At 51.9% G+C, this 140,447-nt stretch overlaps 8 protein-coding genes and 1 long non-coding RNA gene across 23 annotated transcripts; 3 read left to right on the top strand and 6 right to left on the bottom strand.

Moving 5' to 3' along the window:
- Positions 1-4,316: 4,316 nt before the first annotated feature.
- LOC122371647 lies at positions 4,317-7,281 on the top strand. Its single transcript, XM_043348104.1, has 3 exons — positions 4,317-4,856; positions 5,191-5,963; positions 6,417-7,281. The coding sequence occupies exons 1-3, from the start codon at positions 4,763-4,765 to the stop codon at positions 6,657-6,659; spliced, it is 1,110 nt and encodes a 369-aa protein (XP_043204039.1). The 5' UTR covers positions 4,317-4,762; the 3' UTR covers positions 6,660-7,281.
- Positions 7,282-7,330: 49 nt separating this feature from the next.
- LOC122371644 (cytochrome P450 2J4-like) lies at positions 7,331-10,684 on the bottom strand. Its single transcript, XM_043348090.1, has 3 exons — positions 10,541-10,684; positions 10,117-10,289; positions 7,331-9,865 (listed from the first exon to the last, which is right to left on the bottom strand). Exons 1-3 carry the CDS (start codon positions 10,623-10,625, stop codon positions 8,663-8,665), a joined length of 1,461 nt encoding a protein of 486 aa, XP_043204025.1. The 5' UTR covers positions 10,626-10,684; the 3' UTR covers positions 7,331-8,662.
- A 17,645-nt stretch (positions 10,685-28,329) lies between these two features.
- Positions 28,330-38,735, top strand: LOC122371646 (poly(U)-binding-splicing factor half pint-like). 7 transcript variants are annotated; one of them, XM_043348101.1, is made up of 5 exons: positions 28,330-28,448; positions 34,345-36,366; positions 36,544-36,626; positions 37,469-37,657; positions 37,941-38,735. In XM_043348101.1, the coding sequence occupies exon 2, from the start codon at positions 34,401-34,403 to the stop codon at positions 36,342-36,344; it is 1,944 nt and encodes a 647-aa protein (XP_043204036.1). In that variant the 5' UTR covers positions 28,330-28,448; positions 34,345-34,400; the 3' UTR covers positions 36,345-36,366; positions 36,544-36,626; positions 37,469-37,657; positions 37,941-38,735. The 7 variants fall into 7 exon arrangements, with proteins under 7 accessions (XP_043204036.1, XP_043204035.1, XP_043204037.1 ...); XM_043348100.1 differs by having other exon boundaries at positions 37,070-37,657; XM_043348102.1 differs by having other exon boundaries at positions 34,345-34,514; positions 34,548-37,657.
- A 3,448-nt stretch (positions 38,736-42,183) lies between these two features.
- Positions 42,184-81,940, bottom strand: LOC122371645 (nuclear hormone receptor E75-like). Of its 4 annotated transcripts, none has more exons than XM_043348091.1 (6): positions 81,161-81,940; positions 63,155-63,243; positions 55,588-55,732; positions 49,275-49,522; positions 45,657-45,866; positions 42,184-44,226 (listed from the first exon to the last, which is right to left on the bottom strand). In XM_043348091.1, the coding sequence occupies exons 1-6, from the start codon at positions 81,324-81,326 to the stop codon at positions 43,183-43,185; spliced, it is 1,902 nt and encodes a 633-aa protein (XP_043204026.1). In that variant the 5' UTR covers positions 81,327-81,940; the 3' UTR covers positions 42,184-43,182. The 4 variants fall into 4 exon arrangements, with proteins under 4 accessions (XP_043204026.1, XP_043204029.1, XP_043204027.1 ...); XM_043348094.1 differs by lacking the exon at positions 81,161-81,940 and adding an exon at positions 69,595-69,746; XM_043348092.1 differs by lacking the exon at positions 81,161-81,940 and adding an exon at positions 64,861-65,034.
- Positions 81,941-88,374: 6,434 nt separating this feature from the next.
- Positions 88,375-91,077, bottom strand: LOC122371641 (transient receptor potential channel pyrexia-like). The gene has a single exon (XM_043348087.1). It carries the CDS (start codon positions 90,848-90,850, stop codon positions 88,628-88,630), a length of 2,223 nt encoding a protein of 740 aa, XP_043204022.1. The 5' UTR covers positions 90,851-91,077; the 3' UTR covers positions 88,375-88,627.
- A 986-nt stretch (positions 91,078-92,063) lies between these two features.
- Positions 92,064-106,675, bottom strand: LOC122371638 (DNA replication licensing factor MCM4-like). Its single transcript, XM_043348079.1, has 14 exons — positions 106,416-106,675; positions 103,089-103,536; positions 99,332-99,574; positions 99,016-99,114; positions 98,233-98,710; positions 97,827-97,959; positions 97,019-97,213; positions 96,435-96,611; positions 95,796-96,044; positions 95,329-95,446; positions 94,906-95,016; positions 94,414-94,591; positions 93,901-94,064; positions 92,064-93,355 (listed from the first exon to the last, which is right to left on the bottom strand). The coding sequence occupies exons 2-14, from the start codon at positions 103,500-103,502 to the stop codon at positions 93,257-93,259; spliced, it is 2,658 nt and encodes an 885-aa protein (XP_043204014.1). The 5' UTR covers positions 103,503-103,536; positions 106,416-106,675; the 3' UTR covers positions 92,064-93,256.
- Positions 101,573-102,419, top strand: LOC122371640. The gene is made up of 2 exons (XR_006254771.1): positions 101,573-101,844; positions 102,205-102,419. It is a non-coding gene; the product is annotated as an uncharacterized LOC122371640 (long non-coding RNA).
- A 410-nt stretch (positions 106,676-107,085) lies between the features above and the next one.
- On the bottom strand, positions 107,086-120,003 carry LOC122371639. 6 transcript variants are annotated; one of them, XM_043348080.1, is made up of 5 exons: positions 119,473-120,003; positions 114,707-114,863; positions 114,259-114,435; positions 113,669-113,776; positions 107,086-109,970 (listed from the first exon to the last, which is right to left on the bottom strand). In XM_043348080.1, the coding sequence occupies exons 2-5, from the start codon at positions 114,821-114,823 to the stop codon at positions 109,851-109,853; spliced, it is 522 nt and encodes a 173-aa protein (XP_043204015.1). In that variant the 5' UTR covers positions 114,824-114,863; positions 119,473-120,003; the 3' UTR covers positions 107,086-109,850. The 6 variants fall into 6 exon arrangements, with proteins under 6 accessions (XP_043204015.1, XP_043204016.1, XP_043204018.1 ...); XM_043348081.1 differs by lacking the exon at positions 119,473-120,003 and adding an exon at positions 119,144-119,209; XM_043348083.1 differs by lacking the exon at positions 119,473-120,003 and adding an exon at positions 118,997-119,013.
- An 850-nt stretch (positions 120,004-120,853) lies between these two features.
- Positions 120,854-140,125, bottom strand: LOC122371642 (transketolase-like protein 2). Its single transcript, XM_043348088.1, has 10 exons — positions 140,087-140,125; positions 135,808-135,959; positions 128,597-128,742; positions 127,387-127,811; positions 125,237-125,510; positions 124,931-125,055; positions 124,343-124,547; positions 123,317-123,558; positions 121,744-121,933; positions 120,854-121,386 (listed from the first exon to the last, which is right to left on the bottom strand). Exons 2-10 carry the CDS (start codon positions 135,903-135,905, stop codon positions 121,214-121,216), a joined length of 1,878 nt encoding a protein of 625 aa, XP_043204023.1. The 5' UTR covers positions 135,906-135,959; positions 140,087-140,125; the 3' UTR covers positions 120,854-121,213.
- Positions 140,126-140,447: the final 322 nt, after the last annotated feature.

Here is a 140,447-nt window from a genome sequence, read left to right as displayed (position 1 = left end):
AAAATACATACCACCACGAGGAAAAGTTGTAGCCGTACGTCTAAAGCACAGATGCACAAAATAATCATACGAATACACCATAACTGAGCGTGAGCACACATTACATGAAAGAAACCAATATTTGAAAGTTACCTCACACTGACTTCTCTTTCTTTTGACCAACATTCCATAACACATATTAATGAACTAAGACGTAATCGTCCGTAACATTCGTGCCAAACTTTCGGCAGTCATCGTAAGTTCATGATCGTAACAACCGAGATCGAGACAATTAATCGGAGGTAGTCGTAAGTTCGTAATCGTTTTACAATCGCAGACGCACAAGCTCGCATATTCGCTCTAATAATCACATACAACAACCGTACATATTTTTCAACACTTGTAAACTAAGTGTGCCTATAATAGCTCACTCAGACCCCCTGGAATTCGCCCTATACACGCAGTGCCCTGTACATGTCCGGGAGAAAGCTGAGGACGAGGGAGTCAGAACACAAGCGAGCTATAGCAAACGGGAACCGAGACCATTCAGGGATATCGAGGCATATATTAGAAACAGGGCACTCTATCATGTGGGACGAAGTTAAAATTTTGGACAATGAGACGAACTGGGGTAAACGAAAGGTGAAGGAGGGGTTTTATATTTCCAGGGTAGACAGACAGAACAGCATCAATATCTTACCCGGGTGGGAGGTACCGGACGCCCGGACATGTACAGGGCACTGCGTGTATAGGGCGAATTCCAGGGGGTCTGAGTGAGCTATTATAGGCACACTTAGTTTACAAGTGTTGAAAAATATGTACGGTTGTTGTATGTGATTATTAGAGCGAATATGCGAGCTTGTGCGTCTGCGATTGTAAAACGATTACGAACTTACGACTACCTCCGATTAATTGTCTCGATCTCGGTTGTTACGATCATGAACTTACGATGACTGCCGAAAGTTTGGCACGAATGTTACGGACGATTACGTCTTAGTTCATTAATATGTGTTATGGAATGTTGGTCAAAAGAAAGAGAAGTCAGTGTGAGGTAACTTTCAAATATTGGTTTCTTTCATGTAATGTGTGCTCACGCTCAGTTATGGTGTATTCGTATGATTATTTTGTGCATCTGTGCTTTAGACGTACGGCTACAACTTTTCCTCGTGGTGGTATGTATTTTGGTAGGTGTTTGAGACGTTTGAGACGTATTGTCTTGTATTTTAATGCATTTTAAAGCACGGCTGACGAAGGGAGCAGAAGCTTCCGAAAGCTACCGAATCAATATACGCATTACTGGTGTCGAAGAATTGGTTCCTAAAGACGTGTGCTATCAATATTGTTTACATTTCTGTGAACAATTCTAATTTCACGGGTACTTAAAGAATTTCCAACAAACATAGCTCCGTTTTAAATGGCAAAACGACGGAGGTATGCTATCATTACAGTGGCATTTCTAGCCATGCTGACAAATAAGTCAGACACAACACCATTCCCTGCAGCCTTCAGCGGTCATGTATAGCGTCATACATAACTTATTTCCATATGTCATCCGCCTGTATGAATTCATTTGTCCACGTTACAACGCAGACACATACGTAAAGCAGCCTCTGAGGCCCTAAAAACCGTCATGTTCTCGCTGCCCCAGTTACCTACATTAACGATACCAGGCCAGGCTAGATCAGCCGACTTTCCTTCCAGAAGAATGTCTCTCGAGGACAAAGTGAGACGGACCAAACCTATTACAAAACAGCCGACCCTGGTCTCATGTCCTGACAGTCTCTGTCTACAAAAACGGGCATTACAACAGTGCCGCAGGCGGCAGGGCCCAATAATAGCTACCCACTGCACCGGCTACCGCCCGCCGCCCGCCCGCGCCGCCCGTCGTGAGCCGCCCGCCGTGGGCCGCCCTTTGAGAGTCATTGTATTCACTGCAGCGGGCTGGGCGTGCGTGACCTTCGGCCCCCAAATGGCTGCGACGATGACCTCCAAGCTAGTGGAGGACGAAACAGCTTCGAGGGTAATTGAATGGAAATGACTATTCGTTGTTTGTGTTGTGTCAGTGATGGTATTCGATGAGGAATACGACTTACGAGTATGTGTCAAACAGCTGGGTAATTCGAGCGAAATTAGTGTCGTAAATCAAGCTGGAGACTGGAGCTGTCATTTATAGCCCACTATAAATATATAGCCCACTACCTACCATGGCGTTTCGGGTAGGCCGACAGGGCCGCTGACGTATGGTCTCGTAACTGCTGAGCCGGCAGTGTCACACAGATGGACTGGGGCCGCAGTCCACGTCGAGCTGTTGTATCAGGTCGGACCAGTTCGGGGGGGGGGGGGAGGGGGAGGGGAGACCGCCTCACGAGCCGGGCGGCGACGGTAGACAAAACCCACCTGCCAGCGGTCGATACCGACTTCGGCTCAGTTTGTTGGTGTTGCTGTCTCAAGAGGGTCTATTGGAGAAAACTATCGAAAAATAGTGCATGCTAGCCAGGTAGGTACAAAAATTCAAGCAGCTGGAACAGCTTGGGGCATGTTTTTATTGGATAGGAATCTGACGTAAAACGGGCCATTTAAATACACGGGCGTGAACATAAGCATGATAACAGTACACACAAATTTGCTAAATAGTGTTTCCATTTTTCCGCAGCGGGTCGCGTCCCCGGTTTTTGCGCAGTGTGCGTCGCACTCGGCAATCCACACATGCCCCGGGGGGCCTTCTACGCAGCTAACCTGCACGTGAAGCAAAGCAGCCCATCACAGCTCCCACAAGCACAACACACCTCCCTCGGTCCCATCCTCACCTTTATTTTTCCACTCGTCTTCTTTCTTCCCCGTCTGGGACCGCTACTGTAGCGTCGAGTGTCGACAGCGTTCGCGGGAAACCTTCGCCACGCCGTCGCCGAACACAACTGACCCAATCGCTGGCGACCGACCGACGGCGACCGGCCGGCCACCGGTGCCGCGCCGTGTCGGTGACGTCATCAGTGACGATGAGTGACGTCATTGGGGACGTCACTCACCTGGCTGGTGTGCCGCCACACAGGTGGGTATATGTAGGAGTAGTTATTTACTAACCGTAAACGGCCCGGTAGATTGGGCCAATACGCGGCGATGCGCGGTATGGTGGAATAGGCGATTACGCAGGCCTTCGTTGTCTATGCATAACTATCTATTTGTACCTGCATTTATATCAATATGCTGAGTATTTAGGAGCCTAATAATGCTGATAAACACAGCTGAAATGACTTGAGACCCGTGACAATATGACACATAACGAAGATCGCTCTAAGACATATGCACTTTTCGGTTAGGTAAGTATGTCTACCTATATGTGTTGGTCATATTCAGTGCCTATTATAGCCTATTAGGTATACATTTTTATCGCAACAATACCTAGACCTACTAAGCGAAGAAGGCATGAGCCGGGCCCTCGTTTGACATTTTGGTGTCATGTGTTTCGCCAGATTCGCCAGATTGTTCTAGTGTGGCGTCGGGCGCGTCATAGAAAAGACTCGTCATGATCGTTATAAAATAGATATATAGATACCGTCACAAATTTACAGTAGATAAATAGGTTACCATGGACCAGTCGCAATGGCCCACACTCCCAGCTCAAAGTCTCCAACAGCCTTACGATCTATAGGCTCATTCGCCAAGAGCTTCATCGCACGAAGCGAGACGCAATCCCATTTCCTGCTCAGAAGCATACCTTCCAATCGCGCCTTCAAAGTCCCTAATTGTCAGCAGTCGGGTTACTGTATTGCGGTACAGCATACCCTCAGGGGCTCGATACTAGCGACATCTATGTGTCGAATGTCCAAATATCGTATAGGCATTGCGGTTTCCGCGCACCGCTGCAGGGTAGCTCTAAATTCTAAAAGTTGAATGTTAGACTAGTTAGATATTGTGATAACGGTGCACACTTACTAACGTCATTCGTAATAAAAGAATTGCTAGCGCAATTATTACCCGATTACCGTAAATACATACCTAGACCTAAGCGTATGAAAAGTAAGATAGGTACCTATCTATGCAGCATGAGTGCGACGGCAGGCTTATTTTGCATCGAGAACCGTCCGCAAATCCGTTCGCAGTGTGCATTTATTAAAAATGACATCTAGAATTGAGTAAACATCAAACCAACAATCACAAAGGTAAGTACCTACAAGTGGTCAATGAATCTAAATGCAAAATGGAGATGAAGGTTAAAAGCTCATCAGAAGTCTCGGCTTCATTTGGCGATAAGATAAACGAGCATAGAGTCCTTAAAAAAGACTTACAGCCATTCACAACAGAAATCACCTTCCTCGCTGCCGAGTGCTGACTGCTGAGCGGTTCTGAATCTCGGTTCACGGCCACGGCCAGCGCTGCAGTCTCTGCTCTTCTCTCGCCGGTCCGGAGATGGGTCACTGACCCTTGCACGGTGAGTGCAGAGGAGCCCGGGGCTGCGGTACACCGGCGGACGGCGCCGCGTGCAATCTCGGTGACCAGCAGTCGGCTCTCAGCGGTGCACTCACTTCTCGGTGGTCAGTGGTCAGAAGAGACTGGTGTGTGGAAGGCGCAGTGGTACGGGCTGGTCTGGAGCTGTGAATATCATGAGATGACAGATGGCTTGAAGTGATGTGACGACCGATCGAGAGAGGAAAGGGTCCATGCGCCCGCGGCAAGCTGCAGAAACTCTGGGTATCTCGTCGTGTGCTGGTGATCTGAAGTGAAGGCAGCTGTCTGGTGAGCTGCAACAGCTCGGTGTTGAGACGGCTGTAGCTGCTCCAGCCCGATGGCCGTCGGGCTGAAACGACAGCAGAAGCTGTTTTACGCTGTTTGTGGACTGGCTGTGCTGGGATTTATTTGCACCGTCCGACTAAGCTCAGGTAAGTTGTATCCCGAAGACCACTGCTGGTCACTCATGGAGCTAACGGGAAGGCGGAGCACACATTCGTGCCATTAATTTGACTTTTGAGTTGACAGCTGTGCAATGGTACCTATAGGTACAGAGGCGACGGAATTTCGGTTTGAAAAAGGTGGTCATAGAACGGCCTTATGCCGAGTATTGTGAGTCTGAAATACTTTCAGTCGTAATTATTTCAAAATTATTGAATGAGTGAAGCCTTACAACTAACAGTGGGCAGTCAGGCACGCATTCGTTCTTACACGGCACCCGAGCTCGTCTGATGACGAAAACCTGACTGTCATCCCCGCTGCCAGATCGTGTGCCGGTCAGCGGGTGGCCGTCTGTCGGCTGCCTGCGGATCCTGCAGCTGGGCTCCTCGCTGCTCGGCTGCGTGGACCACCACTTCCACGCCATTCGAGACCCGTGTCACTCAGACTCCCAGACCGCCGAGCAGGCGAGCGACTGTCTGCGGCGGCGCGCGGCGCGACTGGGACGGCCGGCGCGGCTGGTCCTCATCGGCGACTCGCGCAGTCGCATCCTGCAGGAGCAGCTGAGGGAGTTCGTCCACCTCTCCAACGGGCCCAAGCCGGAGGACGTCAGCGCCGCGGACGTGCCGCCCGGCCCGCTGCACGACTTCCAGCTGTTCGCCACGCGCGACATGTGTCCGATCCGCGGCAAATTCTGCAGCAACATCCTCACCAGTGACGTGCTGAGTGTCGAGTTCTGGCGCAGACCGTTCCTCTACACACTCTTCGTGCAGAAACTGCGCGCGATAGCGACCGAGTGCCGCGAGAAGCCGCCGGCCTGTCCAGATCTCGTGGTGCTCAACGGAGGCCTCTGGTACATCCAGATGCGCATCCAGCAGCTGGTGGTGATCGAAAACTCGTCTACCGCCTGGATGATCAAGCTGGGCGAGCACGTGACAGAGCTGCGCGCCGTGCTGCGCGAGCTCTCCGAGCTAGTGACGGTCGTCTGGAGGCTCGAAGAGGCCATCACCTCAGATGCCCTCGGTCTCGGCAAAAAGGATATGGACTATCAGAAAAGGATAACCGCGTCGCACCCGTTCTTCTACGAGCTTCAAAGACAGGTGAGTCGTGGCTGGAGATGTCTTATTTGTGATATAAAAAACGCATTATGGGTTTTGGACTTCGGCACATAAGGCCAGACGTCGAAGCGGTCGAGGATTACCGGTAAAGTTTGATTGCTACTTTTACTTCTTCTGTATAGGTTGCGTAAATATTTTTTATCCGAACCATGTGAACAAGTTCTAGATCTCTCCTAATCAGTTCACTGCGGAGAGCAAATTAATTTTCTCTTATTAGGTCAAACGATTAGTGTTTGCTTCAAATCAGTGCACCTAAAAAGACCATAGGTTGTTGTCAAAAGTATGTTTTCGTTGTTTGTCTGTCTTGTCAAATTCTGACCTGGGGCATAACTGTAAAGTGTAAAAGCTCGACTGCCCATTGAGTGCCCGACTCCGCACGCAGCAAAGCCTCGCTCTCGGCCCACCAACCGCCGCTCCGCCCTCCCGCCGTTACAGGTCCCTCGGCTGGCGGTGTGGTCCTCGATGCTGCCAGAGACCATGGACGTAGCGCAGCGGGTCTGCAGGCCCGTGCGACAGCTGAACGTCTCCACAGACGCCGTCATTGAGGACACGTTCGACCAGTGCGAGGACGAGATCCACGCGGGGCCGGCGCTGCGTCAGCGCTTCATCTCCAAACTGCTGGACATTCTGTGTGAGGTGGATGGAGATAGGGAGCCGGGTCACTGCTGCAGGGGATGACAGAGGAAGCGGGTGGGAAATTGTGACCGATGGTAATGTGTTGAATGGTGTGGCTTTCATTGTACTGCATAACGAGTCAACGACGCTGCTAAAGATGTTTCCATTTAAGGAAATATTCCGCCAACATCTCAGACGGCGACGGGCGAAGATCGTTCTGAGCTGTGATGACTTCTTTGGGGAGAGAGGACGACCCTTTCAGCTTTTCGACCATTTAGAGCCCCGAGATGAGAGAAGAGGAAATTGGATTGGTTTGAACATCCAGCAGTGCGCTGTTGTGGCCGAGTCCGTCCCGTTGGGACAGTGGGACGGGCCTCTCAGCCTCTCAGTCTCTCGGGGGGGGGGGAATGCTCCTTCTGAAACTGCCTTCACCGTGCCGGCTGCCTGGGTTAGCCGTCGTCCTAAAGCAGGGACTAGGGAGGATGATCACTGATCAGTGCTGCCTAAAGATGGACAGTTCTGGGAATAAAGGGAATGACGTGTGTAATGATGCCGATGTCGTTTCCTGTTGAATGCTGCCAGGTAACCATGTAGCATGTTATGAGAACGTCTGCTGTTATCGTATGTTAAAGTGATGGTCATGCTCATTGCTCAATATACAACAAATAAATGCCAACGAAATAAATAGACGTAACTAACTCGTACAGATATAAACGAAACGAATCAAACGAGAGCAATGGTCAGTACGATTTATTTATTCTTAAAACGCGTGTTATAACAGCACCTCACTGCACGCACTTCAGACGCTTCTTCCCAATGGAGAGTATCGCAAATGCGTTAGTGAACGTTTACTGCCTTCAAAAGCGTCGTGTGTTAAAAGAAATCAATATCAATGGCTTCTGGACATGGAACTGCCTTACATTACATTGCACCAATCAATCTAATCGACCGTTGACTAGCCACTTTCACACCACTGAATATTGACCGTAAGCAAATTAAAAGCGTCGGAAGCTTGTTCTTTTACAAGGCAATGAATATAGAAATAGCCAGCTTAACTCGCAAAGACGGATCAGCTTTAAACAAAACTGAAGAATCTTCCCGCTAGTAGAGCCCAGAAGTCCAACTGGTACAATGGTACAACTAACACAACGGCCATAACTGTTGCTAATGCCCAGTTCGTCGCTCACCGGCATAAACATTGTCATCCCCGTGGCCTAGTGGATAAGGCGTCCGTCTCCTAACTCGGTGGCAGCGAGTTCGCGGCCGGGAAGCTCCACGTCGTTTGACCCGCGTTCCTATATTCAGCCAGCTGGCAACTGGCGAGAGAGGGCCACGCTAGACCCGGGAGGACCGTGCCGCCATCTACCTGCGGCACGTTAAACTTTCGATCCAAATTATCACCGGTGAACCGGGCGCGGACAAGGCTGGGTGGTGGGTCCGTGGTGTCATTCGCAACAAGCACTGCTTAGCGGGGCACCCGGGCCCATAGCCACTAGAGCACTTCATGGGCCGGATAAATCCGTTATCCACGGATAAATCCGCGGACCGGATAGGATTGGATTCTAAATTTGTTAAAAAAGAACGGATATGGGCGGGCCGGATTTGGGAATTGAAGGTTGAACCCGGATCAAAACGGATCAAAATTTTAACATTCAACATTGAAGTTAAAAATTAACCTAATGTGTTAAGCGGCAGCTGAGGTTTGATTAAAGTAATAGGCATCATTTTATGACACTCACTTGTCACAAGACTTGGTCTGTGAGCTGTATGGCTGTCTGGTCCCTTAGATTGAATTTGTTAGTCCAGTTTTGGGTGAAACCAGTTATTGGTGAAACGGATTATTACGGATATTTTTTGGAAGTTTGGCTGCAATACGGGCCATGGGTGGGCCGGATTCTGATATTCAAAGAAAGGCGGATAATGGGCGGATCTGGATAGGTATGACTTGCCGGATATGGGCCGGGCCGGATCCTAAAAAGCCTATCCGTGAAGTGCTCTAATAGCCACCCATTCATCCATTCGGACAAAATTTCTAAAAAAAAATGTATCCCAGCGTCACGCATCCACTAACGCGGGAAGGGCACCACAAGCGTCTCACTGGGTCGAGACAATACTTGATACACAGGCATGGTGGCCACCTGACCTTTCTGTGGAAGGCGGAACTCGATCCTTCGCAGCAGACCGGCCAAAAACGCGAACAAAAGACTCCGGGCGTGAGCCTCTGCTAGGCAGACGCGAGGCCCAAAGCCGAACGCCCGCACCTGTTCGCGAAGCTTGGCGCCGTCCTCGCCAAGGAAGCGGTCCGGTCGAAACACGTCCGGGTCGCCCCAGACGGCCGGGTCATGGTGCAGTGAGTGCTGATCGGCCAGTACCATGGCGCCCGCAGGGATGTGGTAGCCGCGCAGGCTCGTGGCGCCCTGCGTGGTGGAGTGCCGGTTGATGGGTGTCAGTGTCACGAAGCGAAGCGTCTCCTCGATGGTGGCCTGGGTGTAGGGACACTGGCGCTCGTCCTCCACCGTCGGGGCGCGGTGGTCTCCCAGGAGCTCAGTCAGCTCGGCACGAACCCGCTCCTGCACCTCCGGGTGCTTCGCCAGAAGGAGGATGGTCCAGGAGAGCGCGATGGGAGGGGGCTCCAGAGAACCCAGTAGCAAGTCCTTTAGCATCACCAGCAGGTTTTCAATTGAGGTGTCGTGGTCCGCCTTAGGGGTCTGCAGTAGGTACTCGTCGATAAAATCCCGGGGATGAGCCTCGTCTAGCGTCTCGATATGTTCGTCGATTCGAGCCTTGATAAAGTCGCTCACCTTGTCCAGGGATCTAGCCAATGTTTTCACGTCTGATCTCTCACTGGAGAAGTGTGCCAACCACGGAAAGAAGTCCAAGTGAGACTGAATATTTGCCAAAAGTCTTACGATGTGAAAGCTTGCCTCCTTAAGCTCGCCAATTCGAGGATCATGCGACTCGAATTCGAAGTTCATGATGAACTTAAGCGTGACGTTTGCTATGGCTCCGGTAAGATCCCGTTCAATGTTGACCACTTGTCCTTTCAACTCCACTAGGTCCTCGACCAGCTTAGAGCACTCTGCGCTGGCCAGAGTCTCGAGTTTGTTTCTGTTGAAGCCCAGTCTGCCCAGCGTGCGGATGATGAACTTCCTGTTGTGCTGCCACTTGGATCCGTCGGCCAAGCTGACCCCGAGGTTGTCCCAATGCCCGGCCAGACGATTCAGGTAAGTCCCGGTCATCCCGTGTAGACGAACATCCTTGGCTGCCTCCTGCGGATGCATAGGCAGAACATTTTTAGATCGGGTGTTTCTATTAGATATGATTATCTACATAACATTTTAAATCAAACATTTAGGTTTCATGATCTGCTTAGACTTGTGGTAAAGTTTTATGGCTGAATCGCACTTACAATTGCAGGACAACCAGTGATCCTACATATGTAAAGGCAGCATCATTCAAGCTCAAAATAACCTCCTTTAAAAACAACCTGATAACGGTAACGCCGATGGCCGCACAGTACCTTAAGAGCGTCATATGTGCGGATGACGACCACGGGCGTATCCAGAGCGATCCTGAAGAAGACGATGGGTCCATACTTGGCCCCGAGTCGTCGGCAGAGGTCCTCGAGGCGACCACCGGTCCAACAGAGCTGGATGAACTCCCAGCTTCCCAGCAGAGGGATGCTGACCGGACCTGGCCCGTTGTAGCGGTGCGTCAGGAGTGGGGGCGGGTGGAAAACAGAATAATGACTCGAGTGCGTCTGGTAAGAATCGGGGAGAACGGTCGAAGGGTCGAGCGTCCCAACCCTTTTCCATGGATTCATCGCACATGACGAAACTTGCCCAGCAACGGCCCTGGGTTATTTAGCCCTTGAACAGAATCTGTTTAGATTTCGTTGATCTCCTCGTCAGAAATCAGAATTCAACGTTCAGATGGATGCTCACCGGGCGGCAAATTCCCACGGTACGACACAATCCTCTTCAGCAGATACAAAGCCACAATAATGGCCAACAAAGCTATGGCGAACATGCTGCTCTGTTCGTCTGCGGGGGCAGCGGAGATGTGCTCGCGAGCCGTCCTCGCCGGACACTGCTGCGCCGTGTAAGCAGTACCTAAACAGCGGCTCGCCGCGGTACAGGTCAGCGGGCACGACGACGGCGACGCCGGGAGATGACCTCGTTCGAAGGGGGCAGGCCGCACTGTCAAGTGTTATGTCAACACTCGAGTGGTCTGGCGGAGGGACACGATACACTGACCTACGCCAGATTCGTCAATAACTCTCACCCGTGTAGGGGGGGGGGGGTGTCGAACGGACCCCCCCCCCTCGGTTTTTCGCGAATAACTCGCGTGAAAAGCGGCCGATCGCGACAAAACTTTCAGTACCCTCAAGTTGATCAAATTTACACCTACCCTGAAAATTTCATGACGCTGACCCAAATGACCTTTGACCTGTGACCTACTTTTCGAGACCATATTTGGCCGCGGAATCGCGATTCGGCGTCTATGTCGGCTCGCATTAGCCGCGCGCTTGCAGTCTTTTCGTGGTTTTAAGCGTTGAAATATGTGAAATGATGTTGGTCCCATGCATTAGGGTGGGTATCAAAGTCACCTGAAGGTCAGGTCAGGTCATTGACCTTTGATGACCTCGGTTCACTTTTTCGACAGTTACATGTTTCTAGGCCAGTTTTTGGAGATGAATTAGAATTTAGCAACCATATGAACATTTACGAAGTAGTTTTGGCGCCTTCGTAACATGTTGCGAAGCTGTGAGAGGCGGTTGACACCTACCTACTACGAATGCCCGGCAGGACCCCTACTGGTTGACCTGACCTGCGCTGACCCGACCTGACCTAAATGCATTAAGACATCATCTGTGATCAAAACTAACATGGTATTCGTGATCAGCACCCCGAAACCCCTATTGCACCCACACTTTACGACGTTCTAACAGGTCCCGATTTTTCCGACTTTTGGGTCATTGCCCTGACCTGGAAGGTCAACCAATGACCTACTAGGACCTTAAAATTGGGTCATCGGCTTCCTCTCGTTACAGGAAACACGCTCGTTTTTCCCGCGAAGCTCTAGCTTGATCAGGGGCGAAACGGCAAGGGGGGTCCACCCCCCCCCCCCCGCTTATACGTTCACGGCTGGAAAACACCAATACGGGCGAGGGTTGAACCTCCGAATGGGATTCTGAACAAGGCTGTTCATTCTTGGTTCATTCAACAAGATCGGAGGATAAATGAGCATCACGATAGTAGGAGCTAGGCTGAAAATAAATTAACATTTGGTTACTCGAAAGATGATAGAATGGCTGTTACAGGTTGAGGTAGCATATGTTAATTTCACCTTACCGTACAAGTGTATACAGTCGGTGCAGTCTTTGACTCAACGATCGATCACAAAGATCTAAGACAGGGGCGCGGGAACTACTTTATGTATGTATGTATGTATGTATGTATTGACACCAAAAGCCTTCCACATATGGCGTGGCGATTACGGCTTAGATCCGAGTATAATGGGTACCTAACAATCATGCGGGCAGGAGGAAGAACACTCAGCACTAGACGACAGTCATCCATCGATGGGGGTCGTGACAGTAATCATCTACAAATGTACATGAGACAAACAATATATATACATAAGCACAAACAGATCGTCCACCAATTGGCGGCATGCCTCGTCTACTATTACAAAACACACTCATCAGCGGCGTAGCGACGTGCGTGAAGTTAGCGTCGTATTCCGCGACGGATTCAGCGTCGAGTCCGAATTTCAACTAAACCCAACCTATCTGATGCAGTTTGGGACGCTGATTCCGAATATCGTATTCAGTTCAAATTTCAAGGTCATCTTCAAGGTAAAATCACGGATTGAAATTGAGTCCCCTATTTTTCCTACACCGATCGTCCGATCCGATTTCTGAAGGTCGCATTCGAAAGCTAGGGTCAGAATCTCGAATTCCCTAATATATACCTTATTAAAAATATTTGACCTTAAAGGTCAAATCACGGATTGAAATTTTGAGTCCCCCTATTTTTTCTACACCGATCGTCCGATCCAATTTCTGATGGTCGCATTCGATAGCTAGGGTCAAAATCTCGAGTTTCCTAATATACACCTTATTAAAAATATTTAAATCACGGATTGAAATTTTGAGTCCCCCTATTTTTTCTACACCGATCGTCTGATCCGATTTCTGATGGTCGCATTCGATAGCTAGGGTCGGAATCTCGAGTTCCCTAATATATACCTTATTAAAAATATTTGACCTTAAAGGTCAAATCACGGATTGAAATTTTGAGTCCCCCTACTTTTTTCTACACCGATCGTCCGATCCAATTTCTGATGGTCGCATTCGATACCTAGGGTCAAAATCTCCAGTTCCCCAGTGGCGCAGCCAGAACTCTGGCGACGGGGGTGAGAGACGTTCGCGATGGGCCCCCCAGCAAAGTGGGCCCCCCTCAACCTAATGGGGGCCCCTTACCAACAACGAAAGTTCAGATCATTGTCCTGATCATAAGCAGCCAAATCGGGGAAAAGGACAAATATCTCTTGATCTGAAGAGGCACATAAAAAACAACAGCATATTTACAGAAACACGACCATTCTGCCTATATTTGATGGACAGCGTGCAATTGATGGCCAGCGGCCACTCAAATGGTCGGGCTAGGTCAAAAAGCTTTTAAAAAAGATCAACATCAGTTTTTCGACTATTACCTACTTTGGATATAGGAGACGAGGTAGAGTAATTAAATTGTCTTGAAGGTGTTAAATGATCCATACGGATCAGTTGATGACCATCATGAACTTCTCAAGTAAGGGCATGACCTTGATCTGCGGTCACATTTTGAAGTTAAACTTTTTATGTGAAATTATAGGTATTAACATTCGATGCATGTTAACAAGAGAATGATGACAAAGTAAATGTCTCATAATTTTTCTCACCAAAGTTCTTGCAAAAGTTTTTAGCAAAACTATTTTGGTAAAATGCGACTATTTAGATGGTTTTGCCCTCTGCTCTGTTGCCAAACCATTGACATGAGGCATTGAGGTCAAATCTTAAAAGCGAAAACGTTTTGAAAGGCCTATCGAATGAGTTGTTCCGCGAAGCTCTAGCTCTTTGGTTCACGAGTTATACGGTTATTTGTGAAAATATAAAAACTAGAATTTTTTCGCCGTAATCTTGTCTTTCTGTTTATCATAATTTTATCATAATTTCATCTTCAATGACCTCAGCGATGACCTAATCGAAAAATGACCTCTACGATTCTGAAGCATCCTACAGCTATCTGTTGCTTTTCTCGTCTTTCTAGCCTTCTTAAATTATGATCGGGTTTGGCCGATACGCCCCCCCCCCCCCCTGGCTGATTGCAGGCGTTAGAGAGCTATCGAACCCACTTTCAGCGCGCTATAGCTTTATATGTCCTCGAGTGTCGAAATAGGCGAAAATTTTCCTTCGATGAACATGATGACGTGGGCTTTGGTCTGAACTGCAACATGACTGAAGTAATTTCTCCATGATTTTCGACGCTCTTTAGAAAGCCGCCTACCGCCGCACTTGTCGCTACGTGACCCTGGAGTCAGGTTAGAAGGGAATATTCAAACATCCCCTAGGGGCGTAAAACTGGAAAGCCTGGGGCCCTGCTCTGCGGGGCGCGGTCGAGCTAGGCTAGAGCCAGTTCGGGATGTTTACAAGCCCTCGTAAAGCTATCAAGAATCTGCATAGAGCACAGGCCTTCCAAGACTTGGGGGTTTAGCTATCAACAATCAACATGGTCTTTTGAGACCTGCGTGGTGGCTATCAGAGGTCGGCGGGCCCCTCAAAAGCCGGTGCAGGAGCCTCAGGTGTCAGTTTGGAGCCATCATGGACCGGCGTGGAGCCCTGATTAATACCTAGGCGTCAAACCCCTAGACGTCAGGGTGGGGCCGGGCGGTGAGGCAGGCACAGGCCTGAAGAGAAGAGGAATTTTCAGATGTCGGCTTGGCATCTTAAGGGCCCTGCGTGGCTTTCTTAGAGGCTGACATATCGTACTGCGGGACCTCCATGAGCCTCAAAAACCTCTATGGGCCCCCTCACGCTTGGGGTAGGCTTCCTGAAGCATAAAATCTCTGAGTCTTGAGATGGGCCCATTAGACATGAACTGGGCCATCAATATACATGTGGTGAGTTGACCGATATCAAACATGATATCGGCTCAATCAGGATTGGGATAGGCCCTCTCAGACCCAGACCAGGCACGGAGTACGGACCCTCCCACACATAGGATGATCCTTTCATTCCTGGGATGAGTCTTCTCAGGCCTGAACTGGGCCCTCTCAGACCTGAAATGGGCCCCTCTCAGGCCTGAAATGGCCCTCTCAGGCCTGACATTAGCCCTCTCAGACCTGAATTGGGCCCCTCTCAGGCCTCAAACAGGACCTCAAGGGCCTGAAATGGGCCCTCTCAGGCCTGACATTAGCCCTCTCAGACCTGAAATGGGCCCTCTCAGACCTGAAATGGGCCCCCTCAGCCCGGAAATGGTCCCTATCATGTCGAAAAAGGGCCCCCTCATACCGTAACTGGGCCATCTCAGATCTGAAATGGTGCCTCTTATGCCTGAAATGGGCCCCTCTCAGGCCTCAAACGGGCCCTCTCAGACCTCAAACGGGCCCTCTCTGGCCTCAAACGGGCCCTCTCTGGCCTCAAACTCTCTGGCCTCAAACAGGCCCTCTAGGGCATGAAATGGGCCCTCTCAAGCCTGAAATGGGCCCCCTCAGGCCTGAACTGGCCCCTCTCAGGCCTGAAATGGGCCCCTCTCAGGCCTGAAATGGGCCCTATCAAGCCTCAAACATGCCCTCTAGGGCCTGAAATGGACCCCTTCAGGCCTGAAATGGGCCCTCACAGGCATCAAATGGGCCCTCTCAGGCCTGAAATGGGCCCCTCTCAAGCCTCAAACAGGCCCTCTAGGGCCTGAAATGGGCCCTTTTAAGCTTCAACTGGGCCCTTTCAGGCCTGAAATGGGCCCTCACAGACCTGAAATGGGCGCTCTCAGGCCTGAAATGGCCCTCTCATGCCATGAAACGGGCCCTCCTGTGCCTTGGATTAGGTTAATCGGGCCTTGGATGTACCCCCTTAAATCATAAAATGGGACTATAAATCCTAAAGGGGGGCTATCAGGCCTGAAAACTGTTTTTCAGTCCTATGACGGACCTTGACATTAGACTGATAAAAAATTGTCAGGCTGCATAACGTTACAGTTCGAATCAACGGTGGGCCCCTAGGATAAGAGACGGGGGTGAGATCTCACCCCTTTCACCCCCCCTGGCTGCGCCACTGCAGTTCCCTAATATATACCTTATTAAAAATATTTGACCTTAAAGGTCAAATCACGGATTGAAATTTTGAGTCCCCTATTTTTTCTACACCGATCGTCCGATCCGATTTCTGATGGTCGCATTCGATAGCTAGGGTCAGAATCTCGAGTTCCTTAATATATACCTTATTAAAAATATTTGACCTTAAAGGTCAAATCACGGATATTCGACCTTAAAGGTCACATCACGTATTGAAATTTTGAGTCCCCCGATTTTTTCTACACCGATCGTCCGATCCGATTTCTGAAGGTCGCATTCGATAGCTAGGGTCAGAATCTCGAATTCCCTAATATATACCTTATTAAAAATATTTGACCATAAAGGTCAAATCACGGATTGAAATTTTGAGTCCCCCTATTTTTTCTACACCGATCGTCCGATTCAATTTCTGATGGTCGCATTCGATAGCTAGGGTCAGAATCTCGAGTTCCCTAATATATACCTTATTAAAAATATTTGACCTTAAAGGTCAAATCACGGATTGAAATTTTGAGTCCCCCGATTTTTTCTACACCGATCGTCCGATCCGATTACGATCGGTGGAGAAAAAATTGGGGGACTCAAAATTTCAATCCGTGATTTGACCTTTAAGGTCAAATATTTTTAATAAGGTATATATAAAGGAACTCGAGATTCTGACCCTAGCTATCGAATGCGACCATCAGAAATTGGATCGGACGATCGGTGTAGAAAAATAGGGGGACTCAAAATTTCAATCCGTCATTTGACCTTTAAGGTCAAATATTTTTAATGAGGTATATATTAGGAAACTCGAATTTCTCACCCTAGCTATCGAATGCGACCATCAGAAATTGGATCGGACGATCAGTGTAGAAAAAAGGGGACTCAAAATTTCAATCCGTGATTTGACCTTTAAGGTCAAATATTTTTAATAAGGTATATAATAGGGAATTCGAGATTCTGACCCTAGCTATCGAATGCGACCTTCAGAAATCGGATCGGACGATCGGTGTAGAAAAAATCGGGGGACTCAAAATTTCAATCCGTGATTTGACCTTTAAGGTCAAATATTTTTAATAAGGTATATATTAGGGAATTCGAGATTCTGACGCTAGCTATCGAATGCGACCTTCAGAAATCGGATCGGACGATCGGTGTCGAAAAAATCGGGGGACTCAAAATTTCAATCAGTGATTTGACCTTTAAGGTCAAATATTTTTAATCAGGTATATATTAAGGAACTCGAATTTCTGACCCTAGCTATCGAGTGCGACCATCAGAAATTGGATCAGACGATCGGTGTAGAAAAAAATAGGGGGACTCAAAATTTCAATCCGTGATTTGACCATTAAGGTCAAATATCCGTTATTTGACCTTTAAGGTCAAATATTTTTAATAAGGTATATATAAGGGAATTCGAGATTCTGACCCTAGCTATCGAATGCGACCTTCAGAAATCGGATCGGATGATCGGTGTAGAAAAAATCGGGGGACTCAAAATTTCAATCCGTGATGTGACCTTTAAGGTCGAATATCCGTGATTTGACCTTTAAGGTCAAATATTTTTAATAAGGTATATATTAGGTAACTCGAGATTCTGACCCTAGCTATCGAATGCGACCATCAGAAATTGGATCAGACGATCGGTGTAGAAAAAATAGGGGGACTCAAAATTTCAATCCGTGATTTGACCTTTAAGGTCAAATATTTTTAATAAGGTATATATTAGGGAATTCGAGATTCTGACACTAGCTATCGAATACGACCTTCAGAAATTGGATCGGACGATCGGTGTAGAAAAAAATCGGGGGACTCAAAATTTCAATCCGTGATGTGACCTTTAAGGTCGAATATCCGTGATTTGACCTTTAAGGTCAAATATTTTTAATAAGGTATATATATGTAACTCGAGATTCTGACCCTAGCTATCGAATGCGACCATCAGAAATTGGATCAGACGATCGGTGTAGAAAAAATAAGGGGACTCAAAATTTCAATCCGTGATTTGACCTTTAAGGTCAAATATTCTTATAAGGTATAGTTTAGGGAACTCGAGATTCTGACCCTAGCTATCGAATGCGACCATCAGAAATCGGATCGGACGATCGGTGTAGAAAAAATTGGGGGACTCAAAATTTCAATCCGTGATTTGACCTTTAAGGTCAAATATTTTTAATAAGGTATATATTAGGGAACTCCAGATTCTGACCCTATCTATCGAATGCGACCATCAGAAATTGGATCGGACAATCGGTGTAGAAAAAATAGGGGACTCAAAATTTCAATCCGTGATTTGACCTTTAAGGTCAGATATTTTTAATAAGGTATATATTAGGGAACTCGAGATTTTGACCCTAGCTATCGAAAGCGACCATCAGAAATTGGATCAGACGATCGGTGTAGAAAAAATAGGGGGACTCAAAATTTCAATCCGTGATTTGACCTTTAAGGTCAAATATCCGTGATTTGACCTTTAAGGTCAAATATTTTTTATAAGGTATATATAAGGGAATTCGAGATTCTGACCCTAGCTATCGAATGCGACCTTCAGAAATCGGATCGGACGATCGGTGTATAATCAAAATTTCAATCCGTGATTTGACCTGTAAGGTCAAATATTTTTAATAAGGTATATATTGGGGAATTCGAGATTCTGACCCTAACTATCGAATGCGACCTTCAGAAATTGGATCGGACGATCGGTGTAGAAAAAATCGGGGGACTCAAAATTTCAATCCGTGATGTGACCTTTAAGGTCAAATATTTTTTATAAGGTATATATCAGGGAACTCGAGATTCTGACCTTAGCTATCGAATGCGACAATCAGAAATCGGATCGGACGATCGGTGTAGAAAAAATGGGGGACTCAAAATTTCAATCCGTGATTTGACCTTTAAGGTCAAATATTTTTCATAAGGTATATATTAGGGAACTCGAGATTCTGACCCTAGCTATCGAATGCGACCATCAGAAATTGAATCGGACAATCGGTGTAGAAAAAATAGGGGGACTCAAAATTTCAATCCGTGATTTGACCTTTAAGGTCAAATATTTTTAATAAGGTATATATTAGGGAACTCGAGATTTTGACCCTAGCTATCGAATGCGACCATCAGAAATTGGATCGGACGATTGGTGTAGAAAAAATAGGCGGACTCAAAATTTCAATCCGTGATTTGACCTTTAAGGTCAAATATTTTTAATAAGGTATATATTAGGGAATTTAAGATTCTGACCCTAGCTATCGAATGCGACCTTCAGAAATCGTTTCGGACGATCGGTGTAGAAAAAATAGGGGACTCAAAATTTCAATCCGTGATTTGACCTTTAAGGTCAAATATTTTTAATAAGGTATATATTAGGGAATTCGAGATTCTGACCCTAGCTATCGAATGCGACCTTCAGAAATCGGATCGGACGATCGGTGTAGAAAAAATCGGGGGACTCAAAATTTCAATCCGTGATGTGACCTTTAAGGTCGAATATCCGTGATTTGACCTTTAAGGTCAAATATTTTTAATAAGGTATATATTAGGGAACTCGAGATTCTGACCCTAGCTATCGAATGCGACCATCAGAAATCGGATCGGACGATCGGTGTAGAAAAAATTGGAGACTCAAAATTTCAATCCGTGATTTGACCTTTAAGGTCAAATATTTTTAATAAGGTATATATTAAGGAACTCGAGATTCTGACCCTAGCTATCGAATGCGGCCATCACAAATTGGATCGGACGATCGGTGTAGAAAAAATAGGGGGACTCAAAATTTCAATCCGTAATTTGACCTTTAAGGTCAAATATTTTTAATAAGGTATATATAAGGGAACTCGAGATTTTGACCCTATCTATCGAATGCGACCATCAGAAATTGGATCGGACGATCGGTGTAGAAAAAATAGGGGGACCTAAAATTTCACTCCGTGATTTGACCTTTAAGGTCAAATATTTTTAATAAGGTATATATTAGGGAACTCGAGATTCTGACCCTAGCTATCGAATGCGACCATCAGAAATTGGATCAGACGATCGGTGTAGAAAAATAGGGGACTCAAAATTTCAATCCGTGATTTGACCTTTAAGGTCAGATATTTTTAATAAGGTATATATTAGGGAACTCGAGATTCTGACCCTAGCTATCGCATGCGACCATCAGAAATTGGATCGGACGATCGGTGTAGAAAAAATAGGGGACTCAAAATTTCAATCCGTGATTTGACTTTAAGGTCAAATATTTTTAATAAGGTATATATTAGGGAATTCGAGATTCTGACCCTAGCTTTCGAATGCGACTTTCAGAAATCGGATCGGACGATCGGTGTAGGAAAAATCGGGGACTCAATTTCAATCCGTGATTTGACCTTGAAGATGACCTTGAAATTTAAAATGAATACGATATTCGGAATCAGCGTCCCAAACTGCATCGGATAGGTTGGGTTTAGTTGAAATTCGGACTCGACGCTGAATCCGTCGCGGAATACGACGCTAACTTCACGCACGTGGCGTAGCGGGGATTTGTTAATCAGCGCGGCCCTGGCAGACCGGGCGAAGCTGGCAGGTGGCAGCTGCACTACCTGGGGTGGGAGGCTATTCAATAGCGCCGCGGCGTGGTACTCAAAACGCCGTTTTCCAGTTTCAAGCCTCGGTCGGGGAAGATGAAGGAGAGGATCCTGCCGTGTGTGCCTGTCTCGAAAATTTTGGTTGGGGACGAACAGTGCAGCGAGGTTCTCGGGCTCTTCATGCTTAATGACCTTTTGCGCGATCGTGAGTGTCAGGTAATCTGACATGGATTTTGATGATAGCCAGCCAAGTCTGTCGCGCAGGTCCGAGACGTGGTCAAACTTACGCCGTCCGAAGATCACTCTAGCGGCAAAGTTCAAAATTTTCTGGAGTCGGTCAAAATTTTTTCTGAGTCCCGTTACCGTACACAGTGAGGCAGTAGTTGATTCGTGATATGACCAGAGATGTAACGAGGACTTTAATGACACCGTCAGGGAGACAATTTCGTGCGTGAGACAGTCCGATCAACAAGCCAGTACACCGACGACTAAGCTCGGACACATGTGCATCCCAGGACAGGGCGCTGTCAAAGACAACACCCAGATTCCCCACCTGCTCGCATGGCTGCAACACAGAGTCACGAAGAGAGACGCTGAAGTCGGGTACTTTCCGTAAATTTTGCCTGCTGCCAAAAACCATGAGTTGAGTTTTGTTTGCGTTTAGCTTAAGGGCGTGAAGACAGAACCAGTCACTGATTGATGCGAGTGAAGCTTCCATGCGAGAGATAAGCGATCTGAGGTCGTCGGCACGGCCGCTCACTAGAACCTGGGTGTCGTCCGCATATTGGAAAACGGTGGCGTCACCTGCGTATAGCGAGAGGTTGTTCGAAAATATGGTGAAGAGTAACGATCCCAGGGCAGATCCTTGGAAGACGCCCATATTATTTGGAAGCGGCCGCGACAGTACTCTACCTCCGGCGCCGTTAGATAGGATAGGGACACGCTCTGGGTGTGTCCCGTGAGAAAAGCAGAAAACCAAGAGGTCTCGATCCCGTGCATAGCCAGTTTTTGAAGTAAAAGTTCGTGGTCGATGACATCAAAGCATTTGCTTAAATCAAGGAGACACAGCAGTGAAAGTTCTCCCCTATCAGAGGCTGCGAGGATTTGGTCTGTGACGGACAGCAGAGCGGTCTCTGTGGAGTGTCGGGGGCGAAAACCATGCTGCGAGGAGGCAAGGAGATAGTTATTTGAGAGGTAGTGGTAAAGCTGTTGATGTACAAGGCGTTCCACAACCTTCATAATCACGGGGACTAATGAGATTGGTCGAAAGTTGGTGGGGTCTGAGGGGCTGCCAGATTTGAAGATGGGGTGGACTGTGGAATGTTTCCAGGACTCGGGGATATCGGAGTTGGTAATACACGTATTGATAATGTAAAGTATGACGCGACCGATAGCTGAGAAGCCGGACTTTAACATTCGAATGCAAATGCCATCAGTACCACTGGCGCCTGAGTTGCGCATGCCAAAGATAGTGTGACCGAGTTCGCCGAGAGTGACCGCGCGGAGCTGGAAACGACATGCACCGACCCGGGGGAGGCGAACGTTCAGATCGGTAGTGGTGTTAACCCGCGACCGCCTGGGGGAGGGGGGTCGGATCCGACCCCCCCTCCGTTTTTCTTGAATAACTCATGAACCGCTTGCGCTATCAACTTGAAACTTCGCATACCTTCTCCCCCATCAATTTGACGTCTCCTGTGCAATTTTTAAGAAAAAAATTTTTTATAAATTTCTGAGATATATCGATTTTAGTGATGTAACTACATGGCGTTTTCAGTCAAAAAATGGTAAATGTTTAAAAAATCGCCAAAAATCGAGGTTTTAAGCAAATTGCAAATTAAGGACATGAAAAGACGCAGCTCAACGCGTTCTTTAAAATGGCTATCTCGGATTTTCCATAAAATGCGTTTTTCACCCCTAAAAATTCAAAAAACTATATTTTTTGGAAAACAGCTAATAAAATCCAAAATTTTGAGAATTTCCAAAAAACCGGAATATATGTTATAGAGCTCTATTAGAACATTAGATGTCCCAAATTTCAACTTTCTTTCTTGATTTTTGACCCCCAAATTGTAAAAAATAGCTCCAACATGCATAGGGCATGGTGACGTCATCAGCATTTTCGCGAATTAGAGGCATTTCTGAACATCGCATGTGAAAACAAATGGCACCACTAGATTCCTGGGACAAACCTGGTCTAGAAAAGTGCATTTTTATGTCAAAAATAAAAAGTTGAAAAATTGACTTTTTTTCTTAGCCCTCGTTTAGTTATGTATGGTATAAACGATTTTTTATGCTTTCAATGCACACTTATCACCAGCACAGTGACTTGGGGTCACATATAACCATTACCATCGGATTTGGCGTCAAAAATAAGCCATAAAACATGTGTCGCACGCCCATGTAGCAGAAAGTGAAAACCGTGACCTTTCGTGACCTGACCTGACCTTGACCCGTACTTAGTATGACCCCTATACGCACATGGTACCTTCACTAGGTCTTTGAGGTCATTTGTGGTGAGTTTCGAGCAGCAGCTATCGATTCCGCTGTCCGTAAGCCTAATCATGCAAAACCCCTGAATTTGACCTTTGACCTGACCTTGACCCGAAAGTTGACCTCAATCTTAAAATCTTAAGAGTGCTTTGGGAAGGTCTCGTAGAGACCTTTCGAACGCCGCCTCGCGGGGCTCGATACGACCATTGGTTCTCGAGATAACAGGGGGGGGGGGTCGGATCCGACCCCCCCCCCCCCCCCCCAGGCTGATGTGGGTACGGAAATAGCCCAGGCGGTGCCGGGTTAAGAGACCGGACCTCCGCAGCGATGCGAGGTCCGACAGAGACGAAAAATGAATTTAGTTCATCGGCGGGTAAATTTGGCTGCACACTAGGACCGTCCTTTTCCCCTGCTACAACTGTCCTGATAGACTGCCAGACCTTATTGGGACCCCGCTCACAGATATTTCTCAGTAGCTCTTCTCGCCGGTCGCGACGCAGTGCGGCCCGAACAGAGCGAATTCAGCTCCTTGTAAGCTGTCGACTGACGACCGGACAGTCGTAGCGAGGCGCGGCGCTGGGACATAAGGTTCCGTGTGGCAGCAGAGGCCGGGGGCGCTGTGGGGTTCCGAATGGTAATGCGCTTGAGTGGGGCGTGGTCGTCGATAATAGGCAAAAAATTAGACACAAATGCATCCCACTGATCACTAACAGTCGCGGCGGTAAACACAGGCTCCCAGTCGACAAGCTCCAGATCAGAATCAAGGGCAGTGACATCAACACGGTTGAGCGAACGAGCTGAGATGATTGTAGGCTTCGGACGCAGTTTGGGAACATTGATATCTACGCTAATAAATTTATGCGGACTAAAATGACAAAACTCAACACGGGTGTTAGAGAAGAGGTCCACTTTGTTCACCATACACACGTCTAGGAGCGAACCGGAAGTGAAAGTCGGAGTTGTTACTAGCTGGTCTAGGGAGTAGTCCGATAGGAAGCTGCTGAGATGCTGTCGTGCACGAAAGTTGGGTTCTTTCTTCAGCAGGTGCCAGGTCACAGTTTATATCACCGCAGATGGCGAGCGGGGTCCTAGGGTGATCGACAAGTACTCTTTGTAACTGATTTTCAAGGTCGGCAAAATCGGCACATAAAGCGGTTTCGGAGTGGCGAGGGGGGCGATATAAAGAACATACGATGAGTTGACGACCTTTGTCGAGCTTGAGCAGCGCCCACTTTGACTCGAGCTGGCTGCAGCCGCGCTCGAAACTTGGGAACTTGATGGGCACTGATGTGATATCCGATTTTGTTGCGATCGCGACGCCGCCGTACCCGCGGCCATCAGGTCGGTCTGTGCGGCTGAGGGAGTAGCCAGGGAGCACTAAAAGTCTGTTTGGCGTAGAAGGGCGTAGCCAGGTCTCCGACAGTAGTACAGTCGTGTACAGGTTGATGGTCCCCTACTCTTTATCCACCGGGTTCCTATGGCTCAGCATTGGCAGCAGCCGCCTGGTACCGGTAGGCTGTGCCGCATGACCCGAGAGTGAAGCGGCACAGTCTACCCGCGCTGTTTGACATCGGCTCGGGTCGCCGGGTGGAGCGCTTTGTAGACCAGCTGTCGCGTCAGACCAGCGCGGGGGGAGGGGCTCGTCTCGGTGGTTGGCGTGGGCTGGCGAGTGGTGTGGGGCGTGTTTGTGGACCATGGGGGCTGGGCGGGTGTGTGTGGTCACTTGCTGCATTGCACATTTTGCGTCGCTTAACCCTCGCATGTGTGCGGCGTTTTCCAGCTTCTAATGTGTAGGGGGGGTCGGTTGGACCCCCCCTTGCCGTTTGGCCCCTGATCGAGCTAGAGCTTCGCGGAAAAAACGAGCGTGTTGCCCGTGACGAGAGGAAGCCGATGATACCCAATTTTAAGGTCCTAGGTCATTGGTTGACCTTCCAGGTCAGGTCAATGACCCAAAGTCGGGAAAATCGGGACCTATTAGAAAGTCGTAAAGTGTGGCTGCTAAGGGGTTTTTCGGGGTGCTGATCACGAATATCGTGTTAGTTTTGATCAGAGATGATGTCTTTAAGCATTTAGACCAGGTCGGGTCAGGTCAGGTCAGGTCAACCAGCAGGCGTTGTGACGGGTATTCGTAGTACGTGTCAACCGCCTCTGACAGCTTCGTAACATGTTACGAAGGCACCAAAACTACTTCGTAAATGTTCAAATGGTTGCTAAATTCGAGTTCAGCTCCAAAAACTAGCCTAGAAACATGTAAAACTCGAAAAAGTGAACCGAGGTCATCCGAGGTCACCAAAGGTCAATGACCTGACCTGACCTTCAGGTGACCTTGACACCCACCCTAATGCATGGGAGCAACATCAAATCACATGTTTGAACGTTTGAAACCACGAAAAGCTTGCAAACGCACGGCTAATGCGAGCCGACGTACGCCGAATCGCGATTCCGGCCAAACATGGTCTCGGAAAAGAGGTCACAGGTCAAAGGTCATTTGGGTCAGGGTCATGAAATTTTCAGGGTAGGTGTAAAATTGATCAATGCGAGGGTACTGAAAGTTTCGTCGCGATCGGCCGCTTTTTACGCGAGTTATTCGCGAAAAACCATGGGGGGGGTCCATCCGACCCCCCCCCCCCTACACATGCGAGGGTTAACAACTGCATTCCTGTTTTTGCTAAGCACAATGCACGGACGACCCAGCGAATATAATTTACTTGTGCATTGTGCAAAACGTGATTTTGCACGGTATCGAGGCAACCATAGGTCTTGTGCCACATATATGCATGATATTTAGGCAATACGCTTATGAAAATGGTAGATTGATCGGATTGGTCCTGGATGTCAATTCGTATGCTAAATGTCGACATGTATTAAATGAACGAATGAATGAATCAATCAATCAATCGACAATCGACATGTAGATATAAAACCGTATAAATGGCTCGCAACCACTAAAATCAAACCAGATCCTAACTCGGAAAAGTAGCCGGAGCCCCGATGAGGCTCGAACCGGGACTCAACGTTGAAAGTTTTACCAATGATCCATCATCATTCCACCAAGCTAGAGCGACCGGCACCCGAAACCACAAAAACATTCATTGACTTTGCTGCCGACCTCCCGGCCCCGCCGCCCGTCCGGCCAGACTTTGCCCCGGCCGTGGCAACTATCCGGTGTAGCTCAGCGTAGGAGTGCTAGACTGTCAAACTGGCCGGTAGTGAGAGGCCCGGTTCGAGACGCTTCGCGTGCTGGATGTTTATTTCTGTGTCCGAGGCTATGCGATTAGTCCACTTTTCAGAAAGATTATCTGGTGACAGGTCTGTTTTCTTTCTTTGCTGCAATTCATGAGGAGACCGTATGGACCCTTACCTGTCCTTCCGCACCCCACTTGGGAGATGGGTGTTTGAACCCCCCTGGGTTTTGTGAATATCTCTAAAGCGAATTTTTGGAGGGTGGATTACGATCGGTTCTACGCGACAAGTGACCACTCACACCCAGCCCCAGGTCCGCTCACTCCCTCCCCACATCACCCCCGCCCCACACCACACTCCAGCCCGCCTCATCCACCGAGCCGAGCCAAATAGACAGGCCTGACCCTTACCCCCCCCCCTCCCCCAGCCGGTGTAACGCAGCGTCCGGTCAAATCGCTCTACCAGGCGACCCGAGCCGGTGTCATACAGTGTGGGTAGGCTGTGCCGCTTCACTCTCGGGTCATGCGGCACAGCCTACCGGTACCAGGCGGCTGCTGCCAATGCTGAGCCATAGGAACCCGGTGGATAAAGAGTAGGGGACCATCAACCTGTACACGACTGTACGACATCGTAATTGTTTTGGCGGAGTTCATAGGTCAGGTCCAATAGTTTAGGCTTGAGGCTTTGAATATTCAAGCTTCCGATACGAAGATTCCGATGGTGGTTTCCTGTCGTTTCCGGTCGGCTCCTGCCCCTGCCGCGGCCACCGCGGGCGCCGGCGGCGCGCCGTGGGACGCGGGCAGCGCGAGCGGCCGCTCCCCACCCACGCGGGCCGGCGGGGCTCTCAGCTGGAGGGGAGGGTGAGGCGACACGGCCGCCGGCTGGCGTCCGTGGGGCTCTGCGCGCGGCGCGGGAGCGCGGTCCGTCGTCCCTGGGGCTCGGGAAGATTTGAATGCCGGCAGCCGTTTAGTGGCTATAGCTGGGGTCAAATCACTAGTAGAGCTCGATGAAAACCGAGAAAAGTTCCGTGGGAAAGCAGAGGGCTGTTCACGGACCCTAGGGGTGTTCACGGGCACCGCACACTGCTGCGTGCGCTGTGTGCGGTGCGTCCAGCAGGCGTGGGGGTAGGGGATGGGTAGGCGGTTCTGACGTCACGGCTGCGTGCGGTGGACGGTCCCCTGTGGCCAGTCCCGACCGGCCACAGCGATCGCTGTGTGCGGTGACGGAAGGCTGACGTAGGGACGCAGTGGGCGGAGCTTGGAGGCTGTGTGCGGTCCGACCGCACACAGGAGAGCTGTTCGGTTCTGACGTCACGGCTGCGTGCGGTGGACGGTCCCCTGTGGCCAGTCCCGACCGGCCACAGCGATCGCTGTGTGCGGTGACGGAAGGCTGACGTAGGGACGCAGTGGGCGGAGCTTGGAGGCTGTGTGCGGTCCGACCGCACACAGGGCCCGTGAACAGCTCTCCTGTGTGCGGTCGGACCGCACACAGCCTCCAAGCTCCGCCCACTGCGTCCCTACGTCAGCCTTGCGTCACCGCACACAGCGACCGCTGTGGCCGGTCGGGACTGGCCACAGCGGACCGTCCACCGCACGCAGCCGTGACGTCAGAGCCGCCTACCCATCCCCTACCCCCACGCCTGCTGGACGCAGCGCACACACCGCACGCAGCAGTGTGCGGTGCCCGTGAACACCCCTCTGGTTTTCTTTTGGTGAGATGGTGCCTGAGCTGGTGATCCGCCACTCGAAGTAGCCACTTTCCGCCACTTTCCGACTGGGGGGGGGGGGGGGGGGGGCACACCATAATAGAGATTTACCTAGGGTACCCCCAAATCTAGTTTTCTCACCGGTTTTAGGCCACTTATTTTTCACCCCTCGGCTTTTTCAACAAAAAAAGAAAACATTTGCAAAAAAAGTGTGGTATTCCGTGACCCGTCTCAAAGCTGTGGGGGCCACCGCGCCCAAGGCCCCAGAGTTGGGGGGCAAGCTGCCCCCACTGCCCCCCGGCTCCCGCACCTATGATCTAAGATTACACAACAGTATAGTACGGGAAGTTTTATAACCTCTTAAAGTTTGTGTAGCAAATTTTGGACACCATGAAACTCTATCATCCTTCCTTTTTTACTTAAAAATGAGCTGTTATAATTTAGCAGCGTCATTTGTTATAAAATTCCCGCACAAATCGTGAAACACGCTGCTAAGCGTTTTTTGGCGCGCCACTCTTCGTCTACCTTCGATTGTGGTTGGTGTGGACTTGTAATTTTCCACAATTTTTGAAGATATGTGCTGAAAGACGTTTTTTAGTGAGTAACATTTTCGTATACGAGTCTATAGATGGCCCTGATACGAGTCCTTAAGAGAAATTGTTTTTCCTCGCTGAAGGGCGTCACAAATGGTCTGGTTAACTTAATGATAAACGAGAATGTTTTTTTTTCGGTTTCGGGGCGTAATGTTAACGGGCAATTTTTACTGAATTTGAGTGGAATTCGCATCTACTTAACATTATTTCCCAGCCAGCAATATGATGCTGTTGGTATGCTGTTGGAATTTTGTATAGAATGCTACCATCCGTTCTCCAGCAGGCAGCAATGTGCCGAATTGGAGCACAATTGGCCCAGCCGTTCTCAAGATCTGGAAGGGCACCATGCACATGTGCGCATGCAAGTTGGATCCCAAGTTACTTTTGCACGGCACCCTACTAACTGGTCCCTGATCGGTTACTAAATTTGAGCGCAATTGGTCCAGCCATTCTCAAAATCTGGAATTGACCCCTGCACTTGCACACATGCAGCAATACCACAACTGTGGGAAATGGAAATGCAATGCCTAGTGGGTGCCTACATATATGCTGAGTTTCAGGCTTCAGCACAATCAGCCAAGTAACTACCGAGATACCCTACACCAGGGTGACAATGATACCCGGGGTGACTTTGATCATAGACCAGTTTTGGGCCTAAAATGAGCATTTTGCTGCTGTGAACTGTATTTGTTATGCCAATGGTTAAATAAAGCAATGAAGCATTATAGCAGACACTTAAGAGTTTAGTCCCAGTTAAAATAATCATGTTATGTCACAACTTTTTTTTTTGTTGTTGTCATTGGCATGGAGTATAAATTCTCTAGCATCTCCAGCAATAATAATGGTAAAGATGAGAAAGACCCAGGTAAAGAAAGAGAAAGCAAAGGCTTTGATACTGAGGATGGAGGTCGGAGGATGAGCATTGAGCTGCTCTATCTCAGTGGTAATTGGAGCATCAATGGGAAGTGAAAAAGACAATCAACTGGGAGGGGCATGAGCAGTGTGGCAAGTGATCCCACAGCCACCAGCAGACAAAGTGTGATGTAGGACAGGTAGTTTGCAGTGGCTTAGGACATCTGTGACTGTTACTTAATTTTGAAGTCAGAGGTTAACCCGCGCCCTGCTGGGGGGGGGATGTTTGAACACCCCCCTTGTGGTTTTTCGCGAATATCTCAAAAACGGTGCCGCCGTTTTTGGTACACCTTATTATACATCAATTCTACACATGTTGTGAAAATTTCAGACCAAGGTCATTCAAGGTCAGGTCACCAGGTCACTTGAAGTGACCTCACCTCATAAAAGTTTCAATGTCTGCCATTGCTACACCGAGTGACCGATCGCTTTGAAACTTTCAGCGATTGATAAGGGTAACAGTATCTATAAAATGTATATCTCAGAATTTTGATATCGGTGACCTAAGGTCAGGTCAATTTAGCGACCTCCCCATTATAAGTCAATGCACAGTGGCCCTTTTTCAGAATTAGCACGCATTAATTCCCACAATACCTGAAAGTGGTGCAAGACATCACCACGTGATCAAGGACGTATTCCCTGCCAATGCAAAGAGAAGAAAAGAAACGAACTGCCCAAGGAGATTCGGCCCAACAGCGACAGGCCGCTCGGGCCAAGATTTGGCGCACGTTCGCACGGCTCGCCCGCCGGCCAGGCCGCTCCGAACGCAAGTGTGGCGAGCCCGCCAGCCGACCGCGCTGCACTGACCGCCAGGACGCCCCAGGGCGTCACGTGACCGCATCTACAGCTGTTGCCAGCCACCGTTAGTATAATTTCAATTAGCACATCTTATGGCAAAAGTCGAGCCACATTTAGGCGCACACCAGGTGACACCAGCTTCGAGCCAGGTCAATGAGCTTAGTCGTATCGAACAGGAGCCACAGCCGCTCGCGGACTGAACTGGCTCACATTATCCACCGTAGAAGCAAAATGGCGCAAAATGGCGCGATGCCCTTTGGTGGACATGGTCAGAAGAGATCGGCGATTCGAACGATGTATAATACGACATGTTCCAGAGTGTGCTACTTAACATAAAGCTTCATATGTATGCCGCCATCTCCAGTTAATAATTGTCCTGTTATTGTGTCCACAATATTCGGCAAAAGTGGTCTATTGAAGTTTATACAATGAAAATTGTGGTTTCTAGGGCTTCTACGTAAACTCAGCTTCACAGCCGTGCCACTAATTTTTAACATTTTCTCGCCGAAAGCCTTACAAATTGATGTTCATCTCACCCTACTTTTTAAGGTCCGCCGGTGGTGTCCGCGCGCCTCTCGACAAACTTCTATTTTGCGGTCAGTTTTACAAAAGATAATTATTTTTTAGGAGGTAAAAATGGCACCATCGGATAGTTTGGAATGTTTTGCACACGATTAGACTGCTTTTTACTCAAAAGAAGAGAAAAAATATTTTGAATTTATGCGTGCTAATTCTGAAAAAGGGCCACTGTGCAATGGGAGAAAATTGAAATGCGTCTCTTTTGGACGAAAGTCATTATAAACACTCCCAAACACTGAATTACAAGCAGTTAAAACACACTGAACATGAAAATGGTGTCCGTGACCCCTATTTATGCCCCTGAGGTCGTCTCAGGTCACAAATAGTGTCTAACAGTTTTTCGCAAATAACTTTTGATAGAGGCATGCTAGAGCGGTGAAAACGCCTTAGATGTGTTCAGCTCGACGATACGGATCGACTGATATGCAACATGACCTTTTCCGGTCAGGTCATGACCTTGACCTGAGGTCAAATTTTCAAGTTGACCTTTCAAGGTCAAGTTAAAGTTCATTCGATGCGTCTTGACGAGAGGAACACGATGCCGGTAAAAGTAAGCTCGTACAAGGCTTGGGTCATAAATTATTGCAGAAAAACTGTTTCCGAAAAAATCGGCTATTTTTGCAGTGTTTGCCCCCTGCAGGCAAAACCGTTGACGTTAGGTCAAATCTGAGAAAAAATTGTCGACATTCGACCTGAAAATCGTCGAAATTTTGCCTTCAATGACCCCTGGTGACCTGACCTTTGACCTGACCGAAAAAGTGACTGAAGTGATATCGTCATTATTTTTGGCGCTCTTTCGAACGCCGCCTTCTGCGTATCAAGGGGGGGTTCAAACACCCCCCCCCCCCCCCCAGCAGGGCGTGGAAATCCAGGACCCCCAGCCGGGCGTGGGTTAAAGTAGCTAATTTTGCTGCTTATAGCTCTGTAATGTGAGTTTAGACCTGGAACATGCAACTTTATTTTAATACCTCAATTATTCATAGTTTTGCTGTAAAATGTGTGAGTTTTTGTCAAGCAAAGCCTTTGGTTTTATTTAAAACATGTAAGTTTATCACACAAGCCCCTTCTGAGGGCTCCTATGGCACATATAAGGTGATTTTAATGTAGTGATCATAGTTACCCCGACCTCTGGGTGAGAATGATCATTTTTTTGTAAAAAAATCAAATTTATGATAAATTTCAGAACATTTACTGTACTCAGTTAGATAAAGAATTGTCCAATTGGTATGATGAAACAGTTGGGGCATTCCACGATAGATCGTACCGGGCCCGTCACCCTCATCTCTCAGATTTTAATTAAAATCGGTCCTAGGGGTAATCATAGGCCCCAAAGACGCCTGGCAAAATATCAGACTTCTCAGATCAAAACTTTTTAGTTATATTGCATTACATTTTTTTAACTTCGGTTTGTAACGGTGAGTTTGATGGCCTATAACTCAAGAACGGGTTAGGCAACCAACAAAAAGTAAACAACACAAAGCTTGCGATGAATCAAAAATTAATATTACTATTTAAAAATTCCAAAGAAAAAAATCATTGTTGAGCAAAAACCTTAATCTTTTTTCATTTGCCTCTAATGACTTTTGGGACCAAAATTTTTCACATTTTATTTTTTCAAAATAAACTTCATGTCATTGCAAATCGACATGCAAAAAATTAGAAAGGTGTTCTTTCTTTAAGTTCCTCATTTTCCCGCAAGCAAAATGGGTTTCGGAGGGGTTGAAACGACCCCAGCACGCCGTTTCGCTTCTAATAGAGCTAGAGCCTCGCGGTAAAAACGAGCGTGTGTGCCGTTACAATTCGCAGCGATTGGTACCCGATTTTTAGGTGTCAGGTTAACCGGTAGCGTCTTAGGTCAGGTCAAGTGACTGAAGTTACGGGTTCGCTTTTTAGTAAATAACTTCGCAAAAAAATGGGTTGTTTGTTGCCAGACCCGCGAAGCTGTATCGGTCAACTTCCTTCAGGAACAGAAGGGTTGCTGGGCTAATTTACCTCCATAGTTTACCATTTATCATTACAGCCACGGGATCAAAATAAAGTCTTTAATGTAAACTTGTTTTCCCATTCCGCGTGCTGGCTCTTTTTTCCGATTTCTGCCCGTGTGCGCGGCGGTCTTATGGCTGACTTATGGATGACATGAGTGGCATAAGTATTGATGCTCCTGTCACTGATGAGAAATTACGAAATGAAATAATGTATGTTGATGCTCTTAGACGTCGACCGTCACCGCAGTACCGTTCCTGCTTCCTCCGAGATTGAAACGAACGGAATGCAGCCTAGGATTTATATTTTCTACCGAAGTCGTTTTGGGGAAGTGCGCTTACATTTCATGATATGTAAAAAAAAAGCACCAAGTGGTGGACACTGTCTAAGTGTCTATGTAACAGTCTGAAGGGGCACAGCTGAGTTTTTGCCATTTAAGCTTGGTTTTTCCCTATGTATGTACAAAGATTCGAGCGTTCTAAGGTCCATAGCTGTTGGCGATCTTCCTAGTATCTGAAAATCCGAATTTGAAAAACGGTTGTCACACTGATCTGAATGATCTCTAACAGATGACTGGAGAGGAGATGTTAGCATTTTACCCGTTCTCTCAGAGATTCCTAAATGCTGGCTTACTCTGGTGTTAAGGCGTGCACTGGTAGAACCAATGTACGACCCCCCGCACGAGGGGCAACAGAATTTGTATACCACGCCAGAGCAGCACATTTTGGGAACTCTATCTTTGTATTTGAAAAAAGAGCCTATCGTAAACTGGTTCCTCAGAACGATACGAAATTGAGCATAGGGGTAGAAGGTAGTCAGTATATCGTTAATAGCATGTTTTAAAGCTTGAGAATGTTCTCCAAGGTACGGGAAAGTCACGTATTTGCTGAGCTTGGGCACATCAAAAGATACTGGTACCCGATCGTATTGTTTGTTGAGGAATTTCCTCACTTCAAAATTGATAAGAGGAGAAGGAAAACCATTGTTTTTTTTTAGAAAGATCGTAGGAAGTTAAGCTCACAATCAAACGAAGACTGGGAAGGAGATTATTGTGCCCCTTCAGATTGTTGCATAGACAGTAAAAAAAAAAAAAAATATCACCCCTCACGTTAGTCACGTCAGTGAGTCACCGCAGCACTTCTCTCTATGTACATGGCGCGTCGAATAACGTAAATTGAGTTACTAACGGCCATGGAAAGGTAGAATGTGACATAACTTTGAATTTGCCCTCCTCGCCAATTTAAGATATGTGGCGATGCCTGATGATCCAAATAGATAGGAGAGGAATATCCACAAAGAATACCGCACTTCTGATGAGGTGCTACACTGGCTCTCGGAAATCGATTGCAGCCAGACACCAGATTACTTGGTATTCCATTGTAGAGTGCGTACAAAGAAATTTAGGCATCAAGCGATCTGATCCAATGTATGTGTGTTGCCTATTTCGCACTGCCAGTATCTCTCGGATTGAGATGCTGCTGCGCTCATCTCGGCACATTCATGCTTTTCAATCATTTCTTCGAACCTAGCTGAAAAACTCCCAGCCGCAGTCATAACTGTCCTGTGTAATTCGCGGTGCTGATGTATGGCCTTATGACTAACGTTATGCACATTTTGTTCTGTTCTAGCTTGGCTTGTCTCAGACAGCACTCTCAGACGATCAGACTCAATCTGCGCTCTCCGGATGGCCGACGTGGCGGACCTGCCGAACGGCAACGGTGCCGTCGACGCCGACATTCCTGCCGACGGCGGCGGCGATGCGGCGACCACCAACGGTGAGCCGGCCGTCCTGAAGGCGGCGGCGGCAGACGCGCCGGCGCCGGCACCGGCCGCGCCGGCCAGCACCGTCGACATGGAGCGCTTCACAGTGCACGAGAGTCTGGAGCAGCTGGGCAGCCTGGTCACCGGGCCGGGCTCCAAGAAGGACAAGGGTCTGATGTCCAACCTGCTCGGCATCGGTCTACCCAAGTTGTCCCGAGACCAGCAGGACGCCGTCAACAAGGCTAAGAAGTTCGCCATGGAGCAGAGCATCAAGATGGTGCTGATGAAGCAGACGATCGCGCACCAGCAGCTGCAGGCTAAGTCGCTGCAGCGGCATCAGGCGCTGGTGCTCATGTGTCGAGTCTACGTGGGCTCCATCAGCTTCGAGCTGCGTGAGGACACAGTGCGGCAGGCGTTCCTGCCGTTCGGGCCCATCAAGTCGATCGATCTCTCCTGGGACCCGGTCACGCAGAAACACAAGGGCTTCGCGTTCGTCGAGTACGAGATGCCGGAGGCGGCGCAGCTGGCGTTAGATCAGATGAACGGTGTAATTATCGGCGGCAGGAACATCAAGGTGGGACGGCCGAGCAACATGCCGCAGGCGCAGGCTGTCATTGACCAGATCCAGGAGGAGGCCAAGAGCTACAACCGAATCTACGTGGCGTCGGTGCACCAGGACTTGACCGACCAGGACATCCGCAGTGTATTCGAGGCGTTCGGTCGGATCGTGACGTGCACGCTGGCTGATGGCGGCACCGGCAGACATAAGGGCTACGGGTTCATCGAGTACGACACCCCGCAGGCGGCGATGGATGCCATCGCCTCCATGAACCTGTTTGATCTGGGCGGCCAGTACCTGCGCGTCGGCCGCTGCAACACACCGCCTAACGCACTGGAGATCCTGATGGGCTCGCTGCCGCCGACTACAGGCGCTCAGGTGATGCCGACGGCCTCCTCGCTGGCAGTAGCGGCCGCGTCGGCTCGTATTCAGTCGATGGAGGCCGCTCAACACACAGCTAATGTTCTCCGGGGCGGATTCAGCACGCCGCTGAACTCTCTGCCGATCGGCGTGGCCGGCGCCACCCCGGCGATACCGGCGCCGCCGCCGCCCGGGCCGCCGGTGCCGCTGATGGCGACACCTGTGAACCCGCCGCCGAGTATGCTGGCGCACGTGCTGCCGCCTCCGCCGGTGATCACGGCCCCGCTCCAGCTCGGCGGTGCTGTGTCGGTGGCGGCGCCCTCGCTGCCGCCGCCAGCAGTGCTGACTGCGCCCCTGCAGCTCGGGGGTGGTGGCCCCGTGTCCTCGGCCGGCCCGGCTGTCAGTGTGCCTCCGCCCGGTGTGGTGGTACCCACGCTCGGAGCCGGCGGAGCGATCCGCGTGCCCCCGCCGGGCGCCGCGGCGCAGCCGGCCGCCGGCGCCCTCACAGACGAGGAGCGGCGCCAGGAAGAGCTGCAGAAGAAGCTGATGGAGGACGAGCCGCAGACGCTGCAACAGCAGGAGGACATGTCCATCAAGGGCCACTCGGGCCGACACCTGGTGATGCAGCGGCTCATGCGGCCGCAGGAGAGCCGTGTGGTGGTGCTGCGGAACATGGTCGGCCCAGAGGATGTGGATGATACGCTGCAGGACGAGATCACCGACGAGTGCAACCGGTTCGGCCAGGTGAAGCGCGTCGTTATCTACCACGAGGCGCAGGGCGACCACGACGGCGCAGAGGTGGTCGTCAAAATCTTCGTCGAGTTCGCCGAGGTTCCGGAAGCGGAGGCGGCGCGCACGGCTCTCAACGGCCGCTACTTCGGCGGCCGTCTGGTCAGGGCCGAGCCGTACGATATGAGCCTGTACGAGCACGAAGATCTCTCCGGCTAGCCGGTGCCGGCGGGCCGACGAGGTGCGTGCCCGCGCGGGCGGCGAGTGTGTGGGGGTGGCGTGGCCGTGTGCAAGTGTGCGCTGTGCGAGGGGCGGCCGCGGACGGCGTGCTCCTCTCGGCGGCGGCTAATCTGTGTGGCGGAGGCGGTTTCAGGCGGCGGCCCGGCTCGAGATGACCTGGTGGCTCTGCGGCCGTCAGGGCGGCGGACGGCGCGGCGACGGAGGACGACATGGGCGACATCAGGCGGACGGACGGCGAACCACAGCTTCCGAGGGCGCCCGGTAAGTATCGCGGCAGTCAGCCGCCGTCCCTTTCCGTTCAGCCTCATATCGTCCACTGCACAAGTCCTGTGAAACACTATCCGTCATCCATTACATATCATGTGATGTGAAGTTCTTACGTCTCCTCTATTCGTCCAGCCCTTCTCTACATGTGTCCGGTGTCTTCTGCACCTAGAATGTCTGTGTTTTCGTGTCTCTTTCGGTTAAATTACGGGACTTCCGAATGTACCGATTACTCACAGAATATGTGTCTGTGTCTCATGTGTTTGCCGGCGACTCTGGAGTTTTCGAAGCGAGTCTCAGTCACGGTTCGGTGGCCTACCGCGTTCAGCGCCTATCGCCGGCGGTACGAGTGGCGTCTGGAGGAATCAGCCGTGCGTCGGAGCAGCCGAGCCCGGGACCAGCAGCTGACTGCGGCCGCCCCGTGTTTTTATTGTTCGCAGACGTCTGTGCGTCGCCGCGCTGAGCGGATAGGGCCGCGCCGGGCCGCGCCGTGCGCTCGCCGACCACCGGCCACTGGCCTGTTCCGCGACACGCCTCTAAAGTCTGCCCCGTCCCCCGCCCGGCCCGTGTCTCTCTCCCTCTCTGCCTCTGTTCAGCGGCTTAGCCGCGGCGTATACTGAAACTGCCTGACCTGGCCCGAGGCAGTCCGTCCTCCCTCACACTCCGTCGTCCTGTCGCGTTAGCGGTCCTGCCCCTGGTCCGTCCTATTCCAGCAGTCCGTCCGAGATCCATTCATCAAAGAGCTAATTGTTCACGTTGTGCTATCATTCTCTCAGTGTTGCGTGTCTCGCACTCGCGTCTGGAATTCGACATGTGCTTTACTCGTGCCTCCGTTTCAGTTGTGTCTCGGTATGCTCGCGTTTCATGTGCCCGATCGCCATGACTGGGTCACGACAAACGGTGAGCGGCGGCTGAGGGGGTCCTGGACGGCGCTCTGACGGAGGACGGAGCAGCGGGCGGCTTCCAGCGGCGGACGGATGGACACACCGACACCGAGCGACTGCCAGCCGGCGGCCGGCGGCCCGCAGGTACAGACCGCTGGGTTATGAACGTGGTGTGGGCCGTGGGGAGACTAAGACACCGCAGCTTCTTGTGATTCTTTGTTCGTTTGCAGCTAAAATTGTTGACGGTGATCAGAAGCTTAGAAAATGATACATCTACATGGAGCTTTAAATTTCCTGCTATGTACCTGAAAAAGGAATTCATTTTTATTTTACACTGAGTTAAGCGTTAAGATCTACAGTTCAATTCGGTGATAGGAGCTCTGCTCTGTTTTCTGAACAACATATAACTGCTGTCCGTCTGTTGCAGACACGAGTACGCCGCGACCTCTCCTGTCATCAGCTCTGGATGTCACCTCTGCGAACGTCGGGGCATGTGAAGCTGCCCTTCTCAGCGTCCTACCAACGAAGCATTGAGAGGTGACAGTCATCATTCATATGCCGCCATGAGAGTGTAACACTCCGAAGTCACGTGTGCGAGTGTGCGCTTGAAAGTTCATCAGCATCATCGTTCACCGTGTTCCAACGTCTGTGAGTGAACACTTGGTAGTGTGAGAGTGATTTGCGCCGGCGCGGGTGTTTGACACGCATTTGTGGTGTCTTGGCTGGCCAGTGCAGAGTGACCAAGTGTAACGTGACGCTGGACGTGACGCTATTAAGCGTCAGACGTGTTTTATTGTTCGGGTCATGTGTGATTTATCTACTCCGCCAATGCTGCCTCCGCCCACCGCCGCCGAATGGGGCGCGTTTTACCGTCGTCTGAGTGACTGTGAGAGTGAGTTAGTGAGAGTGTGAAAGTGAGTTAGTGAGAGTGTGATTTGCCGATGTCCCGGCAGCCCCACCGTTCCCCGCGCGGACGGCTTTGTTTACCTGCGAGCACCGGATGGATGCGTGAGCTGTGTTTAATGTACTCCCCGCGTGGGGCCGTCATTTCATTCCCCGGTTGGAATGAGCAGGGGTTACCGTTAAGTGACCAGCGCCGTTCGCGACTGCGCTAGTTTGTGGTTGGTGCGGAGCTCAGGCGACCGGTGAGGTGTTTGAAGTGGGCGCGAACCCCACCGGCCCCACCCTGGTCCGCAGCGGCTGAATACATGGGTTAGTTTTTGGCGGTGTGTTGCCTGTATGTCGGCCGGGAGGGTTTGGAGGTCAGCGGTCCGTTATAGGAACACCGGTGGGTTGGCGGCGCGCCGGGAGTGGCCGCCATGTTCCCGAGGTGATAAGATTGCACGGTTTCGCGGGAACGGGCCGGTATCTGCAGCGGATCGTTTCCAGGGCGACCCAAGGCCACAGCTGCCATGTACCGGGCCAGATTTACAGGCGGGCGCTGCCGCGCCGGCCAGCCGGAATCGCGGTCATTTGGTAATTGGAACTACTTGTGAATGCCGTGCCGGGATGGCCGGCGCGGAGCGGCGCCGACGCGACGGCCGGATTCGTCCAATCAAAAGCGTGCGCCGTGACCCATATTTCCCACACGAGGCGTCAATGTTGGAGTGGCGCGCCGTCAGATTAGCATCCGGCCCTCGGAACTTTTCACCCGTCCGAAACTAACCCGGTTTGTACGGTCGAGCGTCCGTCCGGCCGGGCCGCACCCGGGCGCGGCGGCTGCGTCGATTCAAGCCGCCGCATTGAGCGGTGCGTCAAGGTTGCGGGTGGTCGGCGGAGCAGGAGGGGGGGGGGGGACGCCGCCGAGTGCTCGTATGTCGCCGAGGTCGGCGCGCGGACTCGCCGTGTCGCCGGCCGAGCTCTGACCTTGTCCCCGATCGCCGGCGGTCCTCCACCGACCGTCCTGCGCCGACCGACCGGCCGCGCCACGGGCGATACGGCCCTCCAATCGGCCTGAAAGGGCTGCCCGTCCGTCCCGCCACCGCCGATGTGCAGCGCGCCATCTGAAACAGACAATGGCGGGAAAACGGCCGCCCGCGCCAATGCCAGTGACCCACATAGTGAGGGGGCTGACTTCCCGCGTCCGCGGCGCCAATCTGAGTCCGTGCCGGCTGCACGCGAACTCAGGGGGCTGATGACATCGGTTGGCAGGAAAAGATGGCACCGAGGACCGAGGAGCACGGCAGTGGCGGGAAACCAGGGAAGTCCGGACGGGCGACCGGAACGGGGAAGGAGAGCGGTGACATGAGCGGTTACTCTAAGGACTAGGAGTATGATCGCAGTTTACTGTTCAATTCACGGCGTCTTAATTTGTTCTGCGGTGTACTCGCCATGCCTCAGTAATACGGTTGGGCCTTCAGCATGGCAACACCCCATGACAACCGTTTGGGATCATCTCCGAAACAGTGGGAGTGGGACCTTTGCAGTGGGAGCAGCTGAGGAAGCATGGACACATTCGGGCTCGAACCGCCGCAAATGACCATATCCCCACCTCTCCGCTTCCCGAGGTCCAGACCCGGCACACCCTTCACACAGCCAGACGCAGACCGCAGACCAATCACAGACCACAGCTCCCCCGCACTACATACCTATCACCACACCACACCTTCCCCGGCCATCCAATTTCAGACCCAGAGTCACACCTCCCCGCCACCCCGGGCCCATACCCGCCTCCCCCTCCCCCGCCACCGCGAACCCATACCACCCTCCCCTGCCGCCCCCAGCATCCGGTCCATGTCGGGTCAGGGGGTTTCCGCCTCGGGGCTCGGGACGCTCGGGACATTTCTCGGAGCTCGGTCCGCCGCCCACGGGCTCGACAAAGTCGCCGCCGGCGGTCGGCAGGTCGACGCTCCCGTCCATTGCCAGGCATTGATCGTCGAGTTCGCCGGCGCCGACGGTGCGTCATGAGAGTCAAGGTCGGCCACGGCGGCTGGCGACTCCCGGACCTACCCCCCCCCCCCTGCCGCTCCCTGGGGGTGACCCCCTAGACCGCCCACGGACGTTCGTGGGGCGGTGGCAGCGCTGCCAGCGGAGGCGTGGTGGGGAGGCCCGAAAGTAACAGATTTATATGGATGATGGAAACGACAGAGCTGTGGTTGAATCGAGGAAGAGAGAGAGAGAGAGAGAGAGAGAGAGAGAGAGAGAGAGAGAGAGAGAGAGGGGGGGGAGGGGGAAGGGACAACATCTGACATAGATGAACGGCTGGTCTTAGTGAGTAGTGAGTACTGAGTAAGCAAGTTCAGTTCCTTCCTGAGGGCTTATCTTAGCAGGAGTAGCCTGCTGTGGACACACTTTGACAAGGGGATGGATTTATCTGCACTAGAAACGGACGTCAACGGCGATACAGAGAATGTCAGGTTGTTGGAAAATATAAATGAAAACAGGGGCGGATCCAGAAAATCTCCAAGGGAGGGGCCATTAGAAACCAGGAGGCCCCCCCCCGTAATCCCACCTGTTGGAGGCCCCATCTTCCCACTTGTTGGGCCCCCCCCCCAAAAAAAAAAACTGCGTCTATTGAGCTTATCTAGCTGTTCAGGCAACATCTCAACATCTGTGCAGGCTTGGAGGCCCTCTGTGCAGGTTAGGAGGCCCTGTAAAAGTGGTCTTCTCTGTGAGTATAAGAGACCTCCAAGTTATGAAAAGCTTTACCAATCTTCTAACAAAGAAGTCTTCTCAGCTAGTCTTCTAAGAAATAACTAAGTGGGTAGGATAAAAAAACTCATCGGATTTCGGCCACTTTATTTTCAGGAGGCCCCCTTTTCAGCTTTTTAACTTTTTAACTTTTTATTTTATTTTTGAAAAAAAATCGGCCAAGGGGGGGGCCATGGCCCCCATGGCCCCCCCCTTGTATCCGCGCCTGAATGAAAAGGCGACGATGCCCGACATTCATTTTCAATGTCAAAAGACCGGACGCCGTGACGGGCAGCCGAGCATGAAAGGCTGGCTCAGCTCAGAATCAGATGCCCCTGACCGCTGCCCTTCGCGGAACAGCATCATCCTCGCGGAGCGGACGGAGCGAGACAGTGAGACAGTTCCCATGAGCTGTCGTGTCTCCGGGATAACACGCTCGGCCGTGCAGTTTAAGCTCTCCTAAACCTCACGACAGGCGGGGAGGATCGGGGTGGATCGTTACGGTCTGTCGTTGAGGGTGAAAACACGGACCGCTCCGTGTCAACGAACGTCGACACGCCATGCCCCGGCGATATACCGCGGATGGACGGCGCTGCGGGTCACCTTGACCTTGGCCTTTAGCAGTCGGCTGACTAACGCCGGTCACGACAGGCATAGTTGGCAGAAAGGAGCGGGGCGGATTGTTTGTGGAGGGTGGTGAAACGATGCTGAGTGCTGACCAGGGAACATTGCTCAGCGGTCATCCTTTTACCGGTATAAGCTCGTATCTGGAGTGGATTAAAAATTTGATTAGGCTTTATGTAGAAATTCAGGGATACGTGTTTCTCACTCCTCATCAATTCTCGTTCAGCTAAAGCCAAGCGTTATTTGTGCAACACTGAATGTGTCGATTGTTTCGTCAAAGGCACGCTCTCGACTTCCATCCCGGCATTCTTCCCGACATTCATCCCGGCGTATTCCGTTGCTGTGGGTATAGCATCACATTCCGATCATATCTCACGCACTTCATCTTCTTTAACCAACACAGAGAAAAGCAGAGCTTTGCGAGCAGACTGTATGTATTTTCAGCGTTCTGGTCATCACACCAATGGTACGCAGTCAACTCTTCACACCAGCAGTGGGCTCCGCACGTGGCGGCACCCAATATATACCTTCATCAGAGATCTAAATCGTCGCACCTTCCTCTCGGTCGCTCCAGACGGTCACTGACCAACAACAGGGCGAGCGAACACCCCCCCCCCTCCCCCAGCGCCCGCCAACAGCAAAACATAGCCCGCGCCAAAACTCTGTCACATGGGTGGCGCATGGGCGCAAACTCGCAAATACAGGATATAGAAGCCCATAAGGGAGTCAATCGCATCCACAGGCTTAGACATATCGCACACATCACACCTAAACAAGTAAACAGGCAAACAAACGAGCACACGCTCACACACAGAACCACACGGGAAAGTCAACTTTCAAACACACATGAGAGCACGTCTCCACCTTGCCAAAGGGCCAACGACCCAAAGGGCCGCGAAGGGCGTCTATTTACAACTAACATACATGCATTTTCGGCGGGTACACTCGATCTGCGTGAGCAGGATGCAAGCCGCACGTGCACTGCACCCTATCCCTGCAGTATTGCAACAGCGTGAGCCCGACCTCGGTGGGTGCCGGCGCCGAGCCGGGGTGGGTGCGCCGCGCGGCCGGTCACACGGGTCACTGGGGCACGTGCACAGCTCCATCAGACGAGTGAGGGCACACCAAGAGTGAGCGACATGGAACAAAGCGCCACGGACACGGCTGTTGTACCCCGGAGAAAACAGCACCCGGTCTCACAACAACGCGCCTCCGTATTTGCTATTTATACACTACTATACACATGTGCTAAACAATAATCCAGAACAGCGAACAAGAGCGGCCTCGGGGACCGAGCATTTGTCTTTTACGCGACAGTGTGCGTGCGTCGTTTTGTACTAGGAAACTGGCACATTTGGCCGCAGGTATGTACAGACCAACTGAGAGGCCGGGCGAGGCGTGCCGGGCGACACCCGTCACTGCACGGCCTCCAGTGAGGGGCTGCGTACGCTCTTCGTCAGGTTGAGCGGCTGCTCCGCCTGAGAGGCAGCGGGAGCGGAGGGGGAGGGGGAGTGGCTGATCGACGGTGTCGAGGGCGGTGTGCCTGCCGCCGGGCTGGATGAGGAAGCCGGCGACGGCGGCATGCCCAGCAGCCGGGCGACCACCTCGCGCTGGCGGATCTGCTCCGAGCTCCAGGGCCGCTGCGGCGGCGCGCCCAGGATCCGGCTCAGTGTGGGCGTGGCGCCGGCGCGTGCGGCCGCCCGCTCCTCCTCTGCAGCGTCTCCCTCGACGCCGCTCTCCCGGCGCAGCCAGCGGAACTTCTTGTGCGGCAGGGGGTGCTCGGCGGTGGCCAGGCCGGGGGCGGCCAGCGCCTGCTTCAGCAGCGGCATGTACTCGTCTCCGCCGGCGCCGCCCTCGAGGGAGGGTGGGGAGGCCGGCGGGCTCGCGGCCGCCGCGCGTCCGTCATCCTCGGCTCGCCGTTTGTGGGAGAGCAGGGCGGCGGCCAGCCGCGGCAGGTCGCGGGAGGGAGGGGTCGGCGAGCGACCGCGGCCCTCCTCCTCGCTGCCCACATAGCCGGAGCTGGCGCTGCAGGGGGAGCAGGCGGCCCGTCGCGGGGTGGCCGCCGACCAGGCAGGCGACACGGCCGTCTCCTCCGGCACGCGCAGCGAGCGCACCAGGTCGGCGTGCAGCGAGTTGAGCGTCTTCAGGTCGTGCACCTTGCGCGACAGGCGCTCGTAGGTGTCCGGCTGAGCGCTGTGGCTGACAGCCAGCCGCTCACGGAGTGCAGCGTCCAGCCGGGCGCGCAGCTGGCCGACCAACGTGCCGCTGCGCAGGCCGGGCCGCTCGGCAGTCAGCACCACACAGGCGCAGAACAGACCGATCTCGGCGTCATCCAGGCGCAGCGCGTTCAGCTGAGAGGCGAACTCGAACATGGAGTCGAGCAGGAAACGGGGCTGAGAGCCGACGGCGTATGCCTCGCGGCGCACCAGCTGGCCGTTCAGGCAGGCCACGGTGCTCGTCTGAAAACAAGGAGAGCTCGGTTAGATACCTCCACAGGTGATAATGAACGAATCAATTCACACGCGGCGCGCTACCTTTCTCGGCTCTGACGTCAGCACAAGCAATTAGAGGCCCTCATTGGCCAGCACTACCGCATTAATGACGAGCGTCATCATCCCAGGATCAAATTCCCCGGCAATTTGGTCGACTTTTCCCGGCCGCAACACCCGGAGTTTGTGCAAGTAGGGACTAGAACGGCACCCGTGACGCAAGAACTGGGGAACTGACGTCATAGGCCCGCCCCGGCAGGCACCGCCGCCTCGCCCCTCCCCTTGGCACAGCCTGCGCCATGAGTGACCTTGACCGTGAAGCAAAGGTGACCGGTAACCCAGCGGCGCCTCCCTCCATCATACGACGTCACCCGGGGTGGACAGCCCCGCACGAGTCAGGCTGAGTCGGGTCATGACCGCTGGCTGGGGGGGGGGGGGGAGGGGCGGCTTGGGGGCCACTGGCTGGGAGGGGGTGACGTGACGCCCATGGCGTGATGCAACCCCCTCGGCCGCCTCCGCTGCCGCCGCCACTCTATCGATCAGCACTGCCCCACCGCGCCCTGAGCCGTGCGCAGTGCCGAGGGCGATGACCTTTCGACTGAGTCGGAGCGAAATGGGAGCAGAGCGCATGTGCCCGGCTGGTGATTTAGCAACCACATGGCGGTCATTTAGCGGCCCCATGACCGGCCATTTAGTAGCGGAACTGATGGAACGCGAGAGTCAGAGCTGAAATACGGCGCACTACTGAGAAAGTACACGACCAGCGAGTGGGCTGATTTAATTTTAGATGGACTCAGCTCAAACTTCCTGACAGCGACTGGTATTGCTGGTCACGCAATAAGAGCTCGCTGTGAACGTTTTCAGCGACCCGGATGCCCCTGACGGTATCCAACTTATCGCCCCAACGGCTCGCCAGCAGCGGCTCGGCCCGCCAACTTTCCCGTCCGACCCTGGTGACTTCCGCGAACGAGCATTCCATGAACGACTGAACGTGGCGCTCCGTCCGCTGCCGCTGCCACCCGCGGCCAGTTTCGGCCGGTATCAGTGCACCGGTTCAGCGGCCGTGACTCTCAGAAGTTGATAATTCAACGAGAGATGTCTACTATCACACACCCACACACACCTATCTTGTCCTTATGTCACTCCCACTACCTTCCGAACTATTCTTCTTCCGTGTTTATTGGTCAAAAAGGACCAATTCGTTCCGTTCCATCCCGTGGTTACATCACTACTACTGACATTATCCACGCATATTTTGCGTAATTAATGCGCACCACCAAACAACTTTTCCCCCACATCTCATGCACAATAAATCTCCCTTATCTACATCTACCCCATCTCTTGCCCTCCCATACATATCTCCCACAATACATCCGCCGCAGCATTTCTCTCGTGCTCACCTCAGCGTCAAACGTGGCGGCCAGCCAGACCAGCAGCACCTCGAACACACTCGACTTGAGCAGGGTGACGCGGTCCTCCTCCGGCAGGCGCAGGAAGCCGGGCAGACGCTTGGCGAACTCCACCACCGCCTTGATGTGCGGGCCGAAGAGTTCTGATTCGCCCAGGTCGGTGCCGAGTGACGAGGATTCGGCTGGGCTCAGCGGGCACGCCTGGAAAGGGGAGAGAGAAATGTCAGTTGGACACGAAATGTTGGGACTTGTAGCTGTGAGGGCATCAGTTTTTGAGATATCAGAAGGGAAAATATGGACGAGAAACGTCAGTTGTGCAACGTCAGTTTGTGGGACGGCAGTCGACCTCGCCATAAGGACACGTCAGCGTTGTGATTGACATGTGCAAGGGACACGACACGTCACTGTGAAAACTAACGGACAGCCAAGGTCAGGAGCCGGCCGCGGGGGCCCCATGGGACGAACAGGTCACGCCATCGACTGTTGAAGTTCCCCGAATGAGGTGGCGTGTTTGTGCAACGATCTGGAGCAGAACGATAGCCGCAGCCGTCAAACGCGGAACAGGATTGACTTCTCAAGACCGAGATAAGGATGAGAGGTTGTCAGACGAAAAGACAGGAGAGACCTCATTTCCAGCATTTTAAAATCGCGCTGTCCGGATGAATCCGGGGCATAGTATAAGCCAGTGCCGTTTATAAATACCCGCAAACGGGCCGCTACCGCACCGGGAATCAAATCCGCCTCTCAGGCAGGTTGTTTGTTCAGTTCGCGACCTCGGGTAGGCCGGCTGACGTCACGGATGACGTCGCCACTGCCGGGAATGCCCCTCCCCTCCCCGAGTTGACGTGAGACTTGGCAGCCCTAAGATGGGAGAACAACGAAATTCGCGGTCCGAACCAGGATGAAGGTACCCGGTACTGTCGCGCAGTTGACGCGTCACGATAAGGTGACAGTCGATAACATTTCGCAATTTCGGAACAAAACACGTAAAGCGTTTTCGTAATCTGAAGTCTGATTGCGACAATGATTTTGCAATATCTTTCTTTAATATATTGTATATGTATTGCTTGACGGTTGGCCAACTTCCTCATAGCAGCAGATGGTTACGACAGCTTCTGTTCCTTGTCGCGACGCGTTGTCTCCTGTCATGGACGCGGAAAGGGCTATCTTATCACCCACCGACCGACCTCGTCTGAAGATAGGACTACAATTCAAGGTTGGCCGTCGGCCAAGGTTACCCCTCCCGGCCGGCGCTCGACCTGTGACCGCGACCACGGCACCGCTGACCGTCACCGTCACCCGCCCAATGTCACCGCCCACGTCATCGAGCGTCAGCGGAGGCCACGTCAGTCCAGAAAGAATGCAGCGCTGCCCCTGAGCTCTGCTTCCCTAACCTCGGGGCATTCCACACCGCCGAGCCTCGTGCCGAGAGCTCCCCGCACCCATTCCATGAACGTGCACATCACCAGGTGGCTCGAGTCGGTCTCCCGGATCCCATGGCTTCCCGGTTTGGCGGCGGCACCCGTCTGCCCTTGACTGGCAGCGGGCAGAGTTCAGCGCCCCTGCGCCGGCCCACGCCGCGCAACCGCCAACGGCTCACGGCCTTCTCAGAACGAAACCGGAGCGTGCCAGAAGCGATGCTACCGGTTCGTTCGCAAATATATCTTGCTGCGGTAGGAAGGATCGATGCATCCGGCCCCCTCCCTCCCCCTCCCCGTGGGGGTCGCCTGTCACCTTGACGCCCTGTCACGGTGGAATGGTCCTCGGCAGGCGCCGAGCAGCTGTGCAGGAGGCGTAATTATTGCCGGTAAGTGCTGCCGAAGCGAGCGTTGCACGGAGAAGTAATTACATTGCCAACAGCTCGTCGGTACGGGATGACGCGGTGCAAACAACGGTGTTGGAGGCGGCAGGCAGAGGTCACCTTATCTGGAGAACTGGGACGCAGCTGTCTCCGGCCGGCGGCCCGCGAAGGATTCTCCGCGGCGGGCCTTGGCTCACATGTGTCACAAATGTCACGCCGAGCACGCGCCACGTGCTCCGTGGCCGGTCGTGACGACCTACTGCCACCGCCGGAAGCCGGGCCGACGATAAAATCGTCCTGCAACGTTCCACACCACTGCGGCGTACAGTTCGGCGCGGGACAGGCGAGCTCTGTCCCAAAACTGGTGCAGTGGAGCATCCTAATCTGCAGACCGGCCGGGCGCGGCCGGTCTTCCACACAGGTGAGACCTTCGAAATGTGGCTCACCGGGCCACCTGAGCGCCGACCGTCCGGCCGACCGGCCGTGTCCAGCCCGTCAGACGAGGTCGCGACCCACTGCCGGCCGGCCGGGCCGAGACAATAGCGCACGGGCCCGGCTCGGCCGCTCGCCGCCCGGAGATAGCCGCAACATGCCCCGGGTCGGCAGCGAGCCGCACCTCGGGCGTCTCGGCCGACGGCGCTGCTGCTGAGGCCACCCCGACGGCGCCGACGAAGGTCATTGGGCCCCGAGGCACTCCAAGGTGAGCGGTGACGTCAGCGGCTGAGCAGCGCAGGAGGCGGCAGCGCGAGCCACGTGCCCGAGGGGGGAGAGGGGCGGAAGTGGAGAGAGAGAGTGCGTGCGTCACTCGACTCGCCCGGACCGGCCGGTCGATTGAGGTGGATAGAGAGAGCGCAGAGAGGACAGAGAGGTCGGAGGTTAGCACAGGGTTGTTGTTGTTCGCTCGCAAAGAGGCGCTGGGATGGCTTCTGAGACAACGGATAGACTTGATTGCGACAGTCGGGATTTTACGCTGAGAAAGAGGGAGATCTAGGGTTCCGGTGAGGCAGGTGTGTCATAAAAAGGTTTACCGACTTCAAATGGACAAAATGACATAATAATTCAACATTAATGACAAAATATATGAAGCCCGTCAATCCATATAAGGTAGGCGGTAGCTTGAAGACCTTGACTACGGACAAAAGTGCAATCGTCAACCGATAAAGCCTTGCGCTGTAGTATTCCCAGGAGTACTGCTCGAGTAGATGGCATGCCAACGAGTTACATAACTGCCGAAGGGTGCGTTCCGTGTCGCGCTGATGGACTGCAGGCTGCACCGATGGCACCGATGGCGGTCATAGCGACAGCGACCGTGTCAGGAAATTGCACAGTTTGCAGTCGGCGGCAGCGGCCCGGCCTGGCCTTGGTCCGGCGGCCCACTGACCGACATGCACGGCCCGGCCGGTGCACTGTGCACACTTCCCGTCCGCTCACACAGGGACAGCGGCCCACTCCGAGGACAGATCTGGTCCGCGGCGCCCGCTGTCGTGAGAAGATGCCTCACCGCGCCAGGGCAGGGCGATGGCAATGAAACACTTTCCGGCTTTAGGCGCGGTGTGTCGTGCGCCCTTGACAGGATATTAAACCGGCGCGTGTGAGATGTGGCGGCTTTAACGTCGGAACACAAGAGAAATGAACGCTGATAAGGATGTGATTATGGGCTCAGTATGCTAAATGAAACATTTCAACTTGTTGTCTAGATATCGTCACATTCACAAAAGAGCCAACAAAGCGTGAAGGCCATGAGGCTCAGTATTTCAGCGAATCCGGCGCTGCCGCGCGCCTCCCTGTGGTAGTCCCGTTACACTCACGTTGGCGGCGGTGTCGGCGGCTCCCTGCTGGGCCGTAAGCCGTGCCCTCTCCAGTAGCGCGGCCACCCGTCCCCCGGTGAACTGGCAGGTGAGCAGGTGGGCGCGCACCACGGCCTCGGCCAGCGCCGGGCCGTCCTCCAGCTCAGCCAGAGCCGTCTGCTGGCGCTGCTGCTGCTGCCGGCTCACCGACTGCATCGCAGCCAACATCTTGGCCTTCTCCCGCTTGGGCACGCGGCCGAAACGCACGGCTGAAACGGAGGAGAAAAAGCGGGTTAGACGCGGCCGAAACACACGGCTAAAGAGTGCAGGGGTGGAGGAGGATGAAAGAGCTCATGAGGTGATGGCTGGGTAGATAGGAAAATTGAGAGGAAAAGGGCTGACCACGGATGCGATGAAAATGCGATCAGATAAGACAGAGTGGAAGCATGGCGTGCTAATAAGAGACACGACAAGGGTAGCGACAAATTAATTTCATTGATTCAATATAAAAGAAGATCACAAATCTGACGAACAGACTAAGATACCGAACCGGACCGACCTCTCGCAAAAGCCGTCCCACAACCTAATTCATCCGATTGCCCAACGCTGCCGAGACCCGGACCGGCCGTGCGTAACCCAGATAGCGGCACACGGCTGACCCCATACGTGCCAGTTAACTGGCTCACTGTGCCACTCACACCGTATTGGAGCGAGAAAAACCCGTCTCCGTACCGGTCTCATCGGCACGGCGCCGGACTAACGGAGCCGGCCGGCCGCCCGGCACTCCCGAGCGAGCTGAATCTCGCCGACGGCAGAGACCTTTACCGGAGGTCATTAGCATAGCGGCCGATGCGGAACCGGCAGCGGCAGCGCATTGGCTGGGGGTCGGGCGGGTGCGGGTAAACGGAAACAGCTCACGCACAGGAAGGCTGGGCGACGAGGAAGTCGGAAGCGGAAGGTGACATGGCGCCGGGGTGTGACTCGACAATAGAGTACGATTGTCATTCGACGCGTACCGAAGGAAGAAGTAGCTATCAGTAAAGTGATGTTAAGTAGACAGAGAATTTGTAGGCAGTGTTCACTTCAGATCAACTAACCAGGCACTACGACCTCAGACTGCCCAGTCACGGATGGAAGCCCATCTGGACAATTACAGAGCAATGAGTCGGCAATTCTGCAGGCGATATCAATCAGAAACGTCGCACGAAACCACAACCTCAGCGTGACTAGGGCAAGAGGGCTCCTGCAGGGGCAGAGAGCCAGGCCAAGAAAAGCAATGACCCGTCCCGAGCCGGAGCAACGGCCTGCAGTCGCGACCGCCGCCCGCGGGCCTCAAACTTACGCGAACTCGGTCTTGGTTTTGCTTCCGCTTCTCCCTGCAGAATCCCTTTGAGAATCGGGGACCGGCTGACCACGTCCATCCCGACCATCTCGCCACTCTCTCTCGCTGCACTCTGTGACACCGCTCGCGTCCTCACACGACCACCCGACACTGCAGGACCGGCCTCTCGGACGGCGCGGCGGAGCGGCTGCGGCGGCGCGGCGCGGGGGGCGACTGCAGTACGGCGGGGGCGCACGCCGTGGCTGCCGGCCGCCGGCGGCGGCTGCGCGCTGAGCCCGACCTTGAAACCGAGCCGGCGCGTCAATAGGGGGGCGGAGGCGAGGCGGGGGCGCCGCTGACCCATTTATCGGGGGGCGACGACCGTCAGGTGGGTCATCGCTGCGAGGACGAGGAGGTTGTTTGCGACGGTAGCGCGCGAGCACCGCGGAGGCGGCACAGCGCTGCCAGAAACTTCGAGCGCGGAATCAAATAATCCCGGCGAACGTCGGGGGGAAATCGCTGCGTTTTTGGCCGTTTGAGCCACTTATGCCTTCAGTGGTGCGTTTAAACCAATCAATTATGTCGATACCCGGAGGACAGGGCAGCTGATCCGATTCTCTGCAGCTCGCAGTGACCCCAATGAGGATCGGAACCCGAGGGTGACTCAGGGGAGTCGGGTCGGATGACTCAGCTCCCGAGTCATCGGCCGGTCCCCAGCACTGCTCCCATTCCCGAGCTGAGGCCACAAGAGGGCCTCGGACAGTCCTTTCCGGCCACCCACCAAACCCTCGCACCAGAAACCCATCAGTTGGCGTCATACCATACCTCAGACGCCACACCCCGAACGAACATACCTCTCGTCCGTGACTGCCAGCACTTGCAATCTCCGAACAACGACGAGCGATGGCAAAAACGAGGGCACCGTTCAGCTGCTCAGACAACGAGAGGGCAATGGTACCTACTCCAGGAAGGAGCGCTCAGCGTACGGGCCATTACCGAGCCAGTGACCCCGGCCCGCCGCGCGGTGCTGGCGTCTGGTCGCGCGCCGCTGCCTGCCGCCGGTGCGCCACAATTATGTCCCGTTCCTGGCGCAGGCGAGACGGTAATAGCGCAGCGGAAGTTCTGCGTGAACTTCCTGCGTGACCGGCCGAGCGGCTGCGGTGGCGCAGAGGGTGACTGACCCCATGGCTGGCTCCCCAGAGGAGGGAGGAGCACCACAGCTGATCTGCAGTGGCCAGGGCAGACGGCGCCGCCGGGTTCAGGGCAGCGGAGGGCTGTGGCCGCTGCGGCGGCGGCTGGTGAGGGTACTGAACCCGCACAGAGCGGGGTCACTGCTCCGAGCAGAGCCGTCTAGCGCACACAGGTGATAGCGAAATGAGGACGGCATGGGAGGACAGGTGATAGCGAAATGAGGACGGCATGGGAGGACAGGTGATAGCAAAATGAGGACGGACGGGATGAGAGGAGATGATCGCGAAATGAGGACGGGATGAGGACAGGTAATGACAAAATGAGGAAGAATGAGAGGACATGTGATTGTGTAATGCGGACGGGATGTCGCACAGGTGAATGAACCATAATTCAGAACTCTGAAGCCAACAGAAGATCAATGGGTAAAAAAGAGCAAGGACGCAGGACATTGATAATTATAGAGAAGACCACGAAGGGCGAAGGACAAGCGAGGGAATGGGGATGACAAAGAAGCGGACGTGAAGACCAGGAAGGACGACGATTAAAGACGACAAAGAGCATGCGAGAATGAAGAAGACAGCAAAGAAGGTGATGAGATGCAACAGAGGTCAGGAGTGAAGAGGATGAACGAAAAAAAATAACACAACTAAGGAGCTTGGACGACTTCGAGAGCACACAGTAAGGAGAAAAGGAAGTGGGATTTAGAAGAGGACGAATGGGAGAGAGGATCAGGGAGAGCAGTCAGGGCAGCATGACGTCATCAGGTGAGGACGGCGGCCGCTCTGGGGACGGTGACCGATGAGGACATCGACACTAGACAGGGGCAACAGATGTTGGGCGGCGACTGCCGGCGTCGGCGAGGCGAAAACTGATAAATCGCCGGAGATCGAGGGGTGGGGCGAGGTAGAAAGATCCGCGTACTGTTGTTTTATGAGGAGCAGAAAAGCCAACACGGACATAATATTGTCTACCAATCTCAAATACAATTTTCAATTAACATCACGAAATTCGGAAAAGCAAGAGAAGTGTGAAATCACGAAATCTATAGGAAGCAATGAATGGGGAGAACTCACTTTTGGCGTTGTAACCCATGTCGAATGCCTCCAGCTCACACAATATTCACCCTCACAACAACTGATGACCAGACCAAAACAGACCAGACCAGACGGTCGGACGGGCGGCGGCTCGACCGTAGCTCGCGCGCGGACCAGCCCTTCTGGCCGGCGCGCCGCCGCCGCCTCAGATTAGCGCCGCCAACTGGGGCAGTGGCGGCGGCGGCGGCGGCAGCCGGGTGACCCGTCATGGCGAGGTCGCTGACCGGCGGGGCGGCGGCGGCGGCGGCGGCGGCGGGGGCGGGGGAGGGGAGGCCGAGGGGCGGACCTATCGCCACGTCCGGAGTGTGTCATACTCGGCGGGCCGCCCCGGACGTTCCCCTGGCGCCGTCAGAGGTCGGTGATCGCGGTCATGAGCGGCCACTCATGGGTCATCAACAGGTCATCGACGGGTCAGCACCGGTCACCCGTCGCAAGGAGATGAGGGTGAACGCTCGGAGATTCGAGGGCGGGGCGCCATTCCGCGGAATGTGGGACAGAGCTCCTTTGTGATGAAATGAACGCTCTCGAAATACATTTTGCAACGGGAAGCTGTTATCTCAACATGAGCTGGGAAATGGGTCACCCATCGAGTGCCAACTGCACCAAACACTTGTACCATTTTAGATAAAGGGAGGTTTATCCCGCGCCCCGTTGGGCTCTGCCGAGCAACGCGCCCGGTTGGGGGGGGGGCCATTTTGGCCCCCCCCCTAAGATCTCGAGAACCACGCAACATAGCGACAAGCGGTAAACGGCGTTGGATAGCCCCAACGGGGAACTACCTTGTGACCCAATTTTATTGACCTAGGTCAAACCGATGACGTCACAGGTCAGGTCAAAGGTCCAATTTTCACCGTTTACAGGCACTTCAAGAAATGCGTTGTAAAATCGAGTAAAATGCATTTCATTGAAAATCATCGATGGGGAAATGTTCTTCAAACACATATTTTGCTATTTGAGGTCACTGATACCAGGTCAGGTCACAGAGGTCAGGTCACGGGGGGGTCACAATATTAAAGTGTCGTGTGATACATGTTTTATGGTCCATTTTACATGACAAATGCGATTATATGGGTCAGGCAGCCTTTGGGGCCAGCTTAAATCACGTTTTGGTCAAGGTCAGGTCAAGGTCAGGTCAAGGTCAGGTCAAATTAGGTCAAATTTCAAAGTTAATATTTTTGCATAAAATGGGTATCGAATCGATGCAGCTCGTCACGGGGAGTTCAATGGTGGTCTTTGTTTTGCCGTACGTGGTCTAGAATTGCTAAAAATTGAGTTCAAAAATTTGACGTCATCATTTTTGAACAGTTTTTTCGCTATAACTTGGCCAAAAAACGAGATATCGACCTGAAATTTGGTATGTATATAGAAGAGCGCTGGGACTATCACATATATTCCGGTTTTTTTCGAAATTCGGAAAAATTTTGGATTTTTTCAAAGTTTTTCAAAAAAAATCAATTTTTTGATTTTTTTTTTGGTCAAAACCAAAAATTTTGAAAATCCGAGATAGCAGTTTTGTAGCGCCGCTTTTTGTCTACTAGACCATATAAAGAACTTTGAAATTGCTTGATAACTGTAGATTTGGTGAGCGTTTCAAGATTGCATGTTTTTTGCTCATTTTTGCTCGAACATGACCTTAGTTTGACCTCAATAACTCCTGACCTAAGGTGACCTAAGACTTGAAATTTGGTGTGAAGGTGTCAAATTGATGCCCGGGAAGGTACTGAAAATTTGGCGGCGCTGCGCGCCGCCGTTTTCTTGCTATTCAGGAAAAACCACAGGGGGGGGGGGCCAAAATGGCCCCCCCCCCAACGGGGCGAGGGTTATTTGAAGGCCTGCAAACATGCTGCTGTTCCTATACGACCTCATTTACTCCAGGTCCCCGCAATGCAACAGTCGCCAGAACGTTCAGGCTCAACAAGGATCCGATAGATGATCTCTTGGGTCTATTGCGATTCACAGAACATCATCGTTCTCGGCAAATTTCCTCCGTCCCGAACTCCACACTCAGCCCGCCTGCAGCCACAGCCGCGCAGTTTCAGAGGTGGGGTGCATGACCTCCCCGGCGGCACGCGCGCTGCGTACCGACCGACGCATCTGGAGCACCGTCATGGCACGTCCCGTTACCAGAGGAGCACTTGTCGCGTGTGGCGGGCGGCGGGCGGTGGGAGGTGGGAGGTGGGGCTATGGGTGGTAGGGCGGTGAGAGGTGGTGGGTGGTGGGTGATGGTACGGTGGGTGTTGAGAGGAGTGAGGAAGGTATCCGGAGAGTACCGCCCGCCGTTCGCAGGGGACGCCGGGCGGCGCCGGGTCATCGACCCCACTGCAGCGGTCGTTGGCCCCTGCAGAGCGGCGCCATGACGTCATCCCAGAGCGGGGCTGGCGCGCGCCCCATGACCCGGACGCCCCCCCCCCCCTCCACTCCCCCCGATCCAGCGGGCCGTCCCGACTGGACAAAGAGGTCCGACCGAGGCGGGCGCGATCCGTGCTCCCAAAATACCGTCATGCACCGCTCGGCCACCACGCCACCGGCACCTTATCGTGCCAGCATTTTTCTGAGGAAGCCTGTATGACAATGGCGCCGGTGTGGAGCATAGCCTTGACTTGTTCACGACAATGATAAGGTGACCAGCGTAGCGGGTTACGATCCCGGAAACTCGGCATTATGAGGATGATATCCACCACAGACAGGTTTGTACCGTAGGTAATACGGTGACAGAGTTGTGACTTACCATCGCGGCTCATTCCAACAGTGAGACACTTCTTGAGGCGGCAGTATTGGCAGCGATTGCGGTTGATCCTCAGCACGGAGCAGTTCTGGCTCTTGGTACACGGCTTGTACTGAATCTTCTGCTGAATCGAACGGCGGAAAAAGCCCTGCAAAAGATCACAAGTCAACGGGTTAGTGCAGAAACTGGGACAGCTATGCAAAAAGCTGACTGGAAATAGCAGCTGATTTTGGGTCAGCTCATTCAGATTGTTCACAGGGATACGCAGCAAACAACAAAATCGCTTGTGATTGGAATTCCAGTGGTGGGACAGTTTTGTCCCTGCCGCCGGCGCGGGCCGCCGCTCGGGTCCATGTTTTCTCAGGCGTCACGGGCGAGCGCGCGCGCCGCCTCCGGTCAGCGTCCGTCGGTCATTCCCAGTCGCCGCCGCCGCCGCCGCCGCCAGGTGCCTGACCGGCGGAGGTCAATGGCAGCACCTCCAGCCGGGCACCAGCGGCGGCGGCGGCGGCGGATCGTGACGCTTGGCCGCCCTTGTGGCAACGGCCGTAGTGGTTGTGTTGTGAGCCATGTGATTTGGATGACAGGCCAAAATCGAGAAATCAAAGTGTAAGCTATAAGAAGTGGTTGGAAACTCTGAAGCGGCATTGGGCCTCGAGCTAGTCGAAAATGCAAGTCGAACTGCGAGCTGGTCTGGATTTTTTTTTTGCATTTAACCCGTTCAAACATCATGAAATTATCCTCGAAATTATCCCCACCGGGCCCACCCGAACTCTGGCAAATACCTGCTTTGGTCGCCTAGCCCCAACCTCCATATCATTCTGCTCGACTTGCCGCCTTCCCCTCCTTCTTTCCTCCGTCTTTTACAGACGATTCCACCACCCCTCCCTCCTCCCATGGCCTTGGTCGGCCGCCGGGTGAACGTCTGTGCCGCCAGTGACCTCGGTCGCCAGGTCGATGCCGCCGTCCATAGCCGGCGGCTATCGGCAGTGCGCGACCCGCCTGACCCCGCGGCGGCTCGAGCGCGCGGCGCGCCGCCCAGCGCCGCCGAAGGCCGCATCGGCGGTCGATGGTTTCAGGGATACTCGCGGCACCGTCGACGACGACTCTCGAGGCCGAGCGGTATGGATCGACTACGAGGCGACGCTCTCCGCCCGAGAGGGGGGGGGGGGGCTGAACCGAGGTCGCCGACGCACGCACGAGAGAGGGAGGGGGAGGGGGAAGTGTAGTTGGTGGGCTGAATTGAGGGCAGCGGGGATTTTCCTTCCCCGCACTTGTTGCACTTCAAGGTTGAAAAGGCAGCTCTGCCACCAACATTGAACGGGAATCTAGTGTTTGGAGATTGTTGAGGATTTAAATTAGTGCCACTGTATCTCCTCTAGAATTTGCAGCTGTTTAGCAGATGCAGCGGTTTAGTCCAACATCCGGGAACTTTGCCGAATTTTCACTTTGTTTGACGCAGCCGCGTCATATATGCATTACTTCGTGTTTCAACGTTGATTCATATGATTTTGTCATTACTTGCCTTGGTCTCGTGGCTGGATGGTTGTTTGTGGTTGATGTGGCAAAATAAAGTGTGCCAAAGACCGATGAGAAGATTTGTGCGTTATGGCCAAGAGTTGTTACGGCCTCGCAGCGATGAGGAATGAGATTTGAGAGATTTGTCAGAACAATACTGAACAATTTGGTGCCGAAACTCGAGGGATGGCGGGCCTGGATGAACTGGTGCGCGCCAGAATTGCCGCCCGAGGTTGGCTCAAGCGGGCAATTATAAAACTTGAGCAGGTCATCGAAGGTGAAGGTGATCTAGTGGAGCTAGACTGTGCATATGCTGACTTTGAAGCACGTCTGTTGAAGGTTGACTCGCTGCAGGAAAACATTGAGATGTTAATCGACAGTGCTGAGCTCGATGAAGACATCAGTAAGGCAGCAGAAGTGAGGGAGCGGGCGCACCAATGTAAGATACTGGCATTGCGTGCTCGTAAAGCTCTCCTTGGTCAGGCTGCGGAAGACCATGGTGACAGTGATTCTTGTGGAATCAAAACAGTGAACCTGCCAAAAATTGAGTTACCCAAGTTTGGGGGAGACGTTTTGGAGTGGTCTACTTTCTGGGACCAATTCCAGGCAGCAGTGGACAGTTCAGATCTCCCAGAGGTGTCAAAGTTTGTGTACTTGCGCTCTGTCCTATACGGAGATGCGAAGAAGGTCATAGAAGGGCTGGCTGTGGTGCATGGGAACTATGAAACAGCCTGCAAGCTACTGAAGGAAAGATTTGCCAAGCCGTCAAAGATCATTTTTGCTCATGTCAATCAGCTCTTGCAGTTGGGTCTGAAAGACGGTGATGATCTAAAGGTGGTCCAAGATGCCCTCCAACTTCACGTGAGGAGCCTGGAGAGACTGGGGATCGGAGGTGAGACATATGGAGTCATTCTTACTCCACTCATCTTGAGCCGTCTGCCAGACTCGTTTCGAATGGAGTGGGCGAGAAACAGTGCGGACAAAGAAAGTGATCTTCAACATCTGCTCTCATGCCTCAAAGCAGAGATTGAGAGGAAGGACAGGTCGACTGTGCTTGGTGCTCAAACTGAACTGTGCGCTCCTGAGCTCCGTCGCCAGGGCGGATCGGGAGGTGGTGGTGATGGCCGCCACTTGCGGTCGTCTCAGTCTCAGAGATCTTCGCAGAGGGCACCTGCTCCCTCTGGCGCAGCCCGAGATGGTCGACCAGGACATGCTCCAGCAAGGTGGGACGCTCCAAGAGGTGCTCCTGTGCCCTCTGGAGCTGCTCTTCAGTCATCATCTCCGGCAGACAGGTGTGGGTTTTGCTCTGGTGCCCATCAGGCAGCCAAGTGCAGCAGTTTTCTGAAGTTAGATGTTAGTGCTCGGCAGCAGCGAGTGCGTGAGTCAGGACTCTGTTTTGTTTGCCTCCGTAGTGGACATAGAGCCAGGTACTGCCTTCAAAAGTGTGCTCACTGTAAGTGCAAGCATCACATTCTGTGCTGCTATAAACATGTGATTGACTCTGCTAACAAAGGTGACTCCAATGGTCATGAGGCTCAGGGTGCAGAGGGAGAACACACTGGGGTTGGGGGGTCAGTTGGTGCTTCTTTGTCATGTGTGCCTCCTAGGCAGTGCAGTGTGCTACCCACTGCTAGAGTTCTTGTGAAGGGTAGCAAAGGAGAGGTAGAAGCTACAGTGGTATTTGATACTGGCAGTGATCGTAGTTATGTCAGCCAAGCTCTGGTAGAGAAGGTAGGCCCAGAGTGGGTGGGCGCTGAACGTACTACTTACTGTGTGTTTGGAGGAAAGTCCTCCACATGTGACCGAAATGTGTACAAGGCTGAGATGACAGGAGCTAACACTGCTAGGCCTGGTTTGTTTTCCCTGCGAGCTATCGAGGTGCCAGTGATTTGTGCCCCCCTACAGCGTCCCCAGGTCTGTTCGGAGGCTCTCCGCTGCTTTGCTGGTGTAGACCTTGCTGATGGGAGGTTCGGCTCCGACCACCGTCTGACCGTGGATCTGCTGGTGGGACTGGACCAGTATTGGCAGCTAGTCAGAGACGGGATGATTCGCACCCCGACTGGACTGGTGGCTCAGGAGACCGTCTTCGGATGGATTGTCTCGGGATCGGTGACCGGTAAGGTGGCTGCTCTGACCACGTCTTGCCAGCTCCTGTTGCTGAACGATTTGCCAGACCAAACATTCCGTGACTTGTGGGATCTGGAAATCATTGGTGTTCAGCATGATGATGATGACAGTCAGAATCCTATTCTCACGGATTTCAATGCATCTGTTTGTAAGAAGGAAGGTCGCTATGAGGTAGCACTTCCATGGAAGAAGGATCTCCCTGAGTTGAGGAACAACTGTGACTCTGCTGAAGCCAGATTGTCTGGGCTGATGCGTAAGTTAGAACGTGACACTCAGCTCAAAGAGAGTTATGACTCTGTTCTCCTGGATTGGGAGAAGTCTGGTGTGATTGAGGAGGTGCCTGTGGCTGAAGGTTCTGATGATGCGTTCTACATGCCCCACAGGCCTGTTGTGCGTCCTGGGAGTGCGTCTACGAAGGTCCGTCCTGTGTTCGACGCCTCGGCGTGTGGCCCCAACGGGGTATCATTGAACGATTGTTTGGAGGCTGGACCGTCCCTGATCCCCAACCTGACTGACGTCTTGCTGCGGTTTCGCCGTCACAGGTATGCGGTGACTGGGGACATCTGTAAGGCCTTCCTTCAGATCTCTGTGCGAGAGGAGGACAGGGACTTCCTCCGATTTTTGTGGGAACTCAACGGCAGGGTGCGTCAGATGCGCTTTTGTAGAGTTCCGTTTGGGGTCACCTCGTCGCCATTTCTTTTGAATGCTACTGTCAGACACCACCTCAGTCAGTATCCGCAGTCCAAGGTCGTGACTGAGCTACAGAGCAACTTGTATGTTGATGATTGGTTGACCGGTGCTGACACGGAGCAGGAGGCCAGCGAGATGTTTCTTGAGGGGAGAGAAATCCTGTCCGAGGCAGGGATGGTGCTGAGCAAGTGCCACTCCAACAGCACGCTGGTGCTGGACCGTGCTAGTTCGCCTCGGGAGGACCGTGAAGAGACTCTGAAGGTTCTGGGTGTTGGTTGGGACCCAGACGATGATGTACTGAGATATGACGGTGTCAGTCTTCCCTCAGACATTGTTCCCACCAAGCGGGTTGTCCTGAGCCTCCTGGCGAGAGTGTTTGACCCAGTGGGCTTTCTCGTACCATTTGTGATGGTGCTCAGGATTCTCTTTCAGCAGCTGTGGCTGCTTGGCTTGGACTGGGATGACCCCATTCCCAGTGAGCTCGCTGGCGTGATCCAGAGGTGGTTGACTGGGGTTCCGCAGCTGCAGCAGTTGACAATCCCTCGCTGCTACACTGTGTCTGGAGTGACTTGGTCCCAGATGACGGGACTGGAGATCCATGTGTTCGGTGACGCGAGCACCAGGGGCTATGGCAGTGTGGTGTATCTGCGATTTGAGCAGCCCAGTGGTGACTTTGCTGTGTCATTCGTTCTGGCACGTGCTCGTGTTGCGCCTGTGAAGCCGGTGACCCTCCCTCGGCTTGAGTTGATGGGCTGCTTGATAGCAGCTCGCCTGGTGGGCCATGTGCGGAGGGCTCTGATGTTGTCTGATGATGTGCCTGTCTTTTGTTGGACGGATTCCACCGTCGCCTTGGCATGGGTTCAGAGCTCGCCCTTGAAGTGGAAGCCGTTCGTCAGAAATAGGGTTGCTGAAATCCAGAGCCTGACGAACCCGTCCGACTGGCACCACACCAGAGGCGTGGACAACCCCTCGGATGCAGCGTCCAGGGGTCTGTTCGCGGAGGATCTGCTCGCCTCGGAGTTGTGGACTCGAGGACCTGTGTGGTTGCGGTCGCCGCTAGAGCGGCCGGCGGATTGCGGACTGTTTGTCACCAGCGAGGAGCTGGCCGAGGATGAGTCTCCAGTGGAGGAGACAGGAGTGCTGATCGCTCCGAGCCAGCCCGTGACACCACTAGTTGACGCCGAACGCTGCAGTTCTTTCGGTAAGGTGGTGCGCGTGATGGCGTGGGTTCGCCGGTTCATCCGGAACTGTCGTTCACGGGTCCGCGAGCTGCAGACTGAGTTGTCCGGTGATGAACTGATTGACGCCCGGACTGACCTGTTGAAGGACGTGCAGCGGGTCGCGTTCCAGGATGAGTTGAGGGCGCTGAGAGGAAACAGGCCGGTGCCCAAGTCCTCGCCTATCCATCAGCTGACGCCCGTTTTGGGTGATGACGGGCTCCTTCGGATGAGAGGTCGGCTGCAGATGTCAGAGTTATCGTATGAGGCTAAGCATCCTGTTTTGCTTCCGAAGGGCCGTGTGGCAGAGTTGTTGGTGAGGGAGCAGCACCGGCTGATGAGCCATGCTGGTGTCTCGACGCTCATCAGTGCCATCAGGTCGTCGTTTTGGATAGTGGGCTTGCGCTGTTTAGCAAAGAGAGTGAAGCGCAGCTGTGTGAGTTGTAGGCGCCAGGACGCTCCCAGCTGTAACGAGTCGGCGGCTCCGCTACCTGAGAGCAGGGTCACTCGAGCGCCGCCCTTTTCTGTGACGGGAGTGGACCACGCCGGACCAGTCTTTTGTGTAGACTTTCCGGGCAAGAAGTTTTACATTACTTTGTTCACGTGCGCGGTCACCCGCGCCATTCACGTGGAGTTGGTTGATTCTTTGTCGCAGGAGCAGTTTATGTTGGCGTTTAGGAGGTTTGCGGCTAGGAGAGGAATGCCGTCCGTCATATATTCCGACAACGCCAAGACGTTTCTGAGCGTAAGTGAGCTGCTTCAGAACTGCTACGGGCATCTGGCTCCGCGCTGGAAGCGGATTGTGCCTCGTTCCCCATGGTGGGGAGGCTGGTGGGAACGGTTGATCAGATCCGTGAAGTCCGGCCTTCGGAAGTCGCTGGGTGCGCGCGCTCTCACGCGGACCGAGCTGGAAACGGTTCTTTTTGATGTTGAGGCGTGCGTCAACTCCCGCCCACTTACCTTTGTGGGCGACGGAGTAGATTATGAAAACCCGCTAACGCCGAGTCACTTCTTGATCGGCAGAGGTGCGGGAGTCCAGGCGCGAGTCTTGGAAGATCCGGATGCTGTGACTGCAAAGCTGTTGCCCGAGAGGGCCAGGCTGTGTGAGAGACGGATGAACCGTTTCTGGTCCGTTTGGACAACTGAGTATCTTCGGAGCCTTCCGCCGTCGGTGAGGAAGTTCTCCCCGCGCGGCAGGCTCCAGATCGGTTCTGTGGTTCTCGTGCGTGAGGACAACACCCCGAGAATGAAGTGGGTGACTGGTGTTGTCACCAAGTTGTATCCAGGTCGAGACGGGTCGGTCAGATCGGCAGAGATCCGCACCAGCAGGGGCCTCCGGACTCGTGCGATCCAGCGTCTCCACGACCTGGAGCTGGGACCCGACCCTTCTAGTGTTTAAGTACCTACGGTCTGTGCAGTGTTAGCTCTACTCACCTCACTGCCTCTCTAGGTTAAGGTAACCGCCGTTGCAGAAGAACATGTGTGTTAATTGCTAACCTGTGATTGAGTTGTGTTTGAAGTATGTCTACGTTCAAAGGTGGGGAGGATGTTGAGGATTTAAATTAGTGCCACTGTATCTCCTCTAGAATTTGCAGCTGTTTAGCAGATGCAGCGGTTTAGTCCAACATCCGGGAACTTTGCCGAATTTTCACTTTGTTTGACGCAGCCGCGTCATATATGCATTACTTCGTGTTTCAACGTTGATTCATATGATTTTGTCATTACTTGCCTTGGTCTCGTGGCTGGATGGTTGTTTGTGGTTGATGTGGCAAAATAAAGTGTGCCAAAGACCGATGAGAAGATTTGTGCGTTATGGCCAAGAGTTGTTACGGCCTCGCAGCGATGAGGAATGAGATTTGAGAGATTTGTCAGAACAATACTGAACAGAGATTACTGCTAGCAACTGTTTCGTCTTACTAACTCGAAAGCGGTTTCACTCTTTCACATGTGCCTCTCGGTCTCAGTTCACACAAAGGCATGCTGAGTCCCCACGCTTCCACGATGTCTTTTGTCTCGCTCACCTTGCATCCTTCGCACGAGTGGACTCCATAGTGGAATCCGGACGCCTTGTCCCCGCACACCTGGCACAGTACGGCCGTGCCGTCAAAATCTGAAACACATCGGGACACGATTACGGTTAGTTCGTGTCACAGGAGCCGTGACGCTACTGTTGTGGAAGCTACCGCGTGTGTGCGAGATACGCGGTATGACTATGAACACAAACAGTTCTGGTTCCGACACGATCAGTCACTAATCGTGACTCAAGAACAACGGTTTCACGGTTACGTCGAATTCAGTAACAGCTGACTGATAGCAGAACGGCAGCACACGTAGAAAGACGCTATTTCAAATCACAAATCACAACATGAGGAGGTTCACATTCACGGACAAAGCACAGCACAGGCCGTATGTCTCAGATTGAAAGGAGTGGCCATTCACTTAGGAATATTGGTCTCTCATATTGGGGCCCCGCTGGAATTATCATTGACGTCACACCAGCTCGACTGAGTCAGGCCAGACCTCATGAATATACGTACACTGGTCCGGCCCTCAGCTGAGCGTCAGCGAAAGGACTCCCGGCGTTGGACGACAAATACTCAGACCGGTCCCGGCGGCCACTACTGTGCTACGCCGGTTGTTTTTACACGGATTACAGCTGTACTGCTCGGCTGGAGTGGATTACCCGGCCATAGAACGACACTACAGAGGATAGGAGTGACGTGATTCGATTATTTTGATGTGGTGGTGACTATTGGTCAGCTGAGATGCAATGGTCTTGTGGTAAGGTTAAATGCTAGTAACATGCTTCGAAAATATGACAAAACTGTCCGTGCTTTTGTATAATATGACAGGCCATTGCAGGGACTTCATATTATGACTGAATCGCTCGCTGACATCGATTGCTGATAAACAATGCTACTTCATTTCTTGCTCATATCAATCACTTTTGAAAAGTGTATAGGTACTAATCCATCATTCAGCAGCTTATCACCGTGTCTCCCGCCGCGCTGATGACAGCTGTCAGCTGACAGTCCTGTCAGACCGGCCGACGGCCGTCCAGTTCAGACCGACCACTGACAGCTGGCGCAGACTATTTCCGCAGTGCCGGGTCGCTAACCTCGCGCTTCGTCTGCTCCATGTGTTTTTCCGAGCCACGCGACGGGCCGCCGGCCGGTGCGGAGAGCACGAGACTCGCCGCCCGGGCGGGGCGGGGGCGCGGGCGGCGCTGGCTAGACGGACAAGATACACGAAGATGTCGACATGGGGCGGAGTGGCGCAAGGCGGCCCGGAAGAGCCCAGATGACGTAACTGGATTCATCTGGAGACGGGACCGGGCGGTGCCCTCAGCGGCCGGGCGGCGGACTGCGGGTGTACTACGGGGAGCGCGGACAGGGCCAGGGGGCGGGCGGACAGGGGAGAGTGGTCAACAGCAGGGATGATACGCCGGCTAATCCGCTCAATGTTTGCCTGATGTAATGTAGCTGGTGTAATAATGCTTCGCCAAGACCGAAGGATTTGTCCATTTAAACCCCGGCGGAGCCTTTTAAATGTTTAACAGTTAACTTCAAGCCGTAAAAGATTTCCAGACATCCTTGCCATTTTGTAAACCACAACGAAAGTCGAAATGAAGAGATTAACTAAAAAAATAACCGATCAGCCGCAGCATTTCAAGGTCCGCTCCACAATTCCAGTAACTCCACGCGCTGCAGTCGTCGGCAGGACCTACCGAGCGGCAACGGTGCCACGAACGGGTCTTCGGTAGAGCTGCTGCTCACACTGGCGCCCTCCATGGCGGCTCCCCTCGGCTCACGCACTCTCACACACGCACACAGCACACCGGCCGACGCGCGATATCCGCCGAAAGCGGCGCGTGTCGCGACGGGCGCGGCCGGACTGCCGGGCAGAGCTCGGCTCGGCGCCGGACGGCGGTCGGCGGGCGGGGTGCAGCGACCGGCAGACGGGAACCGCGCCGCGCGAGCGAGGGAGCCAGCCGGACAGCCGCTCTCATTGGCCGCTCGGCGGGTCCGTTGAACCTGGGACCTTGATCTTGTGGCGGACAGACGGTGCGGGGCGGTCGCCCGACGGCGGGGGAGGCGTCCGTCGTACAGGTGTACGGACGGGACGGCCGCCGGGGGCGGAGAGGGAGGGCAGGTCCGCAGAGGACAGTGTCCTCGCCGCCCGCCCGAGAGACTCAAGGACGCGGGCATTTAAATGAAGGGACGGCGCATTGTGGAGGGACGGGGATGGGAGACATTGGACAGAGCCATTGGACTCTTCCGAGGGTTTTAAGATTAAGTTGTTCACAGACCCAATCACCAACAATGTATGGCGACTATGAATACCTCTTCGATCACGCTCTGGGGATAACTGTTATGTTTGGGTGCGGCAACTTCCAGCTTTATGGCTTGCTGAGTGCTGAGCGAATGTGCAGCGCAGCGTGCCACAGGCTCTCTCGGCTGCAGTGAGCTCGTATTATCCTGTATAACCCACTGGACCGCTATCATAACTGACTTCGGGGATTTGTTACATAACGTGCGCTCACACCCACCTCTGGAATATCTAACTTCAGCAGTGCAGTAGCTCGAAATGACTCCTTTCATCTATCAGAGCTCCATTTCACCGCCACCAGTGCCACCGCGAGTGTCAAGGCTCCGCCGAAAGTTACCCCGCCCGGCCGGGTGCCGCGACGTCCGCCGCGCCGCTGAGGTTATCCCTCCCGGAAGGAAGCGCCGACGCGCGCGCGCCGCCCGCCTCCAGTTCAGTCCAGATTGGGCTCGGTCGCAGCTCGCCGTGAGAAGCGGCGCTCGTGCACGCGCTGTGGTCATGACCGGGCACCGTTAGGCGCCACCGGCCGGCGCCGCAGCGCAACGCGTGAAGGGCACTCCAAGAGCGGTAGAAACCAAAAGTTGAACAACCGGTCGCGGCGCTTCCTCGTGCAGCTGGGCTCACCGCGTTCGGCGCATGCGTATACGCCGGCGACCGGCCGTCGACCGCTGCCCAAAATACCCGCCAGGTGGCTCTGAGGTACGCGCGGCGCCGACGTCTGGTCAGTGAGCCGTGAAGGCGGCGGGGACGTCCGTGCCACGGAGCCCGATGGGCAGCGACAGGCTAATTGAGCGAACAGCAGCGCGGCAGCACGGAGCGTCTTGAGAACGCTGCTGCACCCGAGGGGTCAGTGACAGATAATATATACACGGAGGTTTAATGGGTCCACATGGTGCACGAGCTCCCTCGGTACAAAGTAATTCTGCCTCGGTACGCTGCCTGTGCGCCAGAAATCCAGGTCTTTGTGCCCGAGCCGGTATCAGGTATCAATAACAGGCCGCCATTCGTCCTGTTGTTCTGATCAACAAACGAAAAGAATCAACCAATTCATCAATCATTGTTTGCGTATGAAACGAGGACGTACCCATTACCATAAAATGAACTATCAGTAATGCACTCAGCCGCGACCACCAATTGGCTCACAGGTCCTTCATTGATCCATTACCCCAGCGGGATGGAGCGCGCACGATACTGAAAACTCAACCTTTCATCCTGCTCGAGCCTCCAGTTCGTCGAACCACCAACAGTGGCTGGTAGCTTTCCGCTGGTGAAATACATCAGGCTGCCAACCCACGCGAAATGTCGGCCGGAGCCTGCCTGAACCTGCCCGCCACCTATCGGCAGTTTTCGCAACTGTTGTTTACGACTGGGCAGCCGAGCAAAGGTTTACGAGACTGCCACCAGATGGCAGATTACGACGGGAGATTGGCAAATAGGACGGACAGTGAGTGGCAGACGAACGGAACCGTACCAGCCGAGCTCCCACAGACGCATCAGTAAGATGCAATAGTAACGACAATCTTGCACTAGAAAAATAATACCTACGCGGAGTCCGCTTGGATTTTGAATTGAAAACAATGCAGCAAGCGTCGATGGTCCAATCACGCGGCTTACAATGGGAAAACAAGTTATTCATCTTGTCTACAAATCAAATGATTTCACTTGTTCTGTCACCATAATAGGGCCTCAGAGTGTAAGTGAAACTTCATGGCTGGATAAACCGCCCATGCAATGCAGCGATCATTGCCTCAGCCCGCTCCAAAACCTGCTGCTCTTCACTCATGACAGGTCATGCAGTGCGGCGAGGCGAGCGACTTCGTAACCGCATGAAGCTGTCCAGAGCCCCCCCCCCCCCCGGCGGCGTCATGTCAGGCATGAGGCAGCTATTGAGGTCACCGATGGGTCGGCCAACGGTTCAACGGCCGGCGAACGGCCTCAGAGGTCGCGCAGCGCCACAAACACTTTCACTTTTACATGGACGCACGCGCGGCCTATGTCGCAGACTGACTGGTCCGATCTGGTCTGGTCTGGTTCTGGGCAGGGGCATTTGGGTCAGATTGGGTCAGAGACCTAGGGGGTTGGGTGGCCCACAGGGTCAGTGACTGGAGTGACCCGGTCGATCTAAGGGTCCAGTGGTGCAAATGATCAATCAATTCCCAACTTAAGGCAACATATCAGTTAGGTACTGATCCATGGCGTAACAACAATAGACTTGCAATACCCTGTGAAATTTCATATGCCATTTAAATGAGAACTGCCAACTAGAGTGAGCAAGTGACAGATATCGCCCATAACCCAACCAATCAGGTGACTTCTGAGCTTTCGAAAAGCAAAAGTGGGACCTGAGCCTTTCACTAAATGCCGAAATCCCTCGTCGATGGCACCAAGATGTATGACATCGAAGACAGCCTCGTGCCTAAATAGCATGGTCCGCTTTCTCTAGGCACCGGTGACTTTCACACTGGCCCACCGGGCACAGAGCACGTACGCTAAGTAGACTAACCGGCCCATTAATAAGTCCATGAACCCATTTCGCAAGCGGAGCGCTCGCTTTCAAATCTGCGCCAGGCTGTAGAGAAACCGCTGCGCCACGTTCCGCCCTATCAGACATCGTCCTGTTGGGGCCACGACCCGCCAGCACGCCAGAGCGCAGCTCCGACAGGGGGCGGGGCAGAGAGGGGGCGCTCCCGACGACCCACTCAAGGCACTGACGTCAGCCAGCGGGGCAGACCTGCGCGCCGCCTGCCGGCCGCCGTCCGAACTACAGAGTTCATTCACCTGACCATGAAAACTAGGCCGGGCGCAGAGGCGGATTCAGGCGCGGGCGGTGGGAGGACGGGGGGACGGCGCCAGGGGTGACAGAATGACAGCTATGCGGCGAGGAATCTGTCATGACGAATGCCGAGACAGGTGGCATGTGGGATGGTGGATGGAGGTGCGGGAGGCGCTATCTGCAAAGGCTCGTTTAAATGCCCGACGTGCCGGAACGGAGATGGCTCCTCGAAAACAAATTCTACATTGGTCATCGACTCTACGCATCATATCAGCACTCTATCCCACAACAGGGACAGCCAGGCCAGTTCTTGAAACTCCCCAGTCGGTATGACCTGGCAAACGACCTATGGTCGGTGCCTAGGTAGTAGGTCCTCACGATCAGTCGCTTTGAGCCGAGGAACGGCCCCTCGCCCCTAAACCCTCACCGCCCGTATGTTTGACTCGGTGAACGGTCCATGAAAAACGGTCCAGTCCCTGAAACCCCTAACACAATTTGTTGACCCGGTAACCCGCCAATGATCGGTCCCTGAAGCCCTCCCCCGTCGGCTTGACCCGGTGAGCGGCCCATGGCCGACCCGACAGCCAAGACACCGGTGCCACGGCCTTGGGCTCTTACGCTGCGGTAAAAGTGGCTCTCGTCACTCAGGAGCGGCACTCTCCCCACACGAGCCACCACCTACGAGGCTACGAGGCGCCGTGGTGAAAAGTGAAACTGGGTTCAGCGGCCCGGAGCCAGCGGCCAGGGAAACCACCTCGGCCTGACGCCAGTGGCAGCAAACGAAAGGGAAAGGCCACTGACCGCTGGAGAAAGTCCCCGTAAGACGGCGACCGATCAGCTGGAAGCTTCAGGAGCCATGAGCTCTGAATGGCTCAGCAGCAGAGCCTGTTAGGGGTGCAACTAGCGAAAGACAGAGCCGTCCAAACCAATCTGGTCGATACGTCTAACGCAATAATATAAATAGCTAAAAATTTTTGCTGGGGATGGAAAATACGATTAGATCACAAGCCGAACGTAAAACATTTTCCACAGAGATGTCATGGATAAAAAGGCCCAAATGAACAAGAAATGAAAACACCATGAGCAGACTCCACACGACACAGCACAGGATAACATATCCTAAACAACTCTTCGATGATAGCACCGGTTATTGAGGAGCCCAAGCCCTCTCCTGCGACCGCTTTCTGTTTGCCAGCTGTCCATGAGGGCCACGTCTCAAGGGGAGAAGAGATCGACCCCGTTCCCGAAATCTGGCACTTAGAAAGCGGTCCCCGGACGGCGAAATGGGTTCGGCCGGTGCCGCGCGCGACAGCGCCGAGCCGGGCGGGTGCGAGTCCGATTTCACCTGTCCCCAGGACATACCTGTAGCCAGCTCGGGGCTGGCGGCAGTCAGGTCGTGTTTGGCCAGGTCCAGCAGCATGGCTGCGACGCGGTGCTCTCGCCCGGCTCGACTAGAGCGGTATCACAGTGGAGCGCAGCCGTGACTTGCGCGGCGGCTGGGCGCAGCAGACTGCCCCCGCCGCCCGCCGCCGCCGCCACTCACACAGCCCGTCGCCCCGCCCCCGTCCCGGCCCCCCGCGGTCCCCCCACCCCCCGCCGGTGGTCACAGCGCCCCGGGCAGTGGAGGGGTCAACGACCTCCGCGGGCGATCAATGAAGGAGTGACGTCGGTCCGGGTGGCTGCCGTATCGACAAAAAAAGGCGCTATCGCAAGCAGTATTGAACTACCTCTTCAGACGGCACCAAACATCCGGGAAGGTTCACACACGAGCGGAGGAACAACAGGGAGTAAGAAATGTGCAGATTTCTATCGGCAGAAATGGGTAAACAAAAATAAAAGGATAGTGCCGATCAATAATGAACGTATTCCAAAGACTTGCTCCAAAGAAGCTCGTAAGCAAGGAATGACGATAAGCAGGGGCGGAGCTTCCTATACAGTTGGTGGGGCGGCTGCCCTACCAACTTGGTATTTTGCCCCACCAAAATAAGTTTTTTCCCCACCAGCTTTAGCTGATTTCTAAGACTTTGCTACTTTGCAAATTAATCTTTTTCGCATTGAAGAGCTTTGGAATGTCTGTTTAATGCAAAATATTATATCTGTAATGATAGGAATTGATTCAGTGTGGCATTTTATTCAACTTCATAATCGGACGTTGTGGGTTTGACGACTTTTTGTCCCACCGACCATAGGCGGCGGAACGGGGAGGGCACCGGGGCACCGCGCCCCCCTTTGATTTTGGCATTTTAACATAAGCCCCATGGGCGTTGCATGGAGAGAATTGGACCAAAAGTCGGCAGTGCCCCCCTTTAATTGAAGCCTGAAGGTGTTCCGCCGCTACTGCCACCAACTTCCCTGGAAAAGTTCCACCCATGACGATAACGGATAAGTGGAGAGAATTTTGCGAGCTAACGATCATTATAACCCTGGATCCCATTCGGAATAGGAGCTGGTTGATTCATCTATGTCAATAATCGCATCATGCATAGATCTCTGATCTTTATACAAAGGTCGGTATAGTAACGATATACAGTGGCCTTTATACAATTGCACAAAGCAATGCTCAAAGTTTGGGTGTTTAAATGGTAGGTAGGTACTCGCCAATAGCTGTAGTTAGAGCTTCTATGCCGTTTTGGATTTAATCCTCCCCAGCACTGACTCTTCCGTAACCAGTCAGGCAGATCCCATCACTTCATCTTGATTTTGAATCCACATCTACTAAGGATATAAGACGATATTGGCGGATTTCTGAAAAGTGAGACTTCATAATCGACGAAAAAAACGAAAACCAATCATCTTTTACGTTCAACGTAGCATTTCTTCTTGACACCACTGAACTGTGCAAACATACAAAGCTCTACAGAAAATGCTTACTTGGCAACGACCAGTGAGCTCCAATACGTAAACAACAAGCAGACAAGCTGTACATTGCTTGTGCATTGTACAAACAAGTCCAATGGACCCAATGATGCTAGCACATTTGACAAGAGGAACATATTGCCTGTTCTGGCAACTGCCCGAATATCTACATAGGTATGTTACTGGGGTTTATCGAGACCATTGGAATTCCTATCCAAATCAGACTCGAAAAGCATCATCTTTTCCCAAACTTACAAACACCACACATCGAAAGGTTATAGATATTTGAATTTAGGAGCTCTGTAGTGTACTGTATAGTATAGGGAGCTGGGCCGTGCCAATCACAGCTTCACCTGGTCTGACCACCTGACATTCCCCTGAGATAACAGCGGCACCCGGTGCGCGGTGACACCGGCCAAAAACCGTCACCGTGCACGCCGATAGCGTGCCGCCGGTCGGCGCTGCTTTGTTGTTTTTGCCGACGACCGTTTTTTGCGCGCGTGTCGCCGTCTGAGTCGCTTCTTTGAAGGGTTCAACGACCCAGCCTCCAGAGGAGATCTCGGCCGGCGCTCCGGTGTGGCCCCGCAGCAGTAAAAAACGGCGCAGAAACGCAACTGCACGGCCCCAGCGGTTTTTGTGCGTGACGTATTTGGGACAAGTCCACAACGATCAGGCCGACTTGATGTCAGCTGACAGGCTGAAAAGGTGAATAAAAACACAAGCAGCTGAAAGAACGCGATCAACACAAATATACCGACCAACCATATGGTATCTGGATGCAATAAATCAGATTGCTAAGTAGGCCGACGCGTCAATCACGCAAATGAAAAGAAATTAAATCAGAGGCAATTTTCCGCAGGAAGGAAAACAGTAATGAGGTCGTTGCACTTGGAATCTCATTGTGACTTATGCGTGGTTCACACCGGATCCGTAATGACCGTTACGTGCCGTAATGAATACGTCGGCGATTAAATAATATCTTGAAAGTGGAGGGCACAATGTAACGCGCATGCGTAGTTCGATTTTTTGACGACGTAACGCCGTATTGATTACGGATTCGGTGTGCACCGGGAATTGCCATCGTTGAGCGCCGCCCTTCGAATCAAGTGCGCCAAAACTATTTTGCTTATAAACAATCGAAAAATGGGCTAAAGCCAAGAGTTGTTTCTTAATATCGGTGCATCATAATTTTAATTGGTTTTGCTCTCTTCTTTTTAAATTTGTTCATATCACTTTTGCATAGTGGTTTATAATTGTATGGAGGCGTAGCATTGTTAATTAACTAGAACTGTAGGCATGACACTATGGCAAAGAATTTTTTATCCTTTTTTGGCATAAACAAGAAAACATGCCTATGCTGGTCAACGCTGAAGTTCATTTTCTACACTCGTGAATCGCTGCTATCCATGGGGAAGATCAACGACGCATCGTACAGTTTGCTCAATTGGCTTGCGAAGAGTCCATGCGGTGTCAGTCCAAGCGTCAAGTCTAGCAGGGGCAATATGGGCAGCGAAGTTGACTCAGAACTGCATAAAAGACTTGTGCAATATCTCTTTCGGGACGAGAATCTATGTATTGGAATATATTTTGTGGACTTTAAACTTGACCTTTAACATACCTACATGATTAGGCCTACGAAGGAAATGTTATATTTAAATAAACGAGTGAAATGTAATTACGGAGCATGAAGTTTATGTACGACACTCCAGAGATACCAAGTAGGTTGTGACATACTGAAGGCATACCTACATGAAATAATGCCTAAAAATCAGTCGGCGAGTTGATACGATTTTTTAAGCAGAAAGGTCCGCACTTCCACACGAGCAGACCGCTACCCGCTACCCAGACCAGCCCAATCAATCGCAATTCGCAACATGTGAGAAGGGGTGGGCACGTGCGCATGTGCCGACCAATACTCTCGCTGACCTTTGCAATCTGCAATCTGCATGCTTTATATGCGTGGTGTCATTCAGCATACCAAATATGAGCGCTATCGGCCCAGCCGATCCCGAGGTATGAAAAAGGGGTGCGCACGTGCGCACGTGCCGATCAATACCTTTGCCGACTTGCAGGGGTGTAACTTTTGCTTTTGAGATGGGGGTGCACTTGGTGATGGGGGCGACCTTCAATGAGGATAGGGGCGCTTCCAAGGTGCATAGATGGTGCATACATTATACATTAGCGTCGCCACGGGGGGACAAGCGGGGCAGCTTGCCCCCCCCCCACCCCCGACCGGGCTCCCCCTGAGATCAATGCAGATCCGATGAGATTTTCGGGTCGGCAAAAAAATGGGGGTAGTTTTCATGAATGGCTGTAAAGTCAAAATCGGTTGGAGTCGCGAGTCCCAACCAGAGTCGGAGTGAGAGTCACCAACATTTTCAGGACTTTGACTCCAGGCTCGAACGTATCATAACTTTGATTTAATCCATGTCTTGGCTGGTGTTAGCTGAATTTTACACTCGGTTTTCAACACTGTTGTGGAGCTGGGAGCGACCCCCTTACCTCCTCTCGGGAGCAGCGCTCCGTCCACGCGCAGAGACCGGGTCCGTCTAGTACCTACGCTGACACGAAATTTTAGTGTCATCATGCAGATGAGTCCAATGGTACAAAGTTGGGTATTATGAAATAAAATTGAATTCGTTTGCACGAATATCAATCAATCAATTGAATTTATAACGAATGGCATTTTACTTTTTTATTCCAACCTCTTATAGAATTGGGGTGCCCTTTTTATGCTCGTCGACTGGCGAGACCCACTTTTGCTGGAATCACCTTTTTCATTGGGCGCCCTTCTACTGCTGGGGTCGCCTCTCCCTCTCTCCTGCTGAGGCCACCCCTCATTCTGCTCGGCGAGACTTACTTCTGATTGGCGCTCCTCCTCTGCTGGGGTTTCACTTTCTGCTGGAGTCTGACATTTCCCTTGCCGGGTATGCCCTATTTTTGCTAAAGGCGTCTCACCACCTCTGCTGGGGGCGCCCCCGGCCCCACTGCTGCTCGACGAGCCCAACTTTTGCTCCAGGTGCCCCTTTTGTATAAGGGCGCCTCTCTTTTTTAGGCATCCCTCTCCCGGTAGGGCGCCCCTTTCTGGTGTGGCGCCCCTTTCTGCTGGGAGCGCTCCTCTTCTTCTGGGGGCGCCCCACTACTGCTGGACGAGCCCAACTTTTGCTTGAGGTGCCCCATTTATATTGGAGTGCCTCTCTTCTTCTGGAAGCATCCCTCTTCTGGTGGGGCGCCCCCTTTCTGCTAGGGTGTCCTTCTTCTGCTAGGGCACCCCTCTTCTGGTGAGGCGCCCCTTTCTGCTGGAGTCGCCCGTGTTCTACTGAGGAAGCTCTTCTACTGGGCGAATCTATGCTTGAGGTGCCTCATTCCTACTGGGGGCGCCTCTCCTCCGCTGGGGCGCCAGTCTTATGCTTGACTGATCCCAACCTACGTTGGAGGTGCCCTACTTCTGCCTCGGGCGCTCCACTTTTGCTGAGAAAGTCCCGCTTTTGCCGGGGTGCCCCTTTCACCCATTTTTGGGGGACGATACGACTGGACGCTTCCCAAGCCCGCAAGCATCACGACGCCGGTCACGAGACGGAATGTAGCCGGGAAATCACCCTCGCCATCTGCTCAAGAGCTTATCGGTGTCGGGCGGCGTGTGGTACGCCGCTTAGCCTATGGGGGTGCACTTTGACGTAATGGGGGTGCACTTTCAGGGGATGGGGGTGCACCTGCACCCCCATACATATAGAAAGTTACACCGCTGCCGACTTGTGAATTCTACATATAAGCATGGTATCATTCAGCATGCTTGATATAAGTACTTTCGGCCCAGCCGATTTCCATATATGAAAAAGGGGTGCGCACGTGCGCACGTGCAGATCAATGCTTTTGCTGACCTGTGCAATCTGAATATAAACTTGGTGTCATTCAGCATACTTAATATGAGCGCTATCGGCCCAGCCGATCCCAAGATGCCAAAAAGGGGTACGCACGTGCGCACGTGCAGACCAATGCCTTTAAAGACCTGTTCAATCCTCATATGTACATGGCGTCATTCAGCATACCAAATATGAGCGCGATCGGCCCAGCCGATCCCCAGATATGAAAAAGGGGCACGCACGTGCGCACGTGCAGCTCAATGCTTTTGCCAACCTGTGCAATTTGCATATAAACATGATGCCATTCAGCATACCAAATATGGGCGCGATTGGCACAGCCAATCCCGAGATGTGAAAAAGGGGTGCGCACGTGCGCACGCGCTGAGGCAATTCGAAATCGTTCTAAGGTCACGGGATGTGTAGTGCGCACCCAGCCAAAACAACAAACAAATATTGAACCGTATCGATTCAGCCGTTCCCGAGTTATGGTATGACGAGCTCTTTTGGAACCTCTCTCGTCGCACGTGGCACGTGCTGTAACAGGCACTCATGAGTGTTATCAATAGCGCAGTTCAGGGTAGAAAGGATGCAGCTCCTCTCCAAAGAAGACCGCTCATCAAACAGTCAAACCGTTTTGGAGATACATATCGACAAAAGTCATTACGGCGGCCGGTTGGGCCGAAAAGTTCAATTTTCCCAACTTCTGTTACGTTCCGTAACGAGTACGGCGGACGCTGCCAGTTTACGGCGGCTGGTTGCCACATTTCAACTTCGTCTACAAAAGTCACAATGCTTGAGGAATCTTGAGAAATATCTAGCTCATTACGTCCGTAACGGTTACGGCGTCATTACGGATCCGGTGTGAACCACGCATTATTATTAGCATTTTCCTCCTTGGTTTCGGCAAATGGGTAATGAATCACAGTTTATTGAACCCGATGATGAAACTGGCCACCAGTTAGTTCCTGATTTCCTCTTATTGTAAGCTGAGCTCGTGCGTCATCTGTCGACTGGGTCATTGGGATCGGCGTACCTACTGCGCCACATTTAGCGCAACCAAGACGCACATCTCATGCGACATAAGGAGCGTGACGCTTGCAACTAAAGCGCCAGTTGTGCATGACTTTCGCCTCACATGAGGGGCAATGCTCTCGTTATTCCATACACCGCTCCAGTGGTGAAAGTGCATGACCCAGAGCGAACAGAACAGGCTCCGTACTCGAAGTGTCGGGGCACCGCCCACCGGGCCCGTAGTTTTACGCTGCGGCTTCCCGTGGGACGGCGGCTGCCTGGGGAGATAGGCTGTGCCGCCGCGCCGCCGTGTCGTGCGGTGCAGTATACCCTCCAGTGCGCGGCGGAGAGGCCTGGCTGGCAGCGGCATGAGGCTTTCACTTTTTATGGTTGGAGTACGTACGTGGAAGGAGAGGATATTATTTAAAATAGATATAGCCCACATTGTAGAGTTGCACAATGCTTTTGTCAGCATAAGAAAAAAAAAGGACTTATTTTTGACAAAAATACGTATGACAAAGTCACATAAATTGTGTTATTTATAGAAGGCATGGTCCAAGACGGTTTGATACATAAAATTGTCTTTTGAAACAGGCAAACAAAAAACTTGTGAGACATGACGAACTACATACATGAATACAATGCCCAGACAAGAACACCGGAAACATTTCGCAACACCGAAGTCGAGTGCTAATCTGAATATTTCGTAGTTTAAGTGGAACACAAGAAACAAAAAGAGCCATAATAAACATTAGGACAAAGTCATTGATTTTTTTTTTTGAAAACATCTGACTTCTCATTTCTCGTACTGCATAGTTGTCTTCTCAATCGGTTAGCGTTGCAAACTTGAATCGAGACAGAGAATAGCCGAGAAACCTCGCACTGAAACTTCAGCAGCTCAGGTCAGGAGCGAACCCCTCAGCTGCCGATCCGTTCGGCTCCCAGCCACGGTAAGTACACACGCTGTAACTGGGACGGGGCCGGTACCGTCCGAGGACAGGCTGAGGAGAACGGGGTCAGCAGCTCTGAGTCGGCGGCGTTCTGCGAGCCCCCGCGGGCTGGGCACAACAGCCCCGTCAATAAATGGGACTCAGTACTGGTTAATGATCAAATTTGCGTTAACCAAACAGCATGAATCATGATTTTCATGATAGGTGTGCACTTTCCTCCCCATTGTCATTTTCGCTCAATCATTCCATTACTTTTACAAGATAACATATTTTGAATGACAAAATCTGCAGATAAAATTCAGGAGCTTGGTTCCAACACGAAAAACGTTCAGCCAAATATTCGCTTTTCAAAGCGCCTTATGCCCTCTATACCGCCGAGATAAACACGCTGAGTACTGAGCAATCAGCATTGCTAGTAGAAAGTTGAGTTCCATTGCATGAACAATCACACCACCATTGCAAAATGATGACATAAATCAGCCTCATGTGCCAATTTCATAACCTCCCAGCCCAGCCGGCCGGCCCGGGCGCGCTGTCGTCCCATATCGCGCCGGCGCGCGTCTGCCGCGTGGCGGGAGAGAGCGCGCGCGCGACGAGCGGACCGAGCGGACCAGGACACCTGGCCATGGCGGGGGCGGGGGGCGGGGGCGGGGGCGCGGCGCGCGCCTCTCGCCAGCCGACGGTGGCCAAAGTCGTCAGTCTGCGACCATGTCGAGTCGCCATCACCGTCGCCGAGAGATCGACCCTGGCCGCCAACTGGGTCAGACACCCGCGCAGAGGCTAGCGGTCGTTGCACTATGACGTCATAGTGGCGGCCTTTCACAAACAGGCGGCCGACCGTCGGCGCGCGAACCGACGGCGACGGCCTTGTGGAGGAAGGTCTCCGAGACGGGAAGTAGGTCAGAGCGCCCGCGCAGAGGCTAGTTCGTTGTCCCGCTAGGCGTTACCTTCAGTAAGCAGGCCGGGGCGGCGCGAGGTAGGCCCGCGGGCGGGGCGGGGGGGGGGGGGCGGAGAATGAAATGGAAAACCGACGGCCGGTGGGCCATTTAATTAGCCGTGGCGTACGACCGGTGGGTTGGGGAGGGGAGGAGAGGCGGGAGGAGCAGTGATTGATGGGAGCATGGCGCGTGCGCCGAGCCAGCTGTACGTCATCTTGGGAGGAGAGGGAGAAGGGAGGGAGGGAGGACTAAATACACACTACACTACATAGTGAGTAGGACGAGTTGTACGCACGCACGCTTCGCTCTGCTGAGGATGATGACTGATGGCAGGAGACAGATTGATGTTCAATAGTAAACGGACAGGGACAGTTGCTCACAGAAGTCGTAGAGAATGAGGACAACTGATCATATCGACTATTGAGGTAGGTTTTCAGACATCCGTCATCAGCTATTGAGGTAGGTTTGCATCAGATATGGGTGTACCAAGTTCGTACTGCTTAATTTTAAGGGGAGCTTCCGTTTCGAGACACATCATCAACATATGATCGCACTTATCACTAAATCAAACGTTAAATGAACCAGCTGGCACCTCTGGTCAGCACGTCGCGGCATGGGTATTCCACCTGCACATATTATCCAATAATCCTCTGGTCAGCTCACGAGCGGCCAGTTTCAGTACGGAGCGTCGTGACACGGCTAACCCATATCCGCCGCCTGCTCCTGACCAGACCCAATGGCCCCGATCCGTGCCCACGGTCCAGCCCTGGAGGACCAAGTAGGCCGCCTGAGAGCCGCGAAACGGGGACCGCCGCCGGACATGGCACAGCGGGCGCCCGGCGAAAATGGGTTCAGCCGCCAGATCGGCAGATAGCGGGCGAGGGGTCAGTTTCTAATGACTTTGTGGGGCGACACAGATAGTATCGGCCGCGCCGACAGAGCAGGCAGACACAAAGGCGGCGATACAGTTTGGTGGCGGCGGGCGGCGGGCCGGGAAAGTCTCCCGCTCCCCGGTGGATATTTGGAGATCGGTCCTCGGCGCGGCGCGCGCCAGGTTTCACTCGCGTCGTCCCTTTCTCCCACTGTCTCCATGGACGAGTGCCTCGAACTGGGTCGACAGTTTGGGGCTGAGCAAAACGCGCTCTGTCGAGGATGGCACAGTGAGCGCGAGACCGAGTGACGATGATCCCAGTGAGAGTAAGAAGTAATTTTCTACAAGCCCTGGTGAAACAGAGCGGTACAATTTATTATCGATGCGCCATGAAATAAGTAAAGGTGAAAACTGTGACATTTCATCTGTCGCATGAACTGAATCGAAAGACTTCAGTATCAGCACCAAAGCTCACACGTTGCCAGATAAAGTTGGCTAACCTATAAATCACAGCCATCATCGAAGCATCATGAAAAGATGTTCGTAGTAGTCAGCAACATGACGCAAGTACCAAACATCTCATTTGAATAAGGTTCGCGAAGTTGAAAGACAACCGCCCGTTAACCCTAGAATGCCTAGGGGGGGGGGGTGTTGTATCAACCCCCCCCCCCCTGAGGTTTTTTCGAAGTGCACGCTAAACGGCTTGTCGTAGCGGGCTGAAATTTTCAATACCCTCTGGGGCAACCTTTGCGCATCTTTTGCCGAAAAAAAATTGATCGGGTCATGTCATGTCACGGAGTTATGACGTCATAAGAGGTACAGCCTCCGGCCGGATTTTCACAAACTGAGTGCCAACGCCTGAGGTTTCCTGCCGGTGGTACGGACATCGGTTAATGGATCGTGATGAAACTTCCCATGCATGTTGGGGCAAGTATTGGCTATCATATGGTATAAGAAATTTGACCGGGTCAGGTCAGGTCACGGAGCTATGACGTCACAAGAGGAACAGCGTCCGGTACTATTTTTGAAAAGCGCCCGAACCACTATTTTGCTAATTCTTGTCACCTCAATGGGAATATGCAGCAATATTAGCTTCTATAGGGAGCAAATGGACCTCCCAAATCCAAAAATACAATCAGATTTCAAAAATTTAAATTTTGATTTTTCGAATTTCTGCCGCCGTCTGTGACCTTGCCGACTTCCGGCGCTCCCAACGCGCCATTTTTAGAGCTAGGGAAACGAAATACATACCAAACGATAGAGAATTGATCAAGGAACACGATAGTGAAGGTTTCAAGTCGATATCTCCCACCGTTTTGCCGCAATCGCCGCCGAAAGTTGAAAAAGTCTATTTTTCCGAAAATTTGACCTTTGACCGGTCAAAAGTAGGTCAAATGTTGACCTAGGACCAAAAAATATACCACCAATCGCGAGATCTCGTTGAGAGCAATCCGTTGCTTTTTTCCGCTAAGCTCTACGACCTTCCGTTTCGAAACGCCAGGGGGGGGGGGTCGTAACAACCCCCCCCCCCCTGGTCGTTCGTGTTATGAGAAATGGCCTGGTCGTGCGAGGGTTAATTCAGGCCCGGCGCTCGGCAAGCAAAATGTTTATCGCGATTCAACGCACAATGTCTAGAACAGCGCAGAATAGTGATGACAAATAGATGTCTATCGAAGAAACCCACCGGAGGAGAGCCAGATAGATGATTTCGAAATGAATACACTCGGTTTGACGGAGAAACGAAAGGAACATGGATGTTAGTGTTTTCCATCCACCGTTACAGCTTTCATCTCGAGGGAGTCGAAACATTTCAAGGGAACACCAGGAAAACAAGGCATTTCCGGGGAGGCGTTCAGCCAATAGCCATTCATTTATCTGCGGTGTGCCGGCCTCCGAGGAGGCGTGACCGAGACTCGTCAGTCGTCCTGGTAGCAGCAGTTTATCCGCCACTACTTGGAATCGTTATAGCCCCTTACTCTGACACGGCTGTTTAAATGCGATAATGGCGAACATATCGTTCAATATTATCCTAACTTTATGAAAGTTTTATGCAACCATTTCTTTTGTTCTTTTTTTGCGGTGTGTTTGATAAAGGTAATTATGAGGCAATGTAATCATTATAAATGGTGAACTAGCATAAACTGAGCTATTGTTGTGAGTACGAAAACCTTCACCAGCTCTATGTCACAATAACAACACAAAGATGACATTTCGGAAGGGGAACATTTGTACGAAGTCAAACAACCACTCAGTGTGCTCACAGCTAGGATAACACACACTAGGGTACAACGGTAGACGCATTCGACGACGGGACCCACATAGTGACTGCTCAAGCAGTGGTGAGCGAAAACAGTCATGCACGACTTCCCTCTCCCTTTAAATCCAGCACCGTGTCCCTAAACCCACCCCTGCCGTCCCATCCCGTCCCCGTGTACTGACCTGTCGACGGCTCCTCCTCCTCTCCCGGCGGCGGCCCAGGGCTGGGCACTGTCGACGTGACCTGGTCACAGCGCTCAGCGGCCGGCGGCGGACCGAGCAGCGCCGCACGCAGCACGGGGTCCAGCCAGGGCGCCGGGCCAGACACCAGCAGCTCCACCACGGTCATCGCGAGGCTGGAGCGGTGGATGAAGACGTAGCAGCAGCTGTTGCGGCGACTATGGGCAGGCTGGAGCACTGAAGATTTACACGGATGGTTTTTCACAGGTCTTGTGTAGAACGTAGAACTTGTGTAGAACGTTTGTGTAGAGCGACGCAGAAGATCGCTTGACTCGGTGACTTGGCTCTTCGCACTCAGCCGGACACAGGAATATCGAAATAATCTGGACTAGTTCGCAGTATAAGCTCTCAACTAGTGGCAGTATCAACAGTCCACACAGTCAACAAACGCACCAAACACTGTCGCGTCCTTACTTGACCTCAGCCAGTTCCGTCTGAGTTACAACTTACAACACAGGTAAACACACCAGTCCGTCTTCACGCAACAGCGCAGGTCCTGTGGTTCTTCTGTCTCTTGTTCCTTCACAACACCAGTCCTTGTCTAGTCCTCAGTCCTCGTCTGTTTCCAGTCCTCAGTCAGCGTTCGCCCAGTCCGTCACTCGCCACGGAGGCAGTGGAGAGCCGAGACCCGGCAGCGACGCGCACCCGGTTCGGTGTGGCCCTCCGTCCGTCGCCGAGTCGCCGCCCCGCCCGGCTCTGGAAAGCCGGCGGCGCCAGTCCGGTGACCTACTGAGCCACGGGCCAGGTCACGCACCCGAGACCAACCACACTTTTACCCGCGCCGCGCCGAGCGAAGAGCGGCGACGCGCCGACCGACCACGCGCTTTCGCTTTCCCCGTCTTGGAGACGCGCTGGGCGGGAGGGGGCGGGGTGGGCTGGAGCGTCGCAGCGTGGTAAACGCAGCGGAAGGGGAGCATGACACCGGCTGTGGGGTGGGGGAGGGGAAGGAGGTGAAAGAGATAACGAACGCAGCGCGCAGTGGCGAAGGAGGACGGCCAAAAGAAGTGGAGCAATTTCCATTTCCATGATAAACTTTTAGCCGATAACTTAAAACGAGAAAAAAAACACCCTTCTTTAGGTGGGTGATTCCTTTGACAAATAAATCATTCCAGGCGCCGGACCGATCTGAGGGAGGGACCATCAATGGGTGGACCGGCTGTTGGTTGGCCAGTCGCCCACCCTCTGAGGCCACCCTCGTCTCCCCCGGCCGCGCCAAGGGTTCTGCGTTTATCCGTCTCCCCATGGCCGCTGGACCGGCTTCGGTCGGCCGGTCGGCTGGCGGCGCACACGAGGTCACGTCCCGGGTCGATAGGGTCCTTGGCCCCGGCACCGCTGATATACGGTGGACCCGGGTGGTCCTGGCAGCGACTGCCGGGGCCGGCCGGGCCGGGCCGGGGGCCAGGGGGCCTTGGCGTGCCTGCGGGGGTCGCCCCCGGGCCAGGGGGGAGGTCATGGCACGCGGTGCCACGGCAGGTGCCCGCCGGTGTCCACCTGGCACTGAAACGGCAGCTGACCTTTCAGACTCGTGTCATCCGTGGCACGCTTACGTTACATGAAATTCAAAGGCCGACTTCTGACAGGAAGCTTGAAATGTAAAAAAAAATATCCAGGCCACTCATTAAATCAGGATGAAGCTTCATCCGAAGGAAAAATTTATCAGCGATGTGAATAAAAAAAAAACGTTTTATTTTCAAAAAATCACAAGACACCGCTGCATAGCTAAGGATTTTATACTTCCATTGTGACTTGTGAGTTTCTAGTACCGAGCAAACTTTTTTTTAGAAAGCAAACAAATAGAGTATGAACTTAATGCAATTATTAACCCAGGTTCCGTTGAGGTCTGGCAGGTTCCTCGTCCTGTTGGGGGGGGGGGGGGAGGGGGTGGCAAAGGACCCCCGTCGTATCTCCGGAAACAATAGCCGGATCGGAAAAAAAATCAAACAGCATTCGAAAAAGCTCATCAAGATGCACAAGACACGATATCGATGACCTCGATATTTGACCTGTGACGTCACAGAGAGGTCAAATAAGGTCAAATCATTTCAATTTACGAGTAATCGCTTATAAAAAATAAATCTAGGATTCGAAAATGAGCCTGGATATGATGTAAATGATCGATATGGCATGTGGATAGTCATCTGAATGGATGACGACCCGTGACGTCACAAGAGAGGTCAGTTTCGACCAATCAAAAGACACTTGCGTGAATCGTAGGGAACGGCATGCTGAATTGAAATATGTCATGTCATATATATGCAGCCACAGAAACTCCCTTGACCATTCTTCTTGGAACTATGACGTTACAGAAAGGTAAAAAAATGGCCAATTATAGGGTTTATAATGGAAAACATTCTATTGCGTAAAAGCGACTTTTATCTTATATTCAGTCAGGAAAAGGTGGATAAGTATCATACATATTAGGTACCTACAATTGGCTGATTTCAAGTACAAATACTGAAAATAATATGACGTCATAAGAACAGCCGCTATTTTTAAGTCATTCAAATGGCTGTATCTCTGCCAGTTTAGATATTTTGTTGATTTTTGGCAAGTGTAAGGCCAATAACGGGTTCTCTGACATATATTCCGTTTTTTACTTCACCAAATTTCACAAATATCTCAAGAAATCTGAATTGAGATGAAAATATCTAGATCTTGATAATTTAATATTTCGGAAAATTTGAGATGGGCATTTTGTTCGCCATCCTTTTTTGCAGGTACAGTAGGTCTACAAAATAAGTCTTCTCCGTATGCGGGCAGGGTGGCGCCCGAGTAGCGCTCAGGCGCTAGCTGCCCACTGGTGACCCGCGGACGGCGGGGACTTATTATTGTAGACCTACTGTACCTATGGTTCAATTTTTGAGTCTCTAGGTTCAAAGTCTGATTTCCTGCGGTTTTTCTCCGTGAACTTTTTCTTTCGACGAAAAATGGCCGAACATGACCTCAGTTTGACCTCTATAACCCGCTACCTGAGATGACCTGGGTCCTGGGACCATCTTTTCAGTAAATGTGTAGAATTGATGTGCGGAGAGGTACTGAAAGTTTCAAGTTAAAATTCGCAGCCGTTTCTAAGTTATCTGCGAAAACCACAGGAGAGGAGCCTTAACCCCCCCCCCCCCTCTCCCAACGGGTCGCGGGTTAATTTACCAACACAACTACATGGAAGCACATATATTCGACTGCAACTGCATGGCAAATCATTTCAAAACATAACCTTGAACAAGAAAACGCAAAACGACGCTATATGCTCAAGAAGTGAACAGCTCACGTATTCGCAAACATTAGTAGGTTGTCTAATCAAACCATGGCAGGAAAATTAGCAATTCAAGCTTCGTGACCACCTCAAAGCAACATGAATCACGTCCATGTCATCCCATGGTCACCAATGTGCTTACACCAGTGTTCTGGATAGATTTCGCAATGTCACGTCCTCAGGTCGAACAATGTCGAACGTGTCTATCAGCCTGTCCTCGATTCGTCCTGTGTGCATTCCTCCTCTGCACTCGCTGCGGTCTGCTGTGCAGAGCCCTGCCCGTGGTGACCTGATGTCATCATCGCGACAGTGGAGAGGCTCAGCTCCATTTGACCGGCCTCGACTCACGTCTTCGAACCACGGGAGGCCGGTCAGTGGCGATTCTACTGCGAACGGAGAACCTGTGACGGCCTGACCAGAGGCAACGGCTCGCTGGTGTAGCAAGGCAAGGGGTAGATGATTCACATAATAAAAAACGACTTCTTATGCTAAAGTAATAAATCAACAACAGTTTAAGCGGATGGCGGTGGATATGGTGATGTAATGTGATGATAATAAATGCATGGCGCATGCCCTTGAAAAAGGCGATGTAGGTGCATTACCGAAGTCATAGAGTCACCGAGATCCGAAGTCACCAACTTTAAAGGGACACTCCCATCTTAACATTAGTTTTGAGTTGAGATAGCCAAATTGGTGGCCATGGCCTGCAAATACCGGTTTGGGCACTCACAACATCGAAAAATGCTTTAATTCGAAGATATGGAATTTCAAACTTGCAGTTTTCGGATTCTAAGGGGCTAATGCATTGGAATGCCCCCTTAGAATTTGTGACGTCAGCGGAGATTTAACGATTTTTAAATCTTAAGGCCTGGCTACACTATGCGTTTTCTGCGTGCGTTTTTGCAGGTTTGCGTGTTTTGCGTAATACCGTTCTAGGAAAAAAGTTATAAACAATATAATTTTTACTTTGGTTATATACAAAAGCTAATATAACTCTTATGTAACTAAAATTTAAGGTGAAAAACATCACAAAACGTAATATCGTTCTTTTTTTCTAGAACGATATCACGCAAAACACGCAAACACGCAAAAAACGCACGAAGAAAACGCATAGTGTAGCCAGGCCTTTAGACTAAAACCATCGTTAACACGTGGTGGTATACGCTGCTTTGCGCGCAACGTCTGCCGCACTTTAAGGCTGCCAAATTATTGCTTCCAAATAAAGTCGCTAGTAACAGGGGAGATCACAAAAAGTAAACAAAAGTAAAAGCCTAATGTCTTGAAAACCAGTGAATATTTTTCGGTGAAATTTGGTAGATATTCGTTTTCGCTCTTTCTGAACCAAGGGACATCACTTTCATGCCAATTCATTAACTTTTTTGAAGGTGGGAGGGTCCCTTTAACCCTCGCCGGACCTATTGGTTTTCTACATACACGCCGGCCGAGGGGGGGGGGGGGTACGACCCCGGAGCAGTCGGAGCCTGCAGGCAACAGTTCGGCCAGTGGCCGACGTATTGCTCGCCAGACCACCGACAAACGAAAAACGGCCAAATGCTTTTCCTAAGAATCTTCATGGTGCACACAACATACGCGCGCAGCACCAGCAATCTTGGGGAAATCAGAGCACCATAGCTGTGCTTTGAAAGGTGCATTTTCAAGTTATTCTTATATGAAGTGAAAATCCCTTCTGTAAATATCAATCATTTTCTTTTCTGATCATTTTAAGCGTAAAAAAATCATTTAACTGTAGCAAAAAAATATTTTGAGGAAAGCGTTATATTTCCTTTCAGCGTTGATGATCACTGGGTCGGAAGGAGGCGTTCCCACCACGGCGGGTATATCGGTGGGCGAGCTCTATTGATCGGCTGATGCAACATGGCACTGCCTGCCGCTCCGCGCCCCAACCAGGGTCAGACGTGACCCGGCCGACCTCACCGGTAATCGATGGACAGAAACTGGCCGAGCGGCGGAAACTTCTGGCCAGAACAGGACCAAGGGCGAAGGAAGAGTTCGAATGTAAATAAAGGTGAGGTTAGCAGTTTATCTTATATCACTTCCTCCGATAGCGGTTACAACTCCGAATGTGCAGTTGCAACGAATCAGTTGTTTCGAACCTATGCCGATTGTTATTTAGGTATTTTTGGTCAAAAGTCAAAACTGACAAAAAAGGAACGGGGAGAGTGGAATAAGAACAAAGTTGTATGTATGTATTACCTTCATGGACAATCCACGCGGGGCGTGGCGATTACAGTCCAGAGTCTGAGTCGGGCACAAACAAAAACATGCGGGGACAAGAAACACAGGCATACAAATTCAATCGCTGGACATTCGCTCTCTCTATATACAAACGGACGATTCAAGACAGCACACCGCACACGGATGTCGCACCTCCTTCCCCTGACACGGGTCATCGTCGGGCGGTCGTCATCGCCGGACAGACTGCAGCCTTGGCCGCACGGGCGAATTGGGCGGGGCGCTGTTCGATGACACCGGGAGGCAGACTGTTGAGTAGCGCCGCGGCCCGGTAGGCGAACCGTCGCTTGCCAGTCTCGAGCCGCGAGCGTGGAAGGTGGAAAAGGTGGTCCTGTCGTGTGGATCTCTCTCGCGCGTCACTGTTATTCGTGAAGATGGCAGCTAGTGCTTCGGGCTCGCCGTTGCTTATTATTTTCTGCGCAGTTACCATGGTTTTAACATCGGCCATAGCTTTCGGAGGCATCCATCCGAGTGAATCGCGGAGGCCAGAGACGTGATCGAATTTCCGGCGGCCGAATATGACCCGTGCTGCAAAGTTTAGAATTTTTTGGAGTCGGTCGAAGTTTTTCTGGGAGCCGTTTCCATATACAGTGAGGCAGTACTAGTTTATTACGGAGCGAGCGAAGCGAGCGTAGTCTTTCCTTATATTAACGGAAATTTCTGAGTATGAGCGGCCGGCCGGCCGTGGTCACGATTCTGCGACGCTTATATCTCAGCAACCACTTGACCGATTTACATGCGGTAATTTTTGTAGGGTAGCTTCATTCCTTCTACCAAGTATTGGACTATTCCCGATGCATGTGGGTGACCCCTTATGCACGTGCCACACTGCCACGTGCAAAACGAAGAGGTGTCAGTTTTGTAATTGTTGCAATATCTCGGTAACTACTTGGCCGATTGCGCTGAAAGTTGGCATGTAGGTAGGCACCCACTAGGCACTGCATATCCATGTGCCAGAGTTGGGGTGCTGCTGCACGTGCGCACGTGCAGGGGTCGTTTCCAGATCTCGAGAACGGCACGACCAATTGCGCTCAAATTTGGTAATCAGTTGGGGACCGGTTAGTAGGGTGCCGTGCAAAAGTCAGTTGGGACCCATTTTGCACGTGCGCACGTGCAGCGTGCCGCTTCCAGATCTCGAGAACGGCTGGGCCGATTGCGCTCAAATTTGGCACATCGCTAGAGACCGGTTAGTAGGGTGTCGTGCACAAGTCAGTTGGAGGTACCCCTCGCAATTTCGCACGTGCAAGGCTCACCCTCTCGCTCGCTCCGTTTGTCGCCCCAAAAGGCGTTATACTGGTGTATGCATCTAAAACAGTGACAAAATAAAGGGTAAAATGCTAACAGAGCCATGTAAAAGTGAAGAAAAAGCGACAAATTAGCAATAATCGACGTTTAACGGACTGTCGTGTCGCGCTTATGTCTGTGTGGCCATGTAGAGCGGCGTAGATGGCGCTGAGTAGCAGACCAAGTACCAACTACAGCGGCAGCAAGGCTATAGCGGCAGATTGTTGCAACACGAGACACAGATGGCAGCACCTGCAAGCGGTAATATCTCGATCAAGGCGATAAAATCTCGATAATGCCTTCTTCCGCCAGGGTGTTTGAATTGGCATAGTCAGCAGATTGATATAATCAAAACAAAATGTACGGTGACATGCGTGCATTTAACAATGTGACGTATCCACATAGCGCACTTTTCAACAGCTTCTGGAATCGGTGCTGACCTCAGCACACCAACTGGTAGCATTACGTGCCAATCTGTCCCACGGCGGTAATAGAAGAGCTGGCTATTTACGTTACAGGTAAGCCCCTCTGCTCCACTTTACATGCCAAATCGCCTTACATTCCAGGTGGTTTTAACTTTTATTGCGATGGATTGTTGTTGATTGAGGTAAATAAAGTCGCTACTTGTCCTCACTGGCCCTCGCCTGATCCAGCATATCGAGAACCAGCTGCACACTCCTCCCAATCCGGGCTACTTCCGCGCGCAGCTCGCCGACATCACACTTGAGCTCGAGCGTGTTCCTGCGCAGCTCCTCCCACTCGCGCCCCTCCTCCTCCTCCTCCTCAGGGTTCGGCTCCTCCGGCAGCGGCTCCGTCCTCCGCGACGGCTGCCGCTCGGCCTCCAGCCTCCTGCGGGCCAGCACCACACCGGCGGCGGCCGCCAGCAGGCGCGGACGGTCCTTGAGCCACCGCGCCAGCCGCAGCAGCTCCGCCTCGCGGACGGGCACGCGCCGTAGGGCGCCGAGCAGGCGGTGTAGCAGCGAGCGCGCCTGGCGCCGGCCGCCCAGCCGCACCTCGAGTCCGTGCGGCGGCAGGCGCGTCAGCAGGCTGAGCTCGGCACGCGGCAGCAGCAGCCACAGCCGCCGGCAGCCGCCCTGCAGGTGCTGCTCGAACAGGTGCACGTACTCGAGGTGTTTGGTGTGCAGACGCACGTTCGCGCGCTGCTCAATATGACGCGTGTCGTTCACGGCCAGACCGATCATGGCGTTCATTGTGATGATGAGAACGAAGAAGATGAAGAACAGGTAGGCCACGTAGCCGAACCCCGAGCCACGCAACCGCTCGGGAGCGTAGTTCAGCTCGCCGATTGACATCACAAGAGTGGCGATGTACGTCTCAGCCGGGCTCCCGAATTCCTCCTGACCCTGAAACAGCACCAGGAAACAGCTGGCAAATGCCAACATCACCAGCGCGTACACCATCATGAAGAGCGCCATGGTGCGAACCAGCGTCACCAACGTCATCACGTGGATGGACGCGAGCTCGGAGAGGCCGAACAGGTACAGCAGCTCGGCCCAGGAGACGAGCAGCGTGGCAGCGCTCAGCTGTCGGAACAGCGCCGGCGAGTGGTAGGCGGCCACCAGACAGGCCACGGCGCCCGCGCAGCAGAGCCACACCACCACGTTCTCGGTAGCTCTGAGGTAGGCGCGAGGTCCGATGACGAACAGACGCTGCAGCTCCCGGATCAGCAGCATGATGACGGCCAGCACGGTCAGGGACAGCATGGCCACCTCCCAGCGCTCGCTGGACTCGGTGGAGCCGACGGAAGCGTAAGGAGACGAGGAAGAAGCTGTGAGGTTGGAGCCAACCATCGGGGTTGCGGAGGTTGGCGAGACGGTTGGGGCTGAAGTTGGAGAGGATGCGTCGGTCGGTGTGAGGTCAAAGTCAGGTCTCTTGATGACGACCACGACGAACACGTTGAAGCAGGCGACGAAGAGCGCAAACATGGCCGTGTGGAGGACGTAGAACGGCCACACGATGCCCCATTTGAGGTTGAGGAACGTCTGGCAGAGTGGGTGCAGGTACAGCTGCTTCTGTGCTCGCCGGTCCTGTACGCTGTTCAGTAGGAGGGTCTCCACCTGGGGAGCGGCGCGCGCCGACAGCGGGGCCTCGTCCGGCGGCGGGTCGAGCAGGCGAGGGTCGAACACGCTATAGTCGAACACGACGCGCCGGTCGGTCGGTCCGCCGGGCTCGCGCAGCTCCAGACACCGGTCGAAGGCCGCCTCCAGACACTCGGGGCAGCGGCGCACGATGTCCACCAGCGGCGTGAAGCCGGCGCCGTTCCGAGCCGCCACGCTAGCGCCGGCCTCCAGCAGGAGACGGACGCGGCCGGCGGCGCCGTCAGCCGCCGCCAGGTGCAGGGGCGTGCAGCCGAGCCGGTCGCGCGCCTCCAGCTGCACCCCGGGCGCGGCGAGCAGCGCGCGCAGCACGCCGTCGCTGCTGGCGCCGGCCGCCGCCGTGTGCAGCGCCGTGCTGCCGGCCGCGTTGGCCGCGTTCACGTCCGCGCCGTGCTCTAGGAGGATGCGCACCAGGGGCTCGGAGCCGTCCCGGACGGCCTGCTGCAGGACGCGTTCCTCGCCGAGCAGCGGCAGCGGCCGGCGCGCCGAGCCGCTCTCCGGGCCGCCGTCCGGGCGGGCCGACCGCAGCTGTGGCTCCTCCTCCTCCCCCATCGGCACCGGCACGCAACAGTTGGGGTCGGCGCCGTCCTGCAGCAGCTTCAGCGTCTGCAGCCGACTGCGGCTCAGCACGGCGCTCACCAGACCTTCGTCATCAGCGGCTGAGGCGCTCGACTGGCGCCGGTACGGCGGCGGCTCGCCGGAGCCGCGCGGAGGACGCAGCGGCATTACGGTGACGGTAGAGAAAATGAGATAATGTTACCAGCGACCTATCAACAGCGCAGTCTGCATTCACTGGGCAACGCTCTTACGAACAGCCGCGCTGCACATAAATAAAGCTACACGCCTTTCAATGCTTCTCAATCTTCAACAAGATCGGTAGTTTTACTGTGCCACTGCCAAATAACGCTCGACGGGTCCGGAAGGACACGATCAACCACAGTTCAGTCTGTCACGACACTGACCTAGAACTGTTCAACGCGGCGATGGCAGTGCCAGCCCTGATAAGATACAGAAGACGGCCGCGGCGGCGGTCGAGGGGGGTTATAATTCGTCACGTGACAGCAGGGCTTAGTGCGTGGGGTCGAGGTCCAGAGAGCACCTCATCTCCGCTCCCCAACGTGACAGGACACGGTGAACCACATTTCAGTCTGATGTCACGAAACGGTCCGGTACGAAATTCAACAGCAGTAATCGCAGGAAATTGAGATACAAAACATGTCTAAATCTTAGTTATGTCAATGCAATTAACAGCCGTTTCAAGTTTATCACATGGGCTGACAGTTCAAGTGTACTATACCGAGATATCTAATAAAAAAAAAAAATACTCTAGATAAGCTCGGTAAATGACGGTTGAAAACATTGTATGTCAGCTCACAAAACGTGTTGTGCGCCGATACACTAAGACTTCGATCGAGGCATAGCATTATCAGACTCATTCGTAACAATCTTGTCTTCACAAAACTAATTTTGCACCGCAGAACGAGATAGCTGTCGCTCACGAACGGCCAGGGAATATCGAATAATAATCTACTGCGATCGGTGCGTCGAACGATCAACTGAATAGCTTAGATACCACTATCCAGAGCGCCCAAAACTGATACCGGCAGTCAAATTTCAGTAGCTTCTAAGAGCTCTACAAACACAATGCCACCTTGCAAGCCCAGAGCTAAGCCGTCTGTCCACGCAACAATTCGCACGGAAACGTTTGCAGAGTATCAATTGCTCTCAGAAGCTATCGGACGCCTTCACCGAACAACGCCGCAACCTGACTTCACGTGCCATCAGAAATTCACATAAACTTAAAGAGACACCGGTTTTCACGGTTTTGTGGAACCGATATCCTCCACGATTTTGATTCCCAAACAAGACCTTGATCTACCAGTCGACCCACCCCAGGATTTTCATTTGTCATACCCATATCTGTCATAAAATCACAAGATAGCAAAAACAGTTTATTGTACAAAAACGAATCGATATCGGGAGTAGACCAATAATCCTCCCAAGGCACTGCTAGAACTGTTTTCATCGGCTTATCAGTCACAAGAGTTCCATCGAAAATTATCCAAAATCAGTAAATGTCGATAACGCACCCATCAAATTGTCCTCTGCTGCGTGGAATGAAACAGCTCCATTTATAACGCGTCCTTTCGGAGGTACCAACGAAGCTGAACGCAATCAGGTACGGTTCCTTCCACTCCACTGTGGTTTGTGTTTCAGAGCACTCAATAGCCGAGAGCACTCTAGTTGAGAGCCAGCGGCACTCAGGAGCATACTAATGGGATAGCTTAGCGTGCTTCAGCGGCTGATAGCATAACTAGCGATCAACTAGCTACCGGCATAGCAAGGGTCTGTTCCAGCGCCCCCTGAAAACACCTGAACGCTATAGAAAGCTCCAGAATTATCCAGTCAGCGTTATAGCGCCACCAGAAACCTCCAGCAGCCTCCAGTCAGTTGTGAGGTCCACAATTAACTGGAGGCTCTGGTCTACAACAACGGCGCAAATGTATCGTTTACAGAATATGGAAGCTTGGTCTTTTGAGCTAATTTTATAGTCGTACATAGATGAAAAGAAAATCACATTTAAATAAATTTTGAAACATACTTTAATAAAATTGAAAATCTGTCGATTCTGAAGGGGCTATCATGCTGATTGAGTCCCAGACATTAATTATTGGAAATCTTCAGATATTTGCATTCTAGTGCCTCCAATAAAAACTTATAACTTTCTCGAAGAGCCATCAGTAAAGAACTTTGACTGGAGGCGCTGGAACAGGCCCTAAATGGCTAGCTACGAGCAGGGAAGATAGCACTAGCACAGGAGATAACAAAGACGCACAAAGGAGACTGAGCCGATTCGGTCCAAACGCCTCTCACTTCAACCAGATGAATCATCCAACCACTGCTTAGTTGGAAACTACCGTCAGAACTATCTCAGGCAGCGAGGGACGGCATACAGCTCTCTTCCAACTTTGCCTTCTTAGACAGTATCGGCTATGCCACCACACACCCCGGCAGACTCACACACACAACGGGTGGTGAGCTCTCAGCCCCCGTTGAACCCAGCCAGGGACAGAGTTTGCCGGGACCTGCCTGGTGCGGCTCCCCGCCGGCGGCGTCCCTGTGATGACGTCATCAGTGGAGCACGCGCACCGTGTGCCGGCCGGCCATCATGATGACGTCATCGTCCTGCAGGTCCTTGATGGCATCCTCGAACATTTCCCGGGTGATCATCTGTGGGGTGGGGGAAATAGAAAGGACCGTTAAATTATATCCAACAGCCCCCGGTAACAGTTCCTATCCCTTCTCGAAATTTGCGAGCACAAAATGGTGCGCGGAACTGCAAAATAGTTTGGTATCTCACACAGCAGCATTGTAGCTGCGGTGCATTACACCAATCACTTCCACGAACAGGAATAAGTAATAAATGCACTCAATTTCCATTCCACTTCGGTCGCTTACCTAAGTTTTTGGTCCTCGCTGCTTGCGCAACAAACAAAGCGATAGGTAAGTTCGTACATGACGAACTATTCGTTGAAGCCAGCAGATACCAATAAAATATTCATATAAATCGCAAATGAAAGATGATCCAAGAAATGGCCCCAAGTTGTTAGATGAAATCGTCAACAAACAAAACGTAAACAACATAACTTTCAACATAAATCAAAGAACGAAAAAAGACATGAAGCTCCAGCAAATCCAGCACAAACCTGCCACCATGTCTGCTGATAACGGCAACTTTTACCCAGATCGCCCCAACATCTCTCATCAGAACTCACGATGTCCGACTGCTCGCGAAGCTCCTGGTAGAGTTTGGTGAGCGGCACGGTCGGTGCCGAGCCGCGCTCCTTGATCACCTTCTTGAGGGCGGCCGCCACCTCCTGGCGACGTTTGCGTCCGGCCGCCGACAGGCCCGTGGTCAGGATCGATATGTCGATACGGCCTGTTCAGACAGAGGGGGGGGGGGAGAGAGGTGGTGAGTGACCCGACGTGGCGCGGTCGTTACTACGGCGTCAGGCAGGAATTTCGCGGCGCAGCGTAAAAGCTTAGCCTTTTAAAATTCAGGAACTGATTCTTACTCATGGCTCACCGAATGTGACTCAAATCGTTATTCCGATGAACAGCTCAACCAAAATACAGAAATTCCACAAAGCGGATCTCAGTCGAGTGCCCGATCGAGTGTCCGACCCTTTCCCTCTCGGACCATAATACAGAAGTTCCACAAAGCAGATCTCAGTCGAGTGTCCGATCCACCCCATCGTGCCCGGTCGGCCGACTCCGTCCCGACTGACCTGAGGTCGGGTCGGTGGCGGCCTGTTTGAGCGCCTCGCGGTGCAGCCGCCACGCCTCCTCCACGTCCGGCAGCTCCACAGAGTTGGAGAAGCGCATCTTGGCATGCGCCTCGGCCAGCCGGATGAGACTCTCCAGCTGACGCGGATAGGCGGTGATCTGACCGCGCCCGCTGCCCACCTGCCGGCGGCACACAAGGTCAGGTCAGTGGGGTCGGGACAGCAAACGAAGCTGCTTCGAAGAATTCCAAGAAAAAGGCGTCGAAGAAATCGCCAAGAAAATCGAGGTTAATAAGGATGAAAACACGGAACGTGAATGAATTAGTCAATTTCTAGTCGTGTTAACACATTTCGACAACGAATGCATTTCGTCGTGTCGTTTTTCTACAATGTTTTGAAGGCAACCTAAGCATCAAAGTCCAAATCGTATTCCTCCGTGTTTTTAATTAAGTGAATTAATTGATCACTGCCGGGATTCGATCCCACGTTTCTGACCTTGCGCATGTCGACGTAGGCCGAGATGAGTCTCTGCGAAGCGGCGTCGGTGAGGGTCGGCTGGAACGTGGCCTTGGCGTAGGCGATGTAATCGCGGAGCACTCCCATGTCCTGACGGAGACGGAGGGGACGAGTTACATACAAACAGGGGCAGAGGAGAGACCAGTCAGCTTGTTAGGAAGTGACAGAACTGCAGAAAGATCCGAGTGATATTCACGCGACTATACAAATGAGTGGCATTATTTGCCACTCCCTTGCGTGACACGACTATGTGTTCTTTCGTTCCTTTAGAACAACAATGCAATATGAGTACTAACCATCCAAAACAACAACAGCGCAGTTCAATCACATTGACCCAATCACCATCCTAGAATACATTATCATCCCCGCCATGTATTTTCCTTCTCTCCCTCCCCCGCCTACCATGATCTCATCCTCCTGGGCCTCGTCGGCAGTGTAGTAGAGCGACACCAGATGGCGGGCCAGTCGCCGGTCAAACGCCTCGTCCTGAGGGTCCAGCATCAGGAAGATCAGGTCGAACCTGTCGGTAGAGTGAGAGGTCAGTCAGATAAATCTGGGTGGGTTTAAGTCGGACACATGTGGTCATTAATGGTAGCCAATGAATGATAAACGAGCGTAGCCACAAGTGATACCATTGCCTAATACCTAGAACGATTTCAGATAGGCCGGCATCAGTCACAAAAGACGTGGAAAATGGCGGAATTCAGTAAGATTGTAAGCGAAATTATCAGGTTCAACAGTTGGTAGCGTCTGTTTTGACCGTCAAAAGCACTTTAAACCCATACAGCCAGTCCCAACCATGTCCTTCCATCATTCCTACCATACTACTACTTCTCTTCTCCCTAGTTCCCTCTCCCCACCCTTCTGACCTGGAGAGCAGCGTGTGCGGCAGCTCGATGTTCTCGATGATGGTTTTGTTTTTGTTCCACTGCGACTCGCACGGGTTGGCCGCCGCCAGTAGCGAGGTGCGGGCGTTCAGCTGGCAGATGATACCGGCCTTGGCGATGCTCAGAGTCTGCTGCTCCATCACCTCGTGCAGCACGCTGCGCGTCGCCTCGCTCATCTTGTCGAACTCGTCGATACAGCAGATGCCGTTGTCGGCCAGCACCAGGGCGCCCCTGGCGGTGACGAGAGGAACTAACGTCAGCGGTCGGAGACGAAAGTGAGCCGTGACCGGAGCGGGGTCCATGCCGGTGGAGGGGGTTTTTGGGCGCCCGGACTACAGTGGTCATCGGCGCCGGTGGAGTGGTGTAAGAGAATAAAAGAGTAGCCTTGACACTTGTTTATGGAAAACAAAAATAAAGTGCTGAGGGAGAATCATTGCATGATACCAGGAACCGGCTAGTTGAGCATTGCCAGTTTACGATTTCACGCGCGACCGAAAACAACCAGTGTCACAGCCAGCAATACTTGATCACTTAATGCAGCTTCCTAAGCCGCCACCAGTCCCCCCTCCCCCCCCCACACACACACCTCCCTTATTCTCTCCGGCCTCTTTCGGCGCTTACGTCTGCAGGGTCAGCTGTTTGGTCTCGGGGTCCTTGGTGACGTAGGCGGTGAGACCGACCGCCGAGGAGCCCTTGCCCGAGGTGTACTGGCTCCTGGGCACCAGGTTGTAGACGTACTGCAGCAGCTGAGACTTGGACGTGCCCGGGTCACCGCACAGCAGGATGTTGATGTCCGACCTGGCAGGGGGGGGGGGGGATACTGGTTAGACAAGAGGATAGATGGTTCGGGAATGTCAGAGAGAAACGACGCTCAAATGCTACCGCCTTGGGCGTACCAGGGTACTTAGGCCTCAGGGCAATCGGAAGAGTACTGTCCCCAACGTGAACAAGTGCAGTACGCTGAGAATAATATCACTGCTGCCTTCGACGTTAGTGTTTCGGAGAGGTAAAACCAAAAGTGAGAGAATCCAGCTAGAGTTACTAAACTACGACAGCCCTAAACAGCAACTACAAACGAGCAATTAACAAAATTTTATTGATAAGAAAATTAATCTGATTAAGAGCAAACAGAGGTAACTCTCACATGACACTCATGCCATTACGGCGGCGCCGATATGTCCCTGCGTGACGCCACGTTGGCTCACCTCCATTTGCCGCGTCCCGAGTCTGAGAAGTCCTTCTGGGTGCCACTGAAGAGCTGCATCAGAATGCCCTTCTTGATGTCCTCGTTCTCGTAGATGGAGGGCGCGATGGCCCGCGCCAGTCGCTCGTACACGTCCTCCTTTCGGGAGAGCTCCTTCAGAGTCTCGATACGCTCCGGGGTCAGAGTCATCGGGTTACTGCCGGATAGAAGACGGGTTAAATGGAGATTCTGAAAACAGATCTAGGGCGATCTATCGGGTCGCTAAGAAAACACACGAGTCCATTCGCGTTACTGCGAAACGTTTAAACATAGGTTAAAATTACAGGGTAAACCATTAACTACTGTATTACTGAGTGTCTATGGTTAACTCAACAGGTTATAATGGAACACAATAACCTGACCAAGACTACTGAAGCTATGGAGTAGTCTATGACGGTTAAACTCATCGGGTTATTGTGGAACACGAATATGGTCCGCAAATTGCCGACTACTATTTGGCTACATATGTAAGCCGCTCGATGACGTGTTGCATATTGTAACTCGACAAATCCGCATTCGTCAGTAAATTCCGCATTCTGCGTCCTAAATTGCATCGATTTATACTGGCGGTACAACCAAAACTGATGTGAGAAACTCTCCCCGGCGGTCTGTATAAGCGATTGACCACAGATCTCACACAAAACTTATATCAATGTTGATAAAAAGGTCTAAGCCGAGCTAGAGCACAGCTAGCACGGCATAGCATGACTGCGCTCTGACTCATCTGATACATGACTGTGCTCCCAGTCCTAGGTAAGCCGACCACTGACCCATCGCCGCTGATGCCCCGCAGCCGCTTCGTGTCCAGCCGGCGGAAGTGGATAACGTCAATATGCGTCTTGTAGACCGCCTTCACACTGCGCATGCGCGGGTTGACGCGCAGCGGCGCCGCCCGGTAAATGCCTGAGGTGATGGAAGGGGGAGGGGCGTTAGTTGATTTCAAACGCCACCGAACGGGCTACAATGCAGACTGCAGAGAATAGTCAGCTCAAAGCCAATTTTTCTACAATGTGTGGGTTGAAAGATTTTACGTCATCTACAAAAGCATTATATTCGTTGAACAATGAACAGTGATAAAATAAGTAGCAAAAATGTTAATAGAATTTTTTTGCTGATGATGACTTTGTAGCATGCGTTTGAAGCACCACTGACCCCCACGCCCAGCAGTCCACTGACCTGTGACGGTGACCCTGTCTCCGGCCTGTACAGCATCCACCAGATCATTATGCGCATACGCGAGCACCGTGTGCGGCGTCTGGCCGGGTGGCATGTCGTCCGGCGACTCCTGCAGCTTCACCATCTGCTTGTCCGAGAACTGCGACCGGTTGTGGATCAGAGTGTAGGAGAACTTGGTGTTGCAGTGTGTGCAGAGCACCGGCTCAGCAATACGGCCACGGTCAATGTCGACGGACATGGTGTTGGAGCACACAGTGCACCGGAAGAACGCCTCGCGCATTTCGGGGATGACGTTCGAGGTGCGCGTCACCATGCCGCTAATGGTGATGAGCTGGTCGATGTCCTCCGGGTTGAGCGCGCGCATGTTGCGTGTCTTGTTAGCGTTGAACGGGCGCACCATGATCTGGTGCTGGAGGGCCGTCTCCGGGTACTGCTCGTGGAACATCTCGTTGACGGCCATGTCGAACGTCGGAATCACCTGACGGCGGTGACGTCAGAGTACCACAGTAAATGTAGGAGGCGCAAATGAGTTTACTACGTCAAGAAAAAGCAGTCAGGAAGATATACAAGCGAAAAGAAAATTGCATCAAAGCGTGGAGAGAAGTGATGGATGATTATAATTTACATGATTTCTCAGTAAAACAAATCGCCAATGATAAGAGTGACAATCAACTAAGCGAATGATACCGGGCAAGGAGCTGAAAGCCCCTCATTTTGGAGATATCGGATCAGCGCGTCTCCACGGCGCCGTTGGTAAGCCGCCGCTGAGTACGTTAGTCTCACCTCCTGCGGATAGCAGACCAGTTGGCGATAGAGGTCGCCGTCAAACTGCTGCAGGTGTGCGCAGTTGATGTTGAGAAACGGCTCCTCCACCAGGTGAATCTAACGTCGGAGACACGGGGTGACGTCAAACCGCAGTCAGAGGCATGCAGCTCGAGGTTCGATAAAGACAAGCGGTCGCTGAGACAAGATGCTGGATGCAGGAACTCATCCAGGGTAACTAGATCCGGAGTCTTCGAAAAAAACTCAATAAACGAATTCTATGATTAAAAAGAACTGACGCCGCGGGGTAACTCTTGTATCTTTCTTGTCGACTGACCTCTCGCAGCTTCTGCATGTAGAGCGGCCCGGACTCGTCCATGTTCTCCACGCGCTCATCCTCCTCCACGGCGTCGACGAACGTCTCCAGGAAGCGGCGGAACTTTTCCTTGCACGTGCTCACCACCACGTCGGTGCCCCAGATGACCAGCTGGGGGCCCTGCGGCACGGGAGTCGGCGCGGCGCCGTCGCCGGCGGCGGCAGACGGGGCACGCTCCGGCTCACCGCCCTCCGCGGCGGCGTCCTGACGGCAAAGGGGGAGGGCATGGGAGGGTCAGATAGAGGTAGCGCCAGGTTGAAGTGGGAATTAGGGTTTGCTTTACATTGAGTGAAAGAAGTGCCAAAGCGTAACTAATTTCATAAAATATTATGCATAGACGTAAAGCTACCACATAAACTCTCATGCTGCATGCATAGGTGTATTATGCCAATGATATGAAACTGCAAGCCTTACCCTAAAAGAAATAATAAATATATCATTATCATCAATTTTAAAACTGCAAGTGTAAAAAAAACGTTTCATAAAACCAACGTTACTGTGACCCGCCTTACATGTATTATAACAAACAACGCAATACAGCGTACATGCTAGGCTCTCCGCTGCCCGGACGCTCCACAGATCCCGTCACCTCAACATTTGCATCAACCTTCAACCGACATTAGCCAGCAACCAACCACGGCAAGGGCGAGCACGCACTGCTGGGGCGGGTCAGACTGACCCGCCACCAGCTCCACTAGCGGCGGGTCACGTAACTACGGTTTCATAAAACCAACGTTACTGTGACCCGCCTTACATGTATTATAACAAACAACGCAATAAACACTGGAGAGAGAGAGAAACAAAAGGAAAACGTGAACGAATCGCACAAGTGCCTGGCTCTAGAAGGACGAACACACACACGACTGATCAGACTGACACGATCACTTGAGCATTTGCTCCGTGTACGAGCTTTGAATCGCGTTGTGCACGTAATGCTCCAAAAAGACTGACCGTGTTTTCCAGCGGCCAAGACGTTGTACATCATCAGTGTCAAAGCCTAATTGAACCGCCCGAGTAGCCCCTGTCGGCCGAAAACCTTTCGGCCGATGGCCAGTCGGCAGGCCAAACTTTTCGGCGGCAGTGATGGCCTGTTGCAGAAGTTCAGCGACTGTGCTAGCAGATATAGCCTTGAAAGGCCTAACGAGAGTTAAAAACGCCGGTTTAGTAGTCGGACAACGCACCGATTCCGTACGAGCCAGATAAATCCTGAGTGCTTCCACAGGATTTAACTTGCTATCAGGACTGGGGGGCAAAGTAACTTGGAAGCCCGTACGCTGGCTGTCATTTTTGACGCCGAGAAAGGTCACACCGAGAGAACCGTCCGCGTTAAACTGAAATTGGTCCGTTGACATAACAAAATCAGAGATAACACCGGTACTGGACTCGTACCTCTTAGCCAGTGGCGCGACGTCAGACGGCCTCAGCATTAAAGCTAGCGATAACAAAGTAATGGTTTTCAGCCGTAGCTGTTTGGTAGACAGTTCTGCACTGTCTGGCCAAGACTGAAACATGCGGACGAACGCCGAAACATCCATGATTGCAGATCGAACCATCGGCAGCTCGCTTCGCGCAGCTCGGGCGCTCCCCGGTCGCCGGTATTAGAGGCGGTGTGGGACTCCGTGTCCAGTGATGGAAGAGCTGAGTACGGCTATCCGTGCCCTGTCAGACAGGTTCACTGTGATTGAGGCGTCAGTGAGTGCAATCAACGACCGCCTTGAGGAGCCCAACGCCGGTCGTCGGCACGTGGCTCAACCAGAACAGGCTATTGAGCCGACTGAACCCGTGAGTACAGAGGGGTTCGATTTTGGATCCTACAGTGATCTCCAGGCAGAACTAAAGACTGTTCGTGAAGGAGTGGCCAAGATCAAGTTACCGCAGGACTTGGTCGTTGGAGATTCCCGCGCCGGCGTGGGGAAGAACGACCTGCCGCGTTTTCAAGTGATTCAAAGGTGCGCGAGGTTCCAGGAAACCGTTCTTAAGGTTTTGTCAACCGCTTCTGCTACGGATCCTGTGATAAACCAACTCACTATAGTCGCGTTAGCCCAAACCCGTTACTTACAAGAAGAATATACCAACTTGCTTGTCTCAAATCAGTTCGACGATACGACCGCTCAGCTTTTCAAGACTCTGCAACAAAACCCGGCGGCTTTCCCACCGGGCGCGGTGGCCTTCAACCTTCAGCGGGCGGTGACGATCGCCGGGGCGCGGCAGCAGTCACGCCAGGTCAGTCACGTGCCCGACCGTGCCCGCTGGCGCGGTCCGCCGCCGGCGGCCGCGCGGTTCGGCGCGGGCCCAGCGTCGGCTGATTGGAGGAGCCGCGGTCGACCCGGCCCGGGCTACCCGCAGCCGTCACGTGACCTGTCCCGGCCCGGTCAGCTGCAGCACGGAGCGGGGCCGGGGCCGCACGCCGCTGAGTGACGGGAACCATGGTGCTTCGGCCGGCGGCCTGGTCGGAGATCGGCGCGTCTGATGTGGTAATCGAATGGGTAACGGATGGGGTTCCCATACCGTTTTCAAGTGAGCCTGAACCAAAAGTATTTTCTAATCCAAGGTTCACTGATACTGAAGTTGATTTTTTGAACAATGAACTCATTAACCTGGAATCTAGAGGTGTCGTTCAGAGAGTGTCAGAGACGCCTCACTGCGTGTCCCCACTAAAGGTTGTGCCGAAACCTAGTGGGAAGTTCAGACTGATATGTGACCTCAGGTATGTGAACTCACACTGTGATACACCACGATTTTCGTCTGAAGGTATCGATGTTTTACCCGAAATAGTACGTGATGCTGAGCAGGCTGTAACTTTAGATTTACGTGACGGATTTTTTCATTTTCAGATCGAGCCACAATATCGCAAGTATTTAGGGTTTCAGTACGGTGGTTCTTGGTGGGTGTGGTGCTGCTTACCTTTTGGGTTACAATGCTCTCCGTTTTATTTTCACAAATGTATTCGTGCCGTTGTTAAATATTTGCGTGATGTCAAATCATTGTCACTCATGGCCTATGTTGACGATTTTTATTTATGCTCCACAAAAGCAAGCATTGATCGAGACCTTGGTGTGTTGTTAGAGACGCTCAGTACCTTAGGTCTCGCTGTGAATTTTGAAAAGTCACATCTCACGCCCTCGGAGTCGGTAACTTATTTAGGCTTTGAAATTCGCTGTGCTACCGCTTTGAGCCCTCCTGTGATTACGGTTCCTAAGTGTAAAGTTCGAAAGTTGAAGCAAGACATTTCGAGGGCGCTGAAGCGTAGTTTCATTTCGGCTCGTTTGCTAGCTCGGATCGCTGGCCGGTGCATCAGCATGCTGGCGGCAGTCTTTCCGGCAAAGCTGAAATTGAGGAATGTGTACCGTCTCCTCAATTCCAGGTCATCCTGGGAGGCTCGGCTCCTGTGGTCGCCAGGAGCGAGAGAGGACCTGTTGTGGTGGGTGTCCTCCCTCGACGGCTGGAACGGCAGGCTGCTGGTGCCGCCGCCTGTCTGCGAGCTGCAGCTCTCCACCGACGCGTCGGGCTCCGGCTGGGGGGCCGTTCTCTCCACGCCCAGCTGTCAGCTGGCGTCCGGATTGACACATCACAATGAAAGGGCGAGCACGCACTGCTGGGGCGGGTCAGACTGACCCGCCACCAGCTCCACTAGCGGCGGGTCACGTAACTACGGTTTCACGCTGCTCCACGCCCCCCACTAGAGTTTCCCACTCTCTCTCCTCCCAGCTACACTCACCGGCTCGCCCACGTTGACCTGGCGCATGACGCGGTCGGAGCGCAGGTCCGAACGGTGTCGCACGGGTGTGCCGCGCGCGCTGGACCGCGGGGTGCGCAGAGAGCCCAGCGAGCTGGGCGTGCCATAGTTGAGCGGCGAGCCGAGGTCGATCTCGCTAACGACGCTGGCCGGGCCGCTGATGACGCTGGCCGGCGCGCCCAGCCGGGAGAGCGCCGGAGAGCTGGCCGCCTGCTGGTCCGAGGAGACGCTGGGCGGCACCGCCTCGGACGGCGCCGGCGACTCGGCCGGCGGCAGCGGCGCGCCGGAGTCGGCACGGGACGAGGCGCGCCCGGAGCGCGGTGAGGCGCGGCTCGGGGTCGAGGCTGCCGAGCCGGTGCGGCCGCGGCGGGTCGGCGTGCGAGCCGGGGACGGCATGACGGGCAGCTTCGGGGCCGGCGACTACAGCAGCCTGAGGATGAGTTGGGTGGTCAGATGCAGGGCAGGGCGAGAAAACAGCACACTTGCTAGCTTGCATACCTTTGCCATAGTAGGTGGCAGAATAGAATGATTGGGTGGAAGCATGCTGCATTCATACCAGAGTTATAAAAAATAAACAGCCTTTCTGACTTGGTGCGAGTGCTACATTTTTAAAGCACATTTTAAACATCCAGAATCAGGTGTGTCCCACGCAGTGGGCGCCGGGCGGATTGTGCCAGAATTTTGGTACAGCATCCAATGTACCTAACGGTCTAACCCCATGCACTAAAATTTCGGAGCACGGTCAAAAAAGGATTTCAGTGCAAGAAGACGATTTCAAAAATTTTGGCACAAGGCAATGAAACCCAACCCTAGCTAACTTCCCTCGCTGTACAGTCACTTCTAGTTTTAGGGCCCAATCAGCACCTAACTATCCGGCATTTCCCCGACTTACCACCCGTGATTTCCTTGATCGAAAGGGTGTGACTCTCAATGTAGCCCACCCAAAGTATTTCCTATCAGCTAAACTTGTTCTGCTAGTGCACACTACTGATTTCCCACAATAACCTGCCCAACAAGACACAGGTCATACAAATAATTTCCTGGAGGATCACACAGTGTAGCTTGGGCTTTGTTATGAAACTTTTCATCATTGATGGCATAGATTGGGACATGTATGGGTAGTCGTAAAGCAGGCGTCACACTTCCATGTGTATGGCTGGAGGTAGTGTGACGGGCTGTGACCTTGAGACTGGTGCTAGTGTCGTCGCAATACATTACATCACGGACATACTATCGATGCATTGACTAGTTGACTGCTGGAACCAGTCCCGCTGGAACCGGCTGACTCCCACTATGTTCTGCAGTAGTAGGTTGAGTCCCACTTTGTCCCGCTGGGACTAATCCCATTGTGTCTCGCTTGGACCAGCCAAGTCCCACTATGTCATTGATAGAAAACATGCATCAATAGCACGTCCGTGACGTAATATATTGCGACAGACAACACACAAGGCACAACACTAGCACCAGTCTCAAGGCCACAGCCCGTCACACTACCTCCAGCCATAAACACAAGTGTGACGCCTGCTTTATGACTACCCATGTACATGCTTGAACAGAAAAAAGGTTAAAATTTGGCACACATAAGCATTACCTACTGTTAACGCCAGACCCCTTGAGACCCTAATTTTTCGCGATTATTTTTAAATGCGTGGAGGAATTTCAACCAAGCTCAGGATATGGCCGTTTCAAGACCTGCCGAAACTTTTACAATTTAGATATTTTATCGCCATTTCAATATTTCAGGCACTTGTCATTGACTCGTAATGTTAACTGTTTTTCCATCCTGGATAGAGGCTTTCTACGTCATATGACATTAGGCTCCGCCCACGACTGCGGCATTGACCCGTGCCCATCAGCGACCTCTGTACAAACGACACCCCTGCCATCTGTAAAGGACTATGAATTTCGCTGACGCTTCACGTGCTATGAATCAATTGCAGCAGACGGTCAAGTAAATGTTAGGCTCTTGTTGACACTTGTATATAGGACCAAGAGGACCATCACTCCTCAACCTACTACTCACACGTGCTTCGAACAAACGTTAACGATTCCTAATTAATACGATTTTCGATATAGGGTATCTGTTTGAAATACGAGCGAGCCTTATGATGTGAAGCGAAGGCAATTAACTTATTATTGCGTTGTTCGAGGGCTGCATAGCGATGTACAAATCGGCAGCTACTTGGTGATATCCGACATCCCATTATCGCATTATCTGCAACGCCATAGGCTTTAAATGCAGGTGAATATCTCCTAACCTTATGTCAGTTATATGCCATCTGCCCGTCATTTGCAGCTTATAAAAAATAAAACAAATATCAGCGAACAAATCAGCATTGTACAAGCAATGCGCATTGAGCATATATGGCTCCTCAGTCATCATGTCGCTCTCTGGGCACTGTCAGCCAAGACGCTATGCACAACTCCGCCGGCTTTCGGCACCGCTCGACCGTCCCCGCTCCCCGCCACAGCGAGAGTGACCGCGCGCCGGCCCGAAACCGCCGCAGGCCAAGACCACAGAGGCGGGGCTTAGCTGTGACGTCATAACGTATCACAGACTGACTGGTGATAGCCTCTACACACCGGGTGAAAATCTTGCTCGAAATTTAACATTACGAGTCAATGACAAGTGCCTGAAATATTGAAATGACGATAAAATATCTAAATTGTAAAAGTTTCGGCAGGTCTTGAAACGGCAATATCCTGAGCTTGATTGAAATTCCTCCACGCATTTAAAAATAATCGCGAAAAATTAGGGTCGCAAGGGGTCTGGCGTTAACAGTAGTACCTACCATATTATTGCAAATTGCACCAAAATCTCAGTTTTCTTATAGCAGGCATCTCACATGCTGCCACCAGTTTGGGGAAAGTCGCTAGATTCGTCAGGTCTAGAGATATTTCTACCAATTCACTATATAGGGTAATTACATAGCGGTGATTTCACAAACGGAGTCAGTTTTTTCTGAGGGGGGCAAGGGGGTACAACGGATAACTTGTTCCCCGGGAGGCGGGAACGCCTGATCGGAGTCAGGCTTGCAAGGCCGCGTTGGAAACTTGGAAAGCGTTCGAAGACAAGCCTAATGGCTAATGTAATGCGAATTATCATCGGAATTCACTGGAACATAAGCATTTATTGACTATCACGATCGTCTAAGTTGGGTAATGATGCTGCTTATTACTTGAATCCCAATCCTGCGATGAACAGCTTGAGCTGCGGGCAAAAATCCACGTACCGATTGAAAAACAAATGGAAGATCAAAGATAAAATCATTTTATTATAATAAAATAAAAATAATTTATGAACCATACCTTGTAAAAACGGCGAGAGTTCTACACCACACAACACAACCGACAGCACCAAGGCTGTAGAACTCCGACAGCACCAGACAGCACCACCGCGCGCCACATTTGTTTACGAAAATGGCAGCGAGCGCGGCGAGTTTTGGCGGGAGCAGATCAAGAAGTATTTCTTATCTCATCTCAGAAAGCAAAAATATGGTAAAAACATTAACTTGCGTTTGAAAGCGATATATCATAAATAATTTCCTTTTAAATTTATATTGAACAGCATCGACATGTATTTGTAAGCGAAAAGCAGCATTTTGTTGGTGAGAAATGGTTAAAAACTTTTGTTCTTGAGGCTTAGAGTGGCCACTTTTTCACATGAATCATATCGATACTGAATTGATGCTCGTGAAAATGGAAAACATGCAGGCCGTAGCCCGTAACGTAACCATCAATCCTAGCTGCAAGAGACCCAATTTCAAAATAACTACTCTGTTGTCAACCAGTGCTCAAATCTAAGATAATAGCTGAGCTGCAGTAGCTTAATATTACCTGTAGCTAGGCATAAAAGCTTTCATTTCTCAACCCGGCATAATATTCATTATCCAAGCCAATAGTACTCCAGTTTTAGGCGCAATATTTCCCTTAACAAGCCAATAGCAGTGCATCCCACATCACGTCAAATACAACTACAAAGCCTGTTTTAATGTATTTGCCTCAGGGATAACACAACTACAAGCTGCACCGAATCGGCCACGACCCCCAGTCCGAGGGCACAAGCGTGCTGCTCACCGCGCGAGGGCAAGTCAGACGACCGGCCGACATCGGCGGGGATGCAGCAGTGTGAAAGGCCGACTACACACGGCTCCAGGTACACATTGGGGACGGGTGGGTATGTTAGTATCAGATCACCGGCACGGCTAAAGCGAACAAAAGCCTCACGCAGACTCGTGTCGGGGGTATAGTGCCTTACAAGCCCGATGAGGACATACAGTGCTCACACATTAGCTACACGCTGACATTTAAACGACATCAAGCTCAAGCGGTATACTCTAATTATCCCACAACCCACTCATCAGAAAGCCATATAACAGCGTTTAGATATTCACCAACAAGCAAGCCGTGATCATCAATTCATTAGCTTCTAATGGCTACAGGCCCACAACCCTTACTGCTCATAGACCTATGTTTACCGTTTGACCACAGATGGCGCGAAAACGCGACAAGCCCCTCGTGTTGTCACGGTACATGAAAAGTTCGTGCATAGCGGTCTCAGCAGATTAAGTGGGTCGCATTTACTGGAAGCTGGTGTTGGACAGTGCAAGGCAGTGTGATAAGGCAGCAGTTGACATTATAAATGCATCCAAAATCTAGGCTAGAATTATGCGTTCACCTTTCATGATAATATTATAGTATACTGTAAACACTTCAGGTTCTCTTGGAAAAAAAATCAGTAATAGAACAGAGTTCAGACTATCAACAATGTTTAGAAAATATGTGCGCGGTAGAAAAATACGAGATTCACTGCAAATATCGTCAAATCTTGCCAAATACGGCCGGCACGATCATTACCCTGCTACAGTAGCAATTCTGGCTAAATAGGTACGTTGCAGATTCCTGGAAGTACGCAGACCAAAGCTGGATACAATCGAAGTGAATAAAGGCACATGTCCAGCACATTCGAGGCGCATATCATACCACGACCAATAGCGCGAAACATTGCTATGCTATGCAATATGCATGTGTTAGATTAAAGCAAGTGATCGGCGGTTACTGGCCTCCTTTGGTTCCCTGCGAACGACAGAGCTGACATGGTAGATGGAAGCACGCGACAGCTATGGGCCACACGAATCACGATACCCTTTCACAACAGCTAAGCTGCTTCAAGTCCAACAGGCACACTAACCAAGTCCGTATCATCGTAATATGAATTATGGTATACAGTCGGTTAATAGACGAAGTCCGTTTGGCCTTTACCATTCGATTATGCGACACACCATGAAAAACGGTAATCCAAACAACATTGCAGGATTAGAAACGTTTTAGCAAGGATTTGAACACTCGGCGTTACATAAAAATTGGTAAAAAGAAACACAACTACTACGGTATCCCACCGATACTTAATGCCAAATGAGATTGCTATTAGAAAGAAGCGTATCTAAATAAAGAAGATTAGCAACCGGAACACAGCGGCAAATCCGCCGAACGGTTACAAATTAACCAAGGCCATCATTCCCACCGCAATTATGCCTATCGCCAAAGCATGGATAAATGTAAGCAACACGCACACACACATCACGCCGAAAAATAAACCTAAAACAAATAAATGTTAATGCAAAATAGTTCATCAAACAAGCGAAGGTCCAAAAAGAGTAGTTAGTGCTGACTACTTACACTCAAGGAAGCCAATCCGCAAGACAATACCAAGATGGCAGTCGTCGTGTTTGACAGTCACTCGTAAAAAGACACCAAGAAGACAGTGCCAGTGAGAGCAAACGCAGTAGACTAGGCACGACACTAGGCACAGCGCTAAGCAGTTAGGCACAGCACAAGTCACGGTGCTAGGTGGAGCGCTGGACACGGCAATAGGCTTGCAACAAATACCACGGGAGTGATAATAGTAGGGGTTACAAGAGACAGTCCCAGACACATACAAAACACTGGAACCCTACAAAGAAAGATCAGAAATCCTGCACAAATCAAAATTTGGACGGAACCATGAACAACTTTCGACTCCTAATCCTCGAGTGGATTTTTAGCGGCAAACAAATATTAGTTGTACAGCAGGTCGATAAATAGGAAAACAGGAAAAAGGACTAGTGTTCAAGGAGCCACACTGACATCTAACCACAACATAACAACACCCGACCTGTTATAATAGCCCATAGGTACTGCTTGTCGCCACCTTCGGCGCCCCGTTTGGATAGCCCCACTGGTACCGAGTGTCGGGGTGTTAGCTTGCACGTCTCTGTCGCCCAATGCCGGTTGGCCGGTGACCAGACGCTGGAAATAATACCCACACGGTCAGTGTGTGGCCACAAGCCAAAACAAGTGCCACCTTCTCATTGGAAGCTACCCGCCCAGCCAATAACTCGTGACGGGCTCCCTGGGCGGGGTGAGCCGGCGGGCGTTTCCCACTCCGCACCCAGAGATTCACAGAGCGGTGGTGCGTCGGGGGAGAGATAGGAAGCGCCGCAGAGGTGACGGATGGCGACCCAGCGAGGCGGGGAGGTCAGACGTCAGGATATCAGGACGGGGACTCGACGCTGAGGGAGTTGGACTACCAACGGGGTCTCGCCGATAGTCAAATTATGCCGGGTTCAATTTATAGCAATCTGAAGTGAGTCCATAACAGTTCAAAACTCGCGGCGATACTGTAGAAATATTGGACATCCCCTGGCGGCGTCGGGTCGAGCTGAGTGTTGCTGTTTGTCCGTTGGATGGCGCCACGGTCGGCGCCTAGGCCACCTGCCGGACGGTGGTGGTCTGTGCGGCGCTCATAGTGGCGCCCGACCTCCAGGCCCGGTACATGATGAATGTCTCGATGGCGTACAGCGCCGCCAGGATCAATCCAAACACCTGCAAGGGAAGTGGCAGGAGCCTCAACCGAGTGGCACAAAGAAAAAAATGGGAAGATAAATACCAGTATTTGTGTTTTAAAAGGATTCGAAGTGTTCAAATTGATGTGTTGGTACACAATTAAAAAACATGATGAGTCACGACTTTTTGACAGATTTTATCATGCATCACTTCCGCACATACTGTGAAAAAATTAGACAAAGGTCATTCAAGGTCAGGTCACCAGAAACTAGTCATGTGACCTCACCTAAAAAGTTTCATTGTCTGCAATGCCTACACCGTGACCGATCGCTTTGAAACTTTTAGTATTTGATGAGACTGCAGCAATATGTACAAAATGTACGTCTCGGAAACGCTCGGAATTATGATATCGGTGACCTAAGGTTAGGTCAATTTTGCGACCTCCTAAGTGAATTGGAGAAAATTGAAAGGCGCTCTATTCGACGAACGCCACTCTAAACGCTTTCAAACACGAGTTACAAGTAAACATAACACATTGAACCGGAAAATGGCACCCGTGACCCTGTAGGGATCATCTAATGCCATTTGTCATTTCATGTTGTCATTTTCATTTATATTGTCAAAGTTTACAACCCCTCCGTATGTCCCTAAGGTCATATCAGGTCACGAAAGGTAAGTATCTAACAGTTTTTCGGTAATAACTCTTAAAAGACGCATGCTAGAGCGATGAAAATGCCCTAGATGTGTTCGGCTCGACGATACGAATAGACTAACATGCAGCATGACTTTTCCGGTCAGGTCATGACCTCGATCTGAGGTCAAATCTTCAAGCTGACCTTTCAAGGACAAAATATAGTTCATTTCACGCGTCTCGACGAGAGAAACACGATGCTGGCAAAAGTTATGTCGTGACTCCTTTGAGTCAAAAGTTATTGAAGAAAAACATGTTTCGTCACAACGGCTATTTTTTTTTTAACTTTTACCCTCTGGAGGCTAAACCGTTAACCTGAGGTCAAACCAGAGGACAAACTCCAGAAATATGGTTAAAAGGGCTATCGAATGCGCTTTTCTTAGCTCAACGGGTTCCCGAGTTACGTGCCGCTGTTAAGAAAACTGTTGAAATAGGCAACATTTTACCTTTGATGACCTCTGGTGACCTGATATTAAACCTGACCTAAACATAGCTGAAATATTTTCGTCCTTATTTTGCACGTTCTTTCGACTGCCGCTTAACCCTATTCCTGGCGGGGGGGGGGGGGCCTCAGGAGCCCCCCCCCCCCCGAGGTTTTTTGGTTATTTCTCCCAAACGCGTTGAGCTAGGAAGCTCAAATTTTCTGACTTTTCCTAAAAGGCTTCTACGCAACATGTCTGAAAATTTTGAGTTGATCTGACCTCAGGTCAGGTCACCAGAGGCGGTTTGGTGACCCTACCTCAGAAAAGTTTGCAATCACGCCAGAGCTAGAGTTTTTGACCGATCAATTTCTTCTCTTCAGGCTTTAGTTAGGGTACCAGTATGTGCAATTTGTATATCTCGGAATTTTGATATCGGTGACCTAAGGTCAGGTCAGTTTCGCGACCTCCCCATTATAAGTCAATGGGGGAAAAATCAACTCCCTGTTTTTATCACTAAAACGGGTCGGAATGGCCCCATATACCATACATGACTTCATATACGATCAACCTTCACTACCTTGAGGTCTGTTTTGCTGTTGGGCAGCTGTGAGGTCATGTGACGTCATCAAAGGTCACCAAAGGTTTTTGGCCAATAACTCCGTACAGGAACAAGATACAGACGCGTGGATGGTCTCATTGTGTTCAGCTCGTCAAGACGCATCGAATGATATACATGATGACCTCGAGGTCACGTGACCTGAGGTCAACCTTTGACCTTGACCTTTCGAGGTCAACATACAGGGTGTCCGGAAAGTCCTGGCGCTTTTCAACATTGTTAAGATAAATGCCTTTGGTCCATAGATACTCAACAATAGAACGAAACAATGACCAGGAACACCAAGCCACATCCTTCTGCTAAGTGCCCATTCATTGTAACCATCGTCTGTGCCGACGACGGTCTCGACGCAAGGGCGGAAACGCCTGCGGGTTTTGACGGTGCAGGACATTTCCTGTCCTCCCACGCTGTCATGATGCGAGTGTTCAGGGACTCCAGGCTGGGATGAGAGGCGGCCTAGAGCTTATTCTGCAAAACGCGTAGCATGCCTTAGTCGAGCGGGTTAAGGCTGGGATAATAAGGTGGCCTAATCTCATTTCACCACGGTGATCTGGTCCGCCGAGCTCCTCTGTCAGTTTGGTTTGGACGGCAGCGGCGTTGTTGGAGGGCGCTCCGTGCTGTTGAAGTGCGACATGACCCTTAGGGCAAGTCGCCTTGATTGTCGTGTCCAGGAACCCCTCGTGGACCAGCCTATCAGTCATTTATTTGACCTTGACGAAGATGATGGGACATTTGTGTCCATCAGACCCAAGATTTTCTTCGATTGCCGCTGAAATGCTGCTTCAGTCTCAGCAGCTTTGGCATACCGTGGTTGTAGCTGAGTGAGAATATTTTCTAAGACATTTCCGATCTGGAGTGCACCTTTGCCTGCTCAACCGTTCGCCGGGAAACGCCGCATCGCGTTGCAACTCGCGCCTCGTTCAAGCCGCACCGGGCCCCCGCGCGCGGGCTCTCAGCGACAAGGCGCATCTTCGCCCATATACCTAGCACTGAAAACGGTTTCAAGGTCATATTTACGCGACCCCTAGCTGAGCGGTGAACGAGGGGTCATATCTGCGGTGATTGGTTGAAAGTCCAATAATCACAGCGCGCGTTACACGACGTTCAAAAGAGGCGCCAGAACTTTCCGGACACCCTGTATATATCATTCGATGCGGATTGACGAGAGGATCACGATGATGCCCTTAGTTTGTTCCTATCTTGACTAATTCGAAAGTTATTCGAGAAAAACTCTCTCCATATCTAGCGCCGCCATTTTGACTTTTTCGACCCCTGTGACGTCATCTTTGACCTGACCTGAAAATAACCTCAGTAAAAATTGTAGACCTTGTCCATGCGTATCCGATGCCGTTTACCGCTTGTCGCTATCTTGCTTTGTTCTCGAGATCTCAGGGGGGGGGGGCCGAATCGGCCCCCCCCCCGCCAGTTTCTTGTCCCGGCGGAGCCCGCCAGGAATAGGGTTAAAGGGACCCTCCCACCTTCAAAAAAGTTAATGAATTGCCATGAAAGTGATGTCGCTCGGTTCAGAAAGAGCGAAAACGAATATCTACCAAATTTCATCGAAAAATATTCACCGGTTTTCAAAATATTAGACTTTTACTTTTGTTAAGTGCGGCATTCGTTGCGCGCAAAGCGGCATATACCACTGCGTGTTACCAAACGTTTTAGTAAAAGATTTAGACACGTTAGATCTACGCTGACGTCACAAATTCTAAGGGGGCATTCCAATGCATTAGCCCCTTATAATCCGAAAACTACAAGTTTGAAATTCCATATCTCCGAATTAAAGCATTTTCGATGTTGTGAGTGCCCAAACCGGTATTTTCAGGCCACGGCCACCAATTTGACTACCTCAACTCAAAACTAATGTTAAGGTGGGATGGTCACTTTAACGAATGTCGCTACGTGACCCAGGAGCCGAGTTACAGCCCTCCCCTCCCCATCCCCCTCAGCAGGGCATGAAAATCCAGGGCCCTCAGCGGGTTATGCCGGTCGCGCTGTTACTTACCCCTGCCACCATCAGGCCAGTCTCGCCATAGTATTTTTGTGCGCGTGTGATGGCAGCAATCGAGCCGGCTATGAAAAAGATGCAGAGGATACCGCTGTAGACCATCTCCTGCCGAGGAGAGCCGCCAAGGTGTCAGGCACAAGACGTCCTAGGACAGCAGCCAACAGCGTCCACTACCCACCCAGGTATTTATCGTGTCCAGCCCACACTCACAGTGTCCACAGTGTCCACCAGTGTGTACAGAGGGCTCAGAGCAGCTTACGGCCTTATGAAACCAGTCCACTGTACACGGCTCGCTAAAATTAAATGCGGGCAATGACACCGATCAATGAACTTAAGTCTTATTACGCGTCGGTCATTCTGGCGACATTCAATAAATGCAACGTAGCCATCATGACACGCAACGATACGATACGATGCTTGGGATTGTCACACGGGAGCAGCCTTGTGATACACATACCTCCGAACAGAAAGCAATTGTGAGTTCTGACTAACACTGCTATGCCGCGGAGCGACCAGCCTCACTGAGCCGAGCCGCAGAGCCCCAGTGGCAGTGTGTGTCTGACTCTAGTGGCCGTGATGGCACTCACCACGAAGTTGAGCCGCAGGGTGGGGGCCGCCTTGTCACGCAGATGAGTCACATAGATGATGAACAAGATGAGACCCACAACGAGGCCGATCGTAGCGCAGAAGTAGTAGAAGCTGGCCGGACTCGAGTACGGATTGTATGTGGATGCCACGCAGATCATGCCGAGTATGCAGAACAGCTAGCGGGCGGAGAGAGGCCGGTATTCAGTGGTCTGGCAACAATGCCAGGGTTTGAGGGCGCCGGGACAAATAAGCTGGGCTCAGAGGCCACCGGAGAAATGAGGAGCATACCTAATATCTTCCGGTCCTGTGCCATAGACAAAACGAGCAAACATCAGCAAATTTATGGAAGGACATTACCTACTAATGATATGGGTTCGTCTTAGAGTTCATGGATAGTCAAGAGGCAGGACATGCTATATTTTACAATCTCATATAGTTTACCCTTACCATCTCAGCCATCTTTAGGATCACTTCTTTCCTGCGCAGCATGGTCTTGTCGAAGAAGATGGTGCGCGTGGTTGTTGTAGTCGTAGTGGTGTAGGTGCTAGGCATGTTGTCTGCCATGGTGAGTCACTTGGTGGACTGGTAATGGTCCGGTAGATATCTGCCATAGAGAGACAATTGAGCTAAATCTTGGCTAAATCTATAAAAACGTTGTCCACTTAATTAAAACTTCAGGCAGTAGTAAAGCAGGCATCACACTTGTTTTTTTTTTTTTTTTTTGCAACCAAGGAGAGGCGCCGTAGGTTAGGTTGTAGGTTTTAGGTGGTGGCTGTACTTGTAGGTGTACGACACCTCCCGTACCGAGAGCGACTGAAAGCACTGCAGCTGCCAACGCTGTACTACAGACGGAGGCGCGGTGATATGATCACGGTTTATCAGCTGCTACGCGGTGGACTTGACATAAACCCTCACAGCTTCTTTGAGATGGCATCCAACAGAACGCCTGCCACAAGAGGACACCAGTGAGACTAGTCAAGCCGCGAGCAGTCTCCAGGATCCGGCGCAACGCGTTTTCCATCCGCGTTATCAACGACTGGAACAGCCTACCGCCAGCGGTCGCCGGCTCTGACACTCTGAACCAGTTCAAAAACCGGCTGACGCCCACTGGGCACACCTCGCACACGACACCCCCATAGGTGGGCACGATCCGTTCCTCCATTCCTCCGTTCCGGAACGCCGTTACAATTTTTAGGAACGGAGGAACGGACTCGTTACATTTTAAAAAAGGTAACGGACCAAGTAACTTCCGTTACATTGGTTGTTCGTTCCTCCGTTACACTTTACAGTTTAATCCGTTCCTTCGTTCCTCCGTTACTTTTCGTTGTCCGAGCGGGCTGATCTTTTAGCTAACCCACAGACATTGATGCAGCAGCGGAATAGTGGATTATTGATCAGCCCTGACTTGAAGAAGGAAGATGGCCTCAGTGTACTGGCCTTCCGAAATGAGCTGGCGTTGCAATATGTGCTCGCAAAGTTCAACTCGGGCGTCCCTTCAAGCGCCTCAGTACAGCGCATTTTCTCAATGGGAAAAGATGTTCTACGTGCAAAAAGGGCTACCCTCTCAGAAAGTGGCAGCGGAACATCTTAAGGGAGGGGGGGGGGGGCACTCCCGACTTTTAGTCCCATTCTTTCCATGCAACGCACATAGGGCTAATGTTAAAATGCCAAAATCAAAGGGGGCACGGTGCTCCGGTGCCCCCCCCCCCGTTCCGCCGCCTATGCTCTCAGATGCCAACCTGGAACGTCTAGTGTTCGTGAAGAGCAACCGGCATCTGGCCGGGGAGAAGTGATGCGCAATCGCATCAGTGCCACCAGACTTTCCAAGGTTTAGTGTCCAATCAGTGTCCGCTGTCTTGGTAGATTTGGTTGGCATTCCGTTTTCTCGGTAGGTTTAGTTTGTGTCAGAATGGTCTAAAAAATGTGTGAAATACACAACATTTTAAAGTTTTTTATTTTGTTGTAACGGAGTAACGGACTAAAGAACTTCCGTTACATTATATGCAGAGGAACGGAGGAACGAGTAACGGAAGTCAGGTTTTGAAGGAACGGAGGAACGAGTAACGAAGTTACAATTTTGGGGAACGATGCCCACCTATGGACACCCCTCACGCAGACGAATAGTCAGACGCACGAGGAGCTCGACTAGAAAGGTTTCTAAAGGCCTTTGGCCTATCCATCCAAATTCCGTACTTCGTAAGTAAGTAAGTAAGTAAGTGAACTGACTACTAAGTGAATTGTGAACTACACATTCTAATTTTGAAATGAAGGAACTGTTACAAAAGTACTTGTACTGTAGTTACAAGTTTGGAGTGGACCAACCAACCTGAGCTCTGTTCGCCCCCCCCCCCCGTTTATCTATCAGCAGGCTGCGAGCATGCTGCTACTTCTTGGCTCCTCATTGGTCGAATTTAAGTGGACTATTCGTTAGACCAATGAGAGGCCAAGAAGCGAAGGCAATAACTTCCTTATATGTGGAAAACCGACAGCACGCTGATATAAAAACAGCGACCGAATAGAGCTCATGCACACCATTCCGTGCTTCTATCCTCAGGATACTGAAATCCTTCTCCACGCCGCAAAGCCCTCCGGGCTGGACAGGCAACTTTATCTCATGCGGGCTGCTCCCTTGGAGCGGTATCGCTGCTCCCGAGGGAGCGCACCCCGTAGCCGGGTGCAGTGAGTACCTTGGGGCTGGTCGGCCCGTATTTCAGGACGGGCTCAGCCCCGGTGACTCACTAGGGTGCCTGCCCAGACCAATGTCTCCCCCTATATCCTAACATCCTCCCGGCTCTGAAATGGTCTAATTTGAATTGGACCGAAAGAGCCTAACCCAACAAAACAAACAAACAAACAAAGCTCATGCCTTCAGCCACCTTCAGCCTCTGATTCTTGGGGCAAGCGGGCGGTGTTTTACAGCAGAGCGCTGCGCGCATTGGTGCATTGGATTTCCATGGCAATATCAACAAACTCCACTCTAACACTACGCTATGACGTCATCGTAAAACACTAGCACCCCAGCGCCAGCGGTAAATGTCAAGTTTAAGTCCTAAGAAGATTTCGTTGATAATTTTTCATATTTTTACATTATTTGACATCCTGAATCCAAAAATGATACTCATATGTCTCGCAAATAAAAGAAAAAACATAATCAAACCTGACCTAACCTTACCTACTTACCTATAACCTACCAACCTACAACCTACAAACCTACCCTAACCTAACCTAACCTACAAACCTACCTACCGTAAAATGGGGTGTTAAGGGACAGTGGGGTGTTAAGGGACAGTTGCATGGGAAAAACTTTGAGTCATATTAACTTCCTAATTTGAGAAGGTTCAATAAAAACTTCAGTGTGGTAGTTGACACTGTTTTGCTCTTGACTATAGGACAAAATGCTATGGTTTTTCATGCAAGTGATTTGGTTCAAAAATGGATTTGAAAATCATGCTACATTTTCACAAAATTGAAACATCTCCAAAACTCTATGTGTACCTCATAAACTAGTGGGTGTACAGGGAAAATGAATGCATAGGTGTATTGTCACATGTATTGCACATGTTTCCTGAAAAACTTGTGCAAATCCACCCATTCATTCATCATCCTCTTCCTCTTTTCTGGATACATGCATATTTTGAGGTGGATGTGGGGTGCTAAGGGACAGGGAAGAAAAAATAAAAAAGAAAATCTAAATATAATTTAATCAAGTTTTCTTTCAGTAGGCATGGAAAACACCAAATTCCACATTAAATGCTGGCAAGTTCATGCTTTTATCTCTAACACATCTTAAGTTATGTAACAAAACATCTCAACACTCTCTTTTACAATGATGGGTCAATGGAGACTGATGTATGTAAATGTGATGTCATCATAAAAAGGCCAAAACAAAGAGGGCAACATAATGACAAGTGACTAGCTTCAACATGGGTTTTTATTGATGACAGAAGATTACTTCTTGGTTCTGTTTGCCTTATAATTAGCACATTTTCCACAAGCGTAAACAGCATTACACGTAATTGGCTAAAAAGGTCATTAGTGGTGAATGAACCTGACTTGTTTTGTGACAGAATATGCAAAACATTTCAATAAATAAATTGTGTGCCCTTCCACACCCCAATTGTGGGCATTTGATGACCATTTCTTGGAATAATATAGGTGTCCCTTAACACTCCACATTGGGGTGCTAAGGGACAGTGATGAAAAATAATAAAAAATAATATGCAGGTATACATCTTAAAAACTTTAATGTGGCAGGCATGTAAAACACCAAATTCCACATAAAATGCTGACAATTTGATGCTTCTATCTCCAACCCTTCTTGAGTTATATAACAAAACACCTCAAAACTGTCCCTTAACACCCCATTTTACGGTACCTACAACCTAAAACCTACAAACCTACAACCTAACCTAACCTAAAACCTAAATTTTTTGTTGTTTCATATTCGTACCAACAGCGTCACAATTGTAGTTAGGACCTAAACTTGACATATACCGCGCCAGCACCATCAGCCCGCTAGCAGCATCCGCACTCAAACCTCTGTTCTCTCTGTACTTGGTTCCTTAGGACCTCTGTTCCAAACACGATTCATCATAAGCTAACGGATCACACACAATGTCAGGGGTATGCCTTAGCTCCAAGCGCGCTGCAGCGCACGCAGCGTCAGGCGGTGAAACAAGGGTCTGGAGTTCTATAGCCTTGGGGCAAACACGGTGATTCCCCTTCACCACCCTTCACCTCCCAAACTTGAACTGAAACCGGAAACCCCAGCCCAGAGCTTCAGCTCTATGGAGTATGGAAAGCAACTATTGGAACTCGACTCCCATAGTAATGACAGTAGCAAAAATACCAGATTTAACCAATAAACACAAGTAAAATGCCTACCTATCGTGTGCCAATCCCGAATTGAACTCCACAACTGTCTAGTGGTAATCAATTCATATGCAAAAAGAGCCTTGGAAAGAAAAACTTCTGCGCAATGAATGTCTCAAGGCAGTATTTATCCATGGCCACCAAATTGATGTGTCAGTATAGATTCCCTCGTACCTACTTCACAAATATTCATAGAAATTAAGAACATTTATCTAGGTAGTTGTTATGTATGCGGCGGCCTGGCTCGTGAACTAAAAAAATGACACTCCAAAAATGGTGGACAGACAAAAGGGCCTATTTTAGCTCTACTAATAGAAATATGATGCGTTATGCATAATTACCTTCCAGCCTACGAGTCATGCGGGTACGATGCATCATGCAATGCACGTAGCGACGTAGCCTTGCTTGCCGTTTACATACTGCCTGTTTGGATCGCTTGGATGAAAACAATAGATTTCTGGATTCCGGGTAAACACTTGGCCAACTCGACAATAAATAAGGTGCTTCATTAAACTTCTTGCCTTGTTTAAAAAAAAATGACCTCAAGTGAAATCACCTGACTTTCCACCTTTCAAGAAACAGACAATCATCAGCTGCACCCTAAGCTGTTTGAAAGGCATCTCAAATATACAGAATTGTAGAAAGCCATGAGTCCGAGGAAGAAGCTCGTGGTTTAAGCTTGGTTTAAGCACACTTATTCAAAGCAGAGCCAGAAAGCATTTGCACGTTTTAAAATGCTGTATAACGCTAAGGCCACACATCTGACCTCAAATTCACAGGTCACAGAAACAAACTAGGCCGTTTCGGTCCACAATACCACTTTAGCAGCCAGGGACTGTTGTTACAGTGTAGGCATATGCAGAACGATAAGTGACGGGGGCAAGGAGACCACCAGCAAGGCCATATATAGCAGGCGCCAGTTGGTGCGCTTCTGCCGCTGAGGCTGCCGTTGCCACGTGGTGTAACTCACCCAGCCGCGCTAGCGTTTACTCCGACGGGGTTTGCAACTCCATTTGCAGGCTGCAGCTGGTGCTTCCAACCAGTTGGGGTGGGGGTTGCGAGGGTGACCGTCAAACTCAGCTGAGCAGGGGTAAGTGAGCTCATGACCTCGGCACGTCCGGAGGATAAAATAACACGAGTTGTTTTACATAACATGACTAATGACCGAGTTCAATTTCACGATTGCTGTCACCGTATGGCTGAAGCTGAACCCCGATCGGTCCATTCTGCCAATAACTCCGCGAATGGCCAGCGTGACCATTTCCACAATCAGTTTCGTTACAGAATTCGACCGGCCCGGGACGATCTGTGCATGCACAATTGCACAGCCTAGGCTTTACCAATATTTCGAACACATGATACTGGGTAGGGGAGGGGGGGGGGGGCGGGGGCGGAGGCGGAGGGCTTAGTTTGGCGGAGGGCTATCGGCGTCCATATTCCGAAAACGGTGTCCCCACGCGAGAGAGGAAGCCCAGCAAACATCGGCGTTACCCATGAGGAAGTGTCAGACGTGCGAAGAAGTGGTAGCCGAAGCGGCTACGACGCACATTGTCAGCTCAGCATAAAGTTGACGAGTGTTGAGAAATTGTACCTGGAGCAGTAGCTACCTCGGCTGAAGCGCTACCTGTGGTCCATTTTTTTCAACCTTATTTCTGCTTCATTCTTCCGCTACATACAGCATTTCACTAATCCACATACAGAGAGCATCCAGAGCTAGTCAGCTTATAGTGTCAAGTGGTGTATTGACGGAGGCCAAAATACATCTGCCAACATTTAACGAGCCGCTGAGAGCGGCACATACATCTCATTTCTTCATGATACAAGCTCCTGTCCCGAAAAAGCATTCAGAAATAAAACCTACGAAACATAACAATCTCCGAGCGGGAAATGCAGCGTATCACACGAGGACTAACAGGAATGTTGGGAAGTTTGCGCGTGGAACAAAGCCGTCGGAATGCGAGTCGAGCCGGCGGCCGCCGCCGCAGCAGCGCCGCCTGGCGTGCCGACGCCGAACTACTAATAGACAGGCCTCCACCAGGCGGAGCGGCAGTGTCTCGCCCGTCGAGCACGGGTGGGCTCAGCTTACAGCTTCACTAGGTCCTGTACGCCCTTGACGATGCAGGAGGAGGAGATGCCGAACATGTCCATGAGGGCATCCGGGGGTCCGGAGCGCGGCACCTTCTCCACGTTCAGCTTCTTGACGATGATGTTGCGCTCCTGGGAGAGCGCGGAACAGACTGCCTCGCCCAGACCACCTGGCGAATGGGGACGGAGGTGAGCAACTTGAGGAAGCCACTTATCGCCCGAGGTTACAACGTGTCACACTTATAGGTCACGTGAGTAAAACAATGCTAACATCCTCTATGACTTAAGATATCACGAAACTGGATTGACCCCTGCCATCTACTGCCGACCTCACCGTGCGCTTCACTTTCACAGTGCGCGACAACCTCGAGCATTTACTGCCTTTAGTCACTTGAACTTCCCTATTCTCCATCAGTCTGTACTTCCTTTCATCCCTCCCCCTCCCTCCCTCTCAACTCCCTTCCCCAGCCTTCCATCCTCCCTAGCCCCTCTCTCGTCCCCCTGTCTCCCCCTCCCCCCCCTCTCACCAGCCGGGTAGTGATCCTCCACGGTGAGCACACGTCCGCCGCACTGTTTGGCGTTATCACGGATAGTGGCCACGTCGAGCGGCTTCACAGTGAACGGGTCCAGCACGCGCACGTGCACACCGATACCGGCCAGGTGCTCGGCGGCCGTCAGTGCATTGTGCAGCGTGATGCCGGCACCGATCACCAGCACCTGTGGGGGGGGGGGGGGGGAGTCAGCGGGGTGTCACAGGGAGAATGAAACAGGGAAGGTCCGATAACTCTCATATGAAGCTCTGGTTTGAGATGATGAACATTACCCGTGGGCCGTGGGGGAGGGGGTAAGGATTGATACTAGAAATTTTTAGCTTAGGGTAAGAATTTCCGTGATCTAAGTGGTTACATGGGAAGGTTACAATACAATGTGACCTTACAGTACAATGTAAGTATAGTAACAACTACCATCAAGAGCATTGATAAAGTGGTAGCAATAATTTTTAACAGCGCTGCTGTTTTGATGTAGTTTTCAGATTAAAATACTGGATGGGAATTGCATTTTACACATTCACTGCCCTTCCAAGGTTCATTCAAAATCGTGCACAAATGCAGAATAAGACATATCACTGATCAAAATGTCGCATATCAGCATATCATTTGTTAGTATGAGCAGCTTTGGCTCGAAGTCCAGCTCTAGTTTGGTAGTAGGCTAAAAGCCAGACAGGCTGGGTATAAAACTTGCAATAACTTTTCAAGCACAATCTGGGGGAATGAGGATTCCAATTCACATTCACTGAATTCTTCAACGAATATGCATGCGGTAGATCATAGCGTCGAGTTAGTTTGGTTCTAAATCGGCCCTATTCGTGAGCAATGCACTGTCAACCTCATGTCCTCGACAACTATGCTGGCGGTGGTCATTGGGTATGAGTAGTCGTACATACGGGAAACGCTTCACATCACTCGTCAGCCGTCCACGCGTGTTAGGGCAAACCAGTCAGTATCATCAGCTCACAGCAGCTGCACGCCTGTCGTCTAGCTGCCAAACACTAAATCAGAACAAAAGAACACGCACACACACACAGCAGGCACGGCCAGAGCCGGCACCTACTCAGAGTTCGGCCGGACCCCACTAGGCAGGGCCAGCGGTCAGCCATGGCTGTGTGATTGGCGGTCAGATGGACCCCAGACCGGGCCGCGGGGCTGCCTGTTCAGTCAGTAATGTCAGAGACACGTCTGTGAGCGGACTACAGCCGGCCAATGGGGTTACACGCCGCTCAGATATGGCAAGCTGTGATTACATTGCTGAATACAGCTGTGATTGGGCATGTTGGCATGTTGAATACAATTTCCAAGATGTGCATCACATCAAAAGGCACTTTTTTAATTATACGCCCAGAGTTACTACCTCAGTGAATAATTTCGATTGATTTACTAAATCCACATTAACAGCCTATCTTAACTTAACGTATTTCTTTCTTCTTAGCATGTTGAGTAATACCTTCTGATAATTGCCCAGTCCCAGCCTAGACCCCATACAGCCCGCATCCCCCTTCCTTGCCCTCCCCCCCCCCCCCCCCACCCGCGATTAGTGTCTCACCTGGTCGTTGCCGGACTGTTTGACCACCTTGGCCTGGCCGATCTGCATGCTCTCGCCGTTTTCGTAGATGACCGGGGTGGCCGGCCGAGAGGTGCGGATGAAACAGATGCCCGGACAAGTGGCGGCCAGCTCGCAGGCGCGCTCACAGCTCACGGCGTCGCTCGGGTAGAATACGGTGGAGCCGGGAATGGCGCGGAACATGGCCAGGTCCTCGAGCGCCATCTGGCTCGGACCGTCCTCGCCTGGAGAGGAGAGAGGGGGGGGGGGTTCAGAGGGATAACAGTGGAACGGGGCAGCTGCTGCGAGTCGTTTCAAGGGAACAAACGGTGACTCGTTTTATCAATAGCGATGGACGATCTGATAACTATGCTTACAGTTCGTTTTACCGTAAGTCTTACATTTACATGATTCAATTTCTAGAAAATCATCAGGTATCACAAAAACAGCCAGGGTACCATTTACATCCCGAACGTCAAAGAAATCATAGTCAAATACGCCGCCAAGCATCCCACCTGAAACCAAACCAGTCAAATATCACACCTGAACTCGAAACCAGCCCCTCGCTCAGAGTTGAGCCCACCACTCCCAGCCACCCCTCCCTTCCTCCCAGCGCTTCCACAGACCGATGCTGACGCCACAGTGACTGCCGGCGCCCCCCCCCCCCATGACCCTCCCTTCCTCCCTGAGCTTCCACTGACCGATGCTGACGCCACAGTGACTGCCGGCGCCACCCCACCCCCAGCCACCCCTCCCCTCCTTCCTCCCTGAGCTTCCACTGACCGATGCTGACGCCACAGTGACTGCCGGCGCCACCCCACCCCCAGCCACCCCTCCCCTCCTTCCTCCCTGAGCTTCCACTGACCGATGCTGACGCCACAATGACTGCCGGCGCCACCCCACCCCCAGCCACCCCTCCCCTCCTTCCTCCCTGAGCTTCCACTGACCGATGCTGACGCCACAATGACTGCCGGCGCCACCCCACCCCCAGCCACCCCTCCCCTCCTTCCTCCCTGAGCTTCCACTGACCGATGCTGACGCCACAGTGGCTGCCGGCGCAGGTGATGTTGGTCTGAGAGATGGCACCCATACGCAGCTGGTCGAACGCGCGGGTGAAGAACGCCGCGAACGTCGAGACGAACGGAATGGTGCGGTTACGGCAGCCAGCGCCGATGGCCACGCTCACGAGGTTCTGCTCGGCGATGAAGCACTCAATGTAGTTCTCCGGATGCGCCTATGGATGGTAGAAAGGAGTGTCAGTGCATCTTATGGTAGGAACGGGAAAGTGTTAGCGCGGCCTATGGAAGGGGAAATATGGGTGGAAGTCAGTGTAAATGGGGACTGGGGCAGAGTGAGGATAGTAGTCCGTCCTGATGGGAAATGTCATGCATCATGATATGGCAACCGGAGCCGTTCGTATTACATCAGACACCATCTTACTACTGGAAGGTGTTCATAATCATTTATGAGTGCCACGTCCCAAGCTTAGGTTGAGTTCATGCCGTAACGTCGATAGTGTAAGAACTAAGAACTGTATCCAGTTGACAAACCAGCATTCAGAGCTATCACAAGAACTCGTAACATCCGTAAGGCCAATAACTATAGAAAAGTCCGCACCTTCTTGATTTTCTCCGAGTAGGTGGAGTTCTTGGTGTCGCCGTCGAGGCCGATGACACGAGGGTTGTTCTGGCACAGCTTCATCAGAGCGGTGCCGTACGCAGCGCGAGTCGCCACCTTCTCGCCTGGAAGAGATCCGGTCATAGGTGAGGCCAGCCGTGCCGTCAGCAGACAGGTCAGAAGAGCGGCAGGGATATCCGTAGAAGAGCAGTTGGAAAAAATATGCGAGACAGGCTGAGTGACTCTGTTCCACCTCCCTTCGACTTTCCCAATTCCTTCGACAGTCACGTTCCCCTCCCGTCTTACCGAGTTTGTAGCTGGGCGGCTCGTTCAGCTTCACGTTAACTATGTCGACGTCGGGCGCGTCCTCCTTGAGCGGTTTCTGCGGCACCAGCATCGTCTTGCCCTGGTTGGAGATGAACGCCTTCAGCTGGGCCAGCGTCTTCTCGGCGACGGCGCCCAGCGGCTTGCCGTGCCAGTTCAGGTGGTCCTCCACCTCCGGCACGAAGTGCTTGCCCTTGAACGTCTTGCAGAGCAGAGCCGTCGGCTTGCCAGTGGTGATGGAGGCCTCGTGGAAGGCCTGAGGGAGGGAGGGTGGGAGGGCGTTGGTGTTAGAGCGTGCAGTGCACGGGCGGGCACGGGACGGGCAGGTGGCTGGTTGATTCAATTTGCAGTTAACCCTCGCCGGACCTATTGGTTTTCTACATACGCGCCGGCCGAGGGGGGGGGGGCGGGTACGACCCCCCCCCCCCTCGCCGTTTCGCCCCTGGTGGAGCTAGCGCGTCGCGGAAAAAACGAGCGTGTGCGCCGTTACGAGACGCAGAGATTGGTACCCGATTTTAAGGTCCTAGGTCAACCGGTGACCTCTGAGGTCAGGTCAAGTGCCCCAAGGTACGGTTCAGTTTTTGGTGAATAACTTCGCAAAAAACGGCCGCAGAGCGCCGATTTTGGCAGCATCGTGTTCGTCTTGCTCAGGCGCGTCGAATGATATACTTTTTGTCCGGGTCAGGTCAACTTGGGGTGTTGACCTCAGGTCAAGGTCAGGTCAGCACCCCCAGGTCACGAAGTTGGTCGAAAGAGGTCATGTCGCATATCATTCGATTCGGCAGGTCTTCCTGAGTCCATTGGTGGCTTTCCCGACTCGCTAGCTCAATTTGATCAAGAGTTATTGACGAAAAACTAATATGACCTTGATGACGTCATAAATGACGTCACGCAAGGTCAACATTGCAAAAGTGACGCATCTAACCTTGCAAGGAGTGCATCAAATCACGATTCTGTGTGCTTGAGATAGTTGGAGATCGTTCCCGGCGCCAGAATAGCAGTTTTCATTTTTCCCCATTGACTTATAATGGTGAGGTCACGAAAATGACCTGACCTCATATGACCTTTAGGAAAAATCCGAGATATACAAGTTGTGGGACTCATAATGGATACTAGATCCTGCAAGTTTCATTTCCCTGTGACATCTCCTCTGGCAGTGAGGGCGTTGCGAAGTTGCGACATCTGAAGACCGTGCAGAGGTTCACTTATGACGTCATAGGTCAGTGACCTGACCTGACCCAAAAATGCGGTTGGTGTCAAAAGATCCGGCTTGGATCAAAGGTCAGGTATGCCAAGTTTCAGCTCTCTATCGCCAGCGTGTTTGGAGCTATCGCGAAAAAACCCTATGGGGGGGGGGGGGCGGCACCCCCCCCCCCCCCCTCGGCCGGCGAGGGTTAAACGAGTGTGATTAGCCGCGTGAGCGATTTCACGCATTATCGGCGTGATAAATTGGAACAGCTTGCAGATACTAAATAATTGGTGATGGCCCTCAATAACCAAAACGAAATGCTAGTAAACAGAGATGCTGTAGCAATGAAAAATAACATAGACTTTTGATTTGAAACAAAACAGACAATGATTCAGCACAAGCGGTTAGAACCAAACACAGATATGCATCATTATAGGCTCAGAGATTTTAAATCACCCAGAACGGGCCACTGCGTGCCTGACGCCTGATTTAGGTAGCCGCAGCTGGCCCGTAGTGCACACAGCTGTTCCGACCCGGCAACAGATAGGGCTGCGATACGGGCGGCCGACTGTCGGGCCACCCGGGGTTATTAGTCGCGGTATTATTTATTGTTTTAGGGGCCACTCATCGGCACAGCAACCGACCAGTGATTCCACCGTAACGCTTAGTTCATTATTGCGCGACATATTCTTTTTTTACCATGGCTTTACACGCGTAAAACCATTCTGAATCACCACAGCTATGTAGTCCATATATGATGCAATGCTCCTCAGCCCGTAACAATTGCTAACAGCTCCATCATAATCTGATACTTTCGTTGGACCCTGCCAGTCTGAAACTTCTCTAAATTCTCTCATTGCCAAGCATGATACTGTCCAGCTTCCCCTAGCTTTCACTAACATACAGTCTCTCACTCGTTACATCTCTCTCCCTCCTACTTTACCTTGCACAGCTCCTCGACGTCGTGCCCGTCGACGACGATGGCGTTGAAGCCGAAGGCGGCCGCCCGCTTGCGGTACGTCTCCATATCGTGCTGCAGCGGCGCCTCTTCACTCTGGCCCAGCCGGTTGACGTCAAAGATGGCCACCAGGTTGTCCAGCTTGTAGTGGCCGGCGAAGTTCATGGCCTCCCAGATGGAGCCCTCGGCGCTCTCGCCATCACCGATCAAGCAGTAGGTGCGGTAGGAGGCCTTGTCGAAGTGTTTGCCGACGTAGGCCATGCCGCAGGCCACGCCCAGACCCTGGCCCAGGCTGCCGGTGGCCACGTCGACAAAGTTGAGACGCGGCGTCGGGTGGCCCTCCAGGTCGTTGTCGATCTTCCGCAGCTTGAGCAGCTCCTCAGCCGGGATCAGGCCCGCCTCCGACCACGCTGGGGGCAGACAGGTCGCCAAAGGTCACACGTCGGAGTCAGGCAAACTTTCACCGCCACTTGATAGCGAAGCATCCAGGATAAACAAACGAAACGTAGGAGACGTGGTACCTTAGGAGACGCGGACCTAGCTCTTTCCCTGTAGAAAGAGCTGGGTCATTCAAGATTGAGGTTTTCAAAAATAATAATTAATAAATAAAGCGACAAAGTTCCGAAAAACGGCCTTAGATACGATATGACGAAATCCAGCGTCAGCCCAGTCAGTACGCTGCAGACTCGGCGTAGCCCCCACCCAGTTCAAGTGGATAAGGGGGACGGGGGAGAGGCAGGGCGCGGCGGGACGTGACGCAACCACGGCCACACTGGCTATCGGGCGACCAATCGAACCTCATAGACCTCAGTGAGGAACTGGCCAATTTAGCGCCGGGGTCACCCTGACCATGATCGGGGCAGTTGTGCAGCTACGGTTAGGCGTAGCCACAGAAAGATATATGGCCTTGGGAGCAACATTCTACGAGACAGACACCATTGGAAACAATAATTGATCATCTACGAGCACGTGGTAGCTTGTGTTACGCGAGGCGATATGGTTCAAAGGCTCCGCATTGACAGCATATGATCTTAATTAATTTGGCGAAGACAGACTTTTGTAAAAGAAGAATAAATAAGATGAATTTGCAATTCATGAGCTGATTTCCCAGTTCATCTCACACTCTCAAAATGCATCCAGACTAGAACCCCGGACCTTTCCACAACCCGCTCATCTGACGGCACCACCCACTCACCGGCGTAGAGGATGGGCGCTGCGTGCCCCTTGGAGAGGATGAACCGGTCCGAGTGGGGACTGCGCGGCTCCGACACCTTGTAGCGCATCGTGTGGAAGAACAGCACCGACATGATCTCCGCCATGGACGCGCATGACGTCGGGTGGCTGCAGAACGAGGTCAGGTGGAGGTCAGAGGGGTCAGCGGCGCAGGTCAGGTGAACGTCAAGTTAAATCAACGAACGGCAGAGATGTCAACTGTGGATCACAGCAAGAATTGTCGGTAGAAGTTTCATTTTTGGCTAGTTGAAATGAAGTCGAAAGAATAGGGCTTGGAAGGTCTTCAGCGAATCCAAATGGAAGTCGCAAGGGTATGTAGTGCTTGAATAAAGGTCAAGGGCAAGATAAAGAGGACATATGCGGGTTAGAGAAGGAACAGATGTCAAATAATTCCGTATTCAAAAAAAGAAAAAAACAACAACAGCTGACTCTACCAATAACAATGTCACACACTGGTATGCTCGTGTCACGCAGCAGTGGGCGGGATTGTTCAACAGGAGCCATGGTATTGCCACTCTGATAACAATCAATGAACAGAACAAACAGAGCAAAACAAACACCCCTCACCACAGTACGGAGTCATTGCACCATGGCTTTCACAAATGTTACAATGGCTCGCATCTGACGAAAACATCCTTGGACTGTGGCAAACCAGCCAATTAGACACGTTCTAACGGCGCACCATGACATACCGTGATCACCGGCCAGGCGCGAGCCCGCACCGCAACAGGCCGGTAACAGCTCAGCTGACTGGCCGGGCCCGGCGACCGGATCCCGCACCGCGGCCACATCGTTTGGAAACCGGGCGCACGCCCCCGCCGCCCGCCGACCACGTGGGCCGACCGCAGGAGCACTGCTCCGTCACGGTAGGTAGTGACCGACCCTATCACGGCGATCATGAGTGGAACGCGCCGAGCAGGGGCGTCACAAATAGTGTCGGTGAGGCAACCACGTCACAGCGTCACGGCATCGTCACACGGCGTCACGGACCACCGCAGACCGTCACGAAATAGAACTCACGGCGTTACGCACCACCACAGGCCACCAGTCACGGACAGTCACGTCACAACAAACACATCAACTATCGACTAACCACAGCCACCACCGCAACAGCTGAGCATTTCCACGCACAGCCTGTCCCAGTCTCAGCACAGCGTGAACGGTGTTTTACGATTTACTGGCTTTACTATTTACTATTCGACCCACAGGAGACGATAATTCCATTTTGTGCAATGTGTATGCAGCAAATAGCCAGCTGCTCTACCAGGACATTCCTTCGGATCATGGCTCCGGATTCCAATCTCTATCACTAAGGTAGATTGTCTAGATTTGACGCAAGGATTTACTGTTTACTGACTTCGACAAGTTTCGTTTCCAGGACGGGGACGCTCATAGTCTGGTTCGACCGGAGCAGTACGGAAGGAGGGGAGGAGAGGGCAGGGGAGGGGAGAGAGCGTCACAAAAACGGGACCGGTCGCTGTCGTCAAGGCAACAGACCATGAGACAGCGGGCGGCGGCGGACGGCGGGCCGCGTGGAATGGGTTCATACTCAGCGTGTCCGTCTGGTGGCAGGGGCGAGACGGTGTAAAGGCAGACGAGAGAGGCGGGTCTCGTTCGATCGGAGTACACGGTACGGTAGAGGCCAGCATTCAGCAGTCAGGTCAAGCCACAAAGACTGCAAGCTGAGTCAGTCTCAGCTGGCATGATGGCTCGGAAAGGCGGGTAGGAGAGGGAAAGGTAAACCAGCAATGGCACAGTCAGCGCATGACGCCTCTCTAAATGACAAGTCAGCGTGACACCACCACCAGTCTCTGTCCCGGGTGTCGTCACCGCCACCGCCGACGGCAGCGCGGCTGACGGCTCCATCGGTCCAGAACAGGGCGGATGGCGTGTCACAGCCGCGGTTACCAGACCGGCACGCATGCCAGACTTTCCAGACCCTCCCGCTGTCTAAAGGTATTATCTAGTACAGGGAGACGGGCAGGCACGGACGACAGTATGGATAAATCAGATCGAGAGAGTTCAACGCTCCCCAGCCAACAAGTATGACTGGGAGGAGGGTTCCAACAAAAAAGGGTGAAGTAGTGTGACAGGTGCTGGGTCCCCCAGGCAGTGTCGGGAGCGGGGCAAGCTGAGAGTGTCGTCTCAAACCCCATGCGTGAATCCAGCGAGGTCGGACAGACACTGCAGCTGGACAGAGTTCACGGAGAAGGTCAATAAATAATAGGTCTGGTGGTGCTAAACGGGAGGAGCCAGTTGCCACTGGAGCCAGTCCGAGTCCAATCGTTACTCAGAAAGGGCATAGCAACAGCCTAGAATGGTAGCAGAAAACGAGCAAACTGTATGTTATTTACACCACTACAACTTATACTATCAATAGAGGGTAAGGGTAAGCAGAGTGAACCAGAGAAGATAATGGTAAAAGCTACCAAACAATGCGATCGAACCCAGCGTAGGATAGCCATGGAACAAAGTCTTAACTGGAAGGAAGAGGACACCTGCCATCAGGACGGAGTTCGGCCTTGGGACCCGAAAAAGGAAACTGCATGTTTTCCTCCACATCGGGTGGATAGGTGGATAATAGGGTTGGGACCTATCTGCATGCTCTGTATGTTTTCGTAAAATAAAAAAGCTCAGAATTTTTAATGATTTAATTTAAAATCACTTTGTTAAAAAAATGCCTAGTTAGTTCAGAAATTAATTATTTGTGGCTGAAAACAACTTGCTTCTGATTGGTCGGGCTAATCATGACGTCACATGTAGGTATATAACTGTCTGTATATTTGGCGCAATTGAGACATACATTTTCTATGTATTTTCCTATGGTAAATCGGAGTGATTGGTCGTGTTTTCAGTGTCTCTTTATTTTGCGCTGGTATTGCGTGGCTAAGAAGTTTTATCAAGAATGGCATATACTAAAATGTTCCTTTAATAATGGAGCTTCAATATCTGTGAGTTTTATTGGCAAGCGAAAACTGATTTCGCTGTTATTTTATCTGGAAATTACTCATTTTTTTAGGTCAATATTCAAAATATTTTACGGGAACAAGTTGGCACTTTTCTTGATTTTTGCACTCAAATCGCGTGCGATTCAACTGTATTGGAACTTGCAAAGAAGCTTGGTGATTAATTAACTGTGTTGTTATGGCACTGTTTGCAAAGCATGGATAATGAAACTCTGCCAAAGACTTAGCTACATAGCAATGCCTCAAGTAATACGCAGGAGGGACAGAATTCAGAGTCCGATATCGAGAAGAATCGGTGCAAATGCTACGAAAACCAGGCAGCTCTGATACAATAGCTAGTCGTCTCACTACTCTCACTCCATTAGACCAGCTGATTCCTGACAGCACCGACTCGGATGCAAAGATGGAGCTCATCTTCCAAGCCAGAAACCAGTTCTTTGATGGAAGATGTGATGCTGCCTCTGTCTCTGCTTTGTTGGCCACTTTGGACGGGGCGGAGCTCCGCTCCTTGCGTGAGCAGTTATTCGCCTGTCATCCAGAAATAGTTCCTTCGTTTGCTGGCCGTTCCCTGATTAGGTGCAATACGGGGAGCTGTAATCAGGGAAGCAACTTTCCATATGAAAGGGGTGCAGGTGCACCCCCGTCCCCCATCCACTAGAAGTGCACCCCCATAGGCTAAGCGGCGCCCCACACGCCGCCCCACACGATTAGCTCTAGAGCAGATGGCGAGGGTGATTTCCCGGCTACATTCCATCTCGGCGTCGTGATGCTTGTGGGCTTGGAAAGCGTCCAGTCGTATGTAGGGTAGTGTAGGGGTAGGGTTGAGTTCAATAAGGTCCTTACATTTGAAAGGTTTGAACAACCCGCAATCAGCACAACATACCACAAGTTAAATAAAAAACTACCAAACTCCGCCCAACTAATATTAATAAACATTACAGCCAAACTAATGGCCTAAATAAAAATATATCTCAAATCCTAACAGTTATCGCGGGTGATGGCGCCATGAGTTGCTATTATCCAAAACAGATGCAAATAAACATGTTTGTATGTCCTATGTATGTTTGTTTTAAAAACGTTGCAGCGGCGCTGGGAACTGCAGTCTTAGATCTGGGTATGTTTGGCATCTGCAACTCTTCATATACACATTAATCCTATTTGGGACGGGGAGGCCTTTCAGGATTTTCTTGTACAATTGCCAAACGCCGCGAGACATTCAGCTCATATTTGGTGACTTTTCCTAAATGCTCATTGCGCACATCTCAGCAAAAAAAAAAAAAAAAAAAAATGCCGGGTAAGGTCAGGTCAGGTAACCAGAGCGGGTTTGTTGACCCCACCTCAGAAAAGTTTGCAAACACGTCAGAGCTTGAGTTTTTCACGAAGTTATTTCCTCTCATCAAGTCTTCAAAACAGTACCTGCAGTATGTGTCGTTTGTATATCTCAGAATTTTTGATCTGTGACCTGAGGTTAGGTCAGAGTCGTGACCTTTACATTGCAAGCCTATGGAAAAGTATTGAAATGCGACCTGCACCTCGAGTAAACGAGTCAAAACCACCCAATTCTTTAAGAATTATGACAAATTATCTTATCTGTAGGTAATGATCCAGGTGCCATTTACTGACAGGGACACCGGGGAGGGTTATCTGAGCCGAGATCATGTGAGGTGATATCTACCATGCATCAATGCTCACAATACTTACAATATTGACAATGCTTTTGCTTACAACACTTACAATACTTACGATGAGACCAGCAAGCACTCTGCCGTTACAGTTCTAACTTCTGTTTCGAAAACCGACGTTACCCCGCGCACCGACGGGGGGGGGCGGATATCCGCCCCCCCCCCCTGAGGTTTTTCGCGGATAGCGAGAAAACCGCGGCGCGTAGCGCCGCGAAATTTGGTATGACTATTCTCTCATCAATTTTACACATGGTGTGCAAGTTTGAACCTCCTAACTTTTAAGGTCAGGTCACCAGGTCACTTTGAATGACCCAACCTCAAGTCACTTTTTTGCAACTTTGTCACCGTGCCAGAGCTACAGTAGATGTCGGAGGCCTTTGAAAGTCGCAGGATGTTATTAGGTCATTAGTAGCTACAATTTGTATATCTCGGAATTTTGATGTCGGTGACCTAAGGTCAGGTCAATTTCGCGACCTCCCCATTATAAGTCAATGGGGGAAAAATCAACTCCCTGTTTTTACCACTAAAACGGGTCGGAATGGCCCCATATACCATACGTGACTTCACATACGATCAACCTTCACTACCTTGAGGTCTGTTTTGCTGTTGGGCAGCTGTAAGGTCATGTGACGTCATCAAAGGTCACCAAAGGTTTTTTGCCAATAACTCCTTACAGGAACAAGATACAGCCGTGCGGATGGTTTCATTGTGTTCAGCTCGTCAAGACGCATCGAATGATATACATGATGACCTCGAGGTCACGTGACCTGAGGTCAACCTTTGACCTTGACCTTTCGAGGTCAACATATATATCATTCGATGCGGATTGACGAGAGGATCACGATAATGCCCTTAGTTTGTTCCTATCTTGACTACTTCGAAAGTTATTCGAGAAAAACCCTCTCCATATCTAGCGCCGCCATTTTGACTTTTTCGACCCCTGTGACGTCATCTTTGACCTGACCTGAAAATGACCTTAGTAAAAATTGTAGACCTTGTCCGTGCGTATCCGATGCCGTTTACCGCTTGTCGCTATCTTGCTTCGTTCTCGAGATCTCAGGGGGGGGCGGTCATCCGCCCCCCCCCCCGTCGGTACTAAGTTGGCGCAGACCCCCGTCGGTGCGCGGGTTACACACATTCGCTGCCAGCAAAACATGTACCTATTGTTTGACAGTAACAAAATACAATTGACATCTGAACCCCAAACGGACCGCCATCCACTCAAATTGTATAACCCTGACCGGTCAGGGGGCGAATGGAGGTCATCTCCTGGGCATTACACTCAGCCCTTGCACAAAATATCTCACCTCACAGTGATCATTACAACAATAGCACCGACTTGATAGTGGATTTCAAAGTACTTGCATCAGCTCTTCCTGCTATTGCAGACGATCATCTCCTCAGGGTAATGTTGTTCGGGACATGAACGAAGATTGTTTTCGGAGTTTCATAAGTGCTACTGCAACAGCCTGGCACAAAACAGGACTTGTAGGTACGCTCTTCTCTGCACTTTGCCCTTCAGTATATCACAAAAGAATTGTTTAGAATCATCTTACGCTTCTTTCACAGTCTCCCTTGCCACCGTAGGGCGTAGATAGATTGCTGTTGCTGGTAAGTTAAGGCACGGTAGATAGAAATTACCTCGGTTCTCAACGCCTTAAGCTATTTTCATAAAAAAGAACAAATAAATGATCAATAAGATGACAGGAATGTAAACATTTTAATCGTAAAGTAGTCCAAATATTGGAATGAGCTTTTGCTTTTCAGCATGCTCCGATTCATCATCTTTATCATTTATGCACCATAAATTCTGTGAAAATAGTTTGATCATTTTCATGCATTCTTAAAAAATCGAGTTCCCAACCCCATTGCCAAAACAGCACGATTTGGGATAATTGCCAAGCACACACGATGTTATGCGGCCGGCCGAACACGTAACGCGAATGGCATTACATCACCGTGCTCGAGTAGTCATACTCGACAGTACTGTGGAAAGAAGTCCCGCTGAACACAGCTGGTCAGCACTTAAAAAACGTCACAAAAACATGTCTGGCCGGCGAGCCGTCTCCAGTCTCAGCGCCACGTCAACATCAGGCGATCCAGTGTCTATTTAGTTATCCTAATGTTAGTATAGGATGTAATGTTCATGACGTTCAAATCAATCACTCGAGCTTTTTTCCTCTTGCCACGCAAGCAAGCCTGTCAATCACTTCAGTTCTTTCTTATACATGTCCTTACCATGCTGCTTACTTACTTTTAAAATACTCTGTCTGACTGCCAACAGCTAAGACGACTTTGAGCATAGTCCTTTTTGTAACGTTCATGGGAACATCACGGTCAAATAAAAATTGTGATATTCAGGTTATCGCCGACATGAAAATAAAGGCAATCATCAACAGATCAATGTAGGATGACTGGCTTGCGCTGGAGAGGACACAGTCCGGAACCAAAGGAGAGGATGGAATGGCGCCATGGTCAGGAGCCCGTCATCACCGGCAACTCTTCCACCAACTGCTTCAGCTTACCCCGAGTTAGAGGCCTGCGTCATGTTGATGCTGTGGATGCGCAGCTTGTGCGCGATGTCCTGCAGCTCCTTCTTGGTCTTGGCGTCAACCGAAGCCATCTTGGCGACTTTGGGCTAACGTTTAGTGATACTCGGCGCGGTGCGGGCGGGGTCCTGGCGCGGCGGGGACCGGTGAGACAACTGACGGTTACCGGCCGAGGCGTGGCCCGGCCCGGACGGCCGACACGCCCCGGCTCGCAACCGTGCCGCGGTGCCTAACGGGGCCCGGTGACCTGAACGGAGACAGCGCCGGTGGAGCACGACCCGCCGCACCCCCGGCTGGACGCACACGGCTGCCTGGAGAGACGCCTCTGAGGTACCCGTGACATGGGGAGGCAGCACGCCGACGCTTCGTGGGATTTTTTTCCAGATTCAGACTGGCGAGGGATTTTACCCAAACGCTGGAAGTAGCCTCAGCAGTCAGCAGGTTGTGAAAGTGCATTAGCAGCAGAGCGCAAGCAGAAATGTCGCTACAGGATTGCGAGAACCAGTCTAAACACACCACCTCCTTCTATGCGGGAAACGAGCCCAGGTGCCACCTCCCACTCACACGGCGAGTCTGAGAGTCATCAAACCGAGAGGGAAGGGGAAAGCCGACCTGTCCAAGCTTCTGATGTCTGCTCGGCGCGTGTCGGGGCGACCATCAGAGCCGCTCCGCAGGTGGACGGGAGGCACTTAACCGGCGACACAGCTGCGTCACGACCATAACGGGCCGTGCCGTGACGGTCGGAACAGGTCGAGGGCCGGCCGATCAGACGGGAGCGGCTGGATCACCGCTGTGGGGAGGGGAGCTGGAGAGATGGATGGGACGGGGCGGGGAGGGAAGTCGGAGCGGACAGCTGACGTCTGGATCAACGACGAATAGAAGTTAGGTGGAACGAGACTCGCGCACAATATCCGCGTCCGTATGAATAAAACGATGAAACAGGACATCGGCGATCAATGAACATGAGAAACTAATGACGAGTCGAACTGAATAGACCAAAACAGCTCGACTGTAATAGAGCGGCTCAGAAAATTGATGGAAATCGACAATGAGAAACATTGGCTACCGCCCGAGAAACCACGATGTCATCACGTCTAACGGTCACAGCGCTGCTGCGTGATGAAACCCAAGTTAGAAACGTGGACGTTCTATGGCAAAATGACATAATAGTGATATCGGAAGGAATGAATACAAAGCCACCGTTGTAACGGAATCGGGGCGAAATACGATTCACTGCGGAAGAAGCAAAGGAAACAACAGAACAAAAACATTCCCAGGATACAGACTTCTTTCGCAACAGAAAACGAGAGGCAAATACAGCCATTTCACTTTCATTGCTGCCGAAATCCCCGAGCCAGAAATGACTGAAATAATGAACGAAGCGAAAGGGAGCGACACATTTTCTCGAATCACTAAAAACACCCAGTAAGGAAGAAATACACAAAAATCATCTACAAGTTACAACCACATTAATCTGCGATTCAATGCTCTGTTACTCATCCCGAGCCAGCCGGCAGACCACGCAAATTCCTCAGAATCCAGATTAACCGGACAATGATATCATTTTTGTTCCATTCTGGGATAGCGGTCAAAGACGTCTTCGCCAGAAATACGTCAGCGGAATAGAATCGTAGCAACACGGTAGCAATGAGCACTGAGCACCTTATCTGTGTCAGCCTAGATAGGACATCCACTCAGGAAGTTCGGGGTACGACGGGGGGTGGGGCAGGGGCACCGGAAACGGGAGACCGACGCTAGACGGTAGAGACTGAAGGTCTGTGACATTGGGCGCCGGACAATAGATGGTAATTGTGACAATGGTGGAGAAAACGGGTGTGTTGTGTGCTGGGTACACCGAGCGATGGACTGAGTGCGGTGGACGGCGGGCGGTGGACACTGGACAGTCAGCGGTGGACGCCCAAAGGTTGATAAGGTGGACTGCGGGACGGATATCGGTTTGTGAAATGTAGACTGCCGGGGAGGCCAGCGGACGTTGATAGCAGTGCCGGAAGTAGCGGCAGGACGACCCCCGACCAGACGAGTCGAGCCATCCGGTCAGCCGAGCCGACACGGCCACAAAACACCGGCGGTCCGGCGAGGGACCGGCGGGACACCGTGTCGCCAGAGACACCGGCCGTCTGGGGTGGGCTGCTGCTCAGTGCTCCTGACACTGGATCGGCCTATTGGAATGGGTACAGGGCTGAGTGGGAACTGGGCAGAGGGCGATCTTCTGTCGATAGTACAACCATCTGATATGAACTTGAAACTATTTTCTGGACCTCAAGAGTGCCCTTAAGAGCAAGCAGCACATAATGCTGTCAACCCAGCCGCTGCACCACCAGCACCCCTGTACCCACAAATAAGTCCAGCCTACTCTGACAGTCTGCCGACCCCTGGACCGTTCCTGCCACACCCACCAGTCTCAGCCGCTCCACATAGCGGTCACAGAGAGAGCGAGCTGCTCCGACCCGCGGAGAGCAGGTCACGCCCGCTGTGTGGAACCACGTGGTCAGCGGAGTGTGGATGGACCGGGCAGGTATGGCAGTCACCGGTAGAGTGGACGAGAGAAGATGTTCGACAGAATGACCGATGAAGATAGCTAGTCAGAATGACTGGCCAGTCAGCAGCCAACATCATGCACACAGCTTGAAAAGGTGGTAAAAAACGAAAGAAAATGACTACCAGGTAAAACAAACGACCTCGTCAAACTTCTGACAATGACAAACATACAGTCAAAATGACCACCAGAGTTGCTAACTGATGAAGCCAACAGTCGTAGGTCGCGGTGCCCCGCTCGCCCTCCGTCCGTTCGAGCACAGATATGTGGCGCGCAGACCAGTCATGGCGCAGCCACGTAGGATGACGGCGAGAACAAAATACGGCCCCTGATGTCCCGATACCAACGACAAGTGGCTGCCATGAGTCGCCTGGGCGGACTGCCGCCGGCGACTGGAGCTGGTGAGTGAGGTGGTCGGGACAGGTGACAGGCAGATGCTGGGCCAGATATCGCGAGAAGGTAACGATTAGAACGTAGGTTCCTAGAGAGAATTAAAGTAGAGAGGCTGATGCTGACGACTGAACGCTTAACACTTCAATGAAGTCCTGTAAATACAGTACACATCATGACAAACCCCTTCCATGTCAAGGCAAGATCATCTTCAGTTCAGTCCCAGTTCATGGTTTCTCCTCCCTGGCGAAGTACCGTCAGTCTGAGCCAGAAGCCGAGACACGGTGACAGGGTCCAATGACTGGCACGGCCCGTGACCGACACACAGGCCGGCCGTGACAGGCCCGTTCCAGAGAACTTCCAGACGGAGAGAAACTACCGCGCATGACGGTCACAATACCGCGGCGAGGCACAAACAAAGCCCGGTGAATAGCTGAGCGTCAGGGAAATTACCCGGCAATACCTCAACGGCTAAATGGCAGCTGGAATATACGGTAAGGTGTTGGAAACAAAAAGCACTAGCCATGCAAAATCATGCAGCTATTGTTCAATCCAAGAAACAAGCTGTCAGTGCCTGGAAGTTTCAGTTTCAAATTGCAGTGAAATAAGCCGTTTGAGAGTAGAGATGCTCGAGTTCATTGGCATCCATATAAAGCCGAACGCTTTTTAAAATCGATCGGGGCATGCTGGTTTGATCTCATTCCAAATGATCGCAGACCGCTTTCAGTCCGCGTTGCCGCTCCAAGCCCTCCTCTCGGCAGGTCAGACAGAGCGGCGTCCCATATCGACCGCTCCGCCCCCTCCACTCAGCTGGGGCCTGGGTGACCCGGCGCTCGGACAAATCGATACTGTCCAGTTCAGCCGGACCTCAGGACAAATACCACAACTACGCATCAGACTAGAACCAGGGAGTAGCCCGCTGCTAAGTGGTTCCTTACTGGCATCGGAGAGAAACCAAACACCACCGAATATGAGACATACTTCGATCAATTACACGCCGCTGGCGGCCGAAGGTCAAGCGTCGGCAGCGTGTATCGATACACGCCACCGCCGGCTGGCCATTGAGACCAGTGGACATAGCGATTAGCTCACCAGCGATAACTTCACCGAGGCTAGCAGAGGCAGAAATGAACGAATGGAGAATCGAACGAGAGCCGAACTAACAACGATATGAAGCATGATATGGCGCAAAACTTGCCGGTTCTGCAGGAAGGCTAGTCGAGACGAACCTGGTCACCGGGCACTGGTCTCCGCTCACCGGTCCCCCAAAAGGTACCCCACCCCGATTCAACCCCCGGACCCCCGAACCCTCACGACTGCGCGGAACGGCGGCGGACTGGAGGCGGCAGGGGGCTCGCGCCGGTAGTATGAGGGAGCAGCGCGGGGGCGGGGCCTCGGGCGCCGTAGAGGTCAGACCACGGTCACCGTAGCGGGGCGCGCGCCGGTCGGCCGGACGTGCTCGTTGAATGTTGAATGCACGGCGCATAGAAGTATGTGTGGTATATGCTTCATTGACTGAGGGAAATGGACGAGTGAAAGGGACCGAGCCAATCAGGCCAAATAGCGAGACGTTGCCTTGTTATTATTGGGAGTGAAAGGTCTTTATACATATCTAAAATATTCAATATAATCAGAAAGATTAAGGAAACTCTGACGGGGATAAATTAAA

This window comes from Amphibalanus amphitrite, unplaced genomic scaffold (genome assembly GCF_019059575.1).
Source record: "Amphibalanus amphitrite isolate SeventyFive unplaced genomic scaffold, NRLGWU_Aamphi_draft 001266F_arrow, whole genome shotgun sequence".
Lineage (NCBI taxonomy): Eukaryota > Metazoa > Arthropoda > Thecostraca > Balanomorpha > Balanidae > Amphibalanus > Amphibalanus amphitrite.
Note: the sequence above shows the minus strand (reverse complement) of the source record. Positions and strands in the feature narration are given on the sequence as shown.

Bases quoted from the DNA above. Each gene is read 5' to 3' on its own strand.
- LOC122371647 (XM_043348104.1), top strand. From the start codon at position 4,763: ATGGCCGTCGGGCTGAAACGACAGCAGAAGCTGTTTTACGCTGTTTGT. The intron at 4,857-5,190 runs GTAAGTTGTATC...CCCCGCTGCCAG, and splicing joins CACCGTCCGACTAAGCTCAG to ATCGTGTGCCGGTCAGCGGG. The intron at 5,964-6,416 runs GTGAGTCGTGGC...CCGCCGTTACAG, and splicing joins TCTACGAGCTTCAAAGACAG to GTCCCTCGGCTGGCGGTGTG.
- LOC122371639 (XM_043348080.1), bottom strand. From the start codon at position 114,823: ATGGCAGACAACATGCCTAGCACCTACACCACTACGACTACAACAACC. The intron at 113,777-114,258 runs GTGAGTGCCATC...TCTCCTCGGCAG, and splicing joins CCCTGCGGCTCAACTTCGTG to GAGATGGTCTACAGCGGTAT. The intron at 109,971-113,668 runs GTAAGTAACAGC...CTTCCCTTGCAG, and splicing joins CTGGCCTGATGGTGGCAGGG to GTGTTTGGATTGATCCTGGC.
- LOC122371644 (XM_043348090.1), bottom strand. From the start codon at position 10,625: ATGTTCGCCATAGCTTTGTTGGCCATTATTGTGGCTTTGTATCTGCTG. The intron at 10,290-10,540 runs GTGAGCATCCAT...ACAACGGGCCAG, and splicing joins CCGTGGGAATTTGCCGCCCG to GTCCGGTCAGCATCCCTCTG. The intron at 9,866-10,116 runs GTACTGTGCGGC...ATGCATCCGCAG, and splicing joins GCACATATGACGCTCTTAAG to GAGGCAGCCAAGGATGTTCG.
- LOC122371642 (XM_043348088.1), bottom strand. From the start codon at position 135,905: ATGGCTTCGGTTGACGCCAAGACCAAGAAGGAGCTGCAGGACATCGCG. The intron at 123,559-124,342 runs GTCAGTGGAAGC...TCTCCTCTCCAG, and splicing joins CCACTGTGGCGTCAGCATCG to GCGAGGACGGTCCGAGCCAG. The intron at 121,387-121,743 runs GTGAGAGGGGGG...CCCATTCGCCAG, and splicing joins GGAGGATCACTACCCGGCTG to GTGGTCTGGGCGAGGCAGTC.
- LOC122371646 (XM_043348101.1), top strand. From the start codon at position 34,401: ATGGCCGACGTGGCGGACCTGCCGAACGGCAACGGTGCCGTCGACGCC.
- LOC122371641 (XM_043348087.1), bottom strand. From the start codon at position 90,850: ATGCCGCTGCGTCCTCCGCGCGGCTCCGGCGAGCCGCCGCCGTACCGG.
- LOC122371645 (XM_043348091.1), bottom strand. From the start codon at position 81,326: ATGACCGTGGTGGAGCTGCTGGTGTCTGGCCCGGCGCCCTGGCTGGAC. The intron at 55,733-63,154 runs GTGAGCGAGACA...GATCTTTTGCAG, and splicing joins ACTCGTGCGAAGGATGCAAG to GGCTTTTTCCGCCGTTCGAT. The intron at 44,227-45,656 runs GTGAGCACGAGA...CCTTGTTTTCAG, and splicing joins CCGCCACGTTTGACGCTGAG to ACGAGCACCGTGGCCTGCCT.
- LOC122371638 (XM_043348079.1), bottom strand. From the start codon at position 103,502: ATGCCGTCCCCGGCTCGCACGCCGACCCGCCGCGGCCGCACCGGCTCG. The intron at 99,115-99,331 runs GTCAGTCGACAA...CTCCGACGTTAG, and splicing joins ACATGCAGAAGCTGCGAGAG to ATTCACCTGGTGGAGGAGCC. The intron at 97,960-98,232 runs GTCAGTGGACTG...CCATCACCTCAG, and splicing joins AGACAGGGTCACCGTCACAG to GCATTTACCGGGCGGCGCCG.